General features: G+C 36.7%; 1 long non-coding RNA gene across 1 annotated transcript; it reads right to left on the minus strand.

Moving 5' to 3' along the window:
* Nucleotides 1-18,216: 18,216 nt before the first annotated feature.
* LOC118350602 (uncharacterized) lies at nt 18,217-73,486 on the minus strand. Its single transcript, XR_004804684.2, has 3 exons — nt 73,365-73,486; nt 41,902-41,944; nt 18,217-18,302 (listed from the first exon to the last, which is right to left on the minus strand). It is a non-coding gene; the product is annotated as an uncharacterized LOC118350602 (long non-coding RNA).
* Nucleotides 73,487-127,431: the final 53,945 nt, after the last annotated feature.

Genomic DNA, 127,431 nt, shown 5'->3' on the forward strand with positions numbered 1-127,431 from the left:
GGACCCTTTAATTTAATCTTGTGACTCAAAGTGCCTCAAGATTTGATTTGTGTGTTGTCCAAATGCTGTCGGTAGCCTAGTGAAAGATTTAATATTGTTTATTGCCAAATATGTCTCCGAAAGTTTTAATCCCCTTATCTCTCCATTACCCATTTGTAACGCAGGCTAATGCAATACTGGAGTCAGAGTGAGTCAATGCAGAAGCAATTCTAAATAAGAGGAAGGAAACTTGTCAATTGTTAAAGTCTTAGCAACATATCATCAAACTACTTTTCCAAACTTTTAAGGATAGTAAGGCTCAAAGATTTTTGGCTGTAGGGTTGTTTGAGGGGTTATTTTGCGGTTTGGAGTTTCGTCGTTGTTCTTTGGTAACAACACTTGTAAACCAGATTCTTATGAGAAAATTTATTTACTGTGTCTAATTCATTAGGACTTAAATGTTGCTTTTAAAGTAAGTAGAAAACTAGTAATTAAGGGAACTAAGATCCTAGACCTAATTCTATCATTTATTCAGTAAAGTCAACATTCACTCACTAAACAGCTCAAAGCTCTGTCCTGACGTATTGCAGATGTGTGAAGTGGATGGCATGCAAGACGCCTTCCGTAAGGAAGTGAGATCAAATTATCTACCCTACAAGTCTGTATATTTTCCACAAAATCTTAAGCCCTTGATTAAACGGCGATGTCAGACCTTTAAAAACTCCCCTTCTGGAAAATGACTCCTGTCTAGAGGATGACTGTTGCGGATTATAGGCTCTACTTCGTCTCAAGCCTGATTTTGACTATTACACATAACCACACTGACCTTGAGAAAGGCAGGGAAAAGCAGCAATTAGTGTTCCTCCGTTACATCTGACCCTAGCTACCTTTCTTTTACAAACCAAACATTTGGAATGTTAATTACTATTTTTTTTTTATTGTTCGAGGTAGAGGTGTTGCTAAGCCAACAAAACCTGCTTGGAAACACTTTCACATTATAAAGTGTGGATTATATTTGTACCGTCAGCCCTAATGGGCATCTTCCTACACTAATTCCTTACCCAGTCCTTTATTTCTTAGCCTCCGTATCATTACGTACCTCTTAAGGCACCTCTCTGAGTATTTCAAATGGTATTGAGTACTAAAGTACTAAAAGAAATAAATACATAAGAAAGCAGCAACTTTAAGGTGCACGAGGAAAGGCCCCGACTATGGCGCTCTCACTGTGTCTATTAATAGAGACCTAGAGAGCAAGGAAACAAGCCATCTATTCATTAGTTCTTGGAGATCCCTGAGACCTTTTTATTCTATTTTTTTAAGTTTTGCTCAGTTGAGGAGCACTGAAAAAGCTACTTAAGGTTTAGAAACTGACACTTCTAATAAGTAGGGATGGGTGAATTCAGCTGCTTAATTATAGACATTTGGGTTAGGGAAATGGATAGCATCACAGTGGTTACTGTTATTTTATTTAAGACAGAAATTACAGTGTGCGAATATTCACTTCAACTCTTCTCACATAATCTCTCCCCTCCCTAGCTAAAATAATTACTCCGCTTTGCATCCACTAGGGCAGTCATGAAGTCCTGAATGCTCCTTTTATGTGAATATCCTATGCATTCATTCTCTCAAATTTAAATCACTCAGTATCTTTTCAATGTGTCTTACATCCATATTGAATCCAAAATAATTAATAATCATTCATGGATTCTACTGGGATTTTCATTCCTAATAGTCAAACATTCTTTTTCTTCTCTGTCCTCTCTTCTTAATAATTAGCTTTTTAAAGCATGCTCCACGTTTTCTTTGGCCCGCTAATCCCAACACCAACACTCAATGGCATGACTATTGAAGACAAAACAGAAATTTTATTTCTTCCGTCATTGAAGCCTGTTCTGTCTCATTTCTCCCTAAGTTGTTCTAGAAATTCAATCCAATCCCAAACAAAATCCCAGCAGGCTTTTGTGTAGAAACTGGAAAGCCGATTCTAAAATTCACATGGAAATGGAAAGGACCTAGAAATGGCAAAACAATGTTGGTAATGGAGAACAAAGTTGGAAAACTAATGCAATGCAATCTTTTTGAGATCTCGCATGGAGCTATGTGTGGCGCTGAGCTCAAGATCAAAAACCAGAAGAGTGGAACAGAATAGAGAATCCAGAAATAGACCCACACGTATATGGATAATTACTTTTTACAAATGTACAAAGGAAATTTAGTGTAGAAAAGATGGTCTTTCCAAAAAAGGTTCTCAGATAAAATACTAAAAGCATTTTCTACAACAGACAAAAATGCCAAGTAGGACATTATCAAAATCAAAAACTTTTCCTCTGAGAAAGATATTATGAAGGAAAGGAAAAAAATAAGCTATGTAGGCTGGAAAAAAATACTTGTAAATCACCTATCCAAAAAGATTTATATCCAAAATATGTAAAGAACTCTCAAAAATCAGCTGTAAGAAAATAAATAACCCAATTTTTTAAATGGGAAAAATATTGGAACATGTACTTCACCAAAGAAGATATACAGAAAATAGACAGGTAATAAGCATATGAAAAAAAAAGTCCCAACTTTGTTAGCCATTAAGGAAATGCAAATGAAAGTCACAATGAGATACCACTATGCACTCTTTTTCCAAAAGAGTTGGAAAAACAGTTAAGGCTACGTACGGACACTACCTGGTGCTGTCATGATTGTAGAGAAATTGGAACTCACATATTTCGCTGGTGGAAATGCAAAATGGTACAACTACTCTCGAAAACAGTTTAACTGGAGTGCCTGGGTGGTGCAGTCGGCTGGTATCCAATTCTGGGTTTGGCTCAGGTCGTGATCTCAGGATTGTAAGATTGAGCCCCATGCTCAGTTCAGTCTCCTTGGGGTTCTCTCTCCCTCTCCCTTTGCCCTTCCCGCTCATACTCACTCTGCCTCTCTCTCTAAATTAAATAAATCTTAAAAATAAAAAAACAAAACAGTTTAACAGTTTCTCACCAAGTCGAATGCGCCCAGTGAGACTGTGTTCCTCCTAAAACATCAACCATATCTACATCCACTGTTTTATTTAGACTGCTCGTATTGATGTCTCTAAGGGTTAAGTTACTCGCCCTTTTTTCTTCTTATAATCTACTTCCCCCCCTCCCCCCCCCCCCCGGCCAGGCAATCTAGTTTACAACTGTGACTTCAATAAACAACCAATCATAGATAATTCCCAATTTTATAGCATCATTGTCACCTCAAACCCAACATATCTCAGAGGTCTTTTTTTCAGAGGTAATTTTCTTTGAGGGTTCCTTGTTCGCTGAATGGTACAACCATACACCAGTTCCTCAAGCCTGAAAAAAGGGCCAACATTGACGACTCTCTCTCTTTTACCATCTCTTACTCTATACCTATCAATTGCCAAGTCTAATGATGTGTTAACTCCCTATGAAGCCCATCCTTTTTTCTTTTTTTTCATTCAACCACATTAGAAGCCACCATATTTTTGTAAGACCACAGCTAGAGCCACCCAATTTAAGACAATCTCCCTTTGTCTACCTTCTCCCTTCTCCAGACCATTCTCAAACAGTATATGAAGTAATCTTTTAAAGATGCCAATCAAAAAAAAACAAAACCAAAAAAAAAAAGCAAATCTGATTTTATCAGTCTTCTACTTTAACCCTTCTTCAGTAAATTCATGTTGCTTTCAAGGTGGTATTTCAAATTCCTCATATGACCAACTCCCTCTATAGTCTCCATCTCTAGCCTCAACCCACACCTTTCTCATTCCTTCTGTCGTCAGTTCCTTCAAAGTGCTGAACTTTTGCACATGCCGTTTCCTTTTACTAAAATACATATTTTCCTCCTTTCTATTTTTTTTTTTTTACAGAGGGTCTCCTAATTCATTACTCCAATCTCAATAAAACAGAATTTTTTTCAGAGAAGCCTTCACTAACTATTCAATCTAAATTGGATTCTCACATTACGATCTTTTAGAGTTCACAATGCTATCCTTCACAGCAGTTTTGTAATTTGAAATAATGGATTTATTTGTGGCTCTTCTTAACGTGTGTCTCCTCCCTGTGCTATAGCTCCATGCAGTCAATCACCACAGCTGTTTTGTCCACCACTGCACCCCTAGTACTTATCCAGGGCCTGTTACATAATAAAAGCTCAATATATATTTAAGATAAATACACCCCTATATTAAAGATACAGAAAGTGTAATTTAGAGAGATAATAAACCTTGCTTCTAAGTCACAATGCCAGAAAGAGGAAGAAGCAGGACCCCACATACTTATTGTGCAGCCGAACCACCTATTCAGCTGAACCACTCCTTTTGTTATAACTCTCTCAACTAGTCAGACGCACAGAAACTTAAGGCAGGTTTGCCCATCCTTTTCCCTTAGTTTCAACAGCCCTGATAAATAACTTCAAATAGCAATAATTATCTCAGGACAATGCCAACCAGCTGAACCAACAATACCCTACTCCACTTAGGCAGCAGCAAAATTCTAGATGACCAATTGGAATGACGACCAGAATATATGTGACTGACATGTGAGCATAACTAGTGAGTCAAAATGTTTTGAAGGAGTTAAATTTATCCTCCATTTTTTCCAACAGCTGGCACATCTATAGTTGGCAACTGTGAGAGAATTGTTTGCCACATGCAGGTGGTAGAAGAGAATTAAATTACGAACACACGAAAATGTGGTTTTCAGCTGTTCCACAGTGTTACTATGTTGGCCAAGAAAGAAGTAGAATTTCTGTTGGCTTACATTTCCTGAGATTTCATATTTGAGTCGAATGAGTTCAAATTAGGGTCAAGACTTCTCAAACAAATAGAACGTATATGGCTTTTCCTTTTGTCTCTAATATTTCATGTTAGACAAAGCTGGCTTTACTGAGTTATAACGCTCGCTGTCTTGGCTGAGGGCAACTGCTGACACTAACATTATTTTTGTCTATTAAATGATTGTCTAATACAGTTTTATAACTTTCTTTTGAAGTTATTGTCATAAATTTTGACAAAAGCTTTTTCCGAATTTTGAAAATAAATCAAATGCTAAAGGGGTATCTTCTATCTCCCATCTGGCAGAAAAATCTAAGGTTCCTATAAATAAAGAGAATCATTATGTCTGTGAATATGGGAAAATTGATGTTTCATAAGATAAAGTCCTGTGATAAACATGTTAGTGGGCTGTGAATTATTTGTTCAAATATTTTGAATAATTTTGAATTGTTCAAAATAAATGTTTTAAAGTATTTGTTCAAATATGTAGGAGAATATGACAAATATATGGGGGATGTGGCAAAGTCACATATTACATACATGAGTAGGTACGTGTGCATATGTGTATAGGAGTGATCAATTCTGCCCGGGGACTCACAAATGACCTCCGCTCTGAGATGATGCTGAAGTTGACCTACTGAAGCAGCGTTTATAACTTGAACGATGAGTCTATGGTCATTCCAGGTAGAAGGAGAAGCATTGCAAAGAAGACCGGGTGACATTATCTTGCATCTCTCTCTCCTTTTTTTCCCTTTCTTTTCGTATTGAAGCTCTTCTCTCCATCCTCTCCCCTGACCTCCCACTGGCATATGGTTTGCTCTTCATTTTTTCCTTTCTCTGGTGTCTTCCTCTAGACTTCTGCAAACACAGAGGTAATTTTGTACAAGTTTGGTTTTTTGGTGTCGTTTTTTGTTTAAGATGCCCCTTCCTTGGGGCATGCAATCCTGTACCAAGATGCAGAGGATTAATGAGTAAGCCAGTGGTTTATTTCCAGTCCCCCTTCTCCACGGGCCCTACGTGGGGGACACTGAGTACCATCTAATGAAATGAGGTGACTCTAGATTTCATTTCGTTTGATACAAGTGTCTTCCTCTCCTTTAATCTCTTTGCAAATAGTCCTTTTGTCCTCTCATTTCTTTCTTTTTTCTTTCCTATTCTTTTTCTCTCATACTCTCTTTTTCTTTTTACCGTTATCTCTGCTGTACTGACCACAATATGAAACTTTTTTTTTAAGATTTATTTTTTGGAGGGAGGGGCAGAGAGTGAGAGAGAACACACTGAGCAGAGGGAGAGGCAGAGGGAGAAACCGACTCCTTGCTGAGCAGGGAGCCAGATGCGGGTCTCAATCCCAATCCCCATCCCAGGAGTCCGGGACCATGACCTAAGCTGAAGGCGGACACTTAACCGATTAAGCCACCTAGACACTCCCATAATACAAAACCTAAGTAGACATTTAGAGATTTTTATATGCTTAAAATAAAGTTACATGCTTTCATCCCCCCCCACCCCCCCCCACACACACACACAAACCCACATAGGTAAATTTGTTTTTATAGGTCTCTAAAATAAAAAATTCCTTTTAATGATTTCCTGTAGAAAAATACTTTCCCTATTTGCATGTTCTGATCCTACTAGAATCACTAGTTGTTTTCTATCTGACTGGAAATGTGCTGTCACTGGTTGTGAGCTGCGGAAAAATCTGCAAGCAATGGTGTTGAATCAGTGGAAACGCATTCCTTCAGGTTGCTGTGAAACCTGTAACACTTGTCAAGTGGGTTTCGGGATAACATTTTGTGAGTTAAGGCAGCAATGAAATGCTTTGTTGCAGAAGTCAGAAATGATGTAGGTAGGACGTTTGAGGCAGTTTGGACACTAGATGGGAACAACTGAGAAATCAGTTATCTGACAGTCAGTAAAAATGACAAGGAGCTCTGTAAGTGTCCTGCAAAAGGGCAAATTGAAATGATCAAATAATATGTACTCTAACAATAAAAAAATTCTACATGCAATTCTGGACACAGTATAGTAAATACAACGTTGGGAAGGAGACTTTGGCAGAGAGCGCAGAAATCCACAAGTAAATGTTACGTTGGATTTGCAGGTTATGACTTAATTCTGACTGCACACCAGAATTACCTGGGATGCTTTAAAAGAGAAAAGCGGTGCCAATGAAGGGCCCGAACAAAATTTTTTCTTATGTGTTTGCTCCCCAGATAGTTCTGATGATCTCATAAGGGCTGGGAACCAGAATATTACATAATTTATCCATAAAAATCTTTCCTACAATGTTTTTTTAGGAGGGAGTGAAGACGACTAAATTGACTCCTTTAAAAATCATCTGTTATAAAACTATAGGAATTAATGAGGAAACAAACAAAAAACAGTAAAATTTAACTACGTTGCACCTCACCCCTCCTGAACCTCATTATTTTATAACCAGAAAAGGAAGAAATTGTAGACTCTTCTGAGTCATGCTAGTATCAACAGGAGAGGTACTGTTTTTCTTCATTTTGTGGCATTCCAGGAGGTGTAAGAAATTTTAGTGATGTGTACCTTTAAAAGTTAGTCCGTTAAATAAATTTAAAGCTACTTACTGAAATATTGTACTTAAACATCACCAGGAACACAGTATAAGATTAAACAGGAAGGGTAGCAACAGATTTTTAACAAAAGTTACTAAGCAAACATCACCCCAAATCTGATAATATAAATATAGAAAATGATGGATAATTGAATACATAAGAACGTTTGTAAACACTATGGCATAAGCAACAAAGCAGTGCACTTAGAAAAAGAAGGCTGGGTTTTTGGCAGGTTTCGACTGAGTGACTTCTTCACCACCTCCAAGATCTGATCTTGATATATCAATTAATCAATTAATCCTTGGTCTCCTCATCTCTAAAATGGGAATAATGACTAAGGGTTACCAAATATCATAGGGTTGCCAAAAATTATATAAATATGGCTTGAGATGCTTCCTCACACAAAACAGCTCTATCATAAATATTGTTCCCATTACCAATAAAATAATTCTATAATTTATAGAGGCACAAAGTAGATTAGTGGTTGTAGGTGAAGGGAAATGGGTACAAAGAATCTCTGTGATGATAAAAAAGAAAAAAAAAATCCAACACTGGATGTGGAGATGTTTGTAAAACTCTGCAAATTTACTAAAAGTCATTAATTTTATACCTAAAATTGGTAAATTTTATAGTTTGTAATTTATGCCTCAAAATGCTTCTTTATTTTTAATGATGTGGGGTATATGAGGAGAAGGAATTAAATAAAGAGAGATTGGCCATGATGATTGCTTAAGCTGGGTAATGGGTACATGGGGTTTATTAAGCACTTACTTTTAATTTTGCATATATTTGAAAATTCCCTCAATACAAAATAATTGGAGAAAAAAGAATGTTATAATTAATGACAATTAAGTTTTGTAATTTTATCATAGTTAAGTTCATCTAGTTTCTTTAAACTAGATATAAGATTTTAGGTCTTAAATATAATGCTGGTAATAAATAAGAACGAAAAATGAATAGAAGGCATAGGCCAAAGTCTTTTCCAGCTGCCACTGAGGAGCAGAGGTCAATTGGAGGCTATTCTTCTATTTTTGTAATTATTCTTTATATCACCATAGATATCGTTCTGCTTTTGCTAAATTGTAAAGATGGAATTTCCTCTTTTATTGAAAAGTCAATATAACTTTAAAGCAAGTAGCAGAGGGTTCTGAAAACCATTGAAAATCAGAATATTCATACTCAGTATATTCAAAATGGACATCCTCCCACCCCACACAACCTATTTTTTTACCAAAATCTCATCCTCCATTTGAATTTCCCTGAATTTCAGTGTAAAATCAGCCTCACCAAAAAAAAGTTGCAATTATCTGACTCCTCTTCTCTCCTTCATTTTCCACATGCTACTGTTGAATCTGGAATTGTACCTCTTGACATTTTCTTCTGCATTCCCTCTTCTCCACCCACAAAAACACTTACTTTGTACGGATCGCATCACATTTCAAGAAGATGACAGAGATCCTCTACAAGTGATATTCCTACTGGCCTCTCTCCCCATTCTCTATTTTGGCCATTCCCAATTTGCTTTTCTTCTGGGAAACACAATGAAAAATGTTCACAAGTACACAGCCAGATTTAAATGAAATTCCAAAAGAAAAAAAGCATGTAGCTAAAGTAGTAATTCATTCATAGTGCTATTAAGTTTCTCAGTAATGGTCACTTTCAAAGGTCCAAGCAATAAAATGATAGGCCTTGGGTTTGTTACAGTTCCAGACCAATGGCACTGCTCTTTCTTCCCCAAAAAGCAAACTAGAAAATGAATGAGCAGCACTATCAACAAAGAACACCTCATGATACAATGACCAAATCACTTCCAACTTAAAATTTTCTATGGTTCCTCACTGTCTAACAGAATAGGGTACACATTCTTTAATAAATTTAAAGCTGCCTCCCTAACCCTATGACCTGGACTTCTTCACCTATTCCTCGCCCAGATCTTCAGTTTCAAGGTCTGTCATATTCCTAATCTAATTCTACATTCCAGCCATACTGAGCTGCTCAAACTTCTCTAAATTCTAGATTGTGTCTCACACTTTTAGAACCCCAAGACTAGTTATAAATAGATTGTTTTTTAAATGAGGAAACTAAAAATTCTTATGTTGCAAGCTGTTGGTGAAAAAAAGAATATTCCCTGTATGATACATGGAAAATAATAGAATTCTGAGGAAATTCAGAGACCTGATGACAACTCAACTTATCTTGATCTTAGTTATTTTTACTACAGCTAAAATTACTTTGTATTTCTGTTCCTAATTTCCAAACTTGCCTCTGAATCTGGAATTTTTACCTTCTGACCTTAGCACACATTAAGCCATCTTATCCATAAGAACAGTGAAATACTATAAAACAAATATTATACTATATATAATGTTCAGTATTATAGGATACTACACTAGTCATAGTTACTGACCAAAACGTTATATTTTTAAAAACTCCACACAATTTTTCTGTACTTTACTTCAAAACTGAATTTCAGAATGTCTTAAAAGTACTCAAATAAAGATATATTTATAAAGTCATTTGTATAAAAAGAGCTAAAAGAAGGTGAAAAATAAGAAAAAGAAGTGGAGAAGGAAAAGGAAACAGAAGAAATGTAGTATTTCCTGATTTTCTAATTGCTATAATAAGATATTTGGTGTTGCCAGTATTTTATAAAAAGTAAGAATTATTTTATTTTTTAAAACTAGTGTAATGGGAAAAATAATGATATTTATGATACTGCTGTCTTAGAATTAATAAATGAAAATCATCATTCTTCTGCTGGGCTCTTTAATGAGTCTGCATATGCAATGTTTTGAGATTAGGGGCTGTAAAAGACATGAATTCACTTCTCCACAAAAAAAAAAAATTGAGAATAATCTGGGGTTACTTAGAATATGCAAAAAATGCAGAAAAGGGGGAAAAGGAAAATATAGGCACATGACGGGAGAGAGAAGTTAGCATACTTGTCTGAGGCAGAAATGCTGTATGATGTGAGATGGTCAGTGAAACATCCCCATTTGTTGAGTGGCTGAAGAACTTTTAATTCATTTTAATATTCATTTTTAAAGTTGGTTATTTTGTGAGGGTATCATAGGCCCCAACTCATGCAGTCACACACCTCCCTTGTAAAACTAAGTAGGCACATGGCTTGAGTGAGGGTTTTGTTTACTTGTTCATTAACTTGAAGCAAACCATGAAACAGGGATGGATTCCAGGTCTGGGCCAACAGAGAGAGTAACCAGAGCACCCAGTGAAGGGGGTGAGATAATCCATAACCTGAGCCAAATCAACAGAACCAGAGGCTCAGAGTAAGTGGTTACTGAAGAATGAAAGCCCTGAGGGAATTCCCACAAGTGCCAAAGAGGACTGTGAACCTAGAAGGGTCTGACATAAAGGGTCAACCTAACCTACCCACTTTTGAAGTGGCAGGGAAACCCCACCTGATAATCAGGCTATATTAGTTTTCCAAAACTGTCATACAGCCACCAGGTAATGTCAATGAACGTGCATTTCCTACATATCAAAAAATGATACCTCATGTGCTACATATCAACTGTATTTGCTATATACCCAAAAGTAAAACATTGTTTGGTATTTAACGGAGAGGATCCACGTAAGGAGTAAAATGTGATAGTTTTATGGGCAAAATTCCATAGATTTGATGATGACTGTCAACCCAAATTCAAATATGAATATTATATAGAGTTGTGTAATAAGATACTATAATTATCAAGTTATTAGTATTATAATAAATATAAATGATATAAATATAAATAAATTATAATAGTTAATAGTATTATAAGCCTACAAATCTATGCTCCTTACGATAGATGTAAAAATATGGCAATATTCATACCTCATTCATGAAGATATTTAAAAGAATCACCAGGTGTTAACAAAACCTTCTCTGGATGGTAAGACTATGAGAAATCTTGTTTTGTCTCCCTTCTCCCCATTGGTATGGAGTTTTTTTCATAATATTTTTATTTTGTACTAGATAAATTGTAATTTGTAATTGCTCATGAACATCTGAACTATATGGATGTAGTTAGAGATGAAATGTATACATATAGGGGTTCCATGATTATTCTAATTACTAAGGCTGTACAACTATGAGATTTCTAAATGTGAAGCTGTATATACCAATCCTCTTATTAGTTTTTCATTTTCTTAAAACTAGGAAGGAAACAAAGAGACTTTGAAAATATGACCTATTGACTATAGTTTAGCTTTCTCCCATGCTAAAGCTACTTTAGTCTTCCACTGAAAATGTTTTGTTCATTAAATAAATGTATTGAAATTGGATATTCCCTACCTTGGGTAACTCACAGTTTTAAATGCCTAAGCCGGGATCCCTGGGTGGCGCAGCGGTTTAGCGCCTGCATTTGGCCCAGGGCGCGATCCTGGAGACCCGGGATCGGATCCCACGTCGGGCTCCCAGTGCATGGAGCCTGCTTCTCTCTCTGCCTGTTTCTCTGTCTCTCTCTATCTCTCTGTGTGACTATCATAAATAAATAAGAAAAAATTAAAAAAAAAAAAGACAAATTCAAAATTATTAAAAAATAAAAATAAATAAATAAATAAATAAATAAATAAATGCCTAAGCCTACCAGGTTACTACTGTATCTTCCCCCACATCAGTCTCAGCAACAGCTAGGGCCGTCACCATTTATTTGTAATTGTGTTGTTAAGGATGGAAATAAGTGAAAATAGTAGAAAACTGCAATTGCTCTGCTGGACAGTCTGTACTCTAAACCTTTAGGGCTGTCCAATAAGGACCAAATTATTTTGTTGAGCAGGAAAAAATAGTGTCAAGCTGTCAACAGTGGAAAATATAGAGGTGTCATTTCTCAGTAATTTAGAAGACTAGAGCATATCTTTTCTCAGGCAACTTTGTGTATGTGTGTGTATATAAAATTGAGGGGAGGGAGAGAGAGAGAGAGAGAGAGAACACTGTGTCAAAACTTCAGGACATATATTTTTTAAGGGAGTTACTCTGCTTCTAAACTTTAATATCTATAATTTTTTTCTCCGATACACAAAACTCTCAAAGCCTTTAGAATTTCACCCACTATTTCCTCAACCTGAACACCAACCTTAGCTTTAGCGATTGGAAAATTCTTATTCATTCTAAAGGTTCAACTCAAATTCTTTCTACCTTTTCTGTGAATCTCGGACTGCTCTAGGGAGCCTTTCATGCTACTACTTCTATTCATCAGTTTACCCCTTTAAAACAATTGCTTTTTATGGAACTACATTGTAAATGTCTTGATAATAGAGACAATAGAGTTTCAACTTCCTCTTCCAAAGACTTAGTAAAATAAACACTACTGAAAGATGGATGTTAGGAGTATGGTTGTCCGATTCTAATACTCTAATACTAACTTTAGCAACATCAGCAAAAAAGTGAGCCTCTCTATGCCTCCATTTCTTTAATCCTAAAATTGAAATGATGATAAATCCTACCTCATAGAGATATTGTGAGGATTAACTCATATACTATTGTACAACACTAAAGAAAGGGCCTGGCATATAATAAACTCTCAAAAATTACTAGCTCTTGTTTCAATAACCAGTAATAGCTTCGATTTTGTGCGTCTCATAAAGTAAATTCCATCTATTCCAGACAGACAAAAGATGGATAGACCCTATAAACAGAAATAAGCAGAAATGAAGTAATCATTTATTTAAGAATGAAAGAGAGATTCTATACACATTTTATGTTAACATTATCATTTATCCTACTCATCCCATACTATTTGGATTAAAAAGGAAAATCATTTTTATCAAAAAAACTTATTTTATGAATAAGCTATTTTATTTACTTCTTGTCATTTTAGGAAAAGATTTTTTCAAAGGAAATTGAAAATAAAATTATATCCCCTACCAGCTTTCTGATGAGAAAACACAGAAATAGCATATTCTTAAAGGTTTTTTCCTCATTATTAATCATTTTTTCCTAAGATTCCCATTTAATATAAGAAGGTTTTTTTATCTGAACTAGAAAAGTTTGTATTCCTACTAAAATTCCTCTAAAAGGTGATTAAAATCACTGCCACAGATAACTGGATCTGACGGTCTTTAAGTTACCAGTAGATCATTAAAAGTTACACATCCAATTCTTTTAAATGTAGTCTATCTTCTGTAAGATATCATAGTGATGAATACATGTCATTATATACTTGTCCAAACCCACAGAATGGATAACACCAGGAGCAAATCATAATATAAACATAGACCTTGGATGATTATGATGTGTCAACACATGTTCATGAATCATAACGAATGTACCACTCCAGCGGGTGCTGTTGATAGTGCAAGAGTCTAGGCAGGTATGGGGGTAAAAAGTATGTGAGAGGTCTCTATACCTTCTTCTCAAATATTGCTGTCAACCTAAATCTGCTTTAAAAAAAAAAAAGTCTTATGGAGCGCCTGGGTGGCTCAGTTAATTAAGCACCTGACTCTTGATTTCAGCTCAGGTCATGATTTCAGAGACATGAGATCAAGCCCTACATAGGGCTCCATACTGCCAGGTGTGGAGCCTGCTTAGGATTCTCTCTCCCGGACCCTCTGCCCTTCCCCCCACCCAACTTGTGCCCTCTCTCTAAAAAAAAAATAAATAAATAAAATAATCTTTTTAAAAGACAGAAGCACTTAAATTGGTTAGAAATCTAGAATTACATGCTAAGACACACAACTAAACCAAATTGCTGTTTAAAAGATTGAAATGAACAAAAGGTCTGATATACTAATGACATCCTAATCAGAAAGAAAATAGGAAAGGAATGATGCGCAGATATGAAATGAGTTCACAAACTTAGGTATATATGCAATTCTTGAATGATTTGTTACTTTTTTGTACACAATTTATTTAAATTCCAAGCCACCATCTTGCCAAGCTGGAATGAAATCCAGACATCAGTCATTCTTGAGATTCCTCCTTAGGGTTAAGCTAAGATCAGCTACAAGGAGATATTTTTAGTGCATGAAATCCACAGACCTTCCACTCATCACCAGCAAACAAGGAAAATTTTTGTAGTTTGTGGAAATCCCTCTCTACATCTTTAAAAGTTCTTTCTCTTTCATTGGCCTCTATTGTCTTCAGTAGGCTTAAAATTTTGGAAACAAAAGACAAGAAACAGGAGAAATACCTGGTATACAAGTTCTATTCTATCCAGCCAGAACTTGTGCCTAGCCAGGAAATTCCCAAGGTGGAAAAAAAAAAATCACAAAATTTACTACCTGCCTGAATGGGATAAGGAAAGAGAGAAAAATACCGAAAGAAAACACATGAGAATGTGTCAAAAACTTTCATGCTGTGGTGAAACATTGCTGAGGGGACAAAACAATGTGTATCACAGAATCTTATTTCATAGAAATTTATGTGCACTTGTAGATTTCTAGGGAGGCAACTAGGATAAGATATGATGTATTTTAAAAAGGAAACAACTGTAAATTTTTAATCAGGAAACCTAGGTGTAAGGACTTTATTATTCTCATGGGTCTGGGGAGGATACTTATTCTGTGTGAAGCCCAAATTTCCTCTTCAGTAAAGTAAAGCTTCCTTATAAATATTCTAGGGAATCAGGGGCACCTGGGTGGCTCAGTTGTTTAACTGTCTGACTCTGGATTTTGGCTCAGGTCATAATCTCAGGTTTGTGAGACTGAGCCCCATGTCAGGCTCCACACTGGACATGGAGCTTAAGATTTTCTCTCTCTCCCTGTCCCTCTGCCCGTCCTCCCCCTCACGAGCATGTTTTCTCTCAAAAAAATAAAAAATCTGGCAAATCAGGAAAGGTACAAACAGAATGGAATAATATTATTATGGCTTTTAATTTATTCTATACCCTCTGGTGTTTAAATACATAGAATGCATTTGTTTATATTGTAATATATTAAAGCTATAACTGGATGCTCTTAGTCTTTAATCTGTGTCTATTCTTTCTCTTACCATGAAAGAGAAGGAAGAATTTGTCTTAGAATTATCCCTGAGTGTCTTATTCAAAATGGAGTGTGCTGTGCCATCACTGAGTACCTGCTTACAAAGTTCAGGGGTGCCCAACACTACCATCACTCGGACATCAACTGTAAAGTTCAGCAGTCCCCAAAACAATCCTCACCTCTGACATCAATTGCAAGTCCCCAAGACTATCCTCAAGTTCCATAATTTACCAGTAGAGTCACAGAATTCACCGAAAGCTCTTCTACTCATGGTGATGGTATAAGAGAAGGATACAGGCAAAAATCAGCCAAGGGAAGAGACGCAGGGGACATGGTCCAAAATAGTTCCATATCCCTAACTTCCAGTTGTCCTCTCCCAGTGAAGTTGTGGATGGTGCCAACTTCTCTAGCCAATGACATGTGACAATATTCATAGAGTATTGCCTGCAAGGGAAGTGTCCTCAAGCCATGGAACCCAGAGTCCATTAGGGCTTCAACACACAGACATGACTGACCTGTAGTTGTCAGCCCCTGTGGGGTTGAGCTGGGTGGCCCAAAGCCCATACCATACTTTACATTTATTAGATTATTAGTGTGACCCAAGGCCCACAGATAAACAACAACATTCTTATTGGCAGGTCAATCCAAGGACTTAGAAATTATCTCTCATGAACAAAGGTAAGATCTCTCTCTGTGGGTAAGGTTAATTCTTCAGTACACAGCAATTATGATTGTCAATGATGTTGACAGACAACTCTTCAAAAAACCATCAGAAAACAAGCCTGAGGCACCTGGATGGCTCAGTCAGTTAAGCACCTGCCTTCACCTCAGGTAGTCTTGATTTTAAGACCAAAGACCTCACTGAAAATGAGAATTAATAAACCAATATCCCTGATGAACATGGATGCAAATATTCTGAACAAGTTACCAGCAAATCAAATCCAACAGTACATTAAAAGAATTATTCACCACAATCACATGGGATTTATTCCTAGGCGGCAGGGTTGGTTGAATATTTGCAAATTAATCAATGTGATACACAACATTAATAAAGGAAAGGATAAGAGCCATATGATCCTCTCAATAGATGCAGAAAAGCATTTGACAAAGTACAGCATCCTTTGTTGATTAAAAAAAAAAAAAAAAAAAAAAAACCTCAACAATGTTGGGATAGAGGGAACACACCTCAACACCAGACCCAGACCCAAAGACCCAGAGCTGATACCCCCACAATGGGTAGAAACTGAGAGTTTTTCCTCTAAAGTCAGGAACACGACAGGGATGTCCACTCTCACCACTGTTATTTAACACAGTACTGGAAGTCCTCGCCTCAGCGATCGGACAATGAAAGGAAAGAAAAGGCATCCAAATCAGGAAATAAGTCAAACTCTCACTATTTGCAGATGATATGATACTTTACGTAGAAAGCCCAAAAGACTCCATCCAAAAATTGCTAAAATTGATACACAAATCAGTAAAGTAGCAGGATACAAAAATCAACGTACAGGATTCTGTTGCATTTTCTATATGCCAATAACGGAACGGCAGAAAGAGAAATCAAGGAATTGACCCATTTACAAGAAACTCTATACTCATTTTTAACATTTAAAAACTTTGATAAACTGTGAATAGAGTTTTTGTATTTGAAATAGTTGACTCTTGTTCCTTTACCACTCACAGTCCCAGGAGGATTCTCTGTTGCCTGCAAGTGAGTTAAGTGTTCTCTTTAAATTAAATTTCAAGTCAAACTCAAGGATGAATTTTAAAATAAAAGTGAGAGCATTTGTCCTTGGACCCTTCATACTCGGTGACAGCAAGGAAGCATGGAAGGAAGACATAAAGTGAAACTGAAAAGAAGCAGGATTGCCAATATTGCACCGGTGGGTACTGGCATTTTCATTTATTTCAATGGTAATAGCCCGATGTCTCTGCACTTTCATATCTTACATAAAAAAAACTTGGAAAGGTTGTGATAAATAGAGTTAGTCAGGCCATCCATTAAATATGCATAAACAAACTTTCCTAAACTCAACTACTAAACTCAGGCTGGTACATTGATGGAGGGCAGAGCGAAAAAATTAGATGAAGTCAGTTAGGATGGCAGTGAGCAGCATTCAGTAGAAACCCAACCACAGTGTGGGTCCTGTGGGACAAGAAGTCCATTTGCGATCAATCCAGAACCCACTGGGCTGACAGAAGGGTTGTCCAGGACCCAGTTTCCCCCTGATTTACTGCTGTGGCATCTGTAGGGTGCCACTTTCATTCTGGTGGTTGTACGATGGCTGCTCCGTCTTGAGATATCGTACCTGCATTCCAAGCAGGAAGCAGCAGAAAGATGGAAGGCAAAAGACAAAAGGCCAGCTGAGTTTGGTCTACTTCTAAATATTCCCTGGAGTCCCTTCCAGTGATTTTTCCCGGACACCCATAGTTCCCAAAGTGTGTGTCAAACGACCTCCTGGCATCAGCTAATTCATGGCAACATGACAAGGTAACTTCAAGTTCTTGAGGAGAGCACCGTGACATTCAACATCTATCAGACTAAGTGAAAAATTAACTTGAGCAAATTCGGTTGCAACATTCGATCCTGGTTAATTGAAATGACATATCCTTGAAAAGCTGGGATTTTGACAATGCTATTGTTAAAAAGAAAGCAAATACCATACGCAAATCAATGTCGAACAGAAAACGAGGGCAACAGGGTCCAATGTGATTCCAAGATTTGAAAAGTTGCACAGGATTCAAGGCACAAACCTCCCATTATGCAATGTTTGGTTGGTCAAGAACATAATAAAAATAGTTTTTCTCTTAATTTACTTATATTTTTTCAAATGGATACTACTTTATATTAGAACATAGATATCTATTAAATTGTTTGGATCAAACTGTTAGATATTTCTTTTGGCTTAAGAGCAGCATGAAAAAATTACTAAGACACTAAAAGTTCTATAACAGAGAAAGTTTGGTAACCTGCCTTAGATCTTTTTAGCCATCTCCATCTACCTGCGGAGGAATGTGGGAAGATGTGAACTCCTGTAAGACACACAATCAGGACTCTATAAATAAAGAAAAAAAGGAGAGTATGAATATTGAACAGGCAGCAAGCAGTTTCTACCCCACAGACAGATCAAGAATTTTAATAGTATTCCTAATTCTTTTTCTCTTTGTAACATTTTAATTTCAAGTCCAAGGAAAGGATAACTTAATAACTAGAAAAATATGATAAATTACCAGTCAACAGTCAACACTCATGCCTACTAATTACATACTTGGGCATTATCCTTGTGGACTTTGTAAAACTCACATCACTTTATTAGTTCAAACTAATTATAAAGTATTATATACTATATATTATATATATTAGTTCAAATATTATATTAGTTCAAATATTATATATTAGTATTATATATTAGTTCAAATACTATAAATGTTAAATTATGTTAAGTACGCTCATTGTCATTGTCAGTTATAATGGATCTAATAAACTGGGGCTAAGTTAGGGGGTCTTATAGAATTTCATTAACATTTACCAAAATGGTATTCCAATAATTGAAAGATTTAGTTCAGCTTTCTAAACCCAACAGAGGAAGTAATTTAGAAATCAGAAATTTATGATTCCATAACTAGTAATGAAAAACTTTAAGCATTTACGAAAAGAGCTTAAAATTGGCATTCTATATAAAACCCATTCTAAGTCAATAACCTGGGGCTATGTGGAATTAAGAGAATAATTATCAAAGAATAGTACTCCTTAAGTCTCTATTTTACCACACCATATATATTGTGTGATGACAATTATAATGAAAGCACATAAAAGAGATAACCAAATAGTACTTAAGGAACTAAAACACCCATCTTAAATTTTACTTCAGCAAGTTGGTATTCATTTAGATTATAGAACATTGGTATAATGTGTTTCCTTGTAATCACACCCAGAAACACTTAAACTGAAAATACACAGTGACTACATCAGCCCAAAGCTTAGAAACACAAAATGTAAAGAATAGCTGATATATTTTTTAAAAAGACACAATAACTTTTGTAAATTTGACAGAAATTTTATTTTAAACCAAAACTACCACCTGAGTCCATAGAAACTGATTTAAGTATATTTTATGATATGAATTGAAGGCCTTTTCCTCTCCCCCCCCCATATCGTTTGATGTTAGCTGTAATGTGGATTTATTGATACTAATAACCTAAATCCTCTTAATATCCAGCTCTGGCATTAAACCAGTGTCCTTGTGGTTTAAGGCCTGAAATAAATATTACGTGTTGCCCTGACATCTGATCCCAAGGCTTCAAATGGCCTAACCACAGTTCCCTGCTCCACTCTGCTCTCAGAGATCAAATCCCCTCGCCAAACAAACTCATCATGAAAACCAGGCATCATGCTTGCTTATTCTTGTATCCCAGGCTTCATTTCACCACCAGCCTGCAGAATTACCGGAACAAGCCAATCACATCCTCCCACAGGACCCCAGAGTCATCTCACCCTCTGGTTACTACAAAGCCTGCTCCCTCAGCCCTCCACTTATTCCTCTGTTCCTAAGATCACCATCCTCTGGCACATGGTGTGTGGTATCCTCCTCCATCAGACGGTGAGCACATGGGACTAATAAACTGCTATTGTCTCATCGGTCCAGACAGAAGGGGAAGGCCATTTGGATAATACCCAAGTATGTAATTAGTAGCCATTTGTTTGGCCTTCCCCATGATCCTAGGGCAATTCTAGGGCAAGAATCCTTCCCTCACTAATGAGGTGACAAAGAAGTGATCAAAACAGTCGTAAAAACATGGAACAAAAAAAAAAAGCATAACTCAAGAGATATAAATAGAGATACAAATTGAAATGATTATTACTAATAAAAGGATGACAATAATTATCATTGGGGTGCCTGGGTGGCTCAGTCTGTTAACTGTTGGACTCTTGATTTCAGCTCAGGTCACAATCTCGGGGTTGTGAGATTGAGCCCCACATGGGAGTCTGCTTGAAATTCTCTGTCTCCCTCCCTCTGCCTCTCGTCCAACTCATGTTCTCATTCTCTCTCTCTAAAGTAAGTAAATAAATATTTTAAAAGCAATAGTTATTATCGCTTATGCAGCTTTATATATACTAAGTATTGTGCTGGATGTTCCACATATATGTTGTTATTCAATCTTTTGAACAGCTCTATAAGATATTCACATTTTATGGACAAAAAAAAAATAAGGTTTACAGGAGTTAAGTAATTTGAGGTTATAAAACTATTTGGGCAATGAGCTAAGATTTAAATTTAAGCAGTCTGACATCTCTACCCTAAAAGACAAATCATTATCATTCATATGATAATCTATATATTTATATATATATATTTTTTAATATATATAATTCTATATATTTCAGTTCTAGAAAGAAGTCATGTCTTTCAGGGCACTTTATCAAACATCCATATAATGAACTCTCTTCAAAGGAAATAATATTTACTAAATCCTATTCTTAACAAATAATTTCATCTTAAATATGTCCACATAAATTAAAATATAAATTTCTAATCAAAAACAAATTTTAAAATATTCAAACTAAACTGAAAAAAATTGATATGTTGAATGTCTTCTGAATCTACATTGTCAATGATAGATTTCACTACACATAAGTGTTACTAAACTGACTTCTTTGATTTGGGGTATGATGCTGCGACCTCATTCAACATTATTGTTATGTTTTTTTAACAGTTAGGTTAAACAACTTCACTGTTAATAATACTAAAGTATTATTTTAATAGACTACTTAATAGTGAATAACAAAAAAATTAACATCAAAAATAATTTATTGTGTATTTATTTAAACATTTACTAAAACTAACTGATTAAAGTCATTACATATAAAGGCAGAATTTGGGGGCAACATCTTCTCAAGACGTAAATATGGTAAACACACACACATACATGCATATTACATTGTTAGTTCTTTTGAGTTTTGAATCCCATGATGAATTAATTCTTCCAAAACTTCTCTATTTGAACTACTGTGAAATATTTAAATGATGTTAATATGAAAATTGACCTTTTCTTTACCTTACTTATACATTAACTTCCGCCACTATTCTGTCTCAGTGCTATACGATAAAGGAAGCACATTTCTCCAAAAACTCCATGTCATTTTCTTGCCGGTTTAAAGCCACAGTTTATTAAACAACTTAGTCGTATATTAAAATACAATGTGGCTTGATCTCTTACTACAAAAAAAATACTTTCTTAATAACTGCTAAAAGAATTCAACATGAGTACAAGTGTAGAAAAAAGGGGTAACTTTTGTTATTTTAGCACCAGAACATTTCATCTTAAGAGTCAGACATTTTTACCAACACTCTGAAAGTCAGGTGACTTTATTTTTTTTGAGATTTATTTATTTTAGAAAAAGAAAGCAAGCAAGCACACAAGTGAGAATGACAAAGGGAGAGGGAGAGAGAATCTCAAGCAGGCTGTAGCAACTTGACATAGACTGTAGCAACTTCTTACTAGATAGGTCTCCTGAGGCAAGGGAAACCAAAATTATCCAAAAATACATAAAGAACTGGTAAAACTGAACACCCAAAGAACAAATAATCCAGTTAAAAATTGGCAGAAGACATGACTACATATTTTTCCAAAGAAGACATATAGATGGCCAACAGACACATAAAAGATGCTCAGCCTCACTCATCATGAGAGAAATGCAAGTCAAAACTACGATGAAATATCACCTCACATCTATTAAAATGGCTAAAATGAACAACACAGGAAACAGGTGCTGGCGAGGATGTAGAGAAGGGGAACCCTCTTACAGTGTTGGTGGGAATGCAAACTGGTACAGCCACTCTGGAAAACAGTGTGGAGGTTCCTCAAAAAGTTAAAAATAGAGCCACCCTATGACCCAGCAATTGCACTACTGGGTATTTACCCAAAGGATACAAACATACTGATTTGAAGGGATATATGCACCCTGATGTTTATAGCAGCATTATCTACAATAGCCAAACAATGGAAGGAGCCCAAATGTCCATCGGCTTATGAAGGGATAAAGAGGCACTATGTAATATATACCGTATATTGTTGTACATATATACATGGTGTATATGCAATATACACAATGGACTATTACTCAGCCATTAAAACCGAATGAAATCTCGCCATTCGCAATGACTTGGATGGAGCTAGAGGGTATTATACTAAGTGAAATAAGTCAGTCAGAGAAAGATAAATACCATATGATTTCACTCATATGTGGGATTTAAGAAATAAAACAAATGAACATGTGGGGGGGAAAGAGGCAGACCAAGAAGCCGACTTAACCCTAGAGAACAAACTGAGGGTCGCTGGAGGGGAGGTGGGCAGGGGGATGGGTTAGATGGGTGATGGGCATTAAGGAGGGCACTTGGGGAGATGAGCATTGGGTGTTGGAGGTAAGTAGTGAATCACTAGATTCTATATCAGAAATCAGTATTACACTGCATGTTAACTAACTGGAATTTAAATTAAAATTTGGAGATATTAATTAATCTGTGCTAGAGGATACACAGATAGCTGGACTAATTCCTTTTACTAATCCGAAGTAGTGCATATTATTACCAGTCTCCACTTTAAAAATTATATTAAAACTAAAGAAAAAACAGCAACAGATTTCAGTTCGAGTTAACAAATTTTTTTATTAATATTTAGACATATTAATGAAACAAATAACACTAAAGCACCTAAAAGTAGGATGACACACACAAATACCAGTAACTATGTATCTTGTTCTTGGGGTGATCATATAATTTATCATCCTAACTAATATTTCCAGAGTGAAGGGAACTATTACTAATAATTATACTGAGACAACAAGCATATACCAAAACTTTACCTGGCAAACTGAAATATGTGACAGCCACTCTACTTTTTTCCTACATTTTCTAACCATAAGGAGACTCCTCAAATCTCTATCCCTAAGAGAAATATAGACAGAAATGCAGAAAGAAAAATGAAAAGTCATTATAAAAGTATGGAAAATATTTTAATTCATCACAGTCACTTTTCAATTTGTCTAAGGACCAAACTCTTTTTGTGAAATTACATGACAAAGTTAGCTACAATTTGTGAGTTGAACTAATATTAAACATAAAATATGAATAAAATCCTAAAAAATTTAAATCACTTTTAAAGAGTCACTCTCCATGCACTTGGTAATGAACAAACTTAAAATTGTGATTCTTTTGGAATTGCTTCATATTCCAAGGCCATACATTAGAGATTTTTAATAGTACTTCATTTCTCCTGAGTTAAATTTAATATTTAGAGCCAGGGAAAAAGTGCTGAGAGAACAAAACATTTCTCCCAGAGAGGTGAAAATAAGACCTTTAGTGTTTATCATGTGAAATAGTGTTTATCATGTGAAATAAAACCAAAAAAAGTGGCGAGGGGGCATGTTGGGATAATTAGGGGCTCAAAGGAGTCAAATAAATAATACTCGCTCTTCCTCTCATAGGTTTGAAAACAACTGGGAGATGGACTCAAGTTTCACACTAAATATCACTTCTGGTTCTCATGAAACATTGGAGATCATGGTTTGGGGCCTGGAATTTTGCCAAGTATCTTGATACTTCTCCACACACCCCCACACCCCCACCCAATAAGACAGATGTGTCTTCAGGCAAAAGCAGATTGGGCCTATTTCAGGTTTCCAACCAAAGGCAGCCAGAAAGGGACCCCAGTGACGCACTTTGTGGCAGCCAGACTTGAAGATGATGAGAGACAGAGCGAGAAAGAGAGTCAAGTTGCTCCATCTCTTCTCCCAAAGTCATCAGGTTGGGCTACTCTCTCGGAAGCTGGACATTTTACACTCCATGACATCTCTCCACGTGGAAACGAAAGGCCAGGATCTGGAGCTTTCCCCCTAGCAGACATGTGTGCCTCATAATTCTTCCTGAATATTCAGGAAATCCCCACGATCACCAACTTCCACTAAAATCAAAGTGAGTTGAGTTTCTTTTTAGCCAAACTTTGGTAAACCATCTCATAAGGGGAGGAAGTGTGTGTGTGTGTGTATGTGTGTGTGTGTGTCTATGTTCTTGTTCTCGCAGGGAGCTAGGCACAGAAAGTGAATTTAACGACTTTCATTGAAACCCCCGCACACTATGGATATAGGAAAACAAATATCCATGTGATTAAGGAAAATGATTAGATAGGAGAACAGATAGAGACCACAGGCCATATATCCAACCCATACAAATGTAATGGAAAAGACAGTCAGCAGGGTCAAATAAAAATACTAGAAAATAAAAGATATTTAACCAGGCATAAAATCTACAGAGATTTCAGAAAAGGGTAGAATAAGCTACACTTAAGAGGAACAGCTACTATATTTACTGAGGGTGTGCTAAAACCTGTAATACCATCACCATAGACAAGATCCCTAATAACCCTTTTTTATATTTTTCCAACAGAGTGAGAGCAAATGGTGATCTGATTTCTGCTTCTGGTCCTACAAAGTCTCTGTTCATATGACTGTTGAACATCAAGGACTGTAACAGTCCTCAAAACACCAGAAGATACTTTTTCTTTTCCTTTTAAGATTTTATTCATTTATTCATGAGAGACAGAGAGAGAGAGAGGCAGAGACCCAGGCAGAGGGAGAAGCAGGCTCCCTGCAGGGAGCCCAATGTGGAACTCGAACCCAGGACCCTGGGGTCACGACCTGAGCCGAAGACAGACACTCAACCACTGAGCACCCAGGTTCCCCCAAAAGATACTTTCTGTAAGTGCCACAGTTGCTAACATTTAATGGCCATCAAAAAAGTCTAAGTGGAGTATAATTTAACAGAATTGGTGCTGTGACTTATCACGGCAACTATCTTAAAGATAAGTATGATTTTAAGAATAACTTCCTGACTGGATGTTGATAAAAGTTTTTGAATATTTAAATTTCTATCAATTTTTAGCTAAGAAAAATATGCTTAAAATCACACTTGCTTGTAATCATACTTAAATTGGGATAAACTAACCAATTTCTCAAAATATGGCATTCTGTGTAACCATTCCAGCCTTCACTGAAGCATCTAACTAAATTTTATTGAGTACTATCAGAGAAAAATAGTTTGTTAAAATCTGCTTTTGAGAACCAGACAAAAATTTTTTACTCCATCAAAAAAGATCCCTTTTCAAGTCTTGCAATTATTTTGACAAAAAAAAATTTATATAATCACCCCCTTAAAAATTGTTTCAATTTATCAGCTGCTCTCAAAATTTGTTAATATTTAGTATGTACAACCCAACTGTAACAAGCACTATGTTGTCATTTATCAAAATTATTTCTACCGTATATATTTCTAATTATGTAGCCATGAAATAAAATGGAAACTCTTCCCTATAACAGAAACATACATGTCAAATTTCAAGTTAGAGATGGAAACTTGTTTTCTACTCCTTAGGTTAATTCTATTTTTATATCAAAAAGTCTCCCTCGCTCAGAGAATGTCATTTTGTCATTATAGTATTTAAGAGCGGTATTAGATTAATAGAATCCCTTTTTTCAGGAAAACTCCATAAATGTCTTCACACTTTGTACTCTAATATCTCCTCCAGTTCCAAAAAGACACTGTTCAAACAGTATCCTTGATATAGAGGAAAAGGCATTAGCCTTATCAATTCTTAAGCCATGATGGTTCTAGTGGATTCTGTTTCAGAGCAAATTTTATCACAAATGTAATCCCAGAAATATTGGAACTATATATTATTGAGCACACATATAAAATTCAATTACCAGGGTAATTTAATTGATAGGAAATATATATTCTTCTCCTATGGGAAAATGAAATAAAAAGAGAATTTTTTTCCCTTCAGTAGTACTGAATGGAATTAATATGAAATTCTTTAACCCAAGGCAATCCTAGACCTTATTACCAGAATCATGTGTACTCGAAAGAGGATTTCTGCCAATAGAAATTGGTTTGCGTTAAGTCAACCAAAAGCTATCTCCCAGAAACTTTTAACTTGACCAGACTCCTCTACTACCGTCCCTATCCAGTGCTGGCGCTCTACACCTGCCTCTGTATGGAAAGTCCCTTTGGCTGTTTCTTCTTCTTTTTAAACTTTACCAACTTCCCAAGGCCCAGCCCAAGCTCCCTATCACCCACAAAATCTTCTCAGATTTCCTTGGTCTACAGCAAGCTCTCCCTCGCCCCTGAATGCAGAAAAATCTGATGGTCTATATAATTCATCTAGCTTTATCTTTTTTCCCCTTGGATAATTAATTATACTCTCATAAATCTATAGATATACAGAAAGAGAGTGATGACTTGTTTCCCCGACTAGACCAAAAATTTTATAAGGAGCTACACTGCTTACTCGAGGTTATCTACTCTAGAAACAGAAAGAAGCAATGAGAATTATATATTCTATAAACCTACAAGATAGAAATAAGCGCAATCCCTGCCCCTTCCATTCTGGTTTATAAGAGACGATTTTTTTGGTTTTGTTTTGTTTTTCAAATAAATAAGAAAGTTTTACCGTCACATATACCTCATTGAGCTCTTTGATCTGATAATAAGATGACAAGTATTTAATAAATACTTATATTATACTTAGTATAATATACTAATCTATCTATTCAAAATCACATCGTAATACATTTCATAAGAAGTAAGGCATCTGAATTGGGATTTTCCTGCTGTAGTCTAAAGCGTTACACATGATTAAAACAAATGCCTCACGCGTCCAGTCCACGTCCCCCACTCTAGCAGCTGAGCTATGGAAGGGTGCACCCACCATCACAGATCAGTCAGAAAAGTGCAAATCAAAGCCATAGTGAGGTATCACCCCACACCTGTTAGAAAGGTGTCATCAAGAAGACAAGAGATGACAAGTGTGGGTAAGGACGTGCAGAGATAAGAACCCTTATGCAGCCACTATGAAGAACAGTAGGGAGGTTCCTCAAAAAATTAGACATAGAACTACCATATGATCCAGCAATCTCACTTCTGGGTGTACGTCCATGGGACAGGAAAACAGAGTGTCAAAAAGCTATCTGAATGCTCAGATTTATCACAGCATGATTCACAATAACCAAGAAAGGGAAACAACCTAGGTGTCCATCAACAGATGAGCTGATGATGAAGACGATGAAGATTTTTATTTTGTGATCTGTGTCAAACTGTCTCATTCTCAGTGCAGGTGATCCCTCCTCTCCAGGAAACAAGAATGGGAAGAGGGGAGTCTTTCATGAGGTCTCAGCCCCCACAAGGCCCCAGGGAAACCCCACACAGTTCTGAGAGTTGATGGGAAGCCCAACAAAGACTAAGGTGGGTGAAAGGCAATGACAAGAGGGGTGGTGGTCACCAGTCAGGATGCTGGGGGTTGGAGAACCCTGTCCTTAGCCCTGCTCAGCTTTGGGGCTGCCATGTGCATGATGGAGAAGGAGGAGTGAGAAGATTGCCCTCCTATCTTGAAGCACCCCTTGTCCAGACATGGCTTTGACTCCACTCAGGGCTCAGGTGAGAGGAACAGGAAATTGTTTTGGGCTGACACACACACACACACACACACACACACACACACAACGGAATATTACTCAGCCACGAGAGAAGGAAATCCTGCCATTACAGGGCACCCGGGGGGCTCAGTGGTTGAGCATCTGCCTTTAGCCCAGGGCCTGATCCTGGAGACCCGGGATTGAGTCCCGCGTTGGGCTCCCTGCATGGAGCCTGCTTCTCCCTCTGCCTGGGTCTCTGCCTCTCTCTGTGTCTCTCGTGAATAAATAAATAAAATCTTAAAAAAAATAGAAAACTACATACAGAAGAAAGATTAAATGTTCCCTAGCTCTTCTAAATATTCGAGATAGGTTGGGATGAATAGAAAAAATAAAGTCAGTGTCCAGAGTTTAACAGGATCAATTATTTCCAGCTATGTTAGTAGGATGGGGAAGATCATGAAAACTCTTCTTTGCACTTGCCCTGAATTCTCAGCAGAAAATTGCAATGACAAAAAAAGAAAAAAAGAAAATTGCAATGACAAATATGATGATACAGTTAACCACACCTAAAGGGTGTGCCTCATACATTTTAGAGAAGCAATATGGAACAACGTGGTTAAAGCTGCGTCCCCAGTGTCGGATGCCTGGGTCCGAGCGCCGCCTCTGCCCCTCGTTAGCCTGGTAACACAGCTTCACCGGCTTCCTCGTCCTTGTTTCCACATTAGGACCCACCCGACAGATTTGTTAAGAGGAGACCTTCTGTGCAAAGCACTTGAAATAATACCCGGTGCAATTAGGCACTTGATAAGCATTAGCTAAATATAAAGTCTCCAAGAACTTAAAATTGTACATAGTTTGGAAAAAGATTTAGTGATTGTTTTCACTAACTTAGATAAGGGAATGCTTTTTAGATTCAGACTTTCTCAAGTTCTCTCCCAAAGCATAGGATACATTTCCTAGAGGGAGACTTCGATTAGGGACTAAATGAAGGGAAGGGTAAAACAACAAAACATTTCATGAAAAATAAAAAAATAACTCACTCGTGTGCTCTGTGGGAATTATTTCTGTTGCTGTCTAATTGCCTGGCCTTCGACACCCGCCTGTCAAACCAACCAGTGACCCGGATTAAGTGCAGCTGTTCAGACCACATCAGTTTCTAGGCCTTTCAGGCATGTGGGGTCCAGTTCACGTCCACCTGCCCTCCGTCCCCGTGTGCTCCTACAGTAACTATGCGCTGGGAAGCTCTTCACCCACAAACAAGCTCCCACCCAGCTTGGGGTTTGGGGTTTTTGTTTTGTTTTTTTTGTTTGTTTTTTTGCCTGAACAGAAAACTAACTTTGCAAGAACTGAAGTCAACTCTGATAAACGTCCCTCATGGCACCAAGTACGGGGATGCCATCACTTTCATTATAAAAAGAATTTTTTAGTTTGTCTAATTTGTTGGAGAATTGTTTAAGAATGTATTCTCTAAGTGACACGCATTAATCTTACATTAAAACATATGTTTTGGCAGCTTATGCTCTGCTTTAAATGAACTATTATTTTAATCACAGGCATTTGCAAAAACAGTTTGATTTTTCTTAATTAATGTCTACTAAATTTACTTATGATAGACACACTCTTTTTTGCCAGCGTAAAACAAATATACGTGTGGTTATTAATTCTCTCTTAGCACCATACAAAATTATTAATTGAGGTGGAACTTTTCTGCCAAGGTACTTTCTTTTTTTCAAATGAAAAGATGTAGGAGGATGACTGACTGGCATGCCCGTCCAATGAATGTAGTAATTTTTTCCCTGTCAACTTGAAGACAATGTTTCACCCCAGTGTTTTCTTTCAAAGAGCTCCAGAGGAAATTTAGCAAGATTAGGAGAGACAGAATGGAACTATACAAAAGTTATTGGCTTTTCTCCCACCTTCTTTTATACATTCTGCACACAATAGTGACATCTTCTGGTTGCCTGGAATATTGATGTTTGGAGCAATGCTTTGAAACCACATCAAACTTTTCTGATCACTCATCAAAACACACCTCTTTGCCTAAAGATACTAAATGACATATTCCTGAATCAGAAGTACTTCAGCTTTAAACGTGTGCCATCAAAATTCCAATTCAGGGTTTTTTTTAAGAGAAAATACAATAGAAGAGCAGGTACTTATTTCTTCAAAACAAATTTGAGACACGCATTTAATCTAAATTCGATTAGTCAACGTATAAGACGCAGGTTAAATATAAAATTAACTGGGTCTTAAAAAATTACTTGACACAGTTAACAGGCTGGTTTCGACATCCACTTCTGGAAATTTCATTTTCTAGAAAGTTCACCAACAACTGGAAACAAAAATTATCGAAAAGAGAAAAGTTCAACAGTATGATATTTCCATTTTTAGTAAGAGATAAAACAGATGTGGAGGTTCTGGGAGAAGGAAGAGCCTAACACTAAATGACATTGCTTTCCTCCCCAACTTTTTCATAAGGGCCTGTACCTGTGCAGAACACCATGGCATCGTGAGGATGCCCTAAAGCACTATCCTCAAGGCTAACCTCTCGTTTCATCCATGAAATGATGAATCCACCCACAGTGGCATGGGGTCTCAGCTGGTTCTGGTAACCCAAGAATCCCAATCCCCTCCATGAGGATTGAGCCCAGGCATTGGGCATCTAAATAAAACATATTTATATTATAACCCCTTTCTCAAGACAACAGAAGAAGGATGACTTGAATAGTGCCCAGGTGATTTGCTCATACCTCTCCCTAGAAAAGATGAAAAAAGTACCACATACGCCCATCATAGATCAACTAAGTAACCCACAGCAGAAAATTCTAACCAAAAACTAAAGGAAACTGAATTTCATATCAGCAACTATTTGTAAACGTAGAGAAGTGAGAAATTAAGAGAAACTGAATTAACTTTGTTCTGTCCGTCATGAATGCAATGCAACAAGTATTATAGATTCCAGTCACACATTTTAAAAAAGAGAATTCTTCAGAAGAAAAAATACGTAGATCGGGGTTATTTAAGGTGGTTTAAATAACAATCAACCAGAGAAGCTAATTATTAAAATTATACGAATTATATTTATCCTATCATCTGGATCAAGCTAGCATCTCTCCTGGTAATAACAGCTCTTTACAAACTCATTACTATACGTTGAAAAGACATTTGTAAAGAACAGACCACCACCATTTTCTAAAGTATGTTAAAAGAACACAAGGCACACATTCTTCTTTGCATTTAGAAATTAAGATATTTGTGTTATCTGAAATTGCAAATCAAATTTAACCAGAGAAACAAGCTACAAATAATATATGTAATTATTCTTTAAATGGTGTGTAACTAGTATGATAAACAGGAATTTACTATTATAATCAGGATGATATGCTGAATAGATTTCTGAACTCATAAAAGAACTACACTCTCAGAAGTGACAGAGAGAAGCAACCGATTCATTTCCTACCCAATCTGTGAAAGCTCTGCTAGTTGTTTCTGATATTGTGATCGCTTTATTACTGTTTTCTAATCTTACTTTCAAAACGGTTCTTGTGTAAAGAAATAAACAAGCCTCTTGGATAGATATGCCCACGACAGGCATTTTTTAAAATTTAAAATATCCTTCAAGTCAGTAGTAAAATAAGCAAACTATAAGGGTACGGCCTGTTATCTGGTTGACAATAAGATCAACCTCTTTCCGTAAGAAATGCAGAAAATATAAATTAAGTTTCGTCTTTGATACAACGTGCGGTCTATTTGCAATTTTACTCAAATATATTCAGTAAATAAAATGCTGATATTGACTTCCCATTCATAGGAGTTCGAATGGATCGATAAGAGCTACAACATTGAACTCATCTATCTGTACCATGATCTAAACTATTGCATTAACCAAAACATTTGGATCATTTAAGTGATCCAATATCGAGAACACAAAATAATCAAGTTCTATGATTTTAAGAATGCCATTCTAAGATAATATAGCTCCTATAAGCTACATGTTTTGGAATAGCTGTTTGCTGTCAAAAGGTTGACTTTTCAAAATTAATGTTAGTTTTTAAAGATGTTCATCCTTTCCAAATTATTTGCAAGGTTAAATGTAATCACAACCAAAACTCCAGTGGGATTTAATTCTACTTTTTAAAAATCTGAGCAATTTCTAGTCCTTTAAATAAATGATTACTGAAACAGAACACATGCACAGAAAGTGCACAAACCCTAAATACACAGCTGACGTAGCTGTGCTTCACTCTTCTAGGAATTTCATAACTCTTCTTCTCAGATCCTTTTTATATTTTAAGATTTGTGTATTTATTTATTTTAGAGAGAGAGAGGGAGAGAGCAGGAGGTAAGAGGGAGAGGGAATCTTCAAGCAGACTCTCCACTGAGCACAGAGCTATGAGATCATGACCTGAGCCAAAACCAAGAGCCAAGAGCACCACGCAGGTGCCCCTCTTCCTCTCAGCTCCTCTTTAAAGCAAGGTTTGTTCACCAGCTTTGGGCTTCCGGGACAGTATACTCTTCGTGGAATGGATCTGGGGTATTTATTGAACCTTTCTTTAGGAACGGGTTTCTTGTCGATTTTTATAAATATCTCATGTGTGCATGAGAGACTATTTCTCTCCCTCCATGATGGGCATAAATGTATATATAAGCAAAAGATATTATTCAAATACCTTTGCTTATTTCTCTCCTAGTATCAAGTTCTCAGAGAAATATGTTAAAACAACCTTTGCTCGTTGTTGACTTATTTACCTATTCTAGTAGCTCTGTCAGTTTTTCCTTTATTTATGTTAAAGCTATATTGTTGCCTGCAAATATGTTCACGACTATATTATATCTCTTTTCTATCCTCTAGGATGTTTTGGCCCTTAATTCCATGTTGCCCAAAATTAAATCTATAACCCAGTTTTCTTGACTCATATTTGCCTGGCTATTTTATTTCCGAACTTTATAACTTTACCATCACTATATTTAGACATCTTTGAAAAGGCAACCTGAGATTCTCTTCCTGTCAGTGAGGCCCAGATCTAAGCAAAGACAAGGAAGTGGAGCAGACCAGTAAGAAGTCTCTGTAAAGGGTCTTACTTTTTGAGTGCTTTCCCATAGATTAGTCACATGTAGCACACAGATTTAATTTTCCTCTCCTACACTAAAATATTCCCCAATGACTCAAACTCTTCTGGGTGATGGTGGAGGATAAATATATAACAGAGTAAGGGAATATAGAGGAGCACACTGCAGAGGTATCTGTGCTCGTGAATTTTCAGTAACCAGCATCAAATAAAATGGGATTCCACAAGGAGATGGTGGGTATAGAGAGAGTGCATTACCATAAGGAAAACTAAAAATGGACAACTCAAGAAGGACAAATAAAAATTCCACAGTCTCGTATATACCAGCAAATGTAACTCTTGAAAAGAGGAAAAAACTAACCATTGGAAACCCATGACAGCCTATATTCTCTAAGTATTAAGTGAAAAATGAAGCAGTTACTCTTGTCAGCACCATACAGAAAATGAAGTTGTGCTGGGTCTTTTATCACCTCATTCCCTTCTTTTTTTGTCTTGACTGATTTTGGAAACATCGACTCAGATTATTGTTACTACTATTAGCTTTTAAAACATAAACGTCTTTTTTGATAATAATTTCTAGAATATGCATCTAATTCTGTAACAGTTTCGGGGCACCTGGGTGGCTCCAATGGTTAAGAATCTGCCTTTGGCTCAGGTCATGATCTCAGGGTTCTGAGATCAAGCACCATGTCGGGCTCCCTGCTCACTGGGGAGTCTGCTTCTCCCCCTGTCCTCCCCTCTGCTCGTGATCTCTCTCTCTCATTCAAATAAATAAAATCTTAAAAAAAAAAAAAAAGTATTCAGTTCTAGATACTGTGTTCTTTCTTTTGGTTCTGCCAAAATTATAGCTATGGTCCCTTTTGAAACATAAGTCAACCTATTTAAACAGTTCAGGTCACTTCCCAAGCCCATTTTTTCAGTTAACTTTTTAAAATTAAACCTGAAAAAAATTAAAAATTCTATGAACATTTTTGGCCTGAAAGAAAATACTTGAACCCATTAAGATACACCAGAAGTAGGCCTAATTAGTTTGGTTTTTTTTTTTTTTTTTTTTTGAGAGCATCAATTCACTTTTTCAAATTCCAGTATAGATAACATACAGTGTTAAATTGGTTTCAAGTATACAGTGTTTCAACAATTCTGTACATCCCTCAGTGCTCATCAAGATAAGTGTGCTCCTAATCCCCTGCACGTATTTCACCCATCCTCCCACCCATCTCCCCTCTGGTAACCATCTGTTCTCTAGAGTCTGTTTTTGGTTTGTCTCTTTCTTTACCTTTGTGCACTTGTTTCTTAAATTTCACATATGAGTGAGATCATATGGTATTTGTCTTTTTCTGACTGACTTATTTTGCTTAGCATTAGCTCCATCTATGTTGTTGATGCAAATGGCAAGATTTCATTCCTTTTATGGCTGAATAATATTCCATTGTATATATACCACCTCTTCTTTATCCATTCATTTACTAATGGACACTTGGGCTGTTGCCATAATTTGGCTATTGTACATAATGCTGCAATGAACATAGTGGTGCATGCATCCTTTAGAATGAGTGTTTTTATATTCTTTGGGTAAATACTCAAAAGTGTGATTACTGAATCATAGAGCTACCCTATTTTTAAGTTTTTGAGGAAACTCTATACTGTTTTCTACAATGGCTGCACCAATTTTTATTTCCACCAACAATGCATGGGGGGTACCTTTTCCTCCACATTCTCACCAACGCTCATTTCTTACATTTTTTATTTTAGTCATTCTGACAGCTATAAGGTGATATCTCATTGTTGTTTTGATTTGCATTACCTGAAGATGAGTGATGATAAACATCTTTTCATGTGTCTGTTGGCCATCTGTAATTCCTTGGAAAAATGCCTGTTCATGTCTTCTGCCCAGTTTTCAATTGAATTACTTGTTTTTTATGCTGAATTAGGTATTTTTGCAAATGCAACACATTTATAATTTATAAGTAAATTAGTGTTTTGTTTCCAAAAGTGGTATTTCTTAAAGTGTCAACTTGTTATAAAGAATTAAGAAATGAGCCATCAGCATTAGAAAGAACGAGTTTGTTTGCATTCCTGTATCATTTTGAGAATTGTAGCACTTGAAAGAATCTTACACCCCTCTTGGTTCATCCTCCAATTCAGTGCTCTTACAGTCCCACTTCTGCCGTTGACTCTTTAAATTAAAACACATTGTTTTTTAGCATAAAGTACATCTTGCACATATTGCTGAATAAGTATTTGTTAGGGGAAACTAGCTGATGATATGCAGCCATCTCAAAGGTCCCAAGCACCTGTCTTCTTCTTCTGAATACTTTCTATAGAAGTAAATTTACTGAGTCTTAAAGAAATATGCTTCTAGCACTGAATCAATCTATTTTTTTCTTGCCTTCAGATTCAAACTGAAACATCTACTCTCCCTGGATCTTGAGCTCACTAGCATTCAGATTAAAAACATACCAATAGTTCTCATGTGGTACAGTGTGACCCATGAGATGTGTTGACATTCCAAAAGTATTGCTTAAGTTTTCTAAACAGACAGAAATCCAGAGAACGTGTGTGGGAATGGACATCCAAGGGTATGGGATAATGGCAGAAGGAACACAAAGCTAAATCAGGCTGAATTTACTGAGTGAACTCGCTGAGCAGATTCTTCATCTAACGTTCCAGTTTAGGGATATCAGAGAGGTCTCTAACAGTTTGGTCGACTGATTGGCTAAAACACTGATCAAGATTGCCCAGAGTGAGCAAGTTAGAAACCGCAAGTTAGTATGACATTTGCTTACTGATCATGGTGTTCTTAGAACTGAAAGGAAAACCCACCAAATTCTTACTTGATCTGTATAAGCAGGAAAGTTCTAGGTCAAGTAAACAAAAGTCTAACCTCAATCATAAAAACAGGAGTCATGGCTCCTCAATCAATTTCCTGATTTAAATCAGACCCAGAATCCCATGAATGAAACAGAGGTCTTCCCCTTGAGGAAGGATCCCAATACACAGTCAAAATCTATACTGGTAATCACTCTCCCAGTGCTCCTCAAAGGGACCTATAACTGCAGACTGGGCTAAAAGAAATAATCAGACCTTTCTGTGACTATTGCACCCTGGCTCTGAACTGACCTATTTCCAGAAGACCTAAAACATCATGTGGTTTGTGGCCAGAGTATGGTGGGTAGGTGACCATTTGAGTTTCAGCTCAGGTACATCTCACAGTGAATTCAGTGGGTCCCTGAACTTGTTCTCTGGTTCTTTCCCCAGATCCACAATGTATAAGCAAAACAGACATACTCCATAACTTGCAGCATCTCCACATGCTAGCTTATCAGTTGTTTGAAAAAATGATATTTTCTCAAAGTTTTCTTCAAGTCACACATTTTATTCATTCATTCATTCATTCATTCTCTTTTATGTATTTCCTTAAACAAAATTATTTCCAGGGTCTTCATCATGCCTAACATTGCACTATATTTTTTAATGCCTAATACTGAAATTGTATTTACCAAAATCCCATGAGAATTTTTTCACATGAATTGCCAACAAGCAGAGTCATTCACAAATGCACTAAAGCAAACCATTTGAGCCTAAATAATAAAATTTATATTTACTGCTGTTAAATTTCATCTTCTTGTTTCTGGACCTGCACTAAAAGCTATCAAAGATGTTTCTGAATCATAAGTAATTCAATAGGCAAACATTTATTGATAGCCTACTTTGAGTCAAGCCTGGTAATGGAGCTATAAAGATGAATAAGACACTGTCTTTGACCTCCAGTTGCTCTGTCTAGTAAGAGACATAAAAAAGTAAATAATATAAATAAGCAATGTGATAAGTACTATGGGAGTGTTATGTTTAAAAAAAAAATGAGTAAATGGAGTTGCTGGGAGAAAGACAGAAAAGACTATCAATACTGAGCACAGGCTTGAGACGCCACTGCAAGGACTGGCAGACGGGCTGAGAGATGACAGAAAGAAGCAGAAAGAATAGGAGATGAAAAAAGAGAAGTAGAAAGGGGGATCAGTGGAGGAGTGGGGAAGAGGAGGGCATAAAAAGGTAAGACTGAGGTACGGGGAAGAGTCTGAAGGCTCCAGAGCCCTGGATTTCCAAAACATTCAAAAACTTCCAGTGGCCCCTTAAGTAGTACTATAAATTTTAAAAATAATTTAAATAAGTAAGTTTTAGATAAATCGGCAAAAGTGGTAAAATAAAATACAGGTCATTCGTCAACTGATCTTTCAACAACCGAGCTTTTCGTAGATTTACCCAGAGTCTCAGATTTGCAAGTCATGGAAGACTGTATTTTCTAGAAATGGCCGCAGAAGTATCTCTCATCTCCTATGTTCTTCTACAAGGTGACCTTGCCTCCAGTGAGGAGCAGAGTTTATTTTTCCACCATCTTCTGATTGCTTTGACCAATATAACAGGACAGAAAGGGTATTTTGTCACTCTCGGGAATAGCCCTTACCTGCCTTGGTGCGTTTGCTTCCTGCCTTTTGTAAAAATTGCTCTCAGGACACTTCTCAGAGCTCACCTGCCATGCTGGGCGAAGTCCAAGTTACCCGGAGAGGCCACAGGTACGCGCTCTGCTTAAGAGCCCCAGGAGAACACCACCAGTCAGCTGTGTGGTGGGTCATTCTGCATGTTAAGCCTAGTCAATCTTTTAGAAGACTTCAATCCAATCTAAAATCTGACTGGAAATGCATGAGAGGATCCAAGTAAGAACTGCCTAGCTGAGTCCATCGACCTGAACAATAATACAATATTGTTTTGAGCCATTACATATCAGTTTGAACACATCAATAGTTAACTATAAGAGCAGGTTAGGGAGAACACCAGGGTTTACTAGCCAATGGCTAAGGAAACGGAACTACAATGGAATTAACTAAATCACAGAGTGGTTTGGTTAACAAATCTTGACAACAGAAGAGTAGAAACTCTTTTCTCAGAGTTCAGATGTGGCCTGGGTGTTTATTTCTGGACCAACAAAGGTTCCTGCTTAAGACTATATGAGCAGCAATGCCACTATCCAAACAGAATTTAAAAGGGAACAGTGTGTTTCACCAAGAAACTTAAGAAGCAATTTTTAATATGTTGACTTTGTGTTGTTTGTAATATATTCATATAGGATGATCGATAATATTTTGTAAACTAGATTTTAAACTTGGGAAAGAGATATGATCTGTATATACCAGAGTCATCAGCATACAAAATACTATTTATGAAGGAAAAGCCCCAGAAGGTGGTGATAGTACCCAGAAAAATTACGAAGAGAAATTCCAAAAGAAAGCCATGAGAAATACCAACAATTGAAAGGTGAGCACAGAGCATTTTTGACACAACTCTATTAAAGATCCTCATTTTCCACTTATCATTGGGAATGGAGAAAAGAAAAAATACTGTTCTTTTTTATAAAATCTTGTATAAATTTTAAGATTTGTACAAAGGGAGAACAGGTAATCCTGATTAATATGACTGAATTCACACAAATTACATGGTGAAATATTGTACCAATATGACACTGTTTAGGACTTACACTGTATATGTGAGAAGTAATGTATATGTGATTGAGTCTATAATTAGACCCAGCAAATTAGTATAAGATTACAGATCAAAAAAGAAGTTACAGGGGGCACCTGGGTGGCTCATCAGTTGAGCATCTGCCTTTGGCCCAGGGCATGACCCCAGGGTCCTGGGATCGAGTCCTACATTGGGCTCCCTGCATGGAGCCTGCTTCTCCCTCTGTGTCTCTGCCTCTCTCTCTCATGAATAAATAAGACCTTCTTTTTTTTTTTTTTTTTTTAAAGGACCAATTTGTAACTAACTTTTGTATACACAAATAAGCAAAATCAAGTCATGGCAATTTTAATAAATGGTCATGAATACTAAACATTCAAACATTATAAATTTATGTATTAATCAAAGAGTTAGATAAATGTCTATTTCTGAAGAGGAAGAGAAAAATAGAGTGGTAAACATATGCCAAAGTAGTATTCATAAAAGAAATAATGTATTGATCAGAGCTCTCTAAAATTAGGGGAAGTGTTATTATAACCATAAAAGCATTTAACTTGACCTGAACTTTCAATTTCTGTATTTAATTGGTTATTTTCTGATCAGAAAAGTCATAAAAAGTCATTCAAGTCTCTCATAAATCAGGAACTGAAAAAAATCATTAAAACAAAGATAAATATCTCACATAAATAATTAACTCACCTTTCTCTAAATTTCTCAATGATCTTCTTGATATTTGCCAGGTAAAAAAGGAAACCTAGTATCTTGTGAAATAAAAGTTTACATATATTTCTAAACATAAACATAGGTAATGTTTTAAAGGTCTCTTCTTTTATGAAAAAGAAGAAATTAAGATTTTCCCATCCCAGTGCCTCAGTGCAGAAAAACCTAAGTATCATTCTATAATTAATAGTTTTTTTAATGTTTTATATTTGAAAACTAACTTAGAAGAATTCATTATCAAGATTACTTGGAAACAATTAAAATAATATAATTTGGTACTTCTCATTTTTAAAGATCTTTCAAAATTATATCAGTTTGAATAAAAGGAGCAAATTCTGGCTAGATCGTATCAGGTGATCATAAGCAAAACAATAGCAAAATACTCAAACCATTCTGAGAGAAAAAGACTGAAGCAGGAAAAATCTAACTATGAAACCTAAAATAGGAGGAAATAGAAAAGCTAGAGTGAGGTAAATCTAGTTTTGAAAACAGGAAATATTAATGAAGAGGAAATACTACTGGGCTACCATAAAGCAGTTTAGTTATGGTAGTTGCAGTGGGAATTACTAGCACAAAAGGGTGTGTTTGGTGAGGGTTGGGGCTGGAATTAAGATAAGTTGAACTCTCTCTGTTATTTTTGACAAGGTTACTGTTTGAGCATAGCATCAAAAAAAAAAAAAAAAAAGGTTTTGCCATGAAATAAACTGGTTCATAATATTGTGCTGAACTGTGTATAATATATCAGGTCAGACAAGGAGATTGGTGCTGTTGTCCAAAGCACTTTCCCTTTTTCTAGGGTAAGTAGAAACTCCAGTAGATGATTTAAGACTTATGATGAATCGTATTATGGGTCATAATAAAACTTATGATCCTTAAACTAGAGTGCTTCTGAATGAGGGAATGGATTATAGTTTAGAGTTATAATAAAAATGTACATCAATTTGACATTTTAAAAGTCCAAAATAGCTATTTAAAATAAAATAATATGTAAATTATTATCCCTGTTTAGTAACAACCTACATACATAAAGGGAGTATTAAGAGAGAGAAAAATAAGTCTGAGAAGATACACTGAGAATAATCATTATTATCATAGGATGAGGTTAGCGGAATAGAGTCCCATCCCTTTATGTGCTTTACTATACTTCGAACTTTTACAAGCTTGTCTTTTTTTTTTAGAATTTAAAATGCTTTTTAAAAATCTCAGCCCAGAAGTATCTTCTTCAAGAAAACTGAGTTCCCTCTACTATGCTCCTCATTCTGTGCACACTATTGCTTTTGTATTTCCACATAATATATTTAGAATTTAACAAAATGGTCAGACATGTGATCAAAACAAAAATCAACTGCATCTCTAAATGCAAGCAAGAATTGTCAACAAGACAAATAAAAACAAAACATTATTTACAATAAAGCCAATACTGATGAGTAATAGGTCTAACGGAAGATGTTTATAAGCTCTAAGGGGAGAAATATAAAGTAAAAAAAAAATTAAAGGACGTAATACAATCTTCATGGATGGAAATATTCAATATTTAAAGTTGTCAATTCTCGTCAGGTGGATCTCTAGCCACAGTACCATCGCAGTCTGCATCCAAGCAGGGTATATTTTAATTAGAACTGATAAAATTATTTTAGAATTATACAGACATGTAAAAAGCCAGTGACAGAAGAACACAGAGAAGGAATCGTCCTGCTAGAATCTGGGTCTCCTGCTGTAGTAATTAGACACCATGGTGCTACTTTAGGCACAAATCAAACAATGCAGTAAAGGGGCCAGAAGCAGACATATGCATACATGGAACTTTGGTATATAACTAAGATGTTCTGCCAAATTAGGGAAGAAGGTGGTATTTTTTAAATAAATGATACTGAAAAATTATCTAAATATAAAAAGAAGACAAAATTGCATCCTTACCTTATATTATATACAAAGAAAAATTCCAGGTGAACCAATGACTTATATGTAAAAAACAAAGCTTTAGAACTATTAGCAGAAAAGATAAGTAAATATCTCTCTGGTTTTGTGGTACAGAGTTCCTCTCTCTCTCTCTCTTTTTTATTTATTTTATTTTTATTTTTTATTTTTATTTTTTTTTGGAGAAAGAGAGGCAGAGGGAGAAAGAGAATCTTAAACAGGCTCCCAGCCCAGTGTGGAGCCCAGCACAGAACCCAGCACGGGGCTCTATCTCACCACCCTGAGATCATGACCTGAGCCGAAATCAAGTGTCCGACCAACTTAACCAACTTTGCCACCCAGGTGTCCCTAGAAGTATTTCATAAACCTAATAGAAAGGAGTGCAAACTGTAAGAGACATGATATATTGGGGCGCCTGGGTGGCTCAGTCATGAGTGTCTGACTCTTGATTTTAGCTGGAGTCATGACCTCAGGGTGGGGAGATGGAGCCCCCAGTAGGGCTCTGAGCTTACTGTGGAGTCTGGTTAAGGTTCCCTCTCTCCCTCTGCCCCTCCCCCACTCAAGTGCCCTCTGAATAAACAAATAAAACCTATCAAAACAAGAGACATGATATATTAACTATTTAAAATTAAGAATTTGAATTCAAAGACACTTTTTAAAACAAAAAATAATATTAAGGACACAGTAAGAACAAATCATTACAAAAAAGACAACCTAATTAAAAATGAAGAAAAGGCATGAATAGGCATTTTACAGAAAAGGAAAAAGCATATATTGATAAATGTATACCTACACTGTCATTTCCACTAGTGGACAGGGGAATGCAACAAAGGGAACCCATTTTTATCACTTGATTGGCAAAAATTAAGAGGCCTACATTACATGTATTAAAAATAGTATTTCTTATACTTTGCCAGTGGAAGTATAAATTAAAATAGTATTACAGTAGATACAGCCATAAAAGAAACTCACCAATATAGACCAGGGGATACGTTCAAGAATGTTCATAGCAGCACTGAAGAAAAAAGAAAAAAGCAACTTGAAGTGATTTAAAAAACACTGACAGAAGAATTAACAAATTGTAGTCTAGTCATAAGTGGAATATTATATAACAAATATTATGTGTAAATAATATAAAATATATAAATATGTAAAAAAACTAATTGCTTTCATTTGCAAAACATTGAGTAAAAATAACCATAGAAGATATAGTCTAATACTCTTTTTGCTTTATCAATAGACTATTTTGTAGAGCAGTTTTAAATTTTGAGAAAAAGCAAAGAAATAGTGCAGAGTGTCTCACTTATTCCCAAACCTGTGCAGTTTCCCCTATTATTAACATCATGCATTAGTGTGGTATATTTCTTACAACTGATGAAGCAATATTGATATATCGTTATTGACTAAGGTCCAAGACTACATAAGGTTTGCTCTTTGTGTTGTACAATTTTGTGGGTTTTAACAAAATGGATGATGTCAGGTATCCAGCATTACACTACTCTACAGAACAGTTTTTCCACCCCAAAAATGCCCTGTGGTCCACCTATTCATCTCTCTCTCCTTCTCCACTCATTTCTTCCCCTCAAACCTCTAACAACCACTGATCCTTTTTTTTTTTTTTTTTTTTAGAGATTGTATTTATTTATTCGTGAGACCTGGAGAGAGAGGCAGAGACACAGAGGAAGAAGCAGGCTCCATACAGGGAGCCCGATGTGGGACTCGATCCCAGACCCCAGGGTCACAGCCTGAGCCAAAGGCAGATGCTCAACCGCTGAGCCACCCAGGTGCTTTACCAATGTCATATGGTTGGAATAATACAGTACATAGCTTTTACAGACTGGCCTCTTTCACTTTGCAATATGCATTTATTGATTTCTTTCATGTCTTTTCATGGCTTGATAGCTCATTTATTTTTATTGCTAAATAACAGTGCATTGCATGGGTTACCAGTTTGTTTATCCATTCATCTATTGAAGGACATCTTGGTTGCTTTCAGCTTTTGACAATTCTGAATAAAAAAATCCATAAGCATTCATAAACAAATTTGTGCATTGACATAAGTTTCCAACTCATTTGGGTACATACCTAGGAATGCAATCGCTGGATCATATGGTAAGACTAGTTTAGCTTGTAAGAAACTGCCAAACCGTCTTCCAAAGTAGCAGTACAATTTTGCATTTTCAACAGCAATGAATGAGAATTCCTGTTGTTTCGCATTCTTGCCAATTATTTTGCGCCGTCAGCCTTATGGATATGGGTTTTAGCCTTCCCAATGGGTACGTAATATCATCTTATTGTTGTTTTCATGCGCAATTCTCTAATGACAGATGATGCTGAGTATATTTTCATATGCTTCTGTGCTATTATTGTATCTTCTTGAGTGAGGTTCAGATCTTTTGCAAACTATATTTGAATTGAATTACTTGTTTTCTTGCTGTTGAGTTTTAAGAGTTCTTTGTATACTTGGATACAAGTCCTTTATCAGATAAGTCTTTTGCAAATGTTTTTCCCTAATCTGTGATTTGTCTTTTCATTCCATTAACATTGCCCTTTGCAGAGAAATGTTTAATTTTAATGAAGTCTAACTTAATTTTTTTTCTTTCACGGATAGTGCTTTCAGTGTGGTACCTAAAAATTATCACTAAACCCAAAGTCACCTAGATTTCCCTGTTATTTTCTATAAGTTTTATAAATTTTGTGTTTTACATTGAAACCTGTGAGCCTATGGATTTAATTTTTGTGAAAGGTGTAAGGACTGTGTCTAGATTCCCCTTTCTTTCTGTTCCCTTCCTTTCCTTTCTTGCATGTAGGCAGTCATTCCAACACTATTTATTATAAAAATTATCCTTTCTCCATTGAATTATTTTTGCTCCTTTGTCAAAGATCTGTTCATTATATTTGTGTGACTCTATTTCTGGGCTCTCTACTCCGTTCCATCCTTCTATCGGTCTATTCCTTCTTCAGTGCTACATCATCTTCATTATGACTTTACATGAAATCTTTAAATCAGATGTCAGTCTCTCAACTTCATTCTTCTCCTTCAAAATTAGTTATTCTGGTTCTTTTGCTCCTCCATACAACTTTAGTATCAGTTTCCAATATCCACCAAATAACTTGCTGAGATTTTGACTGGCATTTCATTGAATGCATTGATCAAATTGGGAATAATTGATATCTTAACAATATGGAGTCTTTCTGTCCGTGAATATGGAATATTTCTGCATTTATTTAGATCTTCTTTGACTCCTTTCATCAATTTTGAAGCTTTTCTTTTATATATATATTTTGCTAGATTTATATCTAAAAATGTCCATCTTTGGTGCTGCTGTAAGTCATAATGTTTTTAATTTCAAATTCACATTGTTCATGGCTGGTATATAGAAAAGCAACCGACATATATTAGCAACTTTTATACTGTAAAGTTACTATAATCACTTATTAGCTCCGGGAGAGTTGGTTGAGTTTAATCTCCAGAAACCTGTTAATTATTGTTTATGTTTTCCTACCAGTTATTACTGTGGTTTCTACTCCCCATAAATTGATTCTCTGGATTCACCTGTTGATTTACAGGGCAGAAATCTGCCACTTAATTTCAATTTTCTGATGAATCTATAGAGAGTTGTCAATTTCCAGTTTGTTCAGTGTTTTTCCTGTTGTGAGGATAGACGTAATGAATCTCAAGTTAGAGCAAAAACTGGAAGTCTTATCTACTTGCCTTAAAAATAAAAAACCAGTGGTGCCTGGGTGGCTGAGTTGGTTAAGCATCTGACTCTTGATTTTGGCTCAGGTCATGATGTCAGAGTGATGAGATCAAGCCCCAAATCAGGTTCAATGCTCAGTGGGGAAGTCTGCTTCTCTCTCTCTCTCTTCCCCATTCCCTCTACTCCTCCCCTCGCTTGTGCTCTTTCTCTAAAATAAATAAATCTTTAAAAAAATAAAACCAAACAGAACTAAAGTCAATTTACCTACGACACAATGTATGCTAATAAAAAACAAAGTAAATATAAATGCAAATCAGGATAGTAGTTATCCTTTTAGCACCAAGAACTCAAATCCTTGCTTCTGTCAGTGATGTCCCTCCCCAGTTTCTCGAGGCCACTGGCATTCCTTGGTTCATGATTACCTTTGATGTAGGAACCAGTTAGGGGGCAGACAGGGCTAGGCAGGGAAAGATAAGAGAAAGGCCTCAGAGTCAGGCTTCTACCCATCCAAAGAAAAGAAAACAAAGATAAGACAGTAAAAATCAGAAAAACTTAGCTCCCTAGCTCCAAAATTTTAGGGAGTCCCCCCCTTTAATGGCTACTAAGTAATCACAGAAACTCACCAGACTACAAAGAAATAGGTCATTAGGGTGTGGTCATAGTCCCTGCTCAAACCCTGAGGACACAGGAATGTCAAGGCCAGGGCTCCCTGCCGAGGCTCACAGAAACCCAGCTGTAGAGGGATGTTATGGAGGAGACATTAACCAGAGAGAAGAGGACACCTTGTTTGGGCTCATGATATTTGCAAGAACATCTCAGTTGTTATAAGTCCCCCATGTTTGTTCTCAGGATTGACATGACATTTACAAATCCACCCTAATATGGACAAGGAATTGACCAAGTTCCCGGGGTCAGTCCCTATAAAGGACAGACCATAAAAGCTCTCAGCAGCAACCCTGTTGGGACCCCTCTCACTCCTGAGAGCTGTCTCTGTATCTCTGCTTTATAAACCTCTATCGCTTTGCTCACTCTGTTGTCCGGGAGATTCTTTGTGAGACAAGAACCAAGCTCTCCTGTATCATCTTCATCCTCAAGGCCAGTAATGCTGGGTCTATCCCTTCTGGTGTCTCCTCTCTCCTCCCTTCTCTTCAGTTTTTAAGTTTCATGTGATTTGCCTTGGCCCACCTAAATATACCAGAATAGTCTTCCCATTTTAAGGTTCATAATGTTAAGACCATTCGCAAAATCCCTTTCCCATGTTAAATAACATATCCACAGGTCCCAGGGACTGGGACATACACATCTTTAAAGACCATTATATTGCCTAACATATAAACTCATAGTAACAAATTACTAAGTTCACAAGGAAACAAGAAATCATGAATATGAGTTAGCAAAGGCCACAGACTACAAAATAAAGCTCATGATTACTGTATCTAAGATCGAATTTTGAGAAAAATATACATCAAAAATAAATAAAATATTTTTTAAAATATAAAATAAATATACTTAATATGTTAAGGAAATAAAAATAAGACATTGAAGAATAAGACAAAGAAATAAAAAAATTATCAATATATATATTAGGCAGATTAGAAAAATAGCCAGAGATATATATCTAGAATTTTTTAAAATAATAGGTATTAGAAACTCGATGCTTGGATTAACCAGAATAGTCCTATTTGGAGAGAAAACTAATAACCTAGAACACAAATTGGAATAAATTCACCAAGAGAAAAAAGATGAAAAATTTGAAAACAGGTTAGAAGATATGATATGTTCAACACATGCATCACTAGAGGTCCACATGGAAGTAACAGACAGAATGAGAGAAAAGTAATATGTAAAGAGGTAATGATCAAGAGTTGTCCAGAACTGAATTTCAGAACATGTATACCAAGATTCCTTCCAGAAGAAAAGAGGAAACACACCTAATATATTGAAATAAAAATGCAGAAAAGGCTGAAAAAAGGGAGATTATCTGTAAGGAGTGAGAGTTAGCATATAGGTGGACCCTTGATTTACAGCAAGTTCAGGACAAAAGAGAAGTGATTTAAGGGTGAGTTTTTTCAATTAGATATTATCACTAAACAAATAAGCAAATAATTATGACTGTTAGTAAAAGCCACATACTACTGTAGATTCATATGAGAAGAAAGTTGATTTCATAGCAAACACTAAAATTGATTATGATAGTAATTGCAAACATGTATAAAATGCAAAATAATAAAGCTTTTAGAAAATAATATAGGAAAATAAATTTCATGACTTGGAGTATTAAAGGGTTTCTAACAAGATTATAAAAGCATTAACTAAAAAGAAGGGGTCATAAATAGAATACATTAAAATCAAGAACTTATGTTCACCAAAAGACATTATTGAGAGAATTAAAAAGAAAAGCCATATGGTGAAAGATACCGGCAACAAATAAAACTAAAAAGGCTCATATTTAGAAAATGCCTTAAAAATCACACACATTTATAAATTAATAATTAAATGAAAACAAATCCCCCAAAAAAGACCAAAAAAAAAAAAAAAAGGAAAAACATTAAAATATGCTTGACCTTATTGACATTCAGAGAAATCCAATGTAAAACCATAAGGAATTAATATTTTACTACATTGGATTGGTTTGATCGGTTTTAAAAAGTTAAAATTTGACAATACCAAGTACTGGAGAGAATATGGAAAAATGGGACTCTCATCCTCTGCTGATACATATGTAAATTGATACAATCACTTGGGAAAACTATTTGGTATTTCCTCCTAATGTTGGAAATGCACACGTTCTACATCCAACAATTCTCTAGAGGAGCTCTTGCACGTGTACATCAGGATACCATGCAAGGAGCATAGTGCAAGTTTATTCATCATTTATTCACTTTTCTTCAGAGCAAAAAAAACAAAAAGGAGGGGATAAGTCAAATATCAATAATAATTTAATGGACAAATAAATTGTGGTGTCATAATACAATGAAATACTATCCAGCAGGAAAAGCAAATGAAAGTATATCATATTGAGCCAAAAAATCAAGTCACAGAAAATAAAGTATGAATTGTATTTATCATAATATTCAAAAGAGGGAAACCTAAATTAAACCACGATTTGCAGCATATGAAACAACTAGAAAGAATGGGGAAGACAAAGCTTAAAATTCAGGCTGCTGGGGGGCATGGGGGAGGGAAACCCTGTAGGGAAGAGAATAAGTAGTCTTCAGCGTCTTGGTAATGTAGGCAGCATCTATTTCTTAAGCTAAGTTATAGATAAACACTCTTTGGTGTGTACGGTATATTTCACAATAAAATTATATATATATATATATATATATATATATATAAACTTTTTAGTGGCTGCCTTTCTCATCACCCTAAGAATAAAATTCAGAATTCAACTTTCATGGACAAAAGCCAACACGATGAGGCCCCTGCGTCCCCTTTCACCTCATCCTGGGCTCTCCCCATTTCATCACAACTTCAGGGAAACAGACCTTCTTTCTGCTCCTTTAACACTCTAAGTTCACTCTCACTTTTGCATTTTCTCTTCCCTCTGATCTTAGAACTATTTCCTCCTAATCTTTGTAGAACTGGCTGATATTTACTATTCAGATCTCAGCTTAAATACCATCTCACCAAAGAGACTCTCCCTGAAGATCTCATAGCAGGTAAGGGGCAGAGTTACAAATCTATCTACTTTACGTGATAAAACTTCTAACAACAAAATTTATTTTGAAGTATCTTGTCACTTGATGTCCTGATATAATATAAAGATGGGAAAATTGGAGACGACGTTGCTTCAGTGGATAAAGCAGTGTCAAACAGAACTATCAGAGCCCATGATAAAATAGAGAATAAAGACATCAGAAATAACTTGTACTGCTATTTTAAAAGTTGACTACATCTCAACTTGTAGATACTTTGCTTGAGTTCATATGTTTCAGAATGATTACAGCTTGCTAATATAAACATTCTATTTATAGTACTTAATTCAGGGCCTTGCTATTCTTCTTCTGAACTTATGCCCCAATCAAAGTCAACTCCACTATCATTAACACTCCTCCACTTTCCTCACTTTAAATCCATTTTTAAAATTGACTCTAGTCATTTACATTTAACAATGGAATATACTAAGAAGGGGGAATAAAAAAGCTTGATTAATTTTGAGTTCAGATTAATTCATCAGACATAAATAGCTTGCATATTTCCTTTTGGAAATGAAAAACATGAAAAAGAATACCGCTCACTACTTCAAAGGAACACAAGCAATTATCTGCATTTCTATATTCTATCTTTAAACTGCTTATTAACTCATTTGTTACTTAAACCAATTAGTTTTGGTTGCTAAAGGTATTATTCAATATGCAGAAAAGTAGTTGCTTTGTTGTATTAGTCTCTTTTTTTCCTAATTTTTATTGAAACTCAGCTTAGCACATTTTAATATGTTCACTTTATTTCAAACATTTCCCTGCCTTCCTGCTAACATGATATATCTCAAAAGAATTTGGTTTAATTTAAGGTATTATTTCTAATTTCTGGAAATACATGATACGCTTACCAAATCTTATTCAAAAAAAATTAAAGCCAATTGCTTTTAATTGACTGAAGTTTATAAATAATACCTTTTATATTTCTGATAAATGGCTTAAATGTTATTCCAACATAATATAAGAGGTGAGTGGTATGATTTTTCTTACAATCTTTGACTCATCTTTATTATCACCAAGATGATTTTATATATGTCTTAAGTTGGTTCTATATTATCTATTAACTAAAATATTTAACTGTCATTATGTACCAAAAATAATTAAAATAATGTACCAAAGTTCTGATTCAGGTTCTATACAATGAAAAGTACAATCATAGTCATCATATATAATCCAATATCTAAATCTTCATGAAAGAAAAAATGCCCCACAGTCTAAATAGATAACACGCATTATAAAAAAGTATTATAAGAATCTCAGTATTTTCCATTCTTATTAGAATGTATTTCTGAAACTCTCAAGAATTTATTTGAGTAGAATTATCTATTATCCCTTCATGTACTATCTCTTTTTTGTGTCAACCATAAATAAAGGAAGTTCTTCTATTGCTTAGAAAAACTAAGCTATAAATTTTTAGGGTTAGGTAAATCTACAAAATCATATAGTTTAAATAAATGCTAGTTAAACATAAGAATTCAGATCAAAATTATAATTTGCTTTAAAGCAAAGGCCATTAAATACAATAGGATCTGCAGTATGAAAAAAAAAAAAAGATCTGCAGTATGTAATTAATGATTAATATAATCAATTATAACTGCCTCAAACTATAAAAGTTCACATAATTTCTGTGTGCTTAAATTTTCTCTAATAGAAATATAACTTGGAAAATTCCAGAAAACCAGCTCTGCAATCATTACTTAAACTTCTTGATGCTATTTTTAATAGCACTTGGGAATTATTAGTCATCAATCTCACACTTGAAACCTTCCAGGACTAACCATGAAATCTATTAGTTGAAGCAGATATTAAAGGACAGAAGAACTACATCTAGAATTTCTTATCTGAACTGTTTTAATCCCTTCTGGGTGAGAGGAGGACAGCACAGAGGTTGGACATGTGAAGACTTCACACTTGTTGCATTGTATGGGTCCCATAAGGTGACCTAAGTCATCGTCTACCCAGACTGGCAAGAGTTAGGACCTGGATTCGCAGTTTAATCCATTTCTTCAGACAATACTTCTATCATAGGATTATGTGTGAAGAACCCAAATATGCTTCATACAGACTTCAGCTTTTTTAGTATCTTTTCTTTGAAGTATTTCCCCATTAATTTAGCAGGTCCTGAAAGTGGCCAACAATACAAAATACAGAGTTTTGACTTACATATTTCTATTTTTGACCCCAACCAATTTCATGACTGCTCAAAATAATTCTAGTTTAGAAAATGAAACTCAATTCTCTGCTCTTCAAAAAACAAAGAGAAAAATGATACAAGTATATTTCCATGACTAATCCACTTCACATTATTTTGTAAAAAGCAAAATGAAGATTATCATTGCTTAAGAAGACAAAGGGAACATAAAATTTTTGTGGTATCTTGTCTAAAAATAAGAATTTCCTTGAAGTTTTTCACTATACCATAAAATTTTAGAGCTCACTTTTATAGATCTCCAAGACAACAGACTATTTTATTCCACTAATTTTGCTCTTCAAATATAATCATTAACAGGGATGCCTGGGTGGCTCGGTGGTTGAGCATCTGCCTTTGGCTCAGGGCGTGACCCCCGGGGCCCCAGGATGGAGTCCCACATCAGGCTCCCTGTGAGGAGCCTGCTTCTTCCCCTGTGTCTCTACCTCTCTCTGTGTGTCTCTCATGAACAAATAAATAAAATCTTTAAAATATGTATATATAATCACTAACAATTTTATTTAAAAGTTCAAATTTTACTTCAATAAATACTAGTTCCTATCAAGCGATTTATTATTATTGACAGACAAGGTTCACAGCATTTCATGCACCCCTAAATGCAGAAATCATTTCACGATCGCTAAAGCAACATGAGCCTGGTTATAATTATCCGCTTCTTCAAATTTAATTCAAAGATCAGAAGGGCACCCACCACTAGCCATGCAAGTTATTATCAGAAAATAGTCTTTTTAGTTGCTCAGGAACAATAACACAAAGAGCAGAAATAAGATGTTAGTGTTTTTGTTTTTATGTTAGTTAAAATAAGGATGAGAACATAAAACACTCTGCAGAATCCTAAGAGGTCCCCCCAAGATTCCTGCCTCTAGTGTGCACACCCTATGTTATCCCCATCCCTTGAGTGTGAGTAGAACCTGTGAATATGATAGGATGTCACTGATTTTTTTTTGTTCATTTTTTTTTATTTTTTTTTTAGGATGTCATTCATTTGACGAGGCTACATAACACTCCATTTCAGAAGATGGAAGTCAGAATTTTCCTGTTGGCCTTGAGAAAAGAAGTTGCCCTGAGTCTTACAACTGCAATGAATTGAATCCTGTCAATAATTTGAATGACGTTGGAAAATGCCCCTGAGTTCCAGACAGAACCCACTCCAGCCGATGCCTTGATTTCAGCCTTGTGGGAGCTAGAGCAGAGGACCTGTGATACCGTGCTGGATTCCTGACCCACCGAAATTGTAAAATAGTGAGTGTGTGACGTCTTAAGCCACTACACGTGTGGAAATTTGTCACACAGCAATAGAAAACAAACACAAACCATAATATATTTTGTAGGTGACAACTCAGATCAAGTTGTTTACACAAAAGGTGAAAAATAAACTGACATAAACGTATAAAGTACACTGGGCATCTAGCCAACAGAAAGAGAAACCAGACTCTTCGCAATTTTTTTGCTGCACCTACAAAGTACTTCCAAAATGTACATATTTGTACATCAAGATTTGTATCTAGCACCTTCAATTTGAACACACAAAAGTGATACGATAACTATCACCATCTTGGGATTGTGTAATTATTATCCTAAATTTGATCTGTTTTCTTATCTTTACCCATATTTTGTTTATCAACAGAATTTAATGCATAATAAACTGTTATATGAATAGTGTTTACCTGAGATATGTAATATCTACATTTTTTGGATCAAACTCTTTTTTGATCCAGAGAAATACATTTTAAAGAGAAAATTCATGAGGTAGATTTTATAACCCACTTCAGAGGAAATGGTTGGAAAGAAAATTAACTTCCCTGTCATGCACATATAATTTATACTAAACAAAATATTATTTCACCTTAAATTCCTGAGTTAAAAGACAGAGGAAACATTAATGTATTCATGGAGTTACAATTCATAGACTAACATCAGCCTACATAATTTATAAGCTATGAATTATAAAGTACGTATATTTCAATTTTATCTACTACAATTTCCTTCAAAACATTTACCTTTTTCTTATATTCAGTATTTCTTCTGTCTTTTCAATATATAATAAAAAGGTTATATTTTATATTAAAGACAGATAACAGGGCCACACTATAATTTCCTTAAGATGCTGATATACAATAACTACTTGTTCTATTAAAAAGAAAACCAAGTTGACTATTTTAAAGCTACAGCTTCTACACACTTGTTCATCTTTTATCTTAATTGTACCTGTTTAAACAAAATTACATAATTGTAGAAGTAAAATTATTCTCCTTATCCAGGAACCAATCCCAGAATGATCCAGTCTTTATTTTGTTGTTATAAGGGTTTCAAACATACAGAAAAAAAAATGTATAAAACATAATGGAAATATAATACAGCTTTATCTATAATTGGATGCTAGATATTATATCAGCTTCAAATGTCTTTAAAAAAAAATACAACAGCACTGGAGATTTAAGATAGTGGAGTGGGAGCCTCAAAGTGAAGGATTTGTCTCATCCTTCAAAATACAACTAGATAGTTAGCAAATCCTTCTGCACACCTGAGAAATCAGGCGGAGTTCAGAGACCATAAATGCTGCGATTCTACAAGCGGGAAAGGGACGGCTGGTGGGAGACAGGAGGTGCAGAGACTGGACTCCCATGCAACACAGCTGGGGACAGGGCGGCGGAGAGGAGACTGCTTAAGGAGCCTGCCACTCAATACTGTAGGCAGCAGGGTGCAAAACTGGAACTTGGAGAAGTTGAGAAGTCTGCCACAGAGGGCTACCTACAGGCCCGGGGTAGCGGGGTGGGACCCAGGTGTGACAGGCCTGAGGATGCCCAGGGCCACAAGGAGGAGGGCTGGTGCCTGCATCTGCACAGCTCCCGGCTCAGGAGGGGGAAGCCAGTCGAGAACAGCAAGCCTCCTGCTGGTTTCTGCTGCGTTGCCAGGAACCTCAAACAGCTGCAACTACTTTCCTGAGACAGGCCCAGCAAATGGCAGGAGCTAGCAACACCCTCCCTGGGAGGAAAGGTGCGGGTGCGCACCTCGGAAGTTGCTAAAATTTTGAGTTTTCAAACTCAGTTTGAACACCTGAGATAAAAGCACTCGGACAGAGGCCAGGTGAGCAGAGTTCTGATGGAAGAAAGGAGAGTGATTGCTCGTCCGTGAGGGGCCACTGAAGAGTTGGGGGCTGTGAGTTCTCAGCTCTGGGACTACCACGTTCATCCCAGGCGTCAGCACTGACCACCTTCAGGCAGCAAAAGAGCACTGCAGGGTGGAGCCGGAGGGGCTTACCCCAGGCCCTAAGGCCTTGCACTAGGGGGGCACGTTTCCACGAGGGAAGTGCACCTGAGAATCATTGAACAGGCCCCTCCCCCAGCAGGCCAGCTGGACCAACTTGCTCACACTAAGTTTGCTGGTCAAAGAGGGCTGCAAAGCTTCAGCTCCAGGGGAAAACGCTATATAGCATTCCTTGTATTTTTATTCCTCAGTCTTTTATTGTCTCAGTTACTTTATTTTTTCCAGTTCTTTTTAACTTTTATTTTCATATAGATTTCTAAATTTTTGTCTCCTTTCATTGCATTTTATTTATATATTTTCTTCCTAATTTTGGGATCTAGTTTATTTTAAACAGACCAAAAGACACCCAGAATCTAAGGTTTTTTGTTTTTTGTTTTTTCATTCTTGTTATTGTTCTTTTTTTTTTTTTTTTTTTTTTTCTGTCCCTTATTTCTTCTTTTCTTTTCCGGCCAAAATGAGAAGATGGAGAAATCTAACCCAAAAGAAAGAATAGGAGGTAGTACTCATCAAAATGAATATAAGTAAGATGTCCAAACTAAAATTATTTAAGATTTTATCTGAGAGAAAGAGAGTAAGAAAGAGAGCATGAGGAGTGGGAGGAGCAGAAGGTGAGGGAGAAGCAGACTTCCTGCTGAGCAGAGAGCCTGATGTAGGGGTCGATTCCATGACCCTGAGATCATGACCTCAGCTGAAATCAAGAGATGGACACTTAACCATCTGAGCCACACAGGTGCCCCTGAACTAGAATTTAACAGAATGATTATAAAGATACCAGCTGGGCTTGAAAAAAAGCATAGAAAACATGAGAGAATCCTTTACTATCTGATAAGAAAACTAAAATCTAGTCAGGCCAAAATTTAAAATGCTATAACCAAGATGAAGTTTCAAGTGGAGGCCATAAAATGAGGAGGAATGAGACAGAAGAGCAAATCAGTGATATAGAAGAAAAAATTATGGATAATAATGAAGCTGAAAAGAAGAGGGAAAGAAAACTATTAGAACATGAAGGTAGACTTAGGGAGCTCAGTGATTTCATATTACAGGAGTCCCAGGAGAACAAGAGTGGGGGGGGGGGGAGGGGGGAAGGGGGCAGGTGTATTTGAACAAATTATAGCTGAGAACTTCCCTAATCTAAGGAAGGAAACAGGCAAACAAGTCAAAGAGGCACAGAGAACTCTCTTCAAAATCTACAAAAATAGGTTGACACCATGACATATTATACTGAAAATTGCAAATTACAAGGAAAAGAAGAAAATCCTGAAAGTAGCACAAGACAAAATGTCCTTAATTCCAAAAGCAAACACATAAGGTTAGCAGCAGACCTGTCCAGAGAGACCTGGCAGGTCAGGAAGGACTGGCATGATTCAGCATATTCAGGTGCTAAATGGGAAAAATATGCAGCCAAGAGTACTTTACCCAGCAAGGTTATCATCCAGAATAGATGGAGAGATAAAGAGTTTCCAAGACAAAGAAAAACTAAAGGAATTCATGATCACTAAACCAGCCCTGCAAGAAATATTAAAGGGGAACCTATGAGCAGAAAGAGCCCAAAAGTAACAAGACCAGAAAGGAACAAAGACAATCTGCAGGAACAATGAATTTACAGATAATACGTTGGCCCTAAATTAATATCTTTCAATATTACTTTGAATGCAAATGAACTAAATGCTCCAATTAAAAGACACAGTGCATTAGAATGGATTAAAAAAAAAAAAAAAAGCACCTGGGTGGCTCAGTAAACTAAGCATCTGCCTTTGGCTCAGGTCACAATCCCAGGGTCCTGGGATCCAGTCCTACATTAGAGTCTCTGCTCAGCAGTGAGTCTGCTTCTCCCTCTCCCTCTGCCTGCCACTCTTCCTCTTGGGCAAGTTCTCTCTCTCTCTCTCTCTCTCTCTCTGTCAAATAAATAAAATCTTTAAATTAAAAAAAGAATGAATTATAAAATAAGACTCATTGATATGCTACTTACAAGAGACTCATTTTAGACCAAAAGACACCTGCAGATTGAAAGTGAGGGGGCAAAGAACCATCTATCACACTAATGGACATCAAAAGAAAGCTGGACTAGCCATCCCTATGTCAGACAAACTAGATTTTTAACCTTTAAAGACTGTAATAATAAAAAAAATAAAAAAATAAAAAAAAATAAAGACTGTAATAAGGGATCCCTGGGTGGCGCAGTGGTTTAGCGCCTGTCTTTGGCCCAGGGTGCGATCCTGGAGACCTGGGATCGAATCCCACATCGGGCTCCCAGTGCATGGAGCCTGCTCCTCCCTCTGCCTGTGTCTCTGCCTCTCTCTCTCTCTCTCTCTCTCTCTCTGTGACTATCATAAATAAATAAAAATTTAAAAAAAATAAAGACTGTAATAAGAGATGAAGGACATTATATCATAATAAAAGGGTCTATCCAACAAGAAGATCTAATTGTAAATATTTATGCCCCTAACTTGGGAGCAGCTAAATATATAAATCAATTAATAACAAGTTCAAGGAAACTCATCGATAATAATACAATAGTAGGGTACTTTAACACCCCACTCACGACAATGGATAGATCATTTAAGCAGAAAATCAATATGAAAACAAGAGCTTTGAATGACATACTGGACCAGATGGACTTCACAGATATATTTAGAGCATTCCATCCTAAAGCAGTAGGATACATATTCTTTTTCAAGTGCACATGAAACATTGTCTGGAATAGATCACATATTAGGTCACAAATCAGGACTCAACCAGTACAAAAAGATTGAGATCATACCATGCATACTTTCAGATCACAATGATATGAAACTTGAAGTTAACCACAACAAAAAAATTGGAAGGACCACAAATACTTGGAGGGTAAAGAGAATCCTACTAAAGAGTGAATGGGTCAACTAGGAAATTAAGGAAGAGTTTTTTAAAAAACATAGAAGCAAATGAAAATGAAAACACAACAGTTCAAAACTTTTGGGATGCAACAATGGCAGCTCTAAGAGGGAAGCTTAGAGCAACACAGGCCTTCCTCAAGAAACAAGAAAGGTTTCAACCTTACACCTAAAGGAACTGGAGAAAGAACAGCCAATAAGGCCTAAATTCAGCAGGAGAAGAGAAATAATAAAGATTAGAGCAGAAATCAATGATACAGAAATTAAAAAAAAATAATAAAACAACAGTAGAACAGATCAATGAAACCAGGAACTGGATCTTTGAAAGAATGAACACCATTGGTAACCCCCTAGCCAGGCTTTTCAAAAAGAAAAGAGAAAGGACCCAAATAAATAAAATCGTGACTGAGAGAGGAAAAAAATCACAACTAACACCACAGAAATACAAACAATTATAAGAGAATATTATGAGTAGTTATATGTTAACAAATTGAGCAATCTGGAAGATATGGACACATTCCTAGGAACATAGAAACTACCAAAACTGAAACAGGAAAAAACGAAACTTGAACAGAGCCACAACCAGTCAAGAAATTGAATCAGTCATCAAAAATCTCCCAACAAACAAGAGTCCAGGTCCAGATGGCTTCCTAGGGGAATTCTACGGAACATTTAAAGAAGTGTTATTAATACCTATTCTTCTCAACCTGTTCCAAAAAAAACAGAAATGGAAGGAAACTTCCAGACTCATTCTATGAGGCCAGCATTACCTTGATACCAAAACCAGATAAAGACTGAGCTAAAAAGAATTACAGACCAATATCCCTGATGAACATGGATGTGAAAACTCTCAACGAGAGACTAGCAAGTAGGATCCAACAGTACATTAAAAGGATTATTCAAAAAAAAATAAAAATAAAAAGATTATTCACCACCATCACATGGGATTTATTCCTGGGCTACAGGGGTGGTTGAATGTTTGCAAATCAATCAATGTGTACATGACATTAATAAAAGAAAGGACAAGAACTATATGATCCTCTCAATAGATACAGAAAAAGCATTGACAAAATACGACATCCTTTCTTGATAAAAATCCTCCTTGATGTAGGAACAGAAGGAATATATCTCAACATCATAAAGGCCATATACAAAAGACCCACAGCTAATATCATCCTCAATGGGGAAAAATTGAGAGCTTTTCCTCTAAGGTCAGGAACACGACAGGGACGTCCATTCTCACCACTGTTATTCGACATAGTCTTGGAAGCCGTTGCCTCGGCAGTCAGACAACAAGAAGAAATGTGATCCAAATCAAGAAAGAAGTCAAACTTTCACTCCTTGCAGATGACATGATACTTTATGTAGAAAACCCAAGACTCCACTAAAAAATTACTAGAACTGATACAGGAATTCAGCAAAGTCACAGGATTTAAAATCAATGCACAGCAACCTGTCACATCTCTATGCAATAACCATGAAGTAGCAGAAAGAGAATCAAAGAATTGATCCCATTTTCAATGACATCACAAACTGTAAGATACCTAAGAAAAAACTTAACCAAAGAGGTAAAATATCTATACTCTGGAAACTATAGAACACTTGTGAAATAAATTGAGAGGACGCCTGGGTGGCTTAGTGATTGAGCATCTGCCTTTGGCTCAGGTTGTGACCCTGGGGTCCTGTATTCAAGTCCCATGTCAGGCTCCCCATTGGGAGTCTGCTTCTCCCTCTGCCTATGTCTCTACCTCTCCCTGTCTCTCATGAATAAATAAATAAAACCTTTAAAAAAAGAAAGAATTTGAGGAAGACACAAATGCAAAAACATTCCATTCTCATGGATTGGAAGAACAAATATTGTTAAAATGTCTGTACTACCCAAAGCAATCTACACATTCAATGTAATCCCTATCAAAATACCCTCAGCAGTTTTCACAAAGCTGGAACAAATAATCCTAAAATGTGTAAGGAACCCGGAAAGACCTCAAGTAGCCAAAGCAATGTTGAAAAAGAAAACCAGAGCCGGGGGCATCATAATGCCTGACTTAAGCTGTACTACAGAGCTGTGATCATCAAGACAGTGTGGCACTGGCACAAAAACAGACACAGAAATCAATGGAACAGAACAGAGAACCCAGAAATGGGCCCTCAACTCTATGGTCAACTCATCTTTGACAAGGCAGGAAAGAATTATCTAGTGGAAAAAGGGCAACCTCTTCAAAAATTGGTGTTGGGAGAAATTGGGCAGCCAAGTGCAGAAGAATGAAATGGAGCCACTTTCTTACACCACACACAAAAATAAATGCAAAATGGATGAAAGACCTAAATATGAGACAGGAATCTGTTAAAATCCTGGAGGAGAACACAAGCAGCAACCTCTGATGTGGGACATAGCAACCTCCTCCTAGACAGGTCTCCAGAGGCAAGGGAAGCAAAATACTGGGATTTCATCAAGATAAAAAGCTTCTGCACAGCAAAGGAAACAATCAACAAAACTAAAAAGCAACCTACAGATGGGAGAAAATATTCCCAAACAACGTATCAGATAAAGAGCTAATATCCAAAATCTATAAGAACTTACCAATCACAACAACCAAAAAACAAAAAATCCAGTCAAGAAATGGGCAAAAGACATGAACAGACATATTTCTCCGAAGAAGACGTATACATGGCTAACAGAGGGGCACCTGGGTGGCTCAGTAGATTAAGCATCCACTTTTGATTCAGGTCATGATCTCAAGGTCCTGGAATCAAGCCCTGTGCCGTTGTGTCAAGCTCCCTGCTCAGTGGGGAGTCTGCTTCACCCTCTCCCTCTGCTCCTCCCTCCACTTATGCATGCTCACTCTCTCTCAAATAAATAAAATATTTTTAAAAATGGCCAACAGACACATGAAAAAATACTCAACATCCCTAAGCATCAGGGAAATATAAGCAAAACCACAATGAGATACCATCCCACACCAGTCAGAATGGATAAGATCAACAACTCAGGAAAAAAAAAAAAAAAAAAAAAAACAGATGTTGGTGGGATGCAGGAGAAAGGCGACACCTCTTACACTGGGTGGGAACGCAAGCTGGTGCAGCCACTGTGGAAAACAGTGTGGAGGCTCCTCAAGAAGTTAAAAACCGAGCTACTCTACCACCCAGCAATTGCACTCTGGGGTATTTACCCAAGGATACCAAAATACCCATTCAAAGGGGTAACTGCACCCCAATGTTTATAGCAGCAATGTCCACAATAGCCAAACTATGTAATGAGCCCAGATGTCCATCAATAGATGAATGCATAAAGATGTGATTATATATACATATTATATATGTGTGTGTATATATATTTATATATATATGAATATCACCAAGCCATCAAAAAGAAGGAAATGTTGCCATTTACATAGATGTGGATGAACTAGAGGGAATTATGCTAAGTGAAATAAGTCAGAGGAAGACAAATACCATATGATTTCACTTTCATGTGGAATCTAAGAAACAAAAGAGAGGAACATAGGGGAAGAGAAGGAAAATAAAATAAGAAAAAGAGAAAAGGAGGCAAACTACAAGAGACTCTTAGCTCTAGGGAACAACCTGAACGCTGCTGGAGGGGAGGTGGCTGAGGGGAAGGGGTAACCGGGTGATGGGCACTTGATGAGAGGGCACTTTTCTACACTTATAGAAGTGATCCCTCACCCTCCTCAATCTATTGATATTGAAACTTTCTTGCATTTTGTTATGTTTTATCGGGTTGAGATATATTCATTTTTACATAATGCTGAACTTGATCTGCGAGTATATAGTTAGAATCTATTTCAACTCATAAGTGAGATTAGTCTACAATTTTATTTATCTGCACTATAATTACTCTGTTTTTGTGCCGAAGTAATAGCGACCTCATAAAACTACCTGAATGATTTTCTCTGTTCCTACACCCTGAAAAAATATATATACACCTACATTTGTGTGTATATATTCATAAAAATATTACAAATATGTTTTTCAAACTTGCAGTCAGAAGACAAATAAGTTCTGAGGTTCTAATGCCAAGCAATGTGATTTTCATTAATAACAAAATATTATATCCCTGAAAATTGCTGAGGTTAGATATTGAATATTTTTATCACAAAAAAGAGGTGATAATATGAGGTTATGGAGGCATGAGCTAATGATACAGAGGAAATCATACTGCAATATATGTGTATCAAATCTATACATTATACATCTTAAAATTACAGTTATATGTAAATTATATCTCAATTAAAATATCACATATATAAAAAAGAAATATACTTTTCCAGGAAGCTTGATAAAATTTATCTTGAAGACCATCTAGGTGTAGTGTCTTTTGCTGAGTCAGATTTTGATTACTAATTCAATTCATTTAACTTTCATTGATTTTCTTGGATTTCTATTATTTGATCAAATATCTTCATTTATATTTACTACAAAATTATCTATTTTTTCAAGTTCTGACAGTTTTGGCATAAAATTGTTCATAGACTTCTCCTAAGACTTTTTTTTTTTTAATCTTAATATATTTCAGGTCATGTTGCCTTTTTGTGGCACAACTGTTATTTACTTGTGCTTTTTCTCTTCATTCTTTGATCATTCTTGCCTAGAATTTATACAGACTAATTTTTTCCAATAACTGTCTTTGGGTTTTTTTAACTTATTATTTCAAAAATATTTCTATGTGATTTTTTCCTACTCATATCTTCATACCTGCTTTATTCTACTTTTTTGGCCATTTACCCTGTTCTTTTCTAGATTCTTGACAACGCATAGCTTTCTGCCCTTTTCAGTAAATATAACTGAGGTTCTAAATTGCTCTCTAAGCATCATTTTAACATTGCCTTGCAAACACTGACATGCAGTACTTTCATTTTCATTCAGTTATAAATATTTTCAGTTTCCCTTGCGGTGATAATTCTGAGAGTATTACTTTGGCAGTTTTAGCTATGTCCACATGGTATAGGGTGACGTCTATCATGGAAGCTGAGATACTGAGACTCATTAGGAGAGCTGTCAAGGTGCAAATGGAGACAACCTGTGAGATCCTGAAAGGGTAGATTTAATTGTCTTTAGGGCTCAAAGGGGCACCTAGAGCCAAGGCAGGTGAAGATCTTCAGTGAATCTCGCAAGCTTGCATTTCAGAATACCATAGTTCCTTTGGTTTTTTTTTCCAGAAGACTGTAGGCCATAAGAACTAATGTAGTTTCTGGCTAATAGATAAGAGTCTGCAGTATTTTTCCATGACTGGGACTGTGAAATGAGCTCCACGGTCACTAAAGAGGTAGGCAGACACTTGCCGGGTGGAAAGCATAAGGCCAAGGAAGGCTCTTTCCTGTTAAAGCGGTGGCTTTCAGACAAGAGAAACCTTGAGCTCTCCTGATTAATACGTGTATAATAACCAAAACGCTGATTATCTCACTGCGAAGGCGAGTGTATTTTTGGGGTGCCCCGGAACAGCCTCTCCTCCAGGCTTCAGTTTCCAGTCCCTACAGCAACTTTACCGTTTTGCCAGGATTATGTTGGAAGTGGGGCCAGAAGACATTCTTGGCTGCACCTTTAAAGTTTTCTCATCAGTGCAGGTTTTAAAATGTAGTCAATTTATCCCTGCCATGGTAATGAAGCTAACAGCTCTGGCTAATGCATTATGTTAATCAGCGCTCGCAGACTGGAAGAGCAGAATGCTCTCCTAAGTTACAATACGCAATTAATTTATAAGGACGTAGTCAAAGATCACCCTGGGAATAAGGACGTATTATGAACAGTGCCTCTGAAAACCTGTGAGGACTTCTTATTTATATTATAACGTACTATTATTACCCCTGACTGATGAAACCTTGGAAGAAAATCATTTTATGGATAGATATTGTACCAGTATTTATGCATAAACATGAGCATGTTTCCTTTAACTTGAAAGCCACACGATCACTGAAGTGTATTTATATTAATCTTCTTCCTTATACATAATTAAATTTAAAAGATTACTTTTCTTTTGATGGATCAGCCTTTCTTTTATCTCAAATTCGGTAATCACAACTGTTATGAATACATTACGTTTAGAAAAGGCCAAAACAAACTTAATTCCATTATCCTTCTTTATAAGGCGAGGAAGCACAATCTTTGTGTTACTCGGAGGTCATTCTAGAAAATGTATAGATAATTCAGGCACAAAAGACAGTTTTCTTATTTAGAAGTCAGCTCTACCCTCAGGAGCCAAGCACCTCCCAGGAGCTCACCTTCCAGTAACAGCGTCTTTGGAGGTTAGGATTTCAACATATGAATTTTTGGGGAGGGAGGGACATGTTCAAACCACAGGAGAAAAATAAGGTGTGAACCTTGGATGGAGGATTCTCAGAAGACACACACTTCGGAAACAATAAGTAAGTGCAAACGAAAGGGAACGCAACAAAGAAAATGCAAAGGGTAGATAAAGGGGATTGAGGGTTCAAATAATATAGAAACTGAACTTGTAGGGGGTCCAATCCATCAACATGTAATTTTCTTTCCTGCGCTGAGCACTCAGGCATAGGAGAGAGAAGTCCCACTACATAAAATATGAAGTAATTTGTAAGAAGGGCAGGGAGAGGAGGAGCCCAGGGATAAAGGCAAGAGAGGAACTGAGGTAAACTTGAAGGGTCAAGAGTCTGAAGACCTAAAAAAAATGGGGGAAATGGAGGAGGACACGTCCATACGTCAGCAATGGGCCTGCCTCTACCAAGCACTCCAGCCACATGGTATTTAGTTCTTATACTAACCCTTCCTAACACCGTGCATTTTACTGATGGACAAACTCAGGTTCAAAGAATTAAAATGAGTTCGCTGTAGATGCTTAACTACGCAGGACAGGAGATGATGATGATGAGAGAATGGGATATTCCAGTTTAAGACTTCAGAGAGCGAACCCACGAACCTGGGCAAGGCTGAACATGATTTAGTGTTGTAATCAAATAAAATCTACAGGAATAATTTGACAGATATTAATGATACTCATCATCATTGTTACACGGAAGGTAATTATCCACAGGTGATACCCAGTTTTCATTACTTTTATTGATAACGATCATTAGTATTAATTTTATACACCAAAGTCAGGCGTTTCCTTTTTTCTCTTTTTAGTTCTTTAATAGCTATACACACGCTCTCTGGCCAACAGACACCCCTGATGCTGGGGGGCCTGGAGTCACTACCATAGAGCGGGAAATCTGATTTACCTTACAGAGCTCCCTTTTATTTCCCCCAAGTTCACTTAATACTAGCAGGCACTAAACAGGGGGAAAGGCCTATTAATTGTGCGTAGGGAATGAAAAGAAAAAGAGCAAAGAGGAATCGATTGCCCTTTCTCCCACTCTCTGCTGCTGGCTTTAGGGTAGACGTTCTTCCACAGGGGACGGACGTCAGCCACAGATGGTGTTAAACGAACGCTCTTAAACCAAGACAAAGCCCCCGAATGGCTACCAAGTTCAAATCGTTCTGCTGCTTTTCCTCAAAATCAAGCAACAGAGTCCTAAGAGCGTAGGAACTAACCCACACCCCTAGGTTCTCAGCCCTTCTACTGCTAGCTGAGTGACCGGGAGAAATTCGTGAATGGGGGCTCAGAGGGGAAGCCTGAAAACAGGAAGGACAAACACCCCATTATCTCTCTCCGGTATTTAAGCATCTTATGATCAAACAAGTTAATGTCCCACAAGAGTCCAAGCCCTGAGTTAGGCTCTGCCCCCTTCTCTACTACCAGACCAGCAGATAAAGACTAATCATCACCAGTCCCTCTCCATTAGGCCATTATCAACGCTGAGGACTCTTCCATCATTCAAGGTCTTCATGTGCAGTCAGTACCCAACTTACTTTTGCTTTTTAAAGATTTATTTTTTAGACGGGGAGGGGGGAGAGAGGGAGAGAGAGAGAGAGCATCTCAAGCAGACTCCCTGCTGAGCATGGAGCCCAATGTGGGGCTCGATCCCAGGACCCAGGAGATCAGTGACCTGAGCCGAAACCAAGAGTCAGACAATTAACCATCTCAGCCATCCAGGCGTCCCCAGTATTCACTTTTATAAATTTTACATTTTAAGCCAAAACATGCTTATTATCTGACTAATTAACATTAATACAGGATGTATTTCTCTGTTTCAAGGACAGAAAATAATAACCATGTCCTACAAAAGAAAAACCTCAAAGTACAAGATGAGCTCATCCCCAACAGGATGTAATGAAGAAACTACCCACTAACCCACGCGTTACCTGGAAAGCACATGCTCTGGGTCCCGAGCCTCTTCCACCCCCAGCTGCATGTCTCCGAGCTCACCTCTCCCCCGTTGGAGAAGTTTCAGGAAAACAGTCTTTGCTGTGCATCCTCTTGTGGCTGTCGTAGATCTCACATGTCTCGGAGGCTGCTTATCACAGTGTGTTTTCTTTGCTTATTTCTGCCTCCTGAATTATTACTGCTTTCCTAGGGTCATTTTTTTCTATATGTTTATCTCAATTCTTGTGGATTAGGCTTTTCTCTATCCCTCGAGAGCCTTGGTTGACCACTCACATTTAAGAATTAAGCCCTACTTTGGGGCTACTGGGTGGTTCAGTCAGCGAAACATCGGACTCAATCTCAGCTCAGATCTTGATCTCGGGGTTGAGTTTAAGCCTGGTGTTGGACTCTGCTGGGCATGGGGCTTATTTTTAAGAAAGGTGGGAGGAAGGCCCTACTGAGACATTTCTCCAAAGATCCGTGAGTATCCAATAAGCACATGAAAAGATGCTCAACATCATTATCAAAATCATAAAGAGCTGCCATTCCACACCTGCGAGCACGGCTGTGATAAACAGTAACAAGTATTGGTGAGGATGTGGGAAAACCTGGAATCCCCATACTTGACTGGTGGAAATGCAAACTGGTGCAATCTTTCTAGAATAAAATAGCCTGACAGTTTCTTAAAATGCTCAACACATAGTTATAACCATATGACACAGCAAGTCTACCCTTAGGTTTACACCTAAGGAAACGAGATCATAGTCATGCAAACATGTGAGCGTGAATGGTCCTAACAGCATTACTCATAATTGCCAAAAAGTCGAATCAGATTAGGGCAATGGCGGTGGAAATGGAGAGAAGTGAATAAGCCTGGAAAAGTTTTTGAGAGGGGGCAGGATTAACAGCCTTGATTGCTAGGATGTGAGGTGAGGGGAAGGGGTTAAAGTAACACATATTTCTGATTTAAGCAAACAAATAGATGGTGTTTCCATTTAAAAAAAAGGAAAAAAAAATGGCACATAAAGGAATTTTTCAGGGAAGCTCAAGAGTGCAGTGCAGGATACCATAATTATTGTAAGATATGCAAGAATAGACTTCAATACGTTTATTCCCTCTATTTAGATACCGACAGTATTCTTTACTAACAAATATTATTTAGTCTAAAGAGCTTTTTCTCCTTTACTTTCCAAGCCCCTCAAAAATTTTGTTATATATTCTACATGAACTATTTTCTATTCTAATTAAATTAATAGAATTAGAATATATTTTATATATAATATTGCATTGAATAAATATTTAATATTGCAAAAAAGTTAATACTGCATTTTCTTCCATAGCAACATAAAAATACATTTTATATAATTGCCTGTGGAAGGAGAAAATGGGTAGAAGTAAAACTTAAATAGTTTCAGTTTTTTCCATCCCATAACCAAGGTTCACTTTTGTAGTTATAGGGTAAAAACCGAAATTACATGGCCATTCAATTACTGTGAAAAAATTGAATCTTTTTAAGTTTCCTATGTAGAGCTTTTGAGCCAGTGGAAAAAGACTTTTCTTCTTTACTTGTACAGAATTGAAATTCCCTTCACATTGATCTGAATTTAAATGTCATTTCTCTTTCGATCGTAGGAGCATAGGCAATGAGTGTTCTCAATTCTTTTTTTGCATCATGTAGCACATGTTTTACTTTTATAATAGTAATAAAAATACTCAAATTCATGATTTTATATATTTCTAGAGAAAAAAATGCTCTCAGGACTGAATATTGCATGCACCACTTTATTATATTTTAATTCCTGTTTAACAGCGTCACACAATACTTTCTTGAATTTCATGTAAGACCTCAAAAGGAGAACCACCATTTTCCTTGTAAAAAATTTGTAATACTTACTGTTGTGTTCATCAATGGTTTCAAATCATTTTTTGTGATTTGAAATTAAGTAAAATTAAGTAAAAATAATATAAAATTGGGATAGAACACAAAGATTTCTGAAGAACCCTAGATAATCAGAACTCTTCCCTATCCTTAGAACAAAAATAGAGCTAGGGGTGCTTAGCTGGCTCGGGAGGGAATGCGATTCTCGATCTCAGGGTCTGGAATTTGAGCCCCACATTGAGTATGGAGATTACTTAAAAAAACAAATAAACTATAAATTTTTGTAAAAATAAAGCTACCTTTTGTGTAACATGTTCTCACTTCTTACTTTGTGCTAGGAACTGTCATGCATATCATTTGATAGAACAAATGTGATTGCTCTTAACGATGCAGATGAGGATGGTGAAAAACAGATGTTGAGTAACTTAACCAGAGGCTACAGTGGTACGTGGCAAAGGCAAGACTCACAGTGCACATTATCTACCTCCGAAGTCCAGGTTCTTCTCACAGAAAAAAAAAAAAAAAAAAAAGCATGTAATTATTTTTCAATATCTGGGGAAAGTGTGAGAGAAAAATTATAAATTATAAAATATAAATTATATAAATATAAAAATTTTATTGATATTTTATTAAAGAAGGAAAACATTGAATAGGTGAGTATGAAAAATTAACATAATATTCTTCATGGCTCTTTGTCCTCTCAGCTTTCTGAGGCAAAATTTGGACCCAGTAACTCATAATACTGATGTCATGACCGTTACGTGGTTGTTTTCTCTAAGGTGTTCAAAGCTAATGTGAAATTTTTTTTAACTGAATACATAGTCCAGTAAAAGGCATAAAGTGAAAGGGGCCAGAAATCCAATTCTAAACATAAACTTCTCCATAGATCAATACCCTGAAGATCAACAGTTTACATATAATTAAGCATTGAATTATTTTGCTTAAAAAATCCAACTAAATGGTGGTAAGTGAAATTGCACCCAACCAAAGAAGATCTCTCATTAAAAGGAAATGTTGAGAGCCGGATGGTAGTCAGGCTGGAGAAGTAGCAACGGTTACCATGGAGGCAAATTGGACCAGCTAGGAGAGACCCAAGTATCAAACTTAACACCTCAACTTGCTTCTCAGTAATTACTTCATACCAACATCCCGTTGCTTTAAAGGCATCCTGTGCCCGTTTGTTATAAGAGTAGGCTGACATATCATTAGGCTTCAGGTTTTCACAGCTCTTACACAGAAAAAGTTCTGTGTAAGTTTTTAGTGCGATTTTCCTTGTTAATCTTTGTAATGTGTTTGCATTGACCTTGGCAGTCATAACTACAGACTGCCGACTTTTTAAAATATAACATTTCTGACATTTTATCAAAATTAATGAAGAACATCCTGGTTTCTAACCCCGTGTGTTCATAAGAAAAAGAAAAATGGTCTGGGTCCAAAATGTAAAGTAAACATGACCATTTTTAGCAAAAAAAAAAAAAATTATGCTTTCACAATAATATTTTTTTAAATCCATTCAATGAAATATGCAATGATTAGAAACCAACAAAAAAGTTGCTTTTATTCCTCACTCATTGGTTCCCAATACGAACAAGGGATTCACTCTAGTATCTTCTGTACATATTTTAAATGAGATCACAAATTGAAGAAACGTGTCACGGGCCTACTGTGTTAGGGTAGGCATTACAGCCACAGTACATCTATCATCATCTACATATTTTCCCAACTTTTTAAGCTACATGTGCATAACTTTGACAGTAAAGTTGAGAAGATTTATTTAATTTCTCCACTCCTTAGCAATCACTAGCAATGGCCAGAAGATGTCCAATACATCACAAATATGAAAATGGTGCAGGGCATACAGATTTCAAAATTACAAGTAAAACTACTTTTATCTCCTACAGTTCACCTTGTTAAGTAAAACCTACCCTTGTTTTAACATCTATTCTTCACATAACTAAACTGGCCTAATTTATCGAATACCTCATTATATTGCACCACTTTTTATTCGGTCATTCCAAGTAGAAGAAGTTGTAGCTATAAAAAAAATAATATGCAGCAGCAACACCTTTGTTACCTTAAGTATTTACATATATTTCCTCGTAGAAATGTTCATTTCTCATCAGAAATGCAAAATTAATTTTCTTGTCTTCTCACTATTCCAGTCATGTGACATCCATAATTAACTTCTCATAAGACGTCATCTTGGTGATGACAAGATGTCGTTAGACATAGAGGCTTTGGTAGTGATGGCAATCAGTGTAACGCACTGCAATGTGCTCAACTGCTTTATCGTCTCTGCCAGGAAAAAGTACCACTATGTACCCAACACATTAGACCAAATGAATCTCGATTTGCCCCTTCTGTCTCATTTTCTCAACTAGTCTCTAAACTCCCTTTCCTAAACAGGTCTGAATCCCTCCCTTCTTCAATACCCACACTGCCATTGCTTAAATTCAGGTTTACAGGACTTTTCACTTGGACTACTAAGTCCCTCAACTGGTCTCCTGCCCTGCTACCTCGGTCATCCCCCCTCCTCTCTATTCTCCACATCCCTGATGAAGGATCCTCTCTAAAACTCAAAACGAAAGAAAAAGAAAGAAAAGAAAAGAAAAGAAAAGAAAAGGAAAAGAAAAGAAAAGAAAAGAAAAGAAAGAAAAGAAAAGAAAAGAAAAGAAAAGAAAAGGAAAAGAAAAGAAAAGAAAAGGAAGAAAGAAGAAAGAAAGAAGAAAGAAAGAAAGAAAGAAAGAAAGAAAAAGAAAGAAAGAAAGAAAGAAAAGAAGGAAAAAAAGAAAGAAAGAAAGAAGAAAGAAAGAAAGAAAGAAAGAAAGAAAGAAAGAAAGAAAGAAAGAAAGAAAAGAAGGAAAAGAAAGAAAGAAAGAAAGAAAGAAAGAAAGAAAGAAAGAAAGAAAGAAAGAAAGAAAGAAAGAATCTCAAAACTATTCTTATCTGTCCCCTTATAAGATCTCCCAATGGGTCTCCATTTGTTTTCAGGCTAAGCTCTAAACTTTCAGCAATTTTTCCTGGTTTCCATGTTGTGGTCCTTGCTTGCCTATCCCATCTCCCATTCTATCGTCTCATAAAACCTAATAATATAGCACCACCTGAAATGCCACAGGAACAGTGTTCTCTGATGCCCTCATTTGCCTGGAAGACTTGGTCCCCACTCACACTACCTCCCTGGCCTTCCCCTTTGCCTTCCTCTCAGGCTCCGGGAGTAAAGAGCATCTCCTTCACACTCTGCACCTGCCGTATTTATACTACCACCACACTGCCGGTGTGCTTGTCTCCTCCTGCCCAACCTGGGAGCTCCAAAAGGATGAAATGGTTTTTAATTTTTACGTAACACTCATGTGGATACTGTTTCTATACCAACCTGGATCTTTTTATTTTATCATATAGTTTATCTCATGGCTGCCATAAATACAGAATAACATTCCAGGGATGCTACTTCTTCATTTTTAGCATACAAAAATATGATGACAAGCATAGATTTAACTGGATATGGGTCTGAGAAAGAAAATAAAGTCATATGCGCTGGTACGTTATCGTAAATAAAAATAACAACTTTCTCAGGCCTTAAAGGATATAGACATTTAGGTATTTCTTACTGTTAGAAGTCTTCTGGCTGTAGGCCAGAACTTGGGCAGTCTCCTCTCTCAATTTCTACTAAAAATATTCAATTTTCTTTGTACTATAATTGCCAATTAAGATTATCTGGGAAAAAAAAAGACATTAACTTGCTTCCTTTTGCACTCCCAATTAGATTAAGGGAACTCAATTCTCAATTGCATTTTCCTCCTTCTTTTCAGCGATAACAAAGAAACACAAGGCTATAGTGGTGGTGACAGAAACCTCAATCAGAGTGACTGCAATTGCTCTAATTTTGAAAGAAATGCTAGAGTCTTAATTTATGTGTCTCATTCTCAACTCTCTCACCTTCCAGCGGGTCACATCAATATTAAATGTGTAACTTAACTGAGCTCTGTGAGCGTTTGACCACATGAATCGTATTATGTAACACAAACATACACTCCCACACATGCACGTTCACCCCAACGCCCTTTCCTGGTGTTGCTTATGAGTTTAGAGATACAAGACGATAATGAGTATAATATGGAAGCTTCTGAAATGAAACATGTCCCCCCGGGTAATATGTGGGTCACCATATGGATCTCTTCAGCTTTGATCCAATCAGAGCAGGAGCCAAGGAGACTAGAACCCAGAACTCGGTTCCATCTAATCTTAAGTAGCCTCTTCCTTTTAGCTCATATGCCACATTATCATTCTCTGCAGGTGTCATAACATGAAAAAGTTTGGGAAGTGCGATAAGGAGATTTAACATATCTAACAACAAATCTCTAGTGTAAACATCATTTTCCTCATCTTGACTTGCTCTTCTTAGTCTTGGATTCTCTATCTCACTGGCTTGTTATCGTCACCCACCCAGTCATCTAGGTTGGAGATGTCAGTCGTACATGACCCTTGCCTCTTTCTCACGATCTCCCTAATCATTATCAAATTTAACTTCTAAATATTTCCCCAATACCATGGTCCAATTCATCACCAATGCTTAAATGGATATGGTCTCCTGGTCTTCGGTTTTGTCAGCTTCAAAATTATCCTCCGCGGAGCCCCCTTTTCAAAACAAATCTGATGAAAGCACTCTACAGCCTAACCTGACACAATGGTTTCCCGTCATCAATAGAATGAAGTCCGTGTGTCTCAAAACTGGGTCACAAAGCACACTGCGACACGGCAATGCCTGCTTCCTGAGTTCCATAGTTAGCTACATCCAGTGGAAATTCCAGAAGTATCACACTGCTTATATTTTACGAGATATAACCAATTCCTGTTTTCACTCCTTATGCAGCGAAGCGGTATAAATAGGCCTGGGGGAGAAGGGGATGTAGGTAGAACCTGGTTTGTAACATTTGCTCATTCCTAAACAGCAAATACTCCTGTTACGGCCTACGCCAAGCTACCGGCATGGAGTCACTGAAGATGGACCTAGGAAGACATTCCCAGCAGCACATAATTACGTAGCGGTCCCACCACACAGACACAACAGACATAAGTAACCTTAACAAAGCATAGATAATAGTGAATGTGGTGAAATAATTAGAAAGTGATGAGTTTTCTGTTTATTACTGATGCTTTTAATGTGATCTGTTTAATTGCAAATTCATATAAATCTAATTTTAATAATGGCTGCGTTTAACAAGCAGCACACAAAATTCCTGAAGATTTAGCTGCCAACTTTGGCAAGCCAGTATGAGCGAGCTCCAGCATACCACCGCTTTTATATGGCTTTGTTCAAGGTGTTCCTGCGCCTGGAATGCCATTTTATTCCGTTATCCAGACTCTTTCCTGCCTCTCTGAGGGCCCCTCATCTTGTAAGGCAGGTTATTCCAGAGCGTGATCATGAACCGCCTGCATCGAATCCCCTGTAGTGGTTGCTAAAAATGCTGCTTCTGGGGTTCACCTCCCAGGCCTGCTGAATCTGAAATTTCCTGGAAACCTAGGAATCTGTAGTCCAACAAGCGAGCTTCTGGAGTACTCTCCAAACTCCAGAGCTTGAGAACTCTTTGAGTAAGCTATTTTTCTGCTAAGGTGTCCTATCACCCAGGAAATCTTCCCTGAGTGATTCGCTCCCAGGAGGGCAGGATGGGGAAAGAATCAGCCAAGTCGCAGCGGCTTGAAACAGCACAGCAGAGAGAACTGTCACTGTGCACTGCGAAGCACAGGCCTAGACCAGTCACCATGGGCTCTACTGTGGAAGGCTTCCCAGTCCACACTGGGGACGTTGGACTTCACTGTAACAGCAGCGAAAAATGATTGAAGAGTCTGAGGCCAAAGAGTGACAACCAGTATTAAAAAAAAAAAAAAAAAAACTACTCAACCTTCCCCTTCCTTGGGTAAACTTTAAGAACTTGAACAAAATAAACCATTCTAAATAAAACGACACGGCCTTTTTTCTCGGAATAATTAATATCTTGTATGTCTTACCAACATGGAACATGATCTCCTGCATTAAAAACAAAAAGAAACAAAAGAAGAAAAACGCAAGTTCGAGTTCTTTTATTACTAGGTAATGACCTTCCTTTGAGCAGTGATTCCAGTCCTGTTAGATCTTCTCCATGGAATTCCTTTACCCTGATCAGTACCACCAACCCCAATGTTACTCCTCACTCTGCTCACTCCTTATAAAGTTTTTATAGCTTTGACCCATCAACAACCTCAAAAAAAAAGAAGAAAAAAAAAAAAAAACCTTTGATAGACATTCTTATCCTTCCACTGCTACCATTTAAACTTTCCAAAAAAGGTTTAATAGAAATGCTAAGTGAAAAACTAAAAAAGAGGCAATGAATCACCAAAAGCATAAAATAATCTCAGCTTACGAAATGATATATCCTAAAACTCTCTTAAACGTGGAAACAATGGATATAAATTTACTCCAAGATTCCAAAACCAAATAACTTCACAAGAATTATTACATTCACACTTAACAATAAGTAGAGAATTACAGAGTCAAATTGTGATGTGCTTTGTGGCAGCCAGCTAACTTCACTTACCAGATCATTTACTTGTTGCAGCTCACGTGTTTTGCAGCAACTTAAATTCAAATCTGTGCCTCAGCAACACTGTAAGTGATCACCTCGCGGGCATATGTGGAAAAGTTGCAAATGGAGGAACCTTAAAATATGGAAATGCACGAATATCTATTAACATTTTTCTTAAGGAACACATATTTCTTTCCAATACATTATATAAATGCAAATATTATTTTCATTCTGACTCCCTGAACATTGTAGGATCATGACAAACATTAGCACCTGGAAACATCTAGTCCCTTGTTCACTAAATCTTTCTCCGATCCCTGAAGAGTGATTTATACAGAGTCGACCTTCAATAAATAATCCGTGAATGAATGAAAGAACGAATTTAAAAATTCTAAACATGATTCGGTTTGAAAGTAATATGTCCATCCAAATTTTCCAATTTCATGAATAAATGTGAAGCTTTAAGAATCTTGCTGTGCAATTTGGGCACAGTTAGAATAGAGACATAGGCAAATAAATGTTCTCACAATTAATTACTTATTCAAACTAATTACTTACTCAAACTCATTGATTTGCAATCACTACAAAAATTCAGATATGCCTCTAATTCCTTTTTATTGTGTTTTAAATAAACAGATTTTGTGAGGTTTTAAAAATAATTTCTGATAAAATGTCAAGGTGGTCTCAATAATTCACAAAGGATACCTTTAACCAAGGAAGCACTTATCTGGGACTTTTAGCTGCTAAATGGTTAAATACATTACCTTTGGTCCTGTAAGTTTAAAGTTGGAGAAAATAGTTTAAAAGAAAGTTGCACAGATTATAAGGGTGAACACAAATCTAAAATATCTCCGTGTAAAAGTTCCCCCTTTGTGAAGGAGAACGCAGAACTGTGTCGCCAGCTCGAACCCAAGACCTGACCTTGACTCCTCATCTGCTTTGCCCTCACTAATGCTGGTCTTCGTTTTTCCTTCAGCTCTTCTTCCAGCTCACCTCTTCACTCATGCAGTGACACCTGAAACCAGCCCTCAGGTGATGGGGACTTTCCTGATGAGACCTCCCCCCGGCCCAGACCTCCCAGGCGGTGGAGCTACACCCCAGACTCCCAACTGCGCAGACTGGACCATGGAGTAACCTCTGGAAGACCTACAGTTACGTTTACCTCATTATCATAGCAAACTCCCCACCCAGGGAGGAACCTCAGCCTCATTTACATAACATACAATGTATGTAAAGGCACTGCCCCTTAATGGGTGGGCGACTTCATGCCCCCTCTACATACAACAAGGAGGCCTCCCTATCTAAATATGCATCCCAGCCCTACACAAAAGATACCCATCCACCCCCTCTCAGAGAGTTAGAGCTTTGGAAGCCTTCCCAGGATCTCCTTATCTGCTGCAAGTAAAGTTGTCTATGCAACAACTCACCTGGTGCAGTTCTGTGACGTGCAAACTCATGTGGGTTGGGTCACACTTCCCCACCCCTCCCTTACCGTTAGCATTCCTTCTAAAAGATCTGAAATTATAAACGCTTTCTCGGGACGCCTGGGTGGCTCAGCAGTTAAGCATCTGCCTTCAGCTCAGGGCATGATCCCAGGATCTGGGATCGAGTCCCACGTCGGGCTCCCTGCACGGAGCCTACTTCTCCCTCTGCCTCTCTCTGTGTCTCTCATGAATAAATAAATAAAATCTTTAGAAAATAAATAAATAAACGCTTTCTCCGTCTTTCGAGATTTAAATATATGTAAATCTTCTTAAAAGTTAAATGATCCTCCAAAAAATGTTAAATGAGCTCTTTGGCAGCTTTGTACTCTGGGAAGGTCTTTCTGGGAGGGGTTGGGGGTGGAGGCCTGAACTGTCCCCTTAACCTGTGAACTCATCAGGGAGGACGAAGCCCCAGCTCCCTGTCTCTGTCAGAGTTGAGCCTAGGTGCCTGGGCTCCAAGTTGTAACCTCCTGGTTGTCAAGAAGATAAATGCAGTTTTATTCTTCCTTGGATAAAGACAATTAACATGTGTGTAATGGATTGTATCTGCCTGGCTACATAAAAAAGGAGTATTTCCTTTTGTCTTTGCAATCTCTTTAGCATATTGCCTGTGATGCACACCACAGTTGGGTTTAATGACTATAAATATTAAAATTGTTTCATTCTTTGCTACCTACACCTTGTGGAAAAGATTCACGGGGTTGGCAGGAGATTTTATTTTTAATTATATTTTCCCAACAGGACTCAGATATACTGATAATTTTAAAAATTCATTTTTGTCATAAACTCGGAGTTGAGGGAAATAAAAAGCTATGTTAAGACAAGAAAAATGAGCAAAACAAAAAAAATCAAGACTAAATCATTGAAATGTCTCTTGTCTATTAAAAGTGGGGTAAATGCCATGTACTCGTCCTGGCAAGAACAAAAATTATAGAACTAATGTGCTGTAGAATGGATGTTGGGAAGCAGAAGTTTGAAAAGCCCAGAGAATTCAGAATTTTTGGTCTTAGCTAAATCCATCTGTATAGGTTAATAAAAGGAAATTCAATACTTCTCACATCAAAGCCACCTATTTATTTGAATGACAACTACAAAGGAATTAAACCATGTATTAATAAAAATATTTAGTTGATAAAAATTGAAGCAAACACTCTCAAAAAAGCAGTAAGCCAAAGGAAATACCCTCATCGATTAATATATTGAAACTTAGCTGCCCACGTAGTCTCTAAACTTTTCAAAACTAAGAAAGCTCACGTAAAGTCATCCTCCACTATCGGTACCATCAACGACGGCCACGTGATTGCATTTTACATCATCGAGCGCATGAAGGAAAGTTACTGAAGATCAAAACACGTGCATACGCTTCTTCAATACCAAAGTATTGTCTGCGTAATTAGGAGCTTCAGATTTATAAGCAAAAGATTCTGATCAAATAAACAGAGCACAAGAGTCTCAACAATCCCTCGGCCTAAGAAACAGTCTTCTTCCTGAGGCTAGGCCCTGGCCCCTCTTTTCTTAGACCATTTTCTTTAGAAAATTTGTAGTTGTAAATTATTGCTCTGCTCCTTTGAGACGTAAATCTTTCTAACGGCCTCTCATCAGTTTTGCTGCCCAAGAAACCCTTCTCAAAGACCTGGGAACCAACCCTTTTGAAATGTAATCATCAAGAGAAGCCCGTCTCTGGCAGTTTCTAGGAGGGTAGGAGCCTAACTTCTGAGTAGGTACCAATTACAAACACAGATGGCCTAATCATGGAGAAAAACAAAACAAAACATTTGCAAACTCAGGAAGTAACTGAAAGTGTTCGGCGCATCCCACTGACCAACCTCCCCTACAAACACCTCAAGTACTTTTCCCCTTGCCCACCCAGTGCTTACAACTCATCCAGCTCTCCGCTTCTGCTATCATTCCCCTACTGCAATAGTCTTAAATAATGTCTTTGTCTATTATTCAGCTTGGTCCAATGCAATTTTTGCCTTGATAAACCTATCCTAAGAATTCTTAAAATCTCTACCAAAAAAAGGAAGTTTGAAGAGGCTAAGAACTTTTTAGTCATTCATTTTTTTATGTTTCAGAAAGGATTTTGTTGATTGTAGAGAGAGAGCATAGATGCATATTCCAAGATTATAATATTTATGTGTATATACATATATTTATATATAAATAAAATATTTTTTTGTCAATATATTGAAAGAGACCAAAATATGCCACCCCAAAATATGCCTCTTTGTTGTAAGGACTATTTTGAACTGAAGGCAATTGAAGAAGAGCATCTGCAGGAAAAGCTCTAAGAACTGCATAAATTTCCCTTCTTGTATAGGAAATTTACATTATAAAGGAAATTTCCATTTGTAAAAGTGTCTCTCCAGCACCAAGAAGGACAACTCGTAATTTAATTTAATTTAAACTTTTAATTTAAATCTCAATTTAAGAGCATCATTTTTATCTTGTTAAAATCATTTAGCTAATTATGTACTTAATAATGTTTAGTGAGACAGAGCACAGGAATATAGACGGAACACATTTAGCCAGAGGGAAATGTTGAGTGAGCTCTGCTCTCTTGCTACAGATACCACGTAGGAGTATATTGAGCAGACTCTGCTGCTAATGCAGGAGTTTTTTTATTATTTTATTTTATTTTATTTTATTTTATTTTATTTTATTTTATTATTTATTATTTTATTTTATTTTATTTTATTTTTTAGATAATTCAGGAGTTTTATTAATACCTCTGTTTTTCTAGGAGAAGACACAAACCAACAATGTGACTTTCATATCATTTAACCCATGTAATAAAGAGTAAGATGCCATGTTTCCTATTTTGCTAGTTTTTTGATGTGTAAACATTTGTCTGTTTGCCTATTGGCTTGTTCTTCTGTTAGGCACTGAGCAGTAGGTTGTTATATTTGATGAGGAAAAACTGAGAAACGCTAGAGAAGATTATTTGATATTTTATTTCATATTTTAATACATCAACAAAGAAAAATGAGCAAACCCCCCCCCCCAAGGAGAGCTTTTATTAAAATATCCTCACTTTTCCTATGAAAAGGATCCAAGGGAAAGAGAGAAAAAGCTTGCAAAGATGTTTCAATTTCTCTTTTTAGTTCTTTCTTTGATACTTGAGGCACTAAATCATTTTTCCCTTGTGAATAAAACAATATTCTAAATCCTTTGTTCCCATAGATTAAGTGAGATAAGTGAAAGTCCTCTCCTTTTTTCTTCCAGTGTAGTCAAAAGCAGAAGACTTTCATTCCAAAATCTGATTAGAGCTTAAGCTTCTTCTTGAAGAAACTCTGGTAAGTCTTCCATGTCATCTCTTAAAAGCCCAACTTGTGAATTCCTAGAGTAGATGGAAGGTTGATATCGAAGCCCAAATGACAACAGCAGATTCATAATCACTTAGTGTACTGAGTAACGGTAAAAACAGAATCAAATTTAAGAACCTTTGAACCTTACTGTCCGGTATTTTACATGTCGTATACAATCCTCTAATCCATCACAGACCTCGTTTCATTGACGGATCACATACTTAGTTTAATTGGCAAAAATGTAAGAAAAAGACAAAGGCATCAATGGCTTCTAGGTTTTTCTTGGTCTTGAAAGAGTTTTTTTCAATCACTTAGGGCTCCCCAATTAAAACGTGATTAGAGGCTGCCATTAGAAAGGCTAGAAAATATTTCCGTTTTGGTAATGATGGCCACTGCAGGCCCCGAGGCTCCCACCCTGAGCACTGACACTCACACCTTCAGGTCCCAATGTGCTTGAGATTCCCCTTCACCCCTATATGGCTGCACCTCAATTCCAAATTATGTGGACTGAGTCAAGAGACACAGCTTTTGTTCTTTTTCTGAGATACTTCCTAATAATAAGCAACTGACTAAAAAACATTCATAGAATCTCCTTCCTCACACTCCCCATTGCCTCCTCTTCTTTTTGTGTGTCATGCTTGACTTTGTAGTTGGCTTTCTGCCACCCTGTTGACACTACTGCCTACTCAGGAATCCCTCTGGCCTCCAGCTCCTCATCCCAACGGAAGGACTCCCTCCTGGTTCTTACACGCCAACACCACATTGGCTCCTGGTTGCTGGATTATACCTCTTCTTAAAATGCCTCCTAAGATCTACCTTAAAGTCTTTGCCTCCCTTTCCACGTTCTAAATTCTCTTTTCAGCTTTTCCCTGACCTTGGGTATCCTTTCTACTTTGAGGGTTCCCCCAAATACCCTCTACAACCATAGTGCAAGACCTAGATCTCCTTTCCTCAAATTAGGTCACACTGCCTGCACTTTAGATAACATTCAGCTGGGTTTATAAATTATGAAATAATTATGAAAATTATTTATTATGAAAAGTTTGGCCGTGCAAATTCTATTTCCCACAGTTTCTGTCCACTTCTATTTTCCATAATTTCTTTCTTAAAGACAAGTTTGTTTGTTTGTTTGTTTGTTTTTAACTTCAACTTGACCTTCCATTTTTAATTTTGGTCTTCCATACTGTAAGAATTTTCTTTAAAGACAGTATTTTCTGAAGACTCCCATATAACCAATGTTTTCCCAAAAGTCTGAGCAAATAAAGCTTTCAGATTCAGAATGTTCCAAGCAACGACTCCTAAATATTCCTTCCTGAAAATGAAAGGGAGAGGGGGCCTGGGTGGCTCAGTCAGTTAAGCGTCCAACTCTTGATTTCAGTTCGGGTTATGATCTCAGAATTGTGAGATCCAGCCCTGTGTCACACTCCATGCCAGACGTGAAATCTGCTTAAGATTCTCTCTTCCTCTCCTTCTCCCTCTGACTCTCCTCTGCCCTCTCTCAAAAAAAAGAAAAATATGTATATTTTTTTCCTGAATCAGTATTTTTTCTATATCTTGAGCTAAGTTGGTTTCTTTTTTAATTGCCCACGAAACAAAATATTTCATCATATTTTATAGAAGGATTTTACCCTCCAATACATGCCCATGATGAAGATTTACTTAAAGTCCATTAGAGATCTAAAGATTCCCAAACAAAAAAATAAAAGAACAGGGGAAGCCCTGGACACCCAGCACTCAAGCCTTGCAAATAATGATGAGTTGATATCTTTTCATATGTACATAGGTACCCATACATTTTATTATATCCCCAAACTCTAGTTTCTCTCAAACACTCAGTACCAAAAAGCAGAACAAGTAAGTCCAAGTAGATTGCTGAGAGACTAGAGACCATCAGTATAGGTGATCCTGCCAGTGCTTCCTCCTGAACCCTAAAACCAGTGAAGAAAGATGTTAGAAGGCCTAGGAAATGAGGTCCTGGTGCCAATCTCAAACTCAGGAAACATAGACAAAGGGAAAAAACCTGAAGCCAGTATTCTAGAATGGCATAAACTAATAGTAATAAAAATAGTAATAGTAATAATAATAATAAAGAAAATGATATAGCAAGTGGGTGAATAGGGAAAAAAATTCCCAGTGCCACAAAAATGTTTTTTTGCTACCTGAGATGAATGGAGAAGTAACAAAGAACATGGTATCTTCAGACTTCTCCTGAGGCCTACAAATTCTAACAGTGAATGAAAAATTCTTCATTCCAAACATTTAACATATCATAAACTTTACAGTCTCAAATTAAAATATGTGAATCTATGCTATATTTTTCCAGCTAATAAGTTTATTGTGGACCTGATTGAAGTTGTTCAATATTTTAGTACTTCATGAATTATTAAAACTAAATATACTTGTACATGATTGCCTAAAACTAAATCATTACAAAGTCTATGCCCTAAAAAGAATCCTATGCCTGCAAGAGATAGATTAAAAGTGATTAATGACTCTCTTAGTTGAGTATTATCATTTACTATAATTGAATTACTTTAAGAATTTGGCTCAGTAATGTACTATTATTAACTATATACAGAACAGTACAAGTAAAACGTGCCACGAAAACAATGTCTTTCACCTCCAAAAAATTCAGTTTAATTACTTAGCCAACCCAATTTATGATCAACAATGCAGAACAGCCTCTCGGTGTAGGATTCAAATATATGCCATATGTACTGCATTTGGAACACTTCCAGAGCATTTCCTCAATCCATTGTATATTATGACATACCAAACGTCTCCTGTTGCTATAATTTGAATTTTGGAGGCTATTTATATCTGTTATAATTTTTCTCAAAATGACCTAGTTTCATGATTTGCAAATTACTATGGCTTTATCATTGTTTATTTGGATGGGAAGAGAAAGAAACTGTAACCCTGATTTTTAATTTTATATAACTTTTTTTTTGATATTCTAAAGAAAATTACTTATCCTATAAATTATAGAGTATATAATAATATAATTGGACTGAATTATCTTAAGATAACACTGTTCATTAAGCAAGTCTGTGATTTGCAAAGTTGATATACTGAATTGCACTAATTAAACATGTTCTTCAGATACGTTTTTTTCTCCCAAATCTGACATATTTTTATCTGCCATTCTGTTTTATTTGCAACATTCATTTTCTAACAACTTTATAATTTTACATATGGTAAAATTCACCCATTTCACATTTATAATTCAATGATCTTAGTAATTTCACCAAGTGGTGTAACCATCATCAAAAATCAGTTTTAGGGGATCCCTGGGTGGCGCAGCGGTTTGGCACCTGCCTTTGGCCCAGGGCGCGATCCTGGAGACCCAGGATCGAATCCCACATCGGGCTCCTGGTGCATGGAGCCTGCTTCTCCCTCTGCCTATGTCTCTGCCCCTCTCTTTCTCTCTCTGTGACTATCATAAATAAATAAATAAATAAATAAATAAATAAATAAATAAATAAATAAATAATAAAAAATTTAAAAAAAATTTAAAAAAAATATTAAAAAAAAAAAATCAGTTTTAGTACATTTTCATCCCATCAACAAGATCTCTTATGTCCATGAAGTTCATCGCTTTTCCCACTCCCAGACCCAGGAAACCACTAATTTACTTTCTGTCTTATGAACTTGTCTTTCCTAGTCATTTAAGGTAATAATATAAACTGGATTTTAAGTAGTATCAGACCATCTACTGGGGAGAAGGAAGTTAAAGGAACTAGACTGTGATTCATTTCCCTCCTCATTTGGTAGGAGAGTAGAGATTCTCCTGGGGAAAGGAAGAAGGCATGTGTGCCCGTTTAATGATCTTGTAAAATCTTGGTAATTAGACTGCCTACGAAATAGAATAATCATATTTGATGGAAGGTTAGTCTTTATCTATGGAATATTCTGAGAAGGATGTATATGATTTGGGATTATTTATGGTAATCACACAAAGAATCTTTAGATTTATAGGGGGAAATGTCACATAGGCAAGGTGACCATCAGGGTATAAAATGGCTATATTTTATAACCTAAAGGCTATATTCTTCCCACAAAGCCTTCAGCCAAAGACCACGGCAAGGGTATTAGGTTCTAGCCATTTCTTCCCACATCAGTGTCCCAATGGGCAAACTTAGCTCCAAAGTTCTCCTTTGAGTTTACTATGATCTCTATTACTGGCTAAGGCTTTCCCCACCATCTTCTGCTTCCTTCCCTCACTCCTTCCATAGACTTACATCATGGCTTGAAAGCTTTCCTTGCCTAAGCAATGCATCTTTCCCTTTTAATCTTCCACAGGTGTTACCTCTCCATAAAGCTTGTTCTGGACTGAACTGTGACTTGTATCCCCTCAAAATTCAGAAGTTGAAGACCTAATCCCAAATGTGACTGTCTTTGGAAATAAGGAGGACCTTTAAGGAAGTAATCAGAGTTAACTAAGTTCATAAGGATGGGACCCTAATCCAATAGGACTTTTATAAGAGGGAGAGATAGCTGGGTGTGTGTGTCCAAAGAAAAGGCCGTGTGAAGAGGGCACAGTGAAAAGACAACAGCCAACAAGTAAAGGAGAGGCCTCAGAAGAAAACAAACATGCTGGCGCCTTGATCGTGGATTTCTGACCTCCAGAACTGGAGAAACTAAATTTCTGTTTAAGCCACCTAGCCTGTGGTATTTTCTTATGGCAAACTCAAGTAAAAAAATAAATAAATAAACACTTTTTGCAATCCTCACTCTCTCATCATTGCCTCCCAGAGAACCTAAAAGTTACATTCTCTAAAAGTAGAGTGTAACACCTTAATCTCACTAAGGATTGATTCCCTAGTTCATGAGATCAGGCTAAAGCAGATTCCTTTGTATCACAATAAGGAAGGTTTTGCAGAAACACACCTACTTTTGAAGTCTGGTTACAATACAAACTACCCTAATGCTGCTTCCTATCCTCGTGAAATCCAATGGGAATGGAATCCTAGCCAAAGAAAAGAGATAATGTCCACACAAACACTTGTATAAGACTTTTCATTATAACTTCACTGATAAGAGCCAAAGACTGGTAACAGCCCGAGTGTTCATATAAAAGAGAATTAATAAGCACACTGTGGTGCATCCACGGAAGGGACACTACTCAGAAATAGAAAGGAACAAATTACCGACAGCCACAACAGCATAGACGAGTCTCAAAAACATGATGCTAAGTGAGAGAGACTTATCCAGAAAAATCTATAACTCTGCCTACATGAAGGTCTAGGAGAGGCAAAGCTAATTCATAACAAATTTGATCATACTTTGATCATAATCATAATGATTGCCTCTTGGAAGGAGGAGGAGGGAGGAGGAGGAGGAGGAGGAGGACAGAGATTGACTGGAAATAGACTCATGGAAATTTTCTGGAGTGGTACTAATGCTCTACACCTTGACAGAGATTTGGTTTATATAGGGCCATGCATTTTGTGAAACTCTAAAACCATAACAAGTTCTATGCATTTTATCAGATGTACATTTTGTCTCTAAAGGAAAAAAAAAACATAAAAAATTGAACTATAGTTAATGATATGCATGCTAAAGTATTTGGAGACATGTACTGATGTCTGCAGCATCCTTTAAAATGGATCCAAAAAGATGGATTGGTGATAGAGGGATGAATGTCATATAGGATAACGCAGTAGAGTAAAAAAATAATAGTAGAAACTAGTTGCTGTGTTAATGCTAAAATTCTTTTCAATTTTGCTGGATGTTTGAAATTTCACATGGAATACTGTTGGAAAAATATGTGTATATGTGTAAAGGCCAACTACATATTTTTCAAACACAGTATTCACACCTAATTTAAACTGCTGCATTACAACCAGCTGCATCTGCCAGCTTTATCTCTAGCAACTTCTTATCCAAATTAATCAAAACTAATAGTTGATCAATTAATCTGTATGTCAGTTAAAAGAGAAAATAACATATATTGATGCATGCATATCTTAGGCATTTTTATTTTTAATTCTAAACATATAGATATATAAATATATAACTTTTTTTCAATTTAAAAAATTTTTCGTTTCTTTATTTATTTGAAAGAGAGAGAAAGCACATGCACCTGCATGCACAAGGACAAGAGCAGGGGAGGAAGGAGAGGGAGAGAATGTTAAGCAGAGTCTGCGCTGAGCATGGAGCCCAACACAGGACTTGATCCCAGGACCCTGAGATCATGACCTGAGCGGAAATCAAAAGTCAGACGTTCAACTGACTGAGCCACCCAGGTGCCCCACATTTCGTCGTAGGGTTCATTTTTTAATTATTGTTCTACTAAGTCCCCATGATGCATCATATATTATTTTCTTTTATGGTTTCTTCAAATTCAAGAGAAAACTTGACCTTGCGAAGCAACTGAATGCAGAATTCTTGTATATTTTTATTTTTGCTTTTAGTTTTTAGATGCGACCCATTTGATCGAAAAAAAATATTTGGATCTTTAAAGAGTCTTTGCAAATCATTCATTTAAAAGTCCTCTTTTCTTTATCATATTTCATTTTAGGTATAATTTAATTAATAATAAAATCATAAACAATAATATCATAAATCATAATCACAAAATAATAAAATCAGCCCCAGTGGCGCAGCGGTTTGGTGCCGCCTGCAGCCCTTGGGTGTGATCCTGGAGACCTGAGATCAAGTCCCACATCGGGCTCCCTGCGTGGAGGCTGCTTCTCCCTCTCCCTGTGTCTCTACCTCTCTCTCTGTGTCTATGAATAAATAAATAAAATCTAAAATCTAAAATAAATAAATAAATAAATAAATAAATAAATAATAATAAATCTTTTAATTAATAATTTATAAATTATTACCTCTAACAGCAAGTACACTTGACATAAAGAGTTTAGGTCAAAAACCATATCACACTTATATAATAAAAATGTTATAACAAATAAAAATTCAATCTGACTTTAGTATTTTTAAAAATGTAGTTAAAAAAACACTTTTTTAGTGAATGCTATTCAAAAACTATTGTTTGCTTATATAGTAGCTATAAATTCCTTTCAGTACAGTCTCATTTCATTCCTATTGAGAATTTCTCTCCTGATAAATTCTTCAAAATGCTGACTGGGTGCCTCACATATTACATCTCCCCTTGCATTGCCTTGTCTGATTATTAGAGTTTGAGCTCTCTCTCTCTGCCCCCCATCTACTCATTCTCCCTCCCCACCCACTCCCCCGGTGCATTTGTTTTCCACCATTATCAGTATAGTAGCTAAGGTACATTGGCTCACTTGACATCCATTCAAAATAATGAGATTCCCAGCCCACCATGCACCCAGTATGGCCACATTGGTTAGCTCTGGGCATTGAAAAATAAGTGGAAGTCCTTAGAGAGTGCTTAATTTCCTATATATAGTCGAATAGGGATCTTAAGGAATTTGCATTTTTCAATCCACCAAGAAATATTCAATTATTTCATGCATCCAATATTGTCTCAGTCAAGAAAATATTCCAAAAAAAAAAAAATTTACAGGGTTTAAAATTTTTAAATGGCTTTCTGTGTAACAAATGGTAACAGACTTTGTTATCTAAAAGCCCTATTTCATGAATTGATTGGCATATTTACATATTATGAATAAGAAAAAAAAAGTAGTCACACACTTTTAGTGATAGCCTGATCTTATGCTATCCCTGCTCAGCAGAGAGTCTGCTTGCGATTCTCTCCCTCCCCCTGTCCTGCCCTCAAGTGCACTTGAGCTCTCTCTCTCTCTCCCTCTTTCTCTCTCTCTCCCTCAATAAAATAAACAAATACATCTTTACAAATTAATGAATTAATGTCAACATTGAGTTTCTGGACTCAGACGACCTTTTGCTCTTTCCATGGACTCTGTACTAGTCGGCCTGAGTAACAAATCATAGTTGATACCTGCGCTTTCTCATCAGCTTCACCATAAGAAACAAAACCGAGATGTCAGGAACTCTGATGCCTGAGTAAGTCTTCAAAACTGCCTTCAAAAGTCTGCTTTTAGGATTTGCCTCTTGTCTGTATCTCCAGCCAGGGAGTGAGGAGCAGTACAAATTGCAAACACTCTCCCCCAAACCCTGACTCTTGAGCAGGTCAGACAGTGATATTCTATCCGCACTGATGTTCTCTTCAGCAGCATCACAAGGGCAGGATGTGGCCCAAAGGCTTCCTGCAGGGCAACCCCACAGGTGGTCCTCTTCCAGGCCCCCAGCCCCACCCACAACTCCCTTGACTCCTGCTCTTTTTCCAAAATTGGTCCTTCCGATGCCCAACAATTCTATGAGCTCTTTTGAATATTTTTTTTTCTTTGCTTCAGTTAACCACAATTGATTTCTGTTTCTAGGCAACAAACACAGACCCCCTGGACTCAGACAACAGGAATAGCAAGATGCGTCAAACAGGACACCTTCAAAGTCACACAAGCAATCACAACACCAGGATTTAATGGCAAGTAGGAGACGGTACCAGGCTTTACATTGACATTACTCTACAGTAACTACTTAGACTTTGTTAAGAACAACGGTCCTGTTTTTCAGACATTCCGAAGTTCTGGCAGGACTCAGAGGAGAAAAGAAATGTGCCAACCACCCACAGTGAATCTCAGGATGCAGCTATGGGAACCCACCCGGGGAGTGAATCAGAATCTTTAGAGGGAGACTGAGAATCTGAATTTTAAAGGCCTCGCTTTGATGTGTATGCAAATCAAAGGTTGAGAACAATTGGCTTGGGTGAATTTTTTAAGAGGTACTAAAACAGACATTACCTGTGTTTTATTATGTGTTTAAAGACTACTTATTAGAGAGAGAGAGAGAGAGAGAGAGAGAGAGAGCACCAGCAGGGAGAGGGGCAGAGGGAGAGGGAGAAGCAGGCTCCTGGCTGAGCAGGGGCCCCGTGTGGGCTCAACCACAGGACCAGAGTTGGTGGCCTAAGCCCGAGGCTGATGCTTAACTGACTGAGCCACCCAGGCGCCCCACGTGTGCTTTATTAACAGCAGTTAAAAGTGTTATTCTTGACCCTTCCGATTAAAATAGCATCCTGAGCACAACCGCGGTGCTCTATTATAAAGAGCTAATGCCTGAATGTCCCCTTCTAGCTCTATAAATAACAAACTGTTATCCTCTAAAATCAATAATATGAAATCTTCCTTTTTTATGTCCTTCCCCTTTATATCCTCTTCTTCATATTCTCTGCCCTGGTGACTTAACTGATAAAACTAAAAATAAATAAATAAAAAGAGGGCAATAGCACATCCTTCACAAAGTTTTACGCATTGCGGCATGTATCAGTTAAGTGACGAATTGCATACGCTTGTTAGTGACTCAACAACTCGGTTATTCAGTTATTTTGGAGTTTTCAGTCAGCCTCCTTGATTTATTGACTTGGGAAATGACAATACATTCCAAGACCAGAGCGATAACTCTACACGTATCTAAATCAGAAGATAAATTTTATTCTAGAATCTAGGGCATGAGAGAAACCATGAGAGATTACCAGGAACCATGCACGATCTTCTTATTTCTATAACACCAAGAAGTAAGGGAATAAGTGGACAAATCTATAGTATTCAGGAGAGACAAATAACTACTCCATTGTTCTCCTTTTTTCATAACATGATTTCTCTTTAATAATAAAGTCTTTGAAAACTCACTTTTATACATCAAAGTCATAATGATACATGGGTGATATCAAATATATCACTAGGCTTTTAAAAGAGTATTTGGATGGGAAATCCCCAGAGTCACAAAAGAGAACAGAACGCATAAAAGGATATTGGGGGCTTACAGCTTACAGAAAGGATCCTAAGGCCCTCTCTTTGCCGCTGCCCTTCCCCAGACCTCCCTCCAGGAAGAGCCAGTGTGAGAAGCAAGCACATTCGGGCGGATCTCGGTACAGGATGTGACAGTCACAGTCCTGGGTACAACAGTTAAAGGTGGGGACGGGGCTGGGGGCCCCGCCCAGCTCCCTGGGGACCAGCTCCCCGCCCAGCTCCCTGGGGCCCCTGAGTATGCACTCCCACCAGCTGCAGGAGAAGAACCAACAGGCGCTCAGCAGCTACAACCCCTACTGAGATCTCTGGGTCTGCTAAGTAGACCGGGCGGAATCACAAAGTTCTTAAGGGTTGGAGCCAAAATTCAAGATTGGCCTTGTCTAATCCAAGGGCCCTTCCTCATCAGTACCATGCCATTTCCAAAAAAAAAAAAAAATCACACATCACAAAATTTCACAAAGGACCTGAGCCAATGCTGCACCAAGTCTTAAAGGTGACCCAGCAGCCCTACCCCTTCTACGGGATCATCACATTTAGGGTGAACATAACATGGAAAATCACTTTGATTCTAGGACAGAGTCTATGTCCTTTCGATGTAAACGATCCTCAACATAGTCCCAATTGGTTCACTAGGCAGCAGAATCATGGCGGGAGGAGTTGATTATGATCCAGTGTTCGTCTTCCCACCTGGATGTCATGAGCCTACCTATCTTCCCAAAGACAAGAAAAAAAGAAAGGATGAGGTGGAGGGCAGACGATGAGGGAGGTGACCCTGTAAGTATAAGGCTGTGTGATCGTCAGTCTTGAGCTCAAGTAGACTCTCTTCCCAGGTATGCCCCTCTCACTACATTAGCTGATGGAGACTTTTCCCCAAAAATGTTTGAGTTACACAAAGTTTTATATATATAAATATGTGAGTGTATATGTGTTTATGTTTCTGTGTAGGTATATAGATCAAAAAATGTGATCGTTTGTATCTCTAATCCAGCAGTAATTCGAAAGGCTGTCAATCTCTGCGCTACAGTATACTGCAATGACAGTATACACAACACTGTAGTCTCACATTAATATAGTGAGAATTGAAAAAATGGATAATGACACATTTTAAAAGTCAAATCCTCATGTTTTCTAGTGTAATATATATGATTAAAATTTTCATAGTGTGTGTATATATATAAAGTTTGTTGCCATTTATATATATACACAATATATATATATACATGCATACTGTGAAAATTTTAATCATCTTTCCTTAGCCAAAAAAATTAACTTACTTTAATTTGTTAATAAGAGGAATAGTTCTTATAAATATTCCTTCCAAAAACATATTATACCACACTTTACTCTTTAAAAAAAATCTATTAGTCTATGAACTAAATAAGCAAAATTGTGGGTTATCTATACTACTGGTTACTATTGTGTATATTCTACAGAAAAACATTTGCTTTAAATAACTGAAATCACCCACCGCTCAGGGAAAAGTTTCCCACACACTGTATTCACTTTCTAAGAAAAACAAGGACGTGCCCTCTTTCTTATATTACAGTCGTCCTCGGATCTACATTACTAGCAAAATTAGTACCATATGTCCTTTGCAATTAGAATTTGTTAAATACCCCAGATAAAGGACCTGCTACAGACTTTTAAGGATCTTCCTTCATCAGAATAAAGACTGACTGAATATTTTTTGGTTAGGAAATACTGGCACCAGACAGCAACCTGGTGTGCAGGTGGAAATAAAAAAGGCAATTTAATTTCAAGAAAATCATACAGGATCCAGTGAAGTGGAAAAGTAGAATAGGCCAAACATGAGTCATCTCCACCACAATTTAATGCCTGAATAGATGTCCTATCAGGAATATCTTCTCAGAACATATTAGGTAATAGATATACAAAGAAAAGAGACTAACTCTAATTACTGCTTAAGAGTACACCTACCGAGCCTCCTACGTGCTCAGTCATAATAGTTTGAGTGCTTTCTACGTGGGTCTGCATTGTATTTGGTAAGAGTTAATAATAGCCGACGGTTAATAAATATGTATTTGTACCAGGCACTGTGCTAAATATTTTACATGCATTATCTAATCTAATGCTCAGAACAAGTACATCAAGTACTATTAACCCCATTTTTTACCGCTGGAATAACTGAGTCTTAGACTAAGTAGACCAAGAGGAATCACAGTGTTCTTAAGCGTTGGAGCCAGAATTCAAAACCAGCCTTGTCTAATCTAAGAGCCCTTCCTCATCACTACCATGTCGTTTAAAAAAAAAAAAAAATTGCAGATCACAAAATTTTACAGAGGAAGAAAAAGGGCACCAGAGGTAGACAGAGTTTTACAGTGGACTCAAAACTATTTATGCTCCTCGATGATGCCACATACCACTGCTCTGTCAACAAAAAGAATCAGGAAAAAAAAAAAAAAGATTATTAAGCTTCAGGAACAAAGACTGGCTTTGAAAAAGTAATCCCTAAAATGAGATGCAGATTTCACCATTTCCATTAATCCTTCTCTTATTTACAAGGATGGTGCTCTGTGGAAGCAATACAACAGCAGGAAGCAACATGCCCACGTCTCATCACTCACCAGGCAGGGAGGAATAACATTTTCCAGGCTAAACATTATTTTGAAATCGCTTTGCACTGAGATTGCCAGAAGTAGCTGTCGTGGTTTGCAGTGAAGAAACAAACACATGACTCCTAAGGGGCATAATATTCGGTCCCATGATAAGTGGGACCGAATCAAAGAACTAAAATCCCAAACTAGACACAAGAATTGTGGCTGCTAAACTCAGATGACGAGTGGAACTTTTAAAGGCTGTTTTTCTAATAATGACTTAAGTACATGTAATTTTCAATCATTTCAAACGGTTTACATCTAATCGCATCCGTCTACTCACATCTCTAAAGCACACAGTGTGCACCTCCAGTAGTTGGGATAAACTCAGAGAGAGGGGCATTATCACTAATTGAGAAAAATAAAGACGGCTCAATTACTCTGAGCACAAATTAAACACATAACAGTAGTTTGGAGTTAAGGGACCTTTAAAGATGATCTAGTCTGACATTTTCTACCTAATGAGAGAAATTAAGACTCACAGATTTGATTTTCTGATTAAGACGGCATCTAACTAGAAAGCCCTTAGTTTTTTACAAATAAAACGTCTAAGTAGAAGAGCGTAACACAACATTCTCACTGACATATTGATGAAGACACAGAATATATATATGAAAACTCAACATCGTAGCCAGACCTCCAGGATCCCAAGTCTTCTTTAACAGACAGAAATCCATCTAGAGACTTGCGTGATCTCTTCTCCCACCACAACTTGAAAGTACATAATCAATCGCTCCTCACAGTCACAGCGCAGCTTTCTGCCCAGGGGTCCTGTCCCCCTTAATAAAAGCACCTTTTTGCAAGAAAGAAAAGAAAAGAAAAAAAAGAAAAGAAAAAAAGAAAGAAAGAAAGAAAGAAAGAAAGAAAGAAAGAAAGAAAGAGAAAGAAAGAAGAAAGAAAAAGGAAAGAAAGAAAGAAAGAAAGAAAGAAAGAAAGAAAGAAAGAAAGAAAGAAAACAACACTGTAAAACTTTCATTTACATTCAACATACTAATAGTTCTATAAAGAAATTTCATACACTACAAGATTTATGGGACTTAATAACCATAATAAAGGTTGACACATGCTTTCTCATTGCTTATGATGTTGCAACAACATTATACTAAAAGTTGGTAGAAAATACTCGGTTCTGTTGGTTGCGTACCTTAGCCGAAAGTCCTTGGATTTGTACCAGTTATGAAGTAAGCAGGCGTATGATTATTGTTTTATCAAATAACTAGACTCCTCTCTTCACCACATTAAGGTTTCACCTGCTCCAGATATTCAGAGGCAGCCTCCATGGTGGGAACTGGAAAAGGTTAACGGTCAATCTGGTAGACTGAAGTACTATATAGGGCTTCAGTGATGCAACGTGGTGCTGATCACAGAAACACCATCGCTGGTGACCCTCCGTGTTACCATGGGGCACTCAGTTACAGTCGTTTTATACCATAAAACCACTTGAAGCTTAAGTTAAAGCAAGTCAATACAATTTTCTTTCAAGAATGTTTTGAAATTAAAAAAAAAAAAAAAAGAATGTTTTGAAATTGTTCCATGGCGACTTGACACAAGGCATGCCCAAGAGCTCTTATAGTTTCAACATAACTGATTTAAGAATATGCTTAATAAAGTTTATTTTAAGAACAAAAATTTTACACTAAGCGACCCACTAGTTCACCTCCATTTTTTTTTTCCGGTGAAACTGAGGCTCATAAGGCTAATAAGCTTGTCCAAGTTCAAATCTACTTAGGACAGAGCCACTGTGTGTCTAATTCCACTATTATTACACCCAATACTGTGCGACCATACAAGATTAGAAACAGTTAAGCTTCTGATTCCTAACACTAGGAAAGAGAGGTCATATAAAGATGAGAAGGCGGCTGCAGGAGAATTGCACACTAGGTAATTACCTCTCCCTTAGAAGGGGAAAAAAAAAAAAAAAAGTTTTCTTTTTTTCTTTTTTTCCTAAACAGTAAAAGGGTTGTATTTATATGAGCTTCGCTTACATTCATCATTAACTTTTCTGCTGAAATTCTGTGAGTGATTAGAGTGAGCCAATTTTTCTTCTGTTAATGAGCCAAGTGTGCAAGTATTACCTCTAGTTAATTAATCTTAACAAGCAAGCCAGGGTTTCAACTTGGATTTTGATATGTGAAAAATAACTCATTTTTAGGATCTGATCCTGGTAAATCTTACTGAATAACCTATAATTTAAGAAACAGGAAGCCAGAAGTCACTCGCCTCATGGCCTCACTATACTAGAACACACAATTTCAATATCAAAGCAGGTAAAGGCAAGTTTTTTTTCTCCGCTCCTCATCAATGGTTAGTTGAGACACAACGATTTATGATGGGACTTATTTGTGAATGGGTGAATACTGATTTAAAAAGAGATTTTTTTTTTTTTGTTATTCTAAACTCTGCCTTCAGTAATTAAGATATGTCAGAAGAAACCTTGACACAGAAAAATTACCAGTAAATCATGAGTCATGTTTACCAACATCTGAATTATAATAACTTCCCATACTTTATGTTTATCCGTGATTTTTTTACCCTGCCTTGTTCCTCTTATGAACAAGGGGTGGCTTGCAAAAATACATAAAATATAGCAAGATAGCAGAAATTTAAAGTTGTTTAAAAAATGCAGCAAAAGGAAAATCAGCTCAGGAATGTCTGAAGGAACCACATAAAAAGGAAATGGAGATTAAAAAAGAAAAGTCTAAATATACTAATGTCTTTATTTGTAGCTGACAATCTGTACCTAACCTCTAATGTTGAAAAAAATATACCTAACTCTTGCATTTTTTTAGATTTTTATTTTTAATTTTAGAGAGAGACTTCACGGCCTAATATGGCTTTGTGATAAAAAACAAATATTTAGTCTGAAGTTAAGAAATTACCTCAATTTCAAGATGTTTTATTAAATCTATATAAAATGTTAAAATTTTAATTAAAAATTACATGTAGATAATTAGCTCATCTGCTCCAAAATTATTTTTACCAGATTATCTATCTGTATATATACACAGAGATATATTTAGCGTTATTCAGCAAATATTTAAAGTGATTGTAATGAAACCGTTCCATTATTATGAAAATAATAAATACATTATTCTTTTTTTAAAATCCACAAGTTATAATTTAAAAAACATTTTAATGTAGGCATTGGGCATTTGGATGTGCTTAAAGTGTACATTGCAATTGAATCTACTACTAATCTTCTTCACTCCATTGTGTCTCATTTCCTCACCTATAAAATGGGTTATGTCCTGATGTTGTGAGACTAAATGAGATAATTGAAGTTTTCTAGCACAACATCTTACCATCACTCAGGAATTCAATTCACCTTTCCAAGTCTAACTTTCTTGCCTCTCATTCTTGCTCCGTTCCTTTCTTCCTTAAATACTGTCTGATGAAGTTTTGGAATACAGGTGAAGTTTGGTGGGGTGAGGTCCTGAGTCGATGACCACAAAAGAATTCTTGAGATGCCTTTGGTGCAAAACAGTGGTGTTATTAAAGCCCGGGGACAGGACCGGGGGCAGGAAGACAGGCTGCCCCAGACCTGGGAGGGGGCTGATTATATCCCTGGGAGAGGGGAGGGGTTTGGGGATAGGAGAGTCTCTAAGGGATTTTGGAAGCAGGTCTCCAGGACCTTGAGGGGGTCAGCTACTGGTGGGAAAAGGTCACTGATGACCGTCTAATGAAATCTGAGTCAGGAGGCCCTTCAGATGGATATCGTGGGCCATGTGCTTCGGGGGTGATCGCCAACACGTATCTTGGGGGGTAGAGACAAAGGAAGTTTCTAAAGGAATTTTTCTGTTACAGTAGGCTTACAGGGTCCTGGGGGTCAGGCTAGGATTGCCTTCTGCCCTGAGCACACCATGAACATCGAGGCAGTTGCATTCACAGAGGAAGGTCCTTCTGCCTGTTTCCAGGACTTGTCCATGTGCTGGCCCCCTCTTGTGCCTTGTCCTCTGCAAGCCTTGTGTTCCCTCATCACTGTCTTTCCTTTTTTTTTCTTTAGTTCTTCTGTTCAACTGCTCCTTCCCCACCCATCTTGCTCTCTCCCCATCTTCATCCACTCCCAGACCATCAGGCAGCCTTCATATCATATTTCCCAGGGAAGTGCTAATCCAGAGCTCCTGAGGACCTGACCATCTGTTATAAACTCATTCTAATGACTTTCCTAGGAAGTATAGGAAATCCACTGGAAATCCAAAACCTGAATCTAGACTTGACATTTCATAGGGCCTGAAGTCAGTAACCACATTAGGCATTACAAATCACATTTATCTGTCCAGAGTTGAAGGGAAATGGGGCATTATCTTGACCTTTTCAAGAGCTAATGAAGGAAAAAAGCTGGGAATAAAATCTGTGAAATCTCGGTTTATGATATAAAATTAATATAAACCGTGAGTTACTTGAGACATAAGTATTAACCATATGAGACATAAATATACACATAGAGTTAAAGGCAAATTAATGTACCTATTTATAATGAAAATATCAACCTTAATCCCACATGGTTCAGAGTAGGTTCTTCTGCCAAAACTTAAAACAATTGGAAGAAATTTTTTTTTTTTCAATTGGAAGAAATTTTAGTTAAGATGTCTGACTTCTATCCCCTCTCTAAAACTAGTTAGCTTTGTCACCTCAGAGTAATACTTTGGCATCTCTGGCCCTCAATGTCCTCGTTTATAAAAAGAGGAGTTGGGGTTATACCATCCAAATAGCCCCCTTGGCCATGAATTCATGAGTTCATTCTTGCTTCTTATTTGTAAGAATAAGATGGTGACAGTGTGTGCTACACAGCATTCCATTAAAGAATCATTGATCCGCATGGCCCTTGCTTGTAACTATCAGGCTTGTAATGAGAGTTTAGAGCCTCTTCTTTTTTTTAGAATATCCACATGGTAGCACAAAACATCAACATCAATTACACCCTGGAAGCTCTGCCTGCCTTCTTAGTGTTCATTATCCACCCCCAAATGAAAAGCAATGGTATCTGTGAGTAAACATCTCTTTGGTTTATTGCTAATTTCTATGAAAATATATATGATAAATACAAAAGAGAGGCAAAGAAGATAGCTATTTGATATTCAACCTTCTGTCAGAAATTATTCACTCCAATTAACTAGAATGCTGAGGTGTTCCATCTATTTTAAAACACTCATTTTCTAGCCCAGTAGGCTTAGAATTTCAGGAAACAGTATTTGTGTTCTACTAAGCTCAAGGAAAATGATGTTTTCCAAATATCCCTAGGAAATGTTATTAACATTTTGCTTAAAATAACCATCCGTTCATTTGTCCAACATTTAATGATTATCTATGAGTGTGTCAAGAGCTAATGACACCTAGAAGAATAAGACAAATTTCCTGCCCTCCGGAAGCACATGGTTCAGTAAAAGAGGCAGATAAATACACAGATCGTGACAATTCAATTTGATGATGGAGATGCACACGGGGCAGAATGAAAAGTGCCTGGTAGTAAAGGAATTATTCACAAAGGATTGACTAGCTCGGTGCCTGGCACATAACTGATGCTTAATAAGATTTGCTGGATATTAAATGAGTTGATTTTAAGCTGCGAGCTTAAGGCCTATGTAAAGACTTGGAGACAAGATAGGGAAGGTCGTGCTAAATAGAGAAAACAATATCTGCAAAAACATTTTAATATTATACCCTGAGGTATGCAATAGTTTAGTGAGATAGATGAGGCTGAAGAAGTAGACACAGGCGACCACTAGCAGTCTTGAACGTCAAATTAAAACGTTTGAGTTTTACCCTGATAGATAGGGGGATAATATTTGCATTTGAGAAAAAGACTTTAAAATAATTTGCAGAGAAAAAGGATAGAAGGCAAGTGACCAGATCAGAAGAAATTAATCTATACAAAGAGGGCCTGAAATACAGCCTAGCTTTTGGAAAAAAAAGATAAAAGCATATTGAGAATAACTTAGGAGGTAACAATTGATCACAAGAAGAAGGTAGGACAGAGGGAAGTATCTAGAAAAATTTCTAGGACACTGGCTTGGAAAAGTCAATTAACAGACACCATTCACTCAGAATTTACAAAGGAATACATCAGGAAAGGAAGAAGATAATCCACTAAGTTTTGGACATGTTAAGTTTCAAATATTTGTGTCATACTACCTAGGAGGGTACATTCAGCTTGCTGTAGTAAAATGGATGTGAAACTGAAGAGGACACATTCTACTAAACATAAAAACTTGGACTGGAATTCGTCAAAATTGTGGGCATTAGAGAGATCACCTAGGAATAGTATAGAGAAAAGGACAGAGAATGAGACTCCAGGAGAGGTCAATATACTGGAAAGAAAAAAGATAATCCAAGAGCAGAGTATGCAGAGGCCAGAGGGGGTGTGAGAAGAGCCAAGAAAAGAGGGGTGCTAGAGAAGAGGAAAGAGGAAGGGGAGTTAAGAAAAGAAATCACCAGTAACACTGAACTCTGCAAAATGTGAATTAAGAGGAGGAAAATCAACATCATCAATTGATCATCCATATGAACAAGCCAATTCACTAAATTCTTCCCATAACTTATCTCATTGACAATTCTCAAAACCCTTGAGTTCTGTATTATTTCACCCATGTCACAGTCAGGAAATAGAAGCTCAAGGAATTATGCCTTTCCTAATAAGAGCAAGAAATGGAAATTAAACGTCTGCTTGGTTCTGAAGCCCTGTTCTTACCAGAAAAAACAAAATTCCCAGAAAATTAACATTTTCATCCACTAGTATGAAAATGGAAAAAAGAGGATGGTAAAGTCCCCAGCTTCACCAGCGAGCGGAAGGCTAAAAACCAATGATGGCTGCATTGGTTTGTCATTAACAGCAAGTTAACTGTGCACAAAGAAAACAATTTGTATATAAAGGGTTTTACAGGGGAAAAGTGGCACGTACTGAGCTCATATGGGATTCCCACAGGAAATGGGGGTTTCAGGTCTGAGCGAAGTACAGCCATTGTCACCTTGTGGAATGCAGCACCTGCACGGAGCCCTATCCATACACGGAGCCTACATCTGCAGGGAGACAGGTTCCCCATCTCCTCCCTGTCCAGCTCCCAATGTGGTTTACACACCACTGTCAGATTATATCTTCTAAAGCTTGAGTCCCTTTATTTTCCCTCCTGACTCAAGAATGTTGCGGTTGTCCACTAATAGCCAAAAGTCCAGACTTCAGAGCCAGGTATTCAAATCTATGTATAATATTTTTCCCAAATTTATCTTCATCATATCCAGAGATACTCAGCCAAACTAAATTCATCTCAGCTCCCTGCAGACACTAAGTTTCCCCTCCAATCTCATTCTATTTCTTTTTTCTCCCGGGCACTCCTTTTTCCCATGTCCTCTTGTGTAACTCCTCCTCCTCATGCATCAAGGCCTCCTAAATATTACTTCCTCCTTAAAACTCCTCCTAATTATGCATTTCTGTGTCCTTTAACCACGAAAAAAAAAAAAAAAAACCTCTGAAGCTCTGAACTCAATAGGCTTTTGTAATAGAAACGTTAAATGGATCCTCTCTTGTTGGATTAGTTACCATCTCTGGTATTTAAGTAAATTCATTCCAAGCATTTTTTCATTACATGGTTCATATCAATTTGACATAATGAATGAAGAACAAAAATCAATTTTATATCCCATAAGGTTCTTCTGCGTTAGGATGCCTTCAACTTATTATGAATAAAATGTCTTCTTTCGCCAATGCAAAACTGCTACCTCTTAACAAAAATACTTTGAATAATCATCAAATCTATGTAATATTAACTAAGTGCCTGAAGCAAATATAACTTATATTTTATAATATAACTTAATTCCCTAAAATCATAATCATTAACTTACTTGCTATACACATATGTATATATTATGGTGTCTTACATTAAAACACAATGAAAATCCTGCCCTAAGTACCCAATGTGCAATAGTTTAATCAGACATTCCAAACCACGTTTCCACTCTGGTCTAAAGTATGTTGTTGCTAATTAAAATTTATACCAATAATCCCTCCTTGTACCATTAATGTCTCACTAAACATTTGATTAATTGCTCTATAAAAGCATGCTTTCTACATGGCTTTTAGCATTTGGTGAGAATAAAATATTCCTACTAATAGCTATTTTACATTTAAACGCTAAAGATCTAAGATAGATAAATTTCCAAAAGAGTTCTTATTCCTATAAAATTTACTTTGATCCTGGAACAACTTTAAACTCCATGCAAACATATTACCATCATGAAAGCTTGCTTTCTTCACCACACAGAAAGTTTGGAGGAGGAAAAGGTCTGCAACACGCCATTTGCAGGCTAAGTGATGATGTCGATAAGAAACAGATGTTGGTGTGAGGCTTGGAAGTAAAATTGGATTAAGACTTAAATGTATGACTCACTCATGCTGAAGGGATAATTGAAGTCATCGAAACCCTAAGATAGTGGGCAATTACTATGGAAGAATGTATAAAAACTGAAGGAAAAAGGGGCTAAATTCAGAGAGAAAGGCAAAAAGAAGAAAGAAAAGAAAGAAAGAAAGAAGAAAGAGAGAGAGAGAGAGAGAAAGAAAGAAAGAAAGAAAGAAAGAAAGAAAGAAAGAAAGAAATAAAGAAAGAAAGAAAGAAAGAAAGAAAGAAAGAAAGAAAGGAAAATGTTGTAAGGGAGAAACAATGAAGGCTGTGGATATCCAAGTTTTAGGAGGAGAATGAACTGTAATTATTCAACGTGAAGAGAGCAGTTTACTGGAATGGGAGAAGGAGAATCTAGAGCGACATGGGGATAAAATTGAGTGGCTGGACTATAGGTTACTTTGAAGGGAAAATAAGTGGAGAGAGGAAAATTAGAACAGAGTTCAAAGATTCTTTAAAGCAAAGAAAGGGTTTTGGATTTATTTGTTTTGGGCTTTTTGTTTGCTTTTTAAGTTCCCTGTTTTGTTTTTGTTATTGTTGTTGTGGGGCTGTTGTATATTCAATTTTTTGTTTTGATAGTTCTATGTATATCTTTCAGTTCATCTTATTTTCTCAACTCACACCATCCTCCATCCCTACAATACCTGACACTCCACTTGCTAAAGTCGCTATAATTTCTCTTCTATCTAATGTCAGAGACCACTTCTCTGTCTCAATTGTATTTGAAATGTTGGTTGCATTTAAAATAATTGATCTATTTGGTCTATAATGTTGTTCAAGGCTGCTGATTCCTTTTTGATTTCCTGTCTGGATGATCTACCCATTATTGGAAGAGGGGTATTGAAGTTTCCTACTATTATTATCTATGTCTCACTTCAGATCTGTCCTTGTTTGCTTTATATATTTAGGTGCCCTGATATTGTGTGCATATATATTTATGACTTTTATATCTTCCTGTTGAACTTACCCTTTTCTTAATACAAAATAACCTTTTTGTCTCCTGTGACAGTTTTAACTTAATCTATCACAAAATGAAAGACAACCTAGAGAATGGGAGAAAATATTTGCAAACCATATTTCCAATAAGGGCTAATATCCAAAATGTATAGGGAATTCCTATAACTCAAAAAAAAGTAAATATAACTTGATTAATAAATGGGCAAAGAAAAAAATAATAATAAATGGGCAAAGAACTGAAGATACATTTCCTCAAAAAAGGCATACAAATGGCCGATAGGTACATTAAAAGGTGTTCAACATCACTGATCAGGGAAATGAGACTCATTTTCATCAGGGAAATGAGACTCAAAGCCACAATGAAATGCCACTACAAACCTGTTATGATGGCTATTATAAAATTAAATTTTTTAAAGATTTGCTATTTATTTATTTATTTATTTATTATTTATTTATTTATTTATTTAAGAGAGAGAGTGGAAGACAGAGAAAGCAAGTGAGCAGGGAGAAGGAGCAGAGGGAGAGGGAGAATCAGATTCCCTGCTGAGCAGGGAGCCCGATTTGGGGCTCAATCCTAACCCCAAAATCATGACCTGAGCTGAGCTGAGTACTTAACTGACTGAGCCACCCAGGTGCCTCAAAAGTAAAAGTTTTTTGAAAAGATAATGTTGGCAAAGATGTGGAGAAAAGGGAACCCTTGTGCACTATTGGTAGAAATGTAAACTGCTGTAGCCACGATGGAAACAGTAAGGAGGTACCTCAAAAAATCAAAAACAGAACTACTATATAACCCAGCAATGTCCTGTCAACAGGAGACACAGGACACAATTCCTATATATCCACAGGAATTGAAATGAGGATCCTGTAGAGGTACTACTTTACTTCCATGATCATTGCACCATTATTCACAATAGCCAAACATGGAAACCTGAATGGCCACTGATGGATGAATGGATGAGGAAAATATGGTATATAAAATGGAATATTATTTAATCTTTAAAAAGGAGGAAATCCTGCCATTTCCAATAACATGGATGAACCGAAAGGGCATTATGCTAAGAAAATAAGCCAGACACAGAAAACCAAATACTACATGATATCACACCTATGAGGAATCTAAAATAGTCACTCATAGAAACAGAGAATAGAATGGTAACTGACAGGGGCTGGAAGCAGGGGGAAACAGAAATATTAATCAAAGGTACTAAGTTTCAATTATACATGATAAATAAGTCCTAGAGATCTGTAAAGGACAACACTTATAGTTATCAATGCTGTATTATATGCCTAAAACTTTGCTAATACAGTAGATCTTACATTTAGTGTTCTTAACAGCCAACCAATAAATAAATCAATAAAAGGGCAGGAAGAAACTTTTGGAAGTGATGAATATGCTTCTGTCATGGATTGTGGTGACGGTTTCACAGATCAACACAACACTAAATTCATCAAGTTGTATATATTAAACATGTACTGGGGCACCTGGGTGGCTCAGCGGTTGAGCATCTGCCTTTGGCTCAGGGTGTGATCCCAGGGTCCTGGGATCGAGTACCACATGTCAGGCTCCCCGCAGGGAGCCTGCTTCTCCCTCTGCCTGTGTCTCTGCCTCTCTGTGTGTCTCTCATGAACAAATAAATAAAATCTTTAAAAATAAATAAACATGTACAGCTTTTTGTATGTCAAGGATACCTCAATAAAGTGACCTTAAAAAATAAAATGAAATAAAATAAAATAATTGATCATTTCCTCTATTTTGAAATACTTTCTTTTCTTGGCTTCAATACCCAACTTTTTCCTATTTACCTCTACCTCATTCGTCAAACTTCTTTGTTGTCTCTTCCTCTTCTGCTTAATCTCTAAATTTTGGGAGTGCTCCAGTGCTGGCCATGGAACTACATCTTATCTCTGTATTTCCCTTACCTTTAGGAAACCGCATGTCCTTAAGTACCATCTTTAGATAAATAATTCTAAAACCTACACTTGTTCTAGACCACTTCCTTGAGTACTAGACTCATATATCCAACTGCCTACTGGACATCTCCATTGGTTATTTATTTGGCATCCCAAACACTAGTTGCTCAAAAGAATTCTCAGTCTCTCCACTCCCCAATCCCATCATCTCCACATTCCTCAATCTCTTACCTCTCTCCTCATGTCTTCTCGAGCTCAGTAAACTGCACTATTACCTAGTCAGTTGCTCAAGCCAAAAACCTAGAGGCACCCTTGGCTTCTCACCTTCAATCCATCGTCAAAGTCTATTAACTCTGTTTTTGAAAATATTACCCTACCCTATGTATTTCACTGCGTCTCCACTACCACCTCAGTCCAAGCCCACATTGTCTCTCACTTACACTCTCAAATTGCCTTCTAGTTGCTTCCTGCCTGACACTCTTGTCCTACTTCAATCCATTATCCATTTAACAGCTAAATGAATCTTCTAAATTATAAATCAGATCTTATCAATGCCCTGCCTGTTACTTTTAATAAAATCTAAAATGTTGAACTTAAATTCTTTCCTAAAAAGCCCTTATGCCATCAAGCCTATTTTTAGACCTCATCCTGTGCCACTCCTCACCCTGCCTAATATGTTCCAGCCCAGCCTCAGTTTATAGCCATAGTATTAATTAGTATTTATGTAAAATGCACTCTCCTCTGAATTTTTTCTTGTGGACTTTTTCTTCTTATTTAATTGTTTCTGATTTTTCTTTGTTAATAAGTTATAAAGAAAAAAAGGCACTTGCCTGATCAGTAGCTATATACCACAAACTACGAACAAAGTTAATTTGCTCAAGTAAAGAAATCACATCCAGCGCACTACTTGCTAATGAAGTCACTATCTGATTAAGTCCTTCTTCAAGTGCTGTTGTCTTCTGTACAAAATAGACAAGTTTAATAGGAATGTAATATGAATCATCATTCTTACTTCTTTTAAGTGTGTGATGATGCCACAAACGTCTGAAATCACAGCAGGAAAGCTCTAATGCATTTATTAATATGGCAGGAAGAAGCAGCTCCGGGGCCTTCCATTTGGCCCTCCTTGTCACTAAATAGGTCAGGGAACCAATATAAGCATTCCCACTAATTGTTGAGTACGTGCATTTAAACAATCGCTGTTCCTGAGTCAAGCAGCAATGGCACGTGGCCATCTAACTTGCTGCCACATTTGTCATCCCTCTCTATGTGTTATAAAAACAGAAAAATCCGTGTAGACAGGACTGATCCTTAACTATTCACTTATATCTAGTGCTATCAACATCAGCTTCAGTGCATGTCTCTCCCCTCATATGTGTACAAACACAAGACTGACACAACCGTGTTTCAATCTGACTGAGACTAATTCATATGCCTCCTCTAACATCCAAACAGCCTTGGGTTATGCTATGTGTAGCAATCAAGGCTGCAACTGCTTGATTACACTGCCCATGTGGTTAAACCAAAGAAAGGTAAAGGTCATCCAGATCAGACTTGCCAACAAATTCCAAACTGAAGTTACATATGCTCTTCAAGTTTTATGTTTGTTTGTGGAAGAGAATGGTCCACAGAATGTCCCCTCATTGGGAATAGGGATTGGTTTTGTACAATCTTTGTGCCCCTGTAACATTGGCAAAGAAATCAAAGATCAGCAAGTCAATCTAAACTCCTTTGAAAAGGAGTTTAATTGGTCATAATGGGTAATAGACTGGACTTAGATTATATCCTGCCAGTCTGAGATGAAATGTACTGATCCTCTGAGGATCTGAGGTTACTTACACGTGACCTTACTCACACAAGCCCATGACCTCGGGAGGCAGAGAGGAGGTTAATATTGCAACATGGCCACATTCTGATGCTTGGAGTCATGTTGATAGTATCCTTAATTAAATGTTGTATGAAATAAATTGAGTGGATTTTGTCTTGGCTTCAATCCTTTAGTTTGATCAGAATGATCGATGAAGTGCATATAAGTGGGAAAGTCTGAGTTTTGCCAAGAACACCTAAGACCAAGGAGTAGATTTACAGGAATGGCATTCCGCCACAGACTCTGAGCAAAACTGTATGCTCTTGCCAGTTCCATGAATGCCAGGCCCCTGATTGCTCTTTACCCAAACTATCTCCCATGGTTGTGTTTTCAGTGAACATTTCGGGTGTGAAGTAAGGTCTCCATCAGTCAAAGCATAGGTTTCCCAAGCTCATTGTTCCTCATCTACAACACAAATCCATAGCATGCACATCATCTACTTGTTCCCTCTGAATCATCCTTCTGAGACGTAGAGAACAGGGGAAATGATGCAAAAGCTATGCCCGTACTACTTGTTATGCATTAATAAAGTTCTTTCTATCTGACCCCAAGAGTCTTACATATTCCATGAAACTGTAACAGGTTAACTTATTAGCTCATAAAGAAAGTAAAATCAAATCCCAGATTCTGACAATAGCCACTACTGGGTTCAGGTTTTAGTCAACTAACTAAGTAAACTCGTAGAACCTCTCCCAAGTACTCAAAAAAACACTGAAGCCACAATCTTTGCTTAGAAGTATCATATAGTGATCGTTTTGGCAAGTTTGGTATCTCCTCCCAGGTCACATTTTGTATCCATCTTCCTGTTGCATATAGAGCTTTCTGTATAATTATAGGTCTAGAAGAAATGATAAAAAGTGGAACTGAATATTTTAAAGATGATTGACATTTTTCAGAAAGACAATTATTTCAGGGGAGCTCATAATACGTTCTTCAGGCAAGGGAGGCTAATCTCAAACAGTAAAAGAACTGCTTCTGTTGGCAAAGGAGGCCCACTGGAACTTGGAAGACTTTAATCTAGAACCATTCAAAACAAAGAATTCTTCAAAATGTAGTTCCCAGCCTCAGAAGGAAGTGGTAATGGAGTTGAGTTGATATGAGACAATCCAGCACAAACCCAGATAAGCAGTCATTTATTGGATGATTTTCAAGCACAATAGTAGCTTAAATTCCACCCCTCCCCCAATTTCCCCCAATTTCCCCACTCCCATATATGCCAAATTTGCACTTCATTTATAGGTATAAGCAAAAGAAGAATTTTGTCCTGTGTTAAAACACAAATTCACAAAATTTAATAAAATATCCGTTGTTTTGAACGAATCAAATGATCTTTCTTAAGATGGAGTTTTAAAGACACGACAAAAGAACAGAAAACATAAGAACTTTAAGTTCCTTAGAGGGATCAATACCACAAAGTAAGAACAAGGGGAGAGAAGAGAAAAACAAGATACTGAGAGGAACTTGCTACAGTTTTGCCTAAGGGTTGCCTGAATAAAATGAGGGGAAAATTGTGTTTGGTTTCCATGTTAAAGCAAATAAAATAAATGTAAACGTCTTTACTAAATTGTCACAATAACATTACTGATTTAAAAATAGGTCATTTTACTGAGAAAGAACTATTATATTTTACAATTGAACTTCCAAACATTGAAGCATGGAAACAAATAAATTCACTGTGACGCTCATGCTATAAAGCATTAATATGTCTTTATCACTCAAATTTGAATTCTACTTCATTCCTCTTACTAGTTGATAGGATTTTCCCCCAATGTTTCATTTAGAAAAGTTTCCAATGATAAGACTGTGCTTATGGCTCCATTCTACCAAAAAAGAAAAGCAAACACGACTTTTTTTGTCTTAGGAAAGTCATTTACAAGCTGTTAATTGGTAGAAGTCAATCACCTGAGAGGCAACCATACAACTGGGAAAGCTCAATCTCTTAAAGTGTTTATTAGGAATATAAAAGAACCGCTGTGAGATTGGGCTAGCACACACACGAATCGGCAAAGTTGGAGTCCCTAATTCCTTTCTACTACTTATTAGAAGAGACCCCACGAGACATTAAAAAAAAAAAAATGTAATCCCCCAAAAAAATGCAGAGCAAAATTGCCTGAATGATATGAAAAAGATATCTTGGTAAGGGGAAAGAGAGAGGATTAAGATAAATACCAGAGTTTTCAGAATACAATCAGAAGAGCTGAGACTAGTAATCCCCTGCTGATATATGATAGCAAGCACTGATGTAAAGTACCTTTCAAGATACTGGCACGATGAACTGAATTCACAGAAGAACATTATTTACCTGTGCTGGGTCTGGGAACGTGCTATGTAGAAAATAATGATAGGAATCAAAAATTTCAATCTTACTGACAGTACCTAGGGATGATGCTGTAAGATTGTGCTGGCAGCTTCATCTTAAAGTTCTGCTTTCAATTGTTATAAATTTTCTCAAAAAATAACACTTCAGTGCTGATATTTTTCAACTGGTCCCTTGGTGACTATTGTAAAGAAGATTGAGCAAAATCTATTCAACTGTTTTGTGTATTTCATCTAGTAAATATTTATTATTTCCCAATATTAATCCATAAACCTGTCACTATATGATCAAAATACATTCCCTGGGACCTAGGATCAGATATATTCTGTAAGCACAATAAATAGTGAATTAAGGTTTTAACACAACAGGAAATGAAAACAAAAGATCAGGTAAGAAATACATAATATAAAATATAATAAAATGTATTAGCCCTAGTCACACTCTTAGGCAAAACATATTTGTTAACTCATATGCATATTTTCACCCCAACTTAATAATGTCACATCAAGAAGACCCCTAAGCCTGTCTTAGGAGTAAATTTACTTGGATGATTTCATCTTCTCTGACATCTTACTAGTGTCTAAAATTTCATGATTGCAGATTTCTCTTTTGAATTAAAACATTAAATTGGTTCTTGAAAATGTTACATTAAACCTTTTCATATCTTCCTCCTTTAATGTAAAGCATTTATCTGATATCTTTTTTAATATGAATTGCAATATGGCAAGAGTGTGACCTCTGGAGCCATGAAAATGATCTCTTCCGTCTCTTTCCAAATCTCTCCCAGGACCTACTTTGATCCAAAATCCCAGGGAGGAAAAAGTCTAGGAAAACTATAACTAATCTGTAGGGTCATCTCAGAAAGAAGGCAAGTTTCCAGTGCAGGGCTTTCTAGCTCATGAGGAAACAACAACAAAAAAGATTCAATTAGTTCACACCACGGTTTAATGAAGAGGCAAAGATTAGAGCAAGAAAGAATCTGAGCAGGGTGCCTGGTGGCTCAGTTACTTAAGCATTCGACTCTTGATTTTGGCTCAGGTCATGATCTCAGGGTCGTGAGACAGAACCATATATTGGGCTCCATGACAAATGTGGAGCCTGCTTGAGATTCTCTCCCTCTCTCCCTCTTCCTAACTTCCCACCCCCACTCACACTCTTTCTTTCTCTAAAAAAAGGAAAGAATCTGAGCAAATTCATCTATCATCACTTTCAAAGTCCCCTGAAAAACATAATACATATATATTAGTACTAAACTATATTGTATATAGATATATAAGAAAATATATCACAGTATATTATATTGTTAGTATAGTACTAGGAACAGTAAACAGTGATATCAACTGATCAAATACATGTGGGCATTTGAGGAAGATTAATTGACAGAGAACGCAAAACAAAGACAATTCGCAGTCAATGAATATAATAAGATAAATCTATATACAAAGGTAAGAACAATTTCAGAGATAAACAAATTTCAGAAACGGTATATAGAAAAATAAATTAAGGGGCCCTGCAGTAAATAAAGAACCTCATAACTCTACAGCTAAACCCAAAGAACCTCTTTATTCTCCTCCTTCCTCTTGCTGAGCCAGAACCAGTAACAGCTTTAGCAGAAAGTGAAGTTTGTCTAGGAAGAGCTCCCGGGGCCAGGTAATATTACACATTAGGGTTGCGCAGGAAACTTTTAAAAACCCCAGTGCCCAGGCATTAGCCCTCAACCAATTAAATCATAGTTTGAGGAATGGGAAGAGACCCAGACCAGATGTCACTGGTCTTTAAAGCTCTGTGGGTGTATTCAATATACAGTCAAGTTTGTGAAGTATTATCCTAAAATAAATAGTGGTGCTAGAAAAGGAAGTAGAAAAAAGCATAAAGAAATTCTAAAATCTAAAAAAAAAAAAATTTAATGAATTCTAAAATTCATTAAATAGAACTATAACAGAACTGTAGAAAAAAATTAAAGAACTGTAACAGAACTGTAGAAAAAATTTTTAAGAAAAAAACATTAGTATCAAATACTGTCTATCTGAAGTAGAGGTTCCAACAGGAAGATTCAGAGTTGATTCAGGGTCCAGACTGGCAACGTGCTTGCTTCTAGCCAATTGCCCCCTTAAGCAGTGAGCGGAGTCATGGGTGCCAGCCCTGTAACTAAGAATGTACCAAGGAGCACACCGACTCGAGGATTGGATCTGCTGGCCTGAATACCTTCACAGGACAGGATCCCAAAAGAAATGAAGAAAGGTATGCAAACATTACAAACCAAAAGAAACTGATGGGGGTAATATTAATGTCAGTCTAAATAGAACTTAAGGCAAAAAAATGAAGACATCGACAGAGATAGATGTTACATAATAATAAAAGAAGCAGTTCACAAAAATAAAACAATCATGGCTATCTGTATACCAAAGTGTTCAGTTTTAATACATACACAGTCAAAGTAGGTTCAAATACAAGGAGAATGTGAAAAGATCTGAGTCATTTGGGGAAATTTTAACCCATTTTTGTCAAATATTGAGAGAGCAAGACAAATTTACTGAGTATATCAAGTGCTATAAAACAAAGTTAGCAGGGTTCCTGGGTGGCTCAGTCAGTTAAGCATCTGAGTCTTGATCTGAAGGTTGTGAGTTTAAGCCCAGAGCTGGGTGTGGAGCCTTCTTAACAAAAAAAAAAAAAAAAAAAAGAAAGAAAGAAAGAAAATAGTATGATGTAAGATCCATAAGCACTGAACCTTTTTTTTTTTTGAAACATACATGAAATATGTAGAAAATTGACCTCATAAGAGATAACAAAGGAAGAGTCAAAAAATGCCAAAGCACTGATTCATATGCATGGTATTCTATGATTTAAAAAAAAAATGTAATTGTAAATCAGCAAGTACAAACAGCCTCCCTTGGGAGGAAGGAAAAAATAGATGTTAATAACAAAAATATTAAGGATTAATTCAGGCACTACGCAGGGGATTCAGCTAAAGTTGCATCAGAGTTTAATTTATAGTCATAAATACCTGTATTTTAAAACAGGAGACTAAAAAAATAAGTGAGTTGTACTCAAGTCAATATGTTAGAATAAGAATCAGAAAATAAATCTACTAAATAAATAAATAAATCTGCAAAATGAAGGTAGGATGAAATAAAGAGACAACAGAAGACATTATAGAAGACAAAAAAACCATAAAGAAAATTTCAGTTAATTAAAGAATATATCTCCAATAAGACTACAGAAAAAAGGGAAGCTAAAACTAAACAATATTGAAAGTGAAAAATTGAACAAGACTTAGGTACACTAAAGATGTCAGGAAATTTGAAACATGGGGCGCCTACGTGGTGCAGTCATCTGCACGTCCAGCTCTTGGCTTCAGCTCAGGTCCTGATCTCGGCGTCATGAGGTGAAGCCCCCACTGGGGCTCCCTGCCCAGCATGGAGCAGGCTTGAGACTCTCCTTCCCTGTACCTCTGCCCCTGCCCACCATGCACTCTCTCTCTCAAATAAATAAATAAATCTTTTCTTTTAAAAAAAAAAAAAAAAGACATTTGAAATGTAATTTTCCAGAAAGAGATCACTAAATTGACCAAGAATAATGGAATTAAGCAATAAATATTAGATAAATTAACTACATATCAAAGTGTCTTCTTTCAAGACATCATGCCCAGACAGACAGCAGCTTTTCAATCCAGTTTTCTTAACCTTACAAAAAAAAAAAAAAAAAAAGTCAGCCTTAAGCAAGGATAAAGAAAGACAAGAACTCACATGCTGCTGAGTTCAGAAGTGTTAAAATCACCACAGAGAGCAATTTTCCATCATCTAATGAAGCTGAAAATTCCCACAGATAAAATACAACAGTGCCAACTCTAAGTATTGACAACAGGAAAACTCTTAAATATATTCTAAAGAGTAATATACCTGACCTTGTTGCAGCATCCTTTAAAATAGCAAAATTTGGAGACATTTCGAATGTTCTTCAACAGGAAAAGGAGCACATGTATGTTGTGATACACTCATAATGGATACAGATCGGCAGGTAAAATAAATGATGTAGAGCTACATATTACAACATGGATATTTCTGAGAAACATAATATTAAATGAAGATAAGACATGGCTCACAATGATGCTTACAAGTAGATACCATCTAAATAAAGAGAAGGAAAGAAGGAAGGAAGGAAGGAAGGAAGGAAGGAAGGAAGGAAGGAAGGAAGGAAGGAAGGAAGGAAGGAAGGGAGAGAGAAAAAGAGAAAGAGAAAAAGAAAGAAGAAAAAGAAAAAGAAAAAAAGAAAAAGAAAAGAAAAAGAAAAAGAAAAAGAAAAAAAAGAAAAAGAAAAAGAAAAAGAAAAAGAAACAAGCTCACCACCAACAACAACAAAAATAGTATATGTTGTTTATGGATATATACACCTATAATACCATGTAAAAAATAAAAATTATCTTTAAAAAGTGCTTTCCTCTGGAGAGAAAAGAAGAATATCTATAATGAAGAAATTCAAATAACATAATTAAGGCAGGTAAAGAATATTTGAGGTTAGTTATTTTTTAAATATACCCTGATTTAAAACTACATTTTTAGGGGATCTCTGGGTGGCTCAGCGGTTTGGCGCCTGCCTTTGACCCAGGGCACAGTCCTGGAGTCCCAGGATCGGGTCCCGTATCGGGCCCTTGGCATGGAGACTGCTTCTCCCTCTGCCTGTGTCTCTGCCTCTCTCTCTCTCTCTCTCTATGTCTATCAGAAAGAAAAGAAAGAAAGAAAGAAAGAAAGAAAGAAAGAAAGAAAGAAAGAAAGAAAGAAAGAAAGAAAGAAAGAAAGAAAGAAAGAAAGAAATCTTTAAAAATAAATAAAATTACATTTTTATTTTGGTATTTTAAATATCCTTAAAAATTGAGTATCTCTCTTTGCTGGTAATTTCAAAGTTCCTAAGATATACCTAGCTCTTTTTATAATGTTTGAAACTACTACCCAATTTTTCAACAAATATTCTTACTATGCTCTATGTCTTCTCTTAATACTGAAAAATCCTGAACACTGACCGTAAGAAAATGAAAGCCAAGTACTTGTCCAAGTGTTGGGCACGCAGAAATGCAATCAAATTCCTCATTCTTAGTTGACACTCTTTTCTAATGCTTTGGAGAAATTAAAGACTGTAAGCACTGGCTGATGAAAGGGAATTATGATAAGTACAAAAAGGTAATTGTGTAAACCATGAGATGCTTATTCATTATCTGATAATAACTTCATAGTAACACATAGTAGTTTCCTTGTGTTTAGAAAAAAGCACAGAAAACCTACTACAAAGAAGAAAAAATTTTGTGCATGAGACCCTTGAATATCTCATAAATGCCTATCTGGCAGTCTACTAAAATGACATCTATAGGAGCACCTGGGTGGCTCAGTGGTTGGGCGTCTGCCTTTGGCTCAGGGCATGATTCTGGGGTCCCAGGATCGAGTCCCACATCAGACTCCCTGCATGGAGCTGCTTCTTCCTCTGCCTGTGTCTCTGCCTCTCTCGGTGTCTCTCATGAATAAATAAATTAAAATCTTAAAAAAATAAAAATAAAATGAAGTCTATAGGTGAACATATGCATATATACATAAAAATCAGGGATAATATTTTAAAAACCTACCAACTAGTATGGCACAGGCATCAGACAATCAGACAAGCAGACTGCCAAATAGAAGCTGACCATAAAACAAAAAAAGGAAAATCAGATCCTATTAATAAGGGACTAAGAAAAACTTTAAAAAATCATTTCCTTATTATATATAGTCCAGCTTTTTCATTTGATAGACGTTTCTCAAACTTTAATATGCATATGAATCAACTAGGGATCTTACTAAATGCAGGTTCTGATGAAGTAAGCGCATAGGGGGCCATGAAACCTGTTATTCTAAGGATGGTCCTCAGTCCATCAAAACAGGCATCATCTGGGAGTTGGTTAGAAATAAAAATTCCTTTAGGGCACCTGAGTGTCTCAGTCAGATGGGCAGCTGACTTGATTTCAGCTCAGGTCATGATCTCAGCATCCTGGGATAGAGCCCCACGTCAAGCTCCACACTCAGCAGGCTGCTTGACCTTTTCCCTCTCCGTCTGCCCCTCCCCCTGTGTGCTCTCTTGTTCACTGTCTCTAAAACAAATAAATCTTTAAAAAAAGAAATAGGGGATCCCTGGGTGGCTCAGCGGTTTAGTGCCTGCCTTCAGCCCAGGGTGTGATCCTGGAGTCCCGGGATCGAGTTCCACATCAGGCTCCCTGCATGGAGCCTGCTTCTCCCTCTGCCTGTGTCTCTGCCTCTGTGTGTGTGTGTGTGTGTGTGTGTGTGTGTGTGTGTGTGTGTCTCATGAATAAATAAATAAAATCTTTAAAAAAAAAATCTTTCAACATCACTTATCATCAAGGAAATGCAAATCAAAACTACAAAGAAATATCACCTCATACCTGTTAGAAAGGCTAAAATGAACAACATAGGAAATAACAGGTGTTGGCAAGGATTCGGAGAAAGAGGAACCTTCTTACACTGTTGCTGGGATTGCAAACTGGTGCAGCCACTCCAGAACACAGTATTGAGGGTCCTCAAAAAGTAAAAAGTAGAGCTACCCTAACCCAAAGAATACAAAAATACTGAAATGCTGATTTGAAGGGATATATGCACCCTGGTATTATAGCAGCATTATCTACAATAGCCAAATTATGGAAAGAGCCCAAATGTCCACTGACTGATGAATGGATATTATATATATATAATATATAATAGACAATTACCCAGCCATACAAATGAATGGATGAGACCTTGTCATTTGCAATGACATGGATGAAGCTAGACAGTATTATGCTCAGTGAAATAAGTCAGTCAGAGACAAATACCAGATAATTTCACTCATATATGAATGGAATTTAAAAAAAAAATCAGACGAAAATATGAAAAAAAGAAGAGAAGCAAACTATAAAACCTGGCTCTTAACTATAGAAAGCAAATTGAGGTTTTGCTGGAGGGGAAATGAGCAGGGGGATGGGCTAAATGGGTGATGGGCATTAAAGAGGCCACTTGTGATGAGCACTGGGTATTGGAGGTAAGTGGTGAATCATTAAATCCTACACCTGAAACTAATGTTACACTGTATGTAAACTAACTGGAATATAAATAAAAAATTAAAACAAAAAATAATAAAATAAACAGTTTTAATTCTAAAAATACTAAAAATAGAGAGAAGTGCTGGTTTCCAGGAGAAGTGGGTAGGGAGATGGGTGAAACAGGTAAAAGGATGAAGAGTACATTTATTGTCATGAGCACTGAGAAGTGTACAGAATTGCTGGATCACTATATTGTACGCCTGAAAATAATATAACAGTGTATGTTAATTACACTTGATTTTTAAAAATAATTTTTAATTAAAAAAAAGAAATACAAGATCTTAGGTGCCCTTCCCAAAACTACTGAAGAAGAATTTGCATTTTGACAAAACCCTTGGACAACTTACATCTCAAACATTAAAGTTAAGAAGCACTATTCTATACAACATATGACCTGAAGCTTCTACTAAATCACAGACCAAGAAAGGCATAGGAAGATTCTACAGAATAAAAAATGAGTCAAGAAACATAGGGATCCCTGGGTAGCGCAGCGGTTTGGCGCCTGCCTTTGGCCCAGGGGACGATCCTGGAGACCCGGGATCGATTCCCATGTCAGGGCTCCCGGTGCATGAAGCCTGCTTCTCTCTCTGCCTATGTCTCTGCCTCTCTCTCTCTCTCTCTGATGACTATCATAAAAGAAAAAAAAAATCATTAAAGAAACATAATAACCAAACACAACATATGGAACATGGTATATGGATTGGGATGATACTAGAGAATTATTGTTAATTCTGTTAGATGTGATAATGACATGTGACTACAAAGAAAAAAGGCAAAATAATGACTATTATACAAATTAAATAATGGGTATCTGAAGGTAAAGACGTTCATACACAAATCTCTCTACTTTGTATATATGTGAATATTTCATAATAAAAGATTAAATAATGATTCCCAAAATTTATTAATTCATTTACTCAAAAAATAAATATAGAGATATTGTGTTTAATTTCTTTTCATGCCAACCTGAGAATGATTCAAAGTATTCCCATTAGGTATATTTTCCATAGTGTTGAATCCAAAATTTTATGTATCCAAACTCTAATTTTCATAGCACATGAGTATGGTCTTCTATGTAAATATCCAATATGCACAAGAGATAACAGAGAAAAAAAAGGTTGTGAAAAGTTAACATTGCTTCTATTAAAATATATTCGAGGATGATGACCATAATTCTTAGTACCAAAAATGTTTTCTAGTTTTTACAATAGTTTTCTTCACTTGCATGTCAGTTATCTTTTCCTGTCTGAATCCAGAATACCTTAAGAAATCTTGAATTTAGATAGCTCCCTGAATAGTTTCCAAAATGTTACCTATGCATTACTTGTATCGGGATTATTGAGTCTGTTTATGAAAATATAGATTCTGCACCAATTCCCATAGACTCTTAAGTGGGACCAGAGAATCTCGATTTATCAAGACACCCATATGATTTTTAGGCACAATAAAGTTGACATTTTTTAAATCTAAAAATGTGGAAATGCTCTGAATGGATTTCTACATCCAACATCAAGGATTAATTTTCCTCTCAGTATAAACAAATGGAAAACTGGACAAAACATGTAAAATTACTATTTTGAGATATAAGAGAGCAGACAGGGCAGGACTATGATACCTTAAAAAATAGAAACAAATGAGATAAATGCTGGGATTGTTCTAGCTCGGTGCCTGAGGCAGTCTCACCAAATGGAGGAAGAAAATATCGAGTTCAGAGAGTCCTAGGGCTAGAATTTACAGAGGAGAAACTACAAGAGGAAGGAGGAGCAATAAGCAAAAGCTTGAAGATCTACAAGGAGATCCTCCATATTCCTACCTGCATATGCATGTGATATAATCCCACAACACAAGGAAAAAACTCTCAGAAAATACTGGGATAAACAATTCCAGGGCACACACAAGACTGGGAATAATTCCTATTTATTTCAACCAGAAAGGAGAGCTAGACTGATACACAGGGAATTTGATTGGTTCTTCAGAAAGGTAACACCTTGGGAGTGGAACAGCAAGTAAAGTCTATTCTTCATTCCCTCAAAGCTTCCAAGAAAGTGTGAAAGAATCAAACTGATCCTATAAATAACTTTGTCAGAATAAATTCCAACATTCTAAAGAAATACAACAAAATTCTTCCACTCAATAATTCATATTTCACAACATCAAGTGCAAATCAAAAAACATCTGGCATGCAAAACACAAGAAAATATGAATCTTTAAATAGGAAAAGAATAATCAATACAAAAAAGTCCAGGTATAACAGAGATTATATAATTAGCAGTAAAAAGCCTTAAATTAGCTGTTAAAAATATAAAAAGCCTCAAGGATTAAAGGGAAAAATATAAATACAATGTCTGAAATCAAAACATACTGGAAGGGAATAACAAGAGATTAGATACTAAGGAACAAATATCAGTGAACTTGAAGACATAGTTATAGAAACTATCCAAAATGAAACAGACAGAAAAAGTAATTTCTTTTATTTATTTATTTTTTTGTTTGTTTTTTAGAGAGAGAGTACGCAAGCACATGCAAATAGAGGGAGGTACAGAGAGACCATCTTAATCAAGCTCCATGCCCAGTGTGGAGCCCAACTCAGGACTTGAATCACAACACTGAGATCATGACCTGAGCTGAAATCAAGAGTCAGACACTGAGCCACCCAGCCATCCCAAAATTAAAGAATAATAATAATAAACAGTGCCTAGGATGCATGTGGGACAACAAAAAAAAGTCTATAATGTATATCACCTTTCCCAGAGAGGGCAAGAGGAGAAAAATTATGTGACAACGTGATGGCCAAAAATTTTCCAGATTCTTAGAAATTTAAATAACGCATATCCAAAAAAATCAACAAAATCCAAGTATAATAAACAAAACCACCACATCAGGGCATATAACAACCATATTTCTGAAAAACAGGCATAAAGTGAAAATCATAAAAGCAACAACAGAAAAAGACTCTGTACAGTGGAACAAAGATAACAATGACAGTAAAATCTTACTAGAAACTATGCCACCAGTGAACAATGGAATGATGTTTAACTTGTTAAAAGAATTAAATTGTGAACAGATTAACCTAAATTCCAGACCCAGTAAAAATATCTTTCAAAAATGAAGATTAAATAGAGGCTTTTTAAAACAAAAGTTTAGGGATCCCTGGGTGGCGCAGCGGTTTGGCGCCTGCCTTTGGCCCAGGGTGCGATCCTGGAAACCCGGGATCGAATCCCACAGTCGGGCTCCCGGTGCATGGAGCCTGCTTCTCCCTCTGCCTGTGTCTCTGCGCCTCTCTCTCTCTGTGTGTGACTATCATAAATAAATAAAAATTTAAAAATAAATAAATAAATAAAACAAAAGTTTAAAAAAATAAATAAATAAAACAAAAGTTAAAAAGTTTCACTGTAATGTCATCAACCTAGAATAGAATTAAATGTAAAAGAAAGTTCTTCAGACAGAAAGAAAATGATACCAGATGGAAGTGGTAAATTTATGGATGACTATAAAAGACAAATTTTTATATCTTAATCTTATAAAGATAATTAATTGTTCAAACCAAAAATAGTAACTGTATTTTGTCATTTATAACATGTAAAGTAAAATATGTGTCGTGTCAACGATAGCACAAAAAGGTCTGGGGGAATAGAAATACTGTGTTGTAAACCTCTTTCTGATATTTGTAGCGATGTAACACTATTTGGAGGTTGTCTTTAAAAAGTGAAGATGTGTCTTGGAAGCTTAGAGAAATTGTGAAAGTTTTAAGAAAAGGAGATTTAACTAATAAGTCAAATGTAGAGATACATGTAGAATTATTTTTTAAAACTCAACTAATCTCAATTAATCAAAAAGAATACAGTAAAAGAGGAAATGTGAAAAAATATATATAGGGCAAATATATATATATAGGGTAAATTTAAACCAATGATATTGATACTTACACTAAGTGTATGAATGTAAATAATCTGAAGACTCCAGTAGAAAAACCAAGTTGTCAGACTGCACAAAAGAAGCAAGACCCAGTTACACGCTACCTATACAAAGCCAGCTTTAAATAAAAAGACACAAATAGATTAAACAAAAACAGATGGAAAAAGACATGACATGTTAACACTAACCAAAATAATTTGGGATGACGTTAGACAAAATAGGCTTCAATATAAGGAACATTACTGGGGATAAGAAGATCATTATGTAATGATAAAGGGGGTCATTTTATCAAGAAGACATAAAGAATCTTTAATATATATGCACCCAAACACAGAGCTTGAAAATACATGAAGCAAAAACTCATAGAACTAAAATGAAAAATAAGCAAACCCATATAGTTGGAGATTTCAGTGCTATTCTCTTGGCAATTGGTACAACAGACAAAACAATCAAACAATAAATTTAGAATCAAACAAAAATACAGAAGAGTGAAACAACACACAGGAACATTAACCAAAAGAAACCACATACTGAGCCATAAAAAACTCTCAATAAATTTTAAAATATTGAAATCACACAGAATATGATTTTTAATCAAAACTTTTCATGTAAATAAACTATAAATCAATTAGAAAGAAATAGTAATATAATAATCCTTATGTATTAGGAAATTAACCAACATACTTCTAAATGACCCATGGTTCAAAGAGACAAATCACAGTAGAAATTTTGAAAATATTTTGAATTTAAGGAAAATGAAAAGTATATAGAATTATAAGATACAACTAAAAAAATTTAAAGTACAGATAGAGTCTGGCACTTTCTCACAAAATGAAACTTATAATTACCATATGACCTAAAAATCCACTGCAAGTTATCCAAAGAACCAAAGACATAAATATATAAAATATGTATAAATATATGTATATCTCTACTCAAAAATGTTACATAAGCATCAGGAGCACCCAGCTGGCTCAGTCAGTAGAGATGTGACTCTTTACCTCAGAAGTGGTAAGTGCAAACCCCCAGTTGAGTATAGAGATTACTTAAAAGCTAAAAATCTTTTTAAAAAATTATGTGAATATTTAAAATTATTTCGGGGATCCCTGGGTGGCGCAGCGGTTTAGCGCCTTGCCTTTGGCCCAGGGCGCGATCCTGGAGACCCGGGATCGAATCCCACATCGGGCTCCCGGTGCATGGAGCCTGCTTCTCCCTCTGCCTGTGTCTCTGCCTCTCTCTCTCTCTCTCTCTCTGTGACTATCATAAATAAATAAAAAATTTAAAAAAAATTCTTTAAAAAAAAAATAAAATAAAATAAAAAAATAAAATTATTTCACACATACTAGGATAATTTTAAAAGGAAACACTTAGCAGAGATAATGATAATGCAACCTATGTAAGACCAGGAGAATGAACATTACAGGGAAATTAAGGTAGAACCTAAATGAATGAAGAGATACACCATCTTCAGGAGACTTGAACGATATGGTATCAATTACTCAAACTATATGATATCAATTGTTCCAAAATAGAGCTACAGATTCAACAATAATGCCAATTAAAATCCCAGAAGGTGATTCTCATAAAAATTGACACGTTGATTTTTAAAGTTATAGAAATGCAAAGAACACAGAATAGCCAAGACAATTTTTAAAAACAACTTTTTGGTTGGAAAACTTTGTATAAATATACAGTAATCAAACCAGTGTAGTATTGGTGTTAGATTATGTGTTTAGATAAATAAAACCGTATCGAGCATCCAGAAAAAAACGACTCATAAGCAATGACTGTGCAAGCTGAAATTGTACGGACTGACCTTAATGATCTATTGGAAGATTTATAATTATGTTGTGACGTTTATAATTTTTTGTCACAATAGTCAAAATTCTCTTACTGTTGACTATAAATATAGAGGGAAATGAAAAAAAAATAGCAAAGCGGGTATTTATTCAACATACTGTATTTTAAAACATTAGAAACATTAAGGACTAGAGTGCTTTAATTCTTCATATAAAAAACCCTCTAAACCGTAGTGTGAACGTGCTTCCTTGTCATATACTACAACACAGAGTTAGCACCTCTTCTATGCCTTAAAAATTGTCATATTCTTGTTTGGATCACTTTCCACCCTTTTATCTTTGGATTTTCAATGATATGAAATATCCCCAAATGTCCATTTAATGTTTTTATGCTAGTGTCACTTTCTCTGGAACATCTTTCTCCTTTTCATCACAACGATTTTCCTCCTGTATGTTGACAAGTTGGCCCTTACTGCATTTCTCAGGCTGCGTATCTAGTCCTTCCAATGGCAGGCAGCATTAGCAGTCCCACAGTCAGCCATTCCCTCTATAGCTCCATTTACATTCGATTGGAATTTCACTTCCAACACTATTGTCTTCTGTTTCTTCACGGTACTTCCAACTTGATTACCCAATTTCCTCTCCCAAGCATCCTTTTGTGTAAAATGTCACATGGGTTTATCGGCGTGTGACAAAGCAGGTATACAACTTCACATTTCCATTAGCTGAGTAATAGGACACTGAGAAAATCAATATATTCTGAATAGAATGACATGATTGGTCAACTAATCATAATGCATATCTGTTATTCATTTATTTATTTATTTATTTATTTATTTATTTATTTAGAGACAGACAAACAGAAACTGAGAGTGCGTGTGAGTGGGGGTGGGCCGAGAGGGGCAGAGACAGAATCTTAAGCAGGCTCCACCCCCAGCATGGAGCCCAAGGCAGGGCTCCATCTCCACCCTGAGAGCATGACCTGAGCTGAAATCAAGAGTCAGCCACTTGACCGACTGAGCCACCCAGGCGCCCCTCAGATGGGCACTTCTAAAACACAAAGGAGTCCGTGTGTCCAATAGGCAAAGAGAATTTTACTTGTCAAACACCTATCCAGGTTATGTGCCAGGAGTCCTCTAATCTATATGCTTTAATTTACATAAAAGGCTTTTGGGGTCCAGGAAGATAAAGGTCTCATTGCAAGTGAAGTCAGCCTGGCACCGGAATTTACATGGTCTGACTCCCGTTTCAGTTCTCTTGACTTTCTACCAAATGGTAACAATTTGCTCTCACTCTCATTCTATTTTCATCATTGCTTATTTGCCCTTTAATCGAATTCATTTCAAATTCAAATATTAAAATGAATTCAAAGATGAAAAATATTAAGCTGCTAATAAACGATACAACTGGAAATTACTTCAAAGCCAAGTCTGTTAGGTGTTCAAATGAATACAACGTAAACTATAGATTCATAAACGGGCATTTATAAGGCATTTTCGGCTATCTCCCTTAGATATGATGTGATAGATGAATTGTATTTAATTATCGGCACAAAGATAACTCATTTGTGAAAATCTTAGCCCTTAGTGCTGACTTTTATATGCCACTGCTACGTGGTTTCTTATTTCCTCATGAACATTAGACTTCCTTAATTAAACAAATATATCATCTATACCTTGTGATTACAATTCAACAATTAAAATCTTGGAGTTAGAAGAAACATCATTTATTTTAGAGGATGCAGAGCTGTTCATCTTTCCCAATAACCAGAAAAAAAGAGGCTCCCTATAGTTCATATGCTGCTGATGAAGGTGATATTGTGTAATCCATCATGAGATAAAACATGACAGGCAAGTTCAAAGGAAGCAACAGCATTTTAACTTTTGAGCCTAATGAAGCATATAGAACAGCAAAGCATTCTGCTTGTTACCATCGCATGATATTGGGTCATGAACTTTCTCTCACCCTAGGCCCCAGTGCACTTTACTATTAATAACTTCAGTTTTATCCTTGAACTGTTTCTATCTTCCCATATCCCATACATAAATAGGTCTACTTTACATTTTCTTCCACTACTCTTGCTTAGATATTCAGTTATTATCTACCACTTTTAATTTTTTTTTTATTCTTTGCCATTCTTTTTTTCAACTTGCCTTTTGAGATTTATCTTCCCATTCTTAAATCTCATATGACACATAGTAAGATATGGTCTGTGTCCTGTTGAAGGAGGTCTAGACCCTTCTGTTGTACCCGGAAATGTGTATTGTCATCATTAATTAAATAGATCTCTACCTCAAACGAAGTTAAATGTTCATAATTCGAGGATAAATTATTTACACTGAGTTCCGAACTGACTACATACACAAAGAGTGCCTATTCACACTGCAGATTATCCAGGTAAGTAACCAGGGCTGAAATAACCCTGATTCCCAGGAAGTTAAAATTTAACAGGAAAAAAAAAATCTTACTCTCCTGGAGAACTGGATGAGGATTTTTAATGTAAAATCTGACGTTCCTCATTATTTCCTATGACTTGGAGCCCAATCCAGTAAAAATTCACCAAATATTTCATCAACGTCTTACATATCAAAAAGGGCCCAGATTGCTGAAATGACCTTGAATTCGAGGAAAGCCCAGAAACAAGTTATCAGGAAAAGAACATGTAGAAAACTTGGAACTAATATCATGAAGATAAAATACAACAACAGAGATAGACTCGAGGTCAAATAACATTCTAGAAATAAGTAGGCTTAATCATCTAAGAACAGCCTTGTATCCAAAACAGAACGAAAGAACAAAGACACCAGGGAAAATAGCTCAATCTAAGGTTAGACGCTGTCTATAAAATACATTTAAAACAACTAACATGGGGGCAACCTGGGTGGCACAGTCGGTTAAGCATGCAACTCTTGGTTTCAGCTCAGGTCATGACTTCAGGGTGGTGAGATCCAACCCAGCCCAGACCCCATGCTCAGCACGGAGACTTCCTGAGATTCTCTGCCTCTGCCCCTCCCCTCACTCCAGCACACATAAGGATTCACACACACGCTTTCTCTCTCTTTCTCAAATAAATAAATAAAAAATCTTAAAAAATAATAATAACTAACATGGAGTTGTTTTGTCTTGAACAATTAAGATTACAGACACATAACGCGGTTTCCATGCATTTGGAAAGAAACTAACCAGGATAAGAATTACCCACTGAGAAAGAACTTCCCAAGTCCCAAACAAGGTAGCCGAGGACCCCAAACCCCTTCCCAAACCTGTTAATTATGCTGACATGATAGCACTAGTACAATGAACCAGATGCCCGCGTCGATTTGTGGCACAAAATAAGCAGCATTTTGGAGACTATCTAGGAATCGGCACCCACTGTTCCCAGAGTAGAAATGGGAGGAAACACTGTGAAGAGAGGGAGCAGTATGGGAAGGGCACGACTTGTAATTTGTAAAAAGCAGGTAAATTCAGGCATGCTTATTTAGAAAATCTCAGGCCTGTAGACCTGTCAGCGCTGCCACGGACCCAGCAGTCAATGAGTGTAAGTAAATCAACATTATCTGACTTCTGTTGCTCCTCCGCCCCTGCTCCTAGGCCTACGGGTACCTCCACAAATTCTTGGACTAGGAATCAGAGGGGGTTAAGTCTCTAAACAGTACTCTGGAGTTGAGCTGGCTGGGTAACCACACTGACAACTAACTAACTTTTCTCATATTCCTTACATCTGCCTAGGAGGTTACCTAGATTAAGGAAAGGTGGGGAGGAGGGTCAGTCAAGTACAGCGGAGTACAGTGGTCCCCCCATGTTCACAGTTGCACTTTCCAGATTTTAGTTCACCAAGGTCAACAGCAGTCAGAAGCAAATAATCCTGCTTCTGTTATCATCTCACATCATAGCGGGAAGACAGGTGGCTACAGTACAATAAGGTATTTTTGAGAAAGAGACAAAGACCACATGTACCTAAGTTGTACCACAGTATATTATTGTAATTACTCTATGTTGTTGGTATTGTTATTAATCTCTTCCTGGGCCTAGTTTATAAAGTAAGCTTTACCATAGGTATGAATAGGAAACAACATCATGGATGTAGGGTTCGGTAGCATCCATGGCTTCAGGCATCCACCGGGGTCTTGGTGCATAACCCCCCAGGGCTGGCGGTAGACGACCATAGAAGGACAGAACGTGGACGTCATAATGAAATTGAGCAAAGGCTAAGAACTGAAGTAGGCACTGGGAGGAAGGGATAGCCAGTGGAAACTTCATCTGGAAAACTATAAATTAGATAACCTGCAAATTAGTTTATCTCAAATAGTTCACATGATTAACAGGCCTATTAATTATGGTCAGGCAATCATCACGGGGGAAAAAAATTCAACTCTCAGTGCCTGAATTCATGGTAAATCCCATGCACTGGGAGTCTAGAGATGTGCTTCTTGACTAAGAATTTGTCACTAAATAGCTAAGTTATCTTGAGAAAAATGGCTATTCTGTACCTCAATTTTCTTATTTTGAAAATGGTCATTTTTATTAGCTTATTTCTTCTAACATGAAAATTCTATAACTCAACTAAAATGAAGTATATCAGACTTTCAGCAGCAAAGAAACAGCGTTCAGTTCAAGAGTTCTGAGTGCTTAGCCCTTGACTTCGGCTGCGACATTAGACCCTCCAACACCACCGACCATCACTACCACATTCTATACTGAAGTTGTTTAGTCTTCTTTCCCGTGTTTCTCCCTCCTTCATTGCACTCTTGCCAAGGGGCCCAACACCACACACTGACACCCGGACGTCACTAGGGATTGACTCACTGGTCAGCATACGGGTTGCTGGGTGGCCCGTGAATCTTTTCTGAATCTGGTCTGCATCCCAGACTTTTGGAAATGGCAGAGGGGCACAAGTCCAACATAGGACAAGCTATGAAATACAGAAAAAAAAAAAGCAATCTTTTCTCGAAGATTAAAAAGAGAAAACCTATATATCTTGGGTAGCAATTCAGGGTGTTGGATACATTCCTGTATAAAATGATTTTAAACGTTTGCCGCTTCCCATGCATTCCATACACACCAACACATACACGTACGCTCACAGTCACACTCACTCCAGGCATCTGCCTCCCCTTATTCTCTAGCAAACCTAACTACAGTCTTCCCTCCAGAATCTTTTCAATCTGAAGAATGACAAAAATAACAAAAAGCGATTTGTAATCCCCATGCAACTCTTACGAGTTCCTCGGAAATAAATCCATATGAACCCATCCAGTAATCCTGGAAAATAATACCCATTTCCACTGTTAATTTTTTCACCTTTTAATAAAAAGGCTACCAAAGGAAAGGGGAAAGTTTAAACTTTAAAGTAAAAGGAGCAAAATGAAATAGCAGGATCTAGTAGACTAATGTTCTGTCCTCTTTGGTTCCCACGATGACCCTCCTGTCCCCTGAAACCACACAGGAAGCATTTCCACCTACAACACACATGCCAAAGGGACATAATGTCAGGAGGCAAAGTCACCGACAGTCACTCGTTCAACAGATGCTCATGTATTTTGTATCATACAAAGCGGCTCCGATCAACTTACATTCAAGTCTAACACGGTCAAGATATTAGCTTCCAGAACATCTTGTGTTTGGAGAACAACAGATAATAGCCAAATGAAAACAAGTTACATTCCTGTCTTATCCTGGACCCTCTCTTTTGGAAAGATCGAGGAATCAGACATTCTGGCCTGAAAATCACAACTGATTTATTCCCATTTCTTCAACAGAGCGGCTTTTCCCCTGCTCCAACCGCAGTGGCTTGGGTGAGAGTCCTTGATGACCCTTAAACACACACCTTCGCGTATGTACAAACACACAGCCAGATACAAGGCTTCAGAACAAATAGTCACTCAAAGACGTATCTTTAGTTATTTTATACTTGAGAACTTATTTCCAAAGAAAAAAAATTAGTTAATATATATGCCTTACGTGTCTACGGGGATTGGATGTTACGCAAAGATGATGAGCCAGACATTGGCCTTCCAACAGACTGGAAACTCGGAGTAAGAGCCCAGCAAACCCACTCAAACAGAGAAGAAAAATCTATAACGTATGAATATGAGACAAAAACAGATACCTGAAGGTATTTGTGTATTTGTCATCCCCAATATAGGCTTGTAAGCTCCTTAAAGGCAAAGTTATTGAAACATCCTCATTTTATTTTATTTTATTTTATTTTATTTTATTTTATTTATTTTATTTTATTTTATTGTTATTGAAACATCTTCTACCCTCCACGTTATTTAATTCACGACCGTGTTTTCCCCATAGTCCTTGCATAATATATGTTGCTGGAACTGAATACCTGTGCTCAATAAATACAAGAATGATTAATTATCATTGATATTAGCAGAGCTACAAAAATAGACAGAGCTACAAAAAAACCCTTTCCTGGAGCTTCTAGGTGGTTCAGTCAGTTGAGAGTCTGACTCTTGATTTCGGCTCAGGTCTTGATCTCAGGGTCGTGAGATCAAGCCCTGAGTCAGGCTCCAAGCTCAGCAAGGAGTCGGCTTGAGATTCTCTCTAAAATAAATATTTATTTTTTTAAAATGCCCTTTCCCTGGCCAGGCTGTCCACACCGATTATAGGTACAGATGCACTCTAAGAGACCCAGTTCTATTGGCATAGTCTGAACTTTACACTGGAAAAGCACAGCAGGAACACCTTTCTAGAATTTTCTCTTCCATCACAAATATGGCATCCGTTGCTACAAAAGGAATTATCTCTTCACAGTATTCAGAATTCTTTCTGGCTAACCCTCCTGGATTTAGGGGGAAATAAGAAAAATGTTAATAGCATAGGAAAAAAAACCCTGGGGATTATCCTGGATCACCTCAACTTTTAAGAATGACAGAATTTTGAAGAAGAGAAGAAATAATTAGAGCCTAACTTATTTTCTTCTTTTACTCAAGGCCAGATACAAGATAGCAGATCAGTCCCTAGCACACTCTGACACGTAACAGGAATTTTCTGAGAATATCCTTTGTGACATCAATGAGCATCTTTGTCTGAGCTCTATGGGTGAAATTTCTCTTAAGTTGCAATATTAAAAATAACAAAACGTGTATTGTGAGGAAGTCTTGAAGCTCAAAAGAGATAATATACATTAAAGTGTTTAGCACATGAGGACCCTATAAGTGGTACTATTACTGTAACTAGTAATACATTCCAAAATAACTGTTTTATTCATAGCTGTGAACACTTTAATCATATAAACCATGTGTTCATAGAAGCCACAAAGTGAAAAATCTAATATTTATCTTCAGATACTCATGGATTTCCTACTGTGTCCAAGGCTCCTCCTCTTTCCGCAGGATAATTTTATGTAATATTCATAACATGCTGCTAATACCTTATGCTCACAAAGAGAAAATAATTCAACTGGTCTTATAGCCACTGGATGATGCAGATTGACGCTTGGTCTTGACAAAGACTCAAGAGCAATGGAAGGAACTTATTAGTCGTCCTTAATGGACCAATGTTAATAGTTTATGCTGTTTATGGCTATTGTGTTTGTTTCTCATTTGGGTTTGTTTTGGGTGTTTTGTTGTTGTTGTTGAGTTTTTTTGGGTTTGTTTGTTTGTTTTTGTAGTTAGAATAACATGAAGTAAGGAAACCCTTAGTGAAGGCACAAAAGCCATAGCCAAGAGTAGTCAGTACACTAACCGGGTCAACCAGGATAATATCTTACTTTAGCTGGTTACTGCCTCAGCAAATTGTGTAAAGGAGTAAATTAGGAAAAGAACTCCACAGTCCCTACCACTAATATCCAGAGTCCGAAGGATCAACACAAAATTATCAAGGCAATAAGCAGATAGTATGAAATCAAGAGAGCATGTATGTGCTAATGAAGGAATGAACAAGGTGGCAGCAACCTGGAAATTGGGCAGGTGCAGCCCTTGGTAAAGCAGCCCCTGGGGAGCAATATCATTGCTGAGTATTCATGGCTGAATCCTTTTTAATAAGTAGGGTGGTGAATACAGAGAACCAGAAAGCTACGTCTACCCGAACTACCCCTGATGCTGCTGTCAAATCGCATTCAATATGTGTCATGAATAAAAATACACTTTTTTCCATGTGTGGACAAAAATCACAAAGTCATTTAGGACAATGCAGTTAATCAGGTTCTGGAGAGCATCTGAGGCTGTAGAAATTGTGTCATTCACAAAATGTAACCCAACAGATCTATAAAAAGATGCTCGAATCACTAATCATCAGGGCAGTGCAAACCAAAGCCACAATGAGATACCCCCTCACCTCACCCTGCCTGTTAGAACGGCTGTTAACAAAATTACAAAAGAAGTACTGGTGTGGACGTAGAGGCAAGGGAGCCCCTGGACATTGTTGCTGGGGATGTAAACTGGTGGAGCCACTAGAAAACGGTATAGAGATGCCTCAAAACTTTAACGTTAAAACTACTGGACGATCCATCAACCTCACTTCTGGGATGTGTTTAAAGAAATAAAATCAGGACCTCGAAAAGATACCCGCACTCCCACATTCACTGCGGCAGTATTCACAATAGTCAAGATTCACGCAGAAACAGCCGAAGTGTCCGTGGGCAGGTGGGTAGAGATGCTACGGTGTGTGTGTTTATATACACAATGGAATG

Source organism: Canis lupus, chromosome 36, assembly GCF_003254725.2.
Source record: "Canis lupus dingo isolate Sandy chromosome 36, ASM325472v2, whole genome shotgun sequence".
NCBI classification, from domain to species: domain Eukaryota; kingdom Metazoa; phylum Chordata; class Mammalia; order Carnivora; family Canidae; genus Canis; species Canis lupus.